Source organism: Heptranchias perlo, chromosome 22 (assembly GCF_035084215.1).
Source record: "Heptranchias perlo isolate sHepPer1 chromosome 22, sHepPer1.hap1, whole genome shotgun sequence".
Classification (NCBI taxonomy): domain Eukaryota; kingdom Metazoa; phylum Chordata; class Chondrichthyes; order Hexanchiformes; family Hexanchidae; genus Heptranchias; species Heptranchias perlo.
This window is the reverse complement of record NC_090346.1, coordinates 7,305,074-7,449,252: the sequence shown is the minus strand read 5'-3', so window position 1 is coordinate 7,449,252 and position 144,179 is coordinate 7,305,074. Positions and strand designations below refer to the sequence as shown.

At 42.7% G+C, this 144,179-nt stretch overlaps 3 protein-coding genes across 5 annotated transcripts in view; 2 read left to right on the top strand and 1 right to left on the bottom strand.

Moving 5' to 3' along the window:
- Nucleotides 1-5,364, bottom strand: part of LOC137340855 (importin subunit alpha-5-like) — a 19,069-nt gene extending 13,705 nt beyond the window's left edge. Inside the window, exons 1-2 of the mRNA XM_068003662.1 lie at nucleotides 5,288-5,364; nucleotides 2,392-2,469 (exon numbers count right to left, since the gene is read on the bottom strand). Of these exons, the coding sequence (XP_067859763.1) occupies nucleotides 2,392-2,460 (69 nt within the window). The 5' untranslated portion in view covers nucleotides 2,461-2,469; nucleotides 5,288-5,364. The remainder of the gene's footprint in view (nucleotides 1-2,391; nucleotides 2,470-5,287) is intronic.
- A 27,989-nt stretch (nucleotides 5,365-33,353) lies between these two features.
- LOC137340445 (myosin-16-like) lies at nucleotides 33,354-99,831 on the top strand. Its single transcript, XM_068002883.1, has 44 exons — nucleotides 33,354-33,604; nucleotides 35,443-35,586; nucleotides 38,854-39,010; nucleotides 40,625-40,652; nucleotides 43,740-43,836; nucleotides 45,187-45,279; nucleotides 46,184-46,247; nucleotides 46,400-46,498; nucleotides 50,766-50,869; nucleotides 53,086-53,224; nucleotides 54,449-54,567; nucleotides 57,009-57,158; nucleotides 58,342-58,512; nucleotides 59,119-59,295; nucleotides 62,999-63,125; nucleotides 63,672-63,730; nucleotides 64,011-64,098; nucleotides 64,868-64,985; nucleotides 66,039-66,159; nucleotides 67,127-67,263; nucleotides 68,009-68,090; nucleotides 70,963-71,136; nucleotides 72,033-72,260; nucleotides 73,816-73,920; nucleotides 75,206-75,292; nucleotides 76,166-76,311; nucleotides 77,646-77,736; nucleotides 78,452-78,508; nucleotides 80,496-80,582; nucleotides 81,205-81,450; nucleotides 82,469-82,586; nucleotides 83,436-83,563; nucleotides 84,159-84,355; nucleotides 86,072-86,204; nucleotides 86,730-86,946; nucleotides 90,666-90,802; nucleotides 91,872-91,975; nucleotides 92,292-92,484; nucleotides 93,129-93,332; nucleotides 94,318-94,443; nucleotides 94,900-95,070; nucleotides 95,656-95,856; nucleotides 97,470-97,686; nucleotides 99,502-99,831. The coding sequence occupies exons 1-43, from the start codon at nucleotides 33,401-33,403 to the stop codon at nucleotides 97,659-97,661; spliced, it is 5,820 nt and encodes a 1,939-aa protein (XP_067858984.1). The 5' UTR covers nucleotides 33,354-33,400; the 3' UTR covers nucleotides 97,662-97,686; nucleotides 99,502-99,831.
- A 13,991-nt stretch (nucleotides 99,832-113,822) lies between these two features.
- rnf216 (ring finger protein 216) overlaps nucleotides 113,823-144,179 on the top strand; it is a 192,235-nt gene continuing 161,878 nt past the window's right edge. The window contains exons 1-3 of one of the 3 annotated variants that reach the window (XM_068002882.1): nucleotides 113,823-113,948; nucleotides 129,711-129,817; nucleotides 142,576-142,688. In XM_068002882.1, the coding sequence (XP_067858983.1) occupies nucleotides 142,622-142,688 (67 nt within the window). In that variant the 5' untranslated portion in view covers nucleotides 113,823-113,948; nucleotides 129,711-129,817; nucleotides 142,576-142,621. Of the gene's footprint in view, nucleotides 113,949-129,710; nucleotides 129,886-142,575; nucleotides 142,689-144,179 lie in introns of those variants that run through there. The other 2 variants (XM_068002879.1, XM_068002880.1) reach the window with 2 other exon arrangements.

The following is a 144,179-nucleotide window of genomic DNA, read 5'->3' as shown; positions in this document are numbered from 1 at the left end:
ATGCATTTAATACTGCCAGTAACAATCATTTTAACAATTGTTCTGTTGGCTGAGAGCATATGCCCCACCAAATGAAGTCTTGCACTCTTGCCATTACTGTCCGTCAAAGGAAAGAGGTTAGTACTTTAAACAGTTGCTGAATGAGGTACTAATATACTGTATATGAAAAACATAGCATTTAGATATACTTACAGAATCACTTAATTCAGATATCATGCTCAGTTATGCTTTAAAGCTTGTATAAAACAACTTCCATTTATGTAGCATCTTCATCTTAGGAAAAAAAAGTCCCAAATAAAACAAGTAAAGGAGATTTTAGATGGGATGACCAAAGAGGTGGGTTTTAAAAAGGTGGATCGAAATAAGGAGAGAGAGATTAAGAGGCAGAGGAGTTTAGGGAGAAAATTCAAGAGCTAAGACCAAGGCAGCTACAGAACCACTGCCAATGGTGGGGTGAAGGAGGGATGCATAAAAGGCTGGAGTCAAAGGAACAGAGAGTTTAGGATGGTTGTAGGGCTACAGGAAGTTAGAGATAGGGAAGGGTGGAGCCATGGAGGGATTTAAACACAAGGATGAGGATTCTAATTTGAGGTGTTGGCCCAACTGGGAGGCAATGTAGATCAGCAAAGATAGCAGTGATGGGGCAGGCAGAAATTAGTGCACAACAGAATATGGGAAGAGTTTCTGGATGAGCTAAAGTTTATGGAGGATGAGAGCATTAGAATAGTTAAGTTTGGAGGGGGCAAAAGCATGGATAAGAGTTTCTGTGGCAGACAGGCAATGTTAAAGAGGTGAAAAGAGACAGATGTGATGGAGAAGATGGGGTTAGAAGCTCAGCTTGATGTCAAACAGCAGAGGTTGCAAACAGCGATTCAGTCTGAATGGCCAAGAAAGGGGCGAGGGGGTGGGGGCAGATGCAAGAGAGATGAAGTCACAACAGGGGTATGGGGGTTTGAGGTGGTGGCTGAAGACAATGGTCTTAGTCTTCCCAACATTTAGCTGCAGGAAACTGCACCATATCCAAGATTGGATATCAGAAAAGCTGTCTGGCAACACAGAGGCAGTGTGTTGCAAATCATTGGATGTCATTAGTATATATGTGGAACTTGACCCCATGCGTCCAGAGATTTCAAGGCAAATGGAGGTCCAAAGGCTAGATGGGGAGGAGATGGAAGAGGAAGTGGCCATGAATATGGCTGGAGAGTTTCTGTGGAGGAAAGGAGAGTGGTAAATTCAGGGGACTGGAGACAATGGGAACAGAGATGGAGATTGAAATCAGAGGACAAATGACTGTTTAAATGCAGAGGGAGGATATCAGAAATTTGAGGTGGGTCTTGGGTGCATAGTGGACAACATGGTTTTAAAAAAGTTACAAGAGCAGGGTGAAGTTTTCAAAAGAGGCAAAAAAGTGTCAGGAGTAAGGGGAAAACCAAAGAGTGACTTGGTGATAAGCACCATACTGCCACCTTGGTGGTTTGGGCAGGGTATGGTGGTGCAAAATATAGCCAGGTACAGAGGCTTCATTAAGGGGAAAGATGTTACTAACTGAGCCAAGTTTAAGTCAATACAATCATCCACAATTATGTCTTGGAAGGCAAGGGCCTTGTTCACAAGTCAACAGACAGTCTGAAGGGAAATGCAGAGCACAATAAACTAACAGTTACAATATTGCCTCAGAACTCTGCCTTTACTAAAAACACTACAAACAAAGATATTCAGGTTTGTTTCTCAACACTGGTCACTAGATATTTTGTCATTTAGAATCAGCACCTTTGAAATTTTCTAATCCAATACTAGGCATTAGAATCTGGAAGATCTTGGTCGACCAATACACCAAGGATACCAAAGTCCAGTTGTTGTCTTACTCCTCCTTGTAAGATGCTTTAGCACTTTGTACATGCAAAACTTGCCCCCAGACCAAAATTAGCTTCACTTTCCCCATCACCAGCCACCTCTGGTGCTCTTTACCCAGCTCTCCACTTTATGTTCTGCAAGACAGTATATTTTTACCATGAGCAATGTCACAGGATGTTATGTTATATAATTGTTCACATCTCCTTTAACCAAGAAGCAACCCATCCTTGATACTGCTCGAGTGTTTTAAAGCAGAAGTTAAAACTCTTAGGGAAATGGGAGTATTTAAAACTGAGTATTTAAAACTGAACCTGCAGGTACACCTTTGAGGCAGACTCTTCTGCTGCACCCCATTGTGTTTTCCCAATTGTACACAAACCCTCTTGGGTGGCATATCCAGCCAGTTGCTCATTAGCACAGAAAGTCTTCCTATTTCCTGGTCTACTTTGAACACAACTAAAAGCCAAATGAACTGTAGCAAATTGAAATGCATTGTTCCATCAATAGTTACACTACGCAAAAAACCAGCCCAAGTACCTCCACATTTTTGCCTTTATTCTTGAACTTCTTCATCCTCTCAGTCTCAGTTTCACAGGTGGTTGGCATCTTGATTGTCTAAATTTAAAAAAGTAATGTCAATTGCATCCAGTAAACTTGAGTTAAATTGCCAACAGGACATTCAACTGGTACTTTAAAGAGCAGAAAACAGTTACCCAAGCAATATCTTTTGAAGGAGCAGCAGTTTGAAATAATGGCTCAAAATGATAGCACAGAAGGAGGCCATTTAGCCTATCATGCCTGTATTAGCTCTTTGAAAGAGCTATCCAATTAGTCCCATTCACCTGCTTTCCCCATAGCGCTGCAAATTTTGCCCCTTCAAGTATTTATCCAATACCCTTTTGAAAGTCATTGAATCTACTTCTGACCTTCCAGATAGCACATTCCAGATTATCATCAAGTGTAAAACAAATTCTCCTCATCACACCTCACTTCTGGTTACTGATCCTGCTGCCACTGGAAACAGTTTCTCCTGAATTCTTTATTGGAGTTTTAGTGACGAGCTTATATTGACAGCCCCTAGTTTTGGACTCCCCACAAGTTGAAACATCGACATCTACCCTATCAAACCCAATCATAATTTTGAAGACCTCTAAGATCATTCCTTAGCCTTTTTTCTAGAGAAAAAAAAGCCCCAGCCTGCAAACTTTGAAATTATGCCTTGTATACCCAAGTCCAGGTCATTAATATATATCAAAAAGAATAGTGGTCCTAATACTAAACCCTGGGGGGTGGGAACACCATTGTATACTTTCCTCCAGTCTGAAAAACAACCAACCTTTCACCATTACTCTCTACTTACTGTCTCAGCTAATTTCTTATCCACACTGCCACTGTCCCTTTAATCCCATGGGCTTCAATGCATTGCTTTTAATAAAAAAAAAGGTGAAAATGAGAACTGGGCTAGGGAACCACAATCCAGGAAAGGCAAGCTAGTGAAATATTGAAGTCATAACTTTCTCAGCACCAATTATGAAGTAATAAGCCCCCAACATATTCCATTTTTTTCATATTTGCTCATTTATCTCTGCCTCTAATACTTGAATTTATGGAAAGATGAGGAAATTGAACTGCTCACTATTTCTCAGAAGGTGAAATAATTGTATCCAATTGAGATACAAAAAAGTTTCAAGGCACTCAAATTGCACCACCCATTTTATAGGGTTTTTGAAAACTATAATATACTACATTTTTTCTTAATAGCCCAAGTGTAAATGTAATGAATCTACAAATTCTGAAAGTACAAAAATTGTTCATTTTAAATTATCTGGATTCAACTGTATTGGTGCATTTTAAAAAAACACCATTCAGGATTTTTATTTATGAAGGCACATACATTAGGTATACATTCAAGTTTTATGAAATCTTTGTTCAATTAAGGCTACATTCATCATATTTTTTTTAGGTGTAAAATCAATCTCAGATTGTAAATTCATACACACAACTTGTGAAGTCACAGTGTTAGGGGGGGGGGGGGTTAATGTATTGCACCCCAGACTGCTTACATGGTGAGCACTGCAGGTCAAGACAGTTAATTAAGGGTCTACAAAATCATTTTACTCCATCAAATCCATTCCCACAACATGCCATGAAAATTTTGCCCCCATCATGGCCTCTACCAAAACCAACCAACTGAAGATAATACCTTTTGACAGTCAAGGTTCTGTGACATTTGACTCATTTCAATTAAAACTGCAGATATCAATCCAACTTTATGACATTCTTTATCCAATTTCATTCCAGAAACACATCCATAACCCCAGCAGCACAGAACAGATGGTGAATTAAGTCAGAAATTCTGAAGTGTAACCAAGTCAGATATACATAATGTTTCACTCAGAGTCCAACATCCTCATGATTTATTCTAATACTTCATACAATATCACATTGACTTGCCATGAAGTGCAAAAATCATGCCCAAATCCTTACCCACTTTGCATTGTGCATTTTCTTAGATTTATCCACACAGTCATCTGCCATTCTTTTACCTATTTAATTAGATCAATGCCCTTCAATATGATTCAAACTAGTTACCCATCTCTACTGATTTCAATTCAGGTCCTTGATACTGTCTAGAAGTAAATCCTTAAAGCTAATTTCACTAGTGATTATAGCATTCATAAGTGCACATTGCAAAGCTACAACTATAATATCACAAAGCAACTTCACACCAATGCAAGTTAGTGTAACTGCAGCTTAAAGCTGCAGGAGCTCAACTTTATATTTAAGCTGCTGTAATGGGTGCCTCTTGGAGGTTGGGGCAGAGTGTCTAATCAGGAAGAGTTCATTCTCCAGCATCCTTTATTTTGATAAATATAAAAGCATCTAACACCCATAACGCAAAAAAGGCCAATTTTATAAAGGAAGACGGGCTCAAAAGCATAATTCACACTCTGGAGAAGGTATTTTACAAAATAGTTTATTATCCAACATAATAAACTCTGCATCACAATTCAAGACCATCAACTTGGACAGTTAGAAGAACAGAAAATACTAAAACCATTCAGTAGATCCATCAGCATCTAGAAAAGATAAATGACAAGCTATCGTTTCATGTAGAACCCTTCCTTCAGTGAATCTCATGACTATTTAATTGTCCGTTTTCCTTCCGTAAACCAAAGCAACGAGGGTGGTTGTTACCTTGTTAGAAGATAGTTACATGGAGCCATCACTACCATACGGACACTGAAGTTTGCAAGTTGGGTTGTAAACACAATTAAGCCTATAAATTTTAAATAAGTGACGATTCTAGGCATCTTACACCCGATATCTGCACAGCTGCGACAACTTTTTCATTCCAACAAATAACTTTCAACACCGCCGTACCAATAATGACGACAAGCAAACTAAAACCTGACCGCAGCCATTCACTCACCAGCCTATTCCTTTCTCCAGTACAACCACTCACAGTAGAAGAGCAGCTTGCGCTTCCCTGCGGTTTAAATTTCCCGGGTCGGGCAATGTTTTGATTTAGATGTCACTTCCACTCTACACTGATTGGACAGTTCGTAACAAGCTCCGCCCAGAACCCGCGGAATGTTACTATTCCCGGCAACGTGGAGCAGATCAGCTGGCTGAATGGGCACTGTGGAAAAGTAGTGCTTGTGGAAATTTTAGCATTGCCATATATAAATATAGATTTCGCCTTAATAAAGCTATTTTAAATAAATTTACTTAATCTCTTGAACGCCTATTCTGGGAGTTTACTACTGTCAAGTTTCACAATTGTAAACAATTTTACAACACCAAGTTATAGTCCAGCAATTTTATTTTAAATTCACAAGCTTTCGGAGGCTTCCCCCTTCGTCAGGTGAACGATGTGAAAATGAAATCCTCGAAATGAAATCGCATTTATAAATCACAGAACAATGCTTGGTGATTACAGACAGTTTTTTCAACTGCCCGTTGCCAAGGCAATCAGTGTGCAGACAGACAGGTGTTACCTGCCAGGTCTCAGAATATACAAATCACCAAAAAAAAACAACAAACAAAAAAAAACAGAGATAGAGAGGTAGAAACATAGAAAAGACAGCAGCTGACCCGTTATATTAAAAACAGATAACATTTGTTCGCTGGTGGGGTAACGTGTAGCGTGACATGAACCCAAGATCCCGGTTGAGGCCGTCCTCATGGGTGCGGAATTTGGCTATCAATTTCTGCTCGACGATTTTGCGTTGTCGTGTGTCTCGAAGGCCGCCTTGGAGAACGCTTACCCGAAGGTCGGTGGATGAATGTCCATGACTGCTGAAGTGTTCCCCGACTGGGAGGGAACCCTCCTGTCTGGCGATTGTTGCGCGGTGTCCGTTCATCCGTTGTCGCAGCGTCTGCATGGTCTCGCCAATGTACCATGCTCTGGGGCATCCTTTCCTGCAACGTATGAGGTAGACAACGTTGGCCGAGTCACAGGAGTATGAACCATGCACCTGGTGGGTGGTGTCCTCTCGTGTGATGGTGGTATCTGTGTCGATGATCTGGCATGTCTTGCAGAGGTTACCGTGGCAGGGTTGTGTGGTGTCGTGGACGCTGTTCTCTTGAAAGCTAGGTAATTTGCTGCGAACAATGGTCTGTTTGAGGTTGGGTGGCTGTTTAAAGGCGAGTAGTGGAGGTGTGGGGATGGCCATAGCGAGGTGTTTGTCCTCATTGATGACATGTTGAAGGCTGCGGAGAACATGGCGTAGTTTCTCCGCTCCGGGGAAGTACTGGACGACAAAGGGTACTCTGTTGGTTGCGTCCCGTGTTAGTCTCCTGAGGAGGTCTATGCGATTTTTTGCTGTGGCCCGTCGGAACTGTCGATCGATGAGTCGAGCGTCATATCCCGTTCTTACTAGGGCGTCTTTCAGCGTCTGTAGGTGTCCATCGCGTTCCTCCTCGTCTGAGCAGACCCTGTGTATTCGCAGGGCCTGTCCATAGGGGATGGCCTCTTTGACGTGGTTAGGGTGGAAGCTGGAAAAGTGGAGCATCGTGAGGTTGTCCGTGGGCTTACGGTAGAGTGAGGTGCTGAGGTGCCCATCTTTGATGGAGATTCGTGTGTCCAAGAAAGAAACTGATTCTGAGGAGTAGTCCATGGTGAGCTTGATGGTGGGATGTAACTTGTTGATGTTATCGTGTAGTCTCTTTAGTGATTCCTTGCCGTGGGTCCATAGAAAGAAAATATCGTCGATGTATCTGGTGTATAGTGTTGGTTGGAGGTCTTGTGCAGTGAAGAAGTCCTGCTCGAACTTGTGCATGAAAATGTTGGCGTATTGGGGTGCGAATTTGGTCCCCATGGCTGTTCCGTGTGTTTGGGTAAAGAACTGGTTATCGAAGGTGAAGACATTGTGATCCAGGATGAAACGGATGAGTTGTAGGATGGCGTCTGGAGATTGGCTGTTGTTGGTGTTGAGTATTGATGCTGTCGCAGCGATCCCGTCATCGTGGGGGATACTGGTGTAGAGTGCCGAGACGTCCATCGTGGTGAGAAGTGTTCCTGGTTCAATTGGTCCGTGGGTACTGAGTTTTTGTTGGAAGTCTGTAGTGTCGCGACAGAAGCTGGGGGTTCCCTGTACGATGGGTTTCAGGATGCCCTCGATGTATCCAGAGAGGTTCTCACACAGGGTTCCGTTGCCTGATACGATAGGACGTCCGGGTGTGTTGGCTTTGTGTATCTTTGGGAGGCAGTAGAAGTCTCCCAATGTAGAAGTTTCACAATATCAGTAGCTGACACTTTTTGTGCAAAAAATTAAGTCTCCTTATGTATTATAAAAAAAACATAGTAATTAAAAAGAACAGATTTACAGTCAGTGTGCTTATTTTAAAAATACACTGTTTCCAATAGTCTGGCCAATCTATACTGTGTCTTTAGTGTCTAATCGGTGGGCCTCTTTTTTTTGTAAGGAGACACTAGGTTGCCCTTACAGATTTAAGTTCATTGGCAAAAGAACCAGAGGCAACATGAGGAAACATTTTTTTTAACGCAGAGAGTTGTTATGAACTGGAATGCACTGCCTGAAAGAGTGTTGGAAGCAGATTCAATAATAACTTTCAAAAGGGAATTGGGTACATACTTGAATGGAAAAAATTTATCGGGCTATGGGGAAAGAGCAGGGGAGTGGGACTAATTGGATAGCTCTTTCAAATAGCCAGCACAGGCATGATGGGCTGAGTGGCCTCCTTCTGTGCTGTATCATACTATGAGAGTATGAACCCAAATTAAAGAAAGCTAACACAAGTGCCCCCTTATTTTGAGGTGGCACAAACAACAAACATCCAAACCATACAAAAGAGAAAGGAAACTTCGTAAATTAAATTATGTTGTTGTCCCTATCCACTGTACATTCCAGTCCCTGCAGTGCCCACCGATCGCAGAAGATTAGCTGCCTCTTTATGTACCTTGGAGGGAAAAAATTGTTAAACATCGAGCAAGGAGGGGGGGCAATTTTCATCAATTGCCAACCGCCCATTTCTTGCCAGCAATTGAGAATTAGAAAGTGGGGAAAAGGGAACCTCAGCTGTCCGATTGACATCCAAGGCTCACCTAATGCAGTTTTCAGGTTGTAGTAACCCATTGTAATTTTCATTTGATCACGTGACATCAAACCGTGTGACATTTGATCACGTTACATCGAATCGTTTGACATTTGATCACATGACATTTGATCAGGCAGGTCAAAAATTTGATCCCCGCTCTCTGCTGAGTTAGCTCATCTCAGCCAGTGTATCTAATAGCATATAAACGTACAAACGGTACACAGGATACAACATTTAAAACTTTGGGAGAGGCATTTATTTTCAGCAACTTTGTTTCAGTAGTTTACTCAAAGCTTTGGGTGCTTCCGTAATGAACTTGAAATGTTGAAAAAGAAAAGAAAGCCCCATCTCAAATAGGCATAAAAGATCCAATGGTACTAACTGAAGAAGACCACTGGAGTTCTCTTGGTGTCCTAGCCAACATTTATCCCTTAATCAACATCACCAACACTGGTCACTAATCTCATTGCTGTTTCTGGAACTTTACGTGCAAATTGGCTGCCGTATTTTCTCTCCATTACAACAGTGACTATGATTCATTGGCTGTGTGGTGCTTTGGGACATCCTCAAGAACAGATGTCTGTGAGCTGATAATTGACCTGCCTTCTCAGATGAGGAATTGTGTACTGTACAGAGCGGGCTTAAAAGTGAGGTGGAAAATTATTTCAAATGAACCATTTTCTCCAAACACAAAATATTACAAATAAAACTTAAACACACAGATTTTTTACTGCATCTATTATACATCTGAATCACTGTAGTCATTTTGTCAAGTTATTTTGTATTTTTCTCTGTTTCATTTTTCAAGTGAATGATTTGCTTAGTGAGAGGGCAGGTAGCTGACCTGATTGGCAAAATCTGCTTTATAATTAGTCTACCCATGAATGGTACCAACAGTCTACACTGCCATTATTTTCTTCCTTCCAGTGAGATTGCAGTACTCACTGCATGGAAAATCACAGATGCAACCGTATTTTATCACTGTGTGGCACTGCATTGCAACACTAACATGCTGTGGCACCATGACTCCCTTGTAGTACTCGTTTTACATTGGTAGCAAAGCCTCAGACATTGACAAAACTATTCAGTTGCTATTTTTTAAGTGGTGCCTATTAAGGGCTACAAAAGCATTAACAACTTCTAAAGCTTCAGCATAATACGAACAACTTTAACTTATTTTGCTCTCTCAGTGCCAATTTTCCATTGAAGAGGTTGTCACTTTGATGAAGAGTACCCTGGTAGGGGCAAAGGACTAGATTTATTTATACACATTAACGTCATTAATTAGAACTGAAAGGATTAGAGTGCAAGTGGACAATGTTTCTAAAAATACAGTTGAAATGCACTTTAGATGCAGACTAATGGCTCTCCGAGGACTTGCCTGTTCCTCGAGAAGGCCTACTAGAGAAGTATGTGGGGAGTACTGCATCTGTTGTACACTCCAAGTGCTGAAAGACATCTATGAACCTGACAGCAGGAAATGAACAATAACTGAGACCAAACCTCTTTTCTTTATACTTTTTTTTGTTAAATGATATTCATATCAAACTAGCAATGCTGACACACAAAACACCGTATTTGTGTTCACACAAACAAGCATTCCTCAGTTAAGCACAGTATGTATAGAATGCCATACTGGAGCTCAACTTACATTTGAAATCGCTGCTAACTGAGTATTGTCAGCTGTCAAATTTTTGTCGTCTTGTCCGAAGAATATTTTGTTTCCACGATTGCACACTACTATATTATGATGTTCACAGAGAAAATTACAGATATTGCACAGTCTGCACCACATTCGACAAGACTGCTAAATAAAGAGCATTTGAACTTATGCTGGATCAGCAGCAAATAAGGTGCTAATATATTATTTTCTTCCGAAGTTGCCATTTGTAACTTAAACTGAGCAATAAAAAAATTATAGATGATAAATTCTGATAACTGAATATACCTGATCAGTTCATAATATTTTTGGGAATAAAGGTTATTTATTTATCAGGGGCTGAATATGTTTTATATCTGTCACAAACATGAACTCAAGGTGCCATTGGGGCAGGCAGTGTCTTTCAGTGGCCTAAATTGGGTCAGGACCCAGTCACACTGGGCCTCCGCCACCTTGAAACTTGTGCTGGGATTTTCTGTGGGGGTCAGGGGCAGGGAGTTGTTGTGTCTGCCTCCTTGCAGCCTGATGTCATAAATGGAGGTGGGAGCAACAAGATGGCATCACCCAATTGAACTCCTACAAGTCCCACCTCCAGTACCCCAGCAGCGTACTGTATATCTGTAAGAGGCAGGCGTACAGTACCTCCACCGGTAAAAGTGGGGCCCACAAGAGTGTTCCGGGCTGGTTTCATGGCCTGGAATACTGAAGAAAAACAGATTTAGCCATTAGGAAATTCGTCTTCCTAGAAAGGGGACTATTTCTAGTTGTCACCACAATCTCCAGCCAGACCTGCAGATTCTGCCCCGAAGCGACTTGCCACTGCTGCATTCCCTTGACCCCCCCCAATCTAGTGGTCACCTCAGTTGTTGCAATACTGGCACAAATACTGGCCCAGACTATGCAAATTTCCTGACTCCAGGAAATCCAACAGGGTCAGGAACTTTATTCTTGGACATTTTGGAAGTCCTGCTCCATCACTGTTATGCCGATGGAGCAGGATTGCGGGTTTTCAGGGCCCCGATCTACTTCAGCTTTTCTCATGGAGGTTCTTAATGAAGCTGATAATTATATTGCTGGTAACATGTTATACTGGGCAGATGTATAGTCTCCACATGATTGTGCACTGGTTTTCCAACATGATGAGGTATAGGTTCATACAAGCAATGTCCTACAGAACTATTTTAGAATCTTGGCCATGAAGCCAGAGGAGATATCAACTGAAGGAGATATCAAAGTGTTTCACCTCAGGTGTAAATCAGAGGGAAAATCAACATGGCCTCTATAGTAAACCTTTCCAAGAGTAGCTTTGGCAAAGAACTGGAAAAAGACAAACTACTTGCCTTCTCTGCCAAAGTGTGCTGCAATGCATTTGGAGGTCTAAAGAGAAAGAAATAAAAATGAATAAAAGATAGGGGAGATCACAGCTTGTATTGTGGCATAGTGCCTCAGAGCTGGAACCTGCTGAACCGTTAAATAGCAGGAAGTATTGTGTAATATCAGTACATAGTGTGTGATAGCAGTACATAGTGTGTGATAGCAGTACATAGTGCGTAATAGCACAACATAGTGTGTAATAGCCAGAAATAGTGTGTAAGAGCACAACATAGTGTGTAATAGCCAGAAATAGTGTGTAATAGCAGGACATAGTGTGTAATAGCAGAACATAGTGTGTAATAGCAGGACATTGTGTGTAATAGCAGGACATTGTATGTAATAGCAGGACATAGTGTGTAATAGCAGGACATAGTGTGTAATAGCAGGACATAGTGTGTAATAGCCAGAAATAGTATGTAATAGCAGGACATAGTGTGTAATAGCAGGAAATAGTGTGTAATAGCAGGACATTATATGTAATAGCAGGACATAGTGTGTAATAGCAGAACATAGTGTGTAATAGCAGGACGTAGTGTGTTATAGCCAGAAATAATATGTGATAGCAGGACATAATGTGTAATAGCAGGAAATAGTGTGTAATAGCAGGACATTATATGTAATAGCAGGACATAGTGTGTAATAGCAGGACGGGGTGTGTATAGCAGGACATAATGTGTAATAGCAGAACATAGTGTGTAACAGCAGGACATTATATGCAATAGCATGACATAGTGTGTAATAGAAAGGCATGGTGTGTAATAATAGTACATAGTATGTAATAGCAGAACATCGTGTGTTACCAATTCCACTCATGCTGTTGGGTGGAGTTGCTGTGTGTGGGCCAAGAACTTCACACGCAAAAGAAAAAAGAAAGTGGAGGGAATGTCACCCCAAGGTGATCTTGTGCACCTCCAGGCAGCCAATGATACCGTGACGTAGGCGGAGACTTGGAACCATATCTCCCGCCTGTTGTCCTGGCCGGGGTAAGTGGATGGCACCAGGGGATCATAAGGGAGAAAATAATGAATACAATTGTATTAAAATATTTAAATGAGCTTCTTGATGGACGGTCGAGTTAATCCAGCAACTAACCGAGGCACACTGGATACACCTTAGGCTTGATCCACAGTCTGTGCTGAAGTAGTGGATCTTGGAGTATAGAAACAGAAGAAGGCCATTCAGCCACATGGGCCTGTTCTGCCATTCAATTAGATCATGGCTGATTTGTTCCTCAACCCCATTTGCCTGCCTTTGCTCCATATCCCTTGATCTCAGCCAGGGTAGGGGCACTACAATTGACCACACCCCTGGGTTAGGAAGGGAAAAATTGGCCGGGGTTCCCACTCTTGATTACTCTGCTGCTGTAAGAGTATGTGCGTGGAAGATGATTGAGAATGAAATCGGGCTCCTCTGTCCTACGTGATCAAATAGGCTGTGGACACTCACTGTCAAAGCTCACACATGCATAATGGCCACTTGGGCAAGGTACCAGAAGACTGCCAGTGCAGTGGAACCATAGGCCAGCAAGAGGATGGCGCCTTCAAGTGGAGAAGGGAAAGGAGAAATTTGGTGAGGAAATCAAATTTAAAGAGCAAGCAAAAATGAAGGTACTTGAACATCTTAGTGCACAGCAGAATATGTGAGATTACAAAACTGCTTTGGGATTCAGATACAGACTAATTATAGAAATCAGCCAGTTCTCTGAGGACAAGATGGCCACTATAGCTTTTAAATCTGCATTTTTCTCCCAACACATAACATCGACAAAGATTACTTCCTTGATGTTTTTAAAGGATCGGCGTATTTTTATTTTATGTTGAAGGTATAATTAATCACAATGTGATTCTACCACTAACAATCTGTCTCATTTAAATAAACAGTATATATTTGTATGTTTGCATGCAATTTTAAATTCCCAACCCTTTTATTGAAAAATGTAATGAAAAGAGGACTCTCTCAGGGATTACCATTTTCAGTAATGGAGGACTGATGGAACTGCTGCTGCTGCTGCTGCATATTTCTGCCCACTTGCTGCCTGACCTCATTTTCTCGGTAGTGCATAGTACGGGTACTACATAGTAGTGATAAGCACACTAACAGCAGTGTGGACCCCAGCAATTTTGAAGAAATAAATACACAATTATTATAGATATCTCTTTCTACTTCATCACTGCTTGAAGTCCGATTTAAACCCAATGCTCCAGACTTCAATAAAATATCAGTAAGTGTTTAAACAATGCCCAACAATACAATAACCAACTGAAATGGTGATGAGTCGTGATCAACATTTTTATGCTGTAGAACAGGCACATGTATGTCATTTATGGTTGAGGTTAATGCGGGAATACTGCACTGTCTCTTTCAGATAAGCATCAGTCACTATGTCTGTGAAAAAAGGTCTAGCCAACTACAATGCAATTATTTTACATCAAAACCGTACTGCTGAAAGGAGGTTGAACAGGTTCAAAGAAAATCAGAAAGATAAAAGGAAGAAATAAAAAAATTAAATCTGCTCACATTTGTAATATTTGAAAAAGATAACTTAATTTATGTTTATACAAATGTCAACTTTCACATGTATACTGACAACATCTAACTCTACTTCTCTGCCACCACCATCTTCTACACCAAGGCTGAATTTCTCCATCTCTATTGCCCTCTTGTACTTCCCTCTTTCCAGTACCTAAAACCTAATCCACCCTTCCTCAAATCCAGAATTGATTTTTTGAATGCCCTACTGATCAATGCCCCCCTCAACTCTTCATCAATGGCAAAACTTGGTGGCCCAAGATCCTGTACTTTCATCATCCCTGTTCTCACCTAGCTCCACTAACTCCCTGCCTCAGGACATCAATTTTAAGGCCGTTGTCCTCATTTTCATGTTCTTCCACAGTTTTACCTCACCTTATCTGAGTAATCTTCTCTAACTGTGCTCTCCACTTATCTCAATCTGGCTGACTGCCACTCCCTCTGCTCCATCATGGCAGGCTGTTCTTCCTGTTACTTCTGTTTGCACCTCTCTGCTTAAACCACATGCTTGGCTCTCTCTGGCTCTTCAAAAGTATCGGCTGTGCATTTGATTCCCCGTTAATCCCTTTCACCTCCTGTTTAGCATCCTTTTTTGCCCTTTTGTAAAGCGTTCTGATATGTTTTTCTATGTGATAGGCATTACAAAAATGCAAATTGTTGTTGCTGGTGAACTGTGATATTTTGGTGTTTAATGAAGGAAGACAGCATAAGTTACTCATGACATTAGTGCTAATATCGCACAGTGTCTGGCTTGGTTTTCCCTCCCCATGTTTAGATATGATGTTCATGGCAAGATATCTGATCTCATTCATCCCTGGGAGAGCACACTGATCCTTCTAGAAAGGCTGACAACAGCTGAGAAATATAAGCAGAAGATCACAAACATTACACCCACTCTCTGCTGTCTGTACATTATCAAACGATAATGCATCTGCTTTCCTTTCATGGGGTTGTTTCAGTTTCAGCTTATAGAAACTGAGCATACAGAACAGAATTTAGTGGCTGTTGTCTTTTCTTCCATGATTCAATTTTTCATTCCTGCCATTAATGCAATTTTCCCCACCACCATTATTGCGTGCAATATGGACTATTTGTACAAAACCTGGAATGTGCAATAGATCTTTTCAAAAATGTATCGAATCTGAGATAATGGAGCACCATCTTTATGAAATTGCTTTTGAAAAATGTTTTTCCATAACAACAAAAATTATGTCAAAATGTGTCATTGCATCACAAGAATGTCATTGTGTGACTTGTACTTGATAACATCCAGCCTTGGGCTGAGAAGTGGCGTTTGTGCCACCTAAGTGCCAGGTAATGACCATCTCGGACAAGAGAAAGCCCAACCATCTCCCCCTGACCTTCAACAGCACCACCATCGCTGAGTCCCTGACCACCAACATCTTGGGGGTTGCCATTGACCAGAAGCTGAATTGGACCAGTCTTATCTTATGGCTACAAGAGTAGGGTAGAGGATGGGCCTTCTGTGATGGGTGGCTTACCTCCTGACCATTCAAAGCCTCTCTACCATCTACAAGGCTGAATTCAGGCGTGTGATGGAATATTGACCACTTGCCTCGGTGGGTGCAGGCGTAACAACACTTGTGAAGCTTGGCACCATCCAGGATAGAGCAGTTAGCTTGATTTGCATCCGTGCCAGTGGACTCAATATCCATCTTCTCCATCACTGGTGCACTGTGGATACAGTATGTACAATTTACAGGATGCACTGCAGCAGCTCAAGAAGTCTACTTTGACAGCACCTTCCTCCCCTGTGACCTCTACACTGAGAACAACAAGAGCACCAATGTCATGGGAACTCCATCACCTCCAAGTTTTCTTCCAAGTAACTCACCATCCTGACTTGGACATATATTACTGTTCATTCATTGTTATTGGGTCAATATCCTGGAATTCCCTGCCTAACATCATTATAGAAGTAGCATCACCACAGGTACTGTAGTCATTTAAGGAGAAGCCCCACCACTTTCTCAGGAATGAGCATACACACGGCCATGGCAGTGTCACCCACCTCCTGAGAACAATTTTTTTAAATCCTCTTCGGAAAACTGTGCACCCTGCACCCTGATTCTGTACCCCTCCCCAACTGCTCACTCAGGCTGAACTTCACAGGGTGCAGCTTCAGTGCCCTGTTTGATACTGAGTTGTGCTTCAAACCCCATATCTTATCCATCACCAAGGCCACCTATTTTTGCCCTGTAACATTACCCACCTCTATCTTTACTTTGTCCCTACTGCTGCTGAAACCTCATCCATACCTTCATCATCTCCAGACCAAATTTCTCTAACAGTCTCACTACTGGCCTCCAAAACTCCACCCCACATAAACTCCAATTCATACAAAACTCCGCTGCCTCTATCCTAACCTGCACTAAGTCCCACTTGCCTATCACCCCTTCATTGGCTCTCCATCCCAAACACAAAGTTGGTGAAATTGATCTTCGCCAGTAATGCGAAACTTCCTCAAAGAGAATCAGTTGCCTGTTTTACACCACACTCGATTTTCCATTGACTTGATCAGGCACTGTGCAAAATGAGCTGCTGATTCACTATGATCACATTTCGCACCATCGGCAAAGACCAATTTCACCACCAATGACTTCAAAATACTCATTTACAAATCGCTCATGGGCTCACCCAACCCTATCTTTACAACCATTTCCAGCTCTATGTCCAAGCTCACACCCTCTGCATTTACTGTGTATTCACCCTCCCTCGATGTCAGAGCCTTCACCCTTCATGTTCCTGCACCCTTGAGCTTTCTAACCAAAAGCTCAGTCAAAGAGGTAAGTTTTAAGGAGCAAGGGAGAGAGAAACAGTGGGAGCAACAATCAGAGATAGGTGACAATGAAAGTGTATGAGAGCCATATAAAGACAGAGAAAGAAGGAAAGCAAATAGAAAGATCAAGAGAGTCGGAGACAAGTAGAGAGGGTTACTGAGTAGGCTTGTCAACTCCAGTTGGACGTATTCTGGGAGATTTAATCACATGACCTCCAACTACCCCACCCCCATGCTCCCATGATTGGTTGCCCGACACGTCCATCCTCGCAGGGCCCGCCTTCTCCCGCTAATTGGAGAGCAAATAGACTCTTTGTTACCTGATTGGATGATTCTTGACTGTCAATCAAACAGCCTTACCCCCCCCGCCCCCACCATCTGCAATTTTTTTTTATAACTAATAAAAACGAAAGTATTCAAAGAAAATGAAAAAAACCACACAATTTATTTAATGTCCCTGTGATTTTTCTACCGGGTTGCTTGAAGGAATGTCCTGGAGATTAATCTTGAATTCCTGGAGACTCCAGGTCACCCTATTACTGGAAGAGATGGGCACACTTTTTAAAACTTTTAATCATGATAAATGCCACAGAGTTTACACTAAATTTGATTAAATGTTCAAGCAATCTGGGCATGAGGGTTAACATTGCTGGTTCTGATGAAATCTAAATTTAATCCACCCAAACCATCCAAGCAGTCCCTTCTGCCAAATAAATTGTGTTCACTTACTGACCGGACTCTAACCTACTATAAACAGAAAGAGCAGTGTGAATGAGATTGTACTGAATATTTAGTCGTACAGTTCGGAACCTATTTGGAGCAATCTCCACCAGCCTGGGATCAGTGCTGGGCTTTTTTCTTGCCTTGCAGCCTCTGACTTATTATCATTTTGAATTTTACGTGCTGTCTCCCATTGCTCCCTCTGATAATTCTTTCTTTGTTTAAAACCGTTTGCTTCTCATGATTCTCCTGCTTATCTCCACCATTTGTTTCCCTCACCATTTGCTGATTGTGTTCCAGATTACGAGACGCGTTGAAAATCAGCTGAGCTGGCTGAAAGATTTCCTGACTAATGTACTAATGAGGCTCAGAAGACCTTCCCCAGTACTTCTGTTAGTATACAGGAGCTTTTTCTCTCAGTCTCACCTTCTTTCCATTGTAGGATACTTAGTAAAATATCTACAGTAGCTCCATGGGCCGGAGATAAGACTATAACACCATAATTAATGTCAATCCACCATCCTGCACTCCCTTCAAGTGTGAGATTGGTGAACTTTTCCTTGTTTCCCTCAATCGTCTACATAGACAAGTTTTGTAGCATATGGCCCAATACAACTTCATTTAGTTTATATTTACCCTGCCTTTTACTTAACAACTTCATCTCTGCTGTCTTCCTGTGACACACACAGCTCCTCAACCATGACAGTGGGCAAGCAATGTGTTACCCAAGCAGCTGCCAATGTCCAGGAGGTACACAGTCACTGCCTTGGTTGATTGTTCCTACAATTTTTTCTTTCCCTTCTCCCAAAATGGGCAATTTAGTGATTAATAGGAACTTTGGACTGTATATGCCAAAGGATTATAGTATAAATTGTAATTTTCAAGTGTAAAGATAATATTCTGTTTACTGAAAAGCATTTATAATTGTTACTGTTCAGCACTCATTTATTTGTCACTAGATGACACCGGTAGCATTATGTGCACCAATGACATGTAGTCGGCAAATAAATTAGTACTGAAAACCGGAAGTGCAACGAAAACGCCATTTACACGTGTAACCCCTCATCATTTTGAACACTTCTATTAAATCTCCCCTTAACCTTCTCTGCACCTTTCTAGTAAATCTTCTCTGCACTCTGACATCCTTCCTAAAGTGTGGTGCCCAGAATTGGACACAATACTCCAGCTGAGGCCTAAGCAGTGATTTATAAAGGTTCAGAATAATTTCCTTGCTCTTGTACTCTATGCCTCTACTTATAAAGCCAAGGATCCAATTTTTAACAGCCTTCTCAATTTGTCCAGCCACCTTCAAAGGTGGGTAACTGGTGACTCTTAGACTCAATCCACAAACTCTTAACACACTATCAAGACAACTTTGAAGAGTTTTGATGCAAATTTGACATTTATCCAGCACTTAGAATCTCACTAACACATCAGAAAGTTCCTTTGAGATGCCGTCAGATTATGGAGCTGCCACTGTTAGCAATTGTTAGCATACTTGGAATGAAAAAAGCTTTAAACAAATGCATAAACCTCAACCAGGTTGTTCAATGAAGCCTTGCTACCCATCAGAGAATGAAACATATGCTGCTGTCTGTAATCCCTTTTTATACATTATCCATTCTCATGGGCAAGCAGTAACTGTTAAAAAAAGATGTGGTAAACAACTTCAGAACTCATTAGCTCTGATTGGGTTGTATTCAAATCCTACGGGGGGGATCAATTAACAGCGTGTTTCTTGGGAATTCAGTGGTCTGGCAAATGTCCTTGTAGGGGGTGACAAACAGACCAATGAGCATGATTGGCTAATGCTCAATATGATTTTAGCCTTGCTAAGCATCACATGACCTTCTTAATTACAGCAGGAAGTGTGTGTGGATTGCAGTTATTTGTTAAAGTCCAGTAGTGTCTGCTTTTCTATACATGTGGTTGGAAGAAGAATCTGTGAAAAGTTAAAAAACGATCATAAACTAAAAGTTTTTTTTAATATTAGAAAAATAAATAGCATATCAGTGCATAATGTTAAATTAAAATGTAATGTTTTAGTTTTTATGTTTACAGGGATTACTGTCAATTGCAAACCCATCAGTTGTCCTAATATTCTTATTGCAATTCTTTGGTTACAATACACTATCATATAACACATTGTTTCATTCATGGTGTACAGTAAACCAGGATGCAGTGTACATGATGGCGAATGAGTCTGGGGACTGATGGCAGTGTTAGGTTCTACATTGGCCTATACATTGTTCTAATAATATCCTAGTGCAGATTGGAACTTCAGTTATTTTCAGGTTAATTGTCAGGTCATTCCATTTAGTAGCTAATGGCCTATGATGGCTTGTAAATTGTCATTCATACAAACAAGCAGAGTTATCATGTGTGGTTTCCTCATAGATCTTCGTCTTTGACTGACATCTTCTTAAACTGAAAAGTTTGCCATCAGTTCAAACATACCGGCAAGAAAAGTGCTGAATAGGCCTGGGACAAGAATACAACCTTTTTCACTGAATTGAAAAAGGAGATAATTTAGACAATTCTCCATCTGTGGCCACCCTGACCAATATGCTATCATGCAGATGGTGAGCTTTATTTGGACAATCAGCTTTTTCAGAGTCCATCTCTGCTGACTGTATCATAGAATCATAGAAAGGTTACAGCAAGGAAGGAGCCATTCAGCCCATCGAGTCCATGCCAGCTCTATTCAAGAACAATCCAGCTATCCCCCCCGCCGCCCCCCCCCCCCACCGCACCCCGCTGCCCTATCCCTGTAGCCCTGTAAAAAAATTTCTTTCAAGTACTTATCCAGTTCCCTTCTGAAGGCCATGATTGAATCTGCTTCCACCAGCCCCTCGGGCAGTGCATTCCAGATCATAACACTTGCTGTGGAAAAAAGTTTTTCCTCATGTCACCTTTGGTTCTTTTGCCAATCACTTTAAATCTATGCCCTCTGGTTCTTGACCCTTCCGCCAATGGGATCAGTTTCTCTCTATCTATTCTGTCTAGACCCTTCATGATTTTGAATACCTCTATCAAATCTCCTCGCAACCTTCTCTGTTCCAAGGAGAACAACCCCAGTTTCTCCAGTCTATCCACGTAAGGAAAGTCCCTCATCCTTGGAATCATTCTAGTAAATCTCTTCTGCACCCTCTCTAAGGCCTTCACATCTTTCCTAAAGTGCGGTGCCCAGAACTGGACACAATACTCCAGCTGTGGCTGAACCAGTGTTTTATAAAGGTTCATCATGACTTCCTTGCTTTTGTACTCTACGTCTCTATTTATAAAGCCCAGGGTCCAGTATGCTTTTTTAACGTCTTTCTCACCCTGCCCTGCCGCCTTCAACGATCTGTGCACATATACCCCTAGATCTCTTTGTTCATTTAACCCTTTTAGAATTGTGCTCTTTAGTTTATATTGCTTCTCCTAATTTTTTCTACCAAAATGCTTCACCTCACATTTTTCTGCGTTACATTTCATCTGCCACGTATCCACCCATGCCACCAGCCTGTTTATATCCTCTTGAAGTCTATCACTATCCTTCTCACTGTTCACTGACCTTCGAAGTTTTGTGCCATCTGCAAATTTTGAAATTGTGCCCTGTACACCCAAGTCCAAGTCATTAATATATATCAAGAAAAGAAGTGGTCCCAGCACCGACCCCTGGGGAACACCACTGTATACCGCCCACCAGTCCGAAAAACAAGCATTCACCACTACTCTGTTTCCTGTCACTTAGCCAATTTCGTATCCATGTTGCTACTGCCCGCTTTATTCCATGGGCCCCAATCTTGATGACAAGCCTACCATGTGGCATTTTATCAAATGCCACTTGAAAGTCAATATACACCACATCAACTGCATTGCCCTCATCTATCCTCTCTGTTACCTCATTAGTTAAACACGGTTTGCCTTTAACAAATCCATGCTGGCTTTCCCTAATCAGTTCACACTTGTCCAAGTGACTGTTAATTCTGTCCCGGATTATTGTTTTTAAAAGTTTCCCCACCACCGAGGTTAAGCTGACTGGCCTATAGTTGCTGGGTTTATCCTTATGCCCTTTTTTGAACATGGGTGTAACATTTGCAATTCTCCAGTCCTCTGGCACCACTCCCGTATCTAGGGATGTTTGGAAGATTATGGCCAGTACCTCCGCAATTTCCATCCTTACTTCCCTTAGCAACCTAGGATGCATCCCAGCCGGACTGGGTGACTTATCTACATTAAGTACAGCTAGCCTTTCTAGTACCTCTTCTTTATCAATTTTTAGCCCATCCAGTACCTCAACTATATCTTCCTTTACTGAGACCCTGGCAGCATCTTCTTCCTTCGTAAAGACAGATGCAAAGTACTCATTTAGTACCTCAGCCATGCCCTCTGCCTCCATGAGTAGATCTCCTTTATGGTCCCTAATCGGCCCCACCTCTCCTCTTACTACCTGTTTACTGTTTACATGCCTGTAGAAGACTTATGGATTCCCTTTTATATTGGCTGCCAGTCTATTCTCATACTCTCTCTTTGTCCCTCTTATTTCCTTTTTCACTTCCCCTCTGAACTTTCTATATTCAGCCTGGTTCTCACTTGTGTTATCAACCTGACATCTGTCATACGCCCTTTTTTCCGTTTCATCTTACTCTCTATCTCTTTTGTAATCCAGGGAGCTCTGGCTTTAGTTGCCCTACCTTTCTGCCTCATGGGAATGTACCTAGACTTTACCCGAACCATCTCCTCTTTAAAGTTGTGCCTTCCCATCTTTGACTCCAATTTACCCGGGCCAGATCTGTTCTCATCCCACTGAAATTGGCCCTCCTCCAATTGAGTATTTTTACTTTAAAGTGGTCCATGTCCTTTTCCACAGCTATTCGAAACCTTACAATGATCGCTGCTCCTTAAATTTTCCCCCACTGTCACTTGCTCCACTTGGCCCGCCTCATTCCCTAGAACCAAATCCAGCAATGCCTCCTTCCTCGTTGGGCCAGAAACGTACTGGTCAAGAAAGTTATCCTGAACACATTTCAAAAATTCCTCCCCCGCTGTGCCCCTTATATTACTATCCCAGTCTATATTAGGATAGCTGAAGTCCCCAGTTTTCACTACTCTATAGCTTTTGCACCTCTCTGTAATTTCCCTGCAAATTTGCTCCTCCATATCCTTTCCACTAGTTGATGGCCTATAGAATACCCCCAGTAGTGTAACGGCACCTCTATTGTTTCTTAACTCCAACCAAATAGATTCTGTCCTTGACCCCCTCCAGGACATCCTCTCTCTCCAGCACTGCAATATTCTTCTTAATCAATACTGCCACTCCCCCTCCTTTCTTCCCATCCCTATCTTTCCTGAACATCTTGTGTCCAGGAATATTTAGTACCCAATCCTGCCCTTTTTTGAGCCGGGTCTCAATTATCGCCACTGCATCCCACTTCCGGCATGGATTGGAACTGGCGAAACTGGCCAGTCAGAACTGAAAGTTTAACTCCAGTTGACAATAAATAAAACTTGTATTCTACACCGCTGCTCCATCCATTCCTTTCAAGTTTCATCTCAAGCTGATTTCTTCGCAATACGGAAGGACCATGCTTTCAGAACACTGGGGGTCATTGTGATTTTGGGTGACAGTGTAAAACGGGCGATATCGGATCAGGCGCCCATTATACATCTCTCCCCATTTTCATTGACCATTATTTGCGCCTGCAGCTCACCAATCTTGTTTACCATGCTTCATGCGTTTACACATATGCACCGCAAACCAGTCTTAGGCTTTCTTGTACTCCCTCTTGGTCTGATCCCACCTAATACCATATTATTTCTTGCTCTAGTGCTATCTTTCTCTCCTGATCCTTTGTGCACTTTGTTTCTCCTGGTGCCCAGCCCCCTGCCAAATTATTTCAGCCCCTCCCCACCAACAGCACTAGCAAATCTCCTCATCAAAGATCATTTTCAAGTCAACAGATACAATGTATAAATCCTTGTTTTTCTCATGGCACTTTTTGTTATGCTACAAATATCATATCAAAGATGCTGTAACCAGGACTAATTCCAATTGGGATTCAGGAATAATGTTGTTACTAATCACAGTGACTAGTCTGTTAGCTTCAGCCTTGCAAAAAGAGTTCAAATTTTAACAAATATTTCTGAGAAAACAATTATAAAGAATTGATCTTGAATTGTTTCATTGTAAAAGCTTTTGTATACATTATTCTTTCATACTTCTCTTCATGATCAAATACTGTTATCTCTATTTTTGATTTGTATTCGAGGGATTTGGCACAGATTTTAAATTAATTGCTGGTTACATTTCATTACATTATATTTTTATTTTATCAGCTTTTTAAGTCTCACAATTGCATATCCTTATCTTGCACAAGCCATGGACACATCTCCTTAATTGACAACAACAACTTGCATTTATATAGCACCTTTAAAGTAGCAAAATGTTCCAAAGCACTTCACAGGAGCAATAATCAAACAAAATTTGACACTGTGCCACATGAGGAGATATCAGGACAGGTGACCAAAAGCTTGGTCAAAGAGGTAGGTTTCAAGGAGCATCATAAAGAAAGGAGAGAGAGGTAGAGAGATGGAGAGGTTTAGAGAGGGAATTCCAGAGCTTAGGGCCCAGGCAGCTGAAGGCACCATAGCCAATGGTGGAGCGATGAAAATCGGGAATGTATAAGAGGCCAGAATTGGAGGAGCGCAGCGCTCTTGGATGTTTGTAGGAGTGGAGGAGCTTATAGAGATAGGGAGGTAGCCAATGTAGGTCAGCGAGCACATGGGATGATGGATGAACGGGACTTGATGAGAGTTAGGATACGGGCTGTAGTGTTTTGGATGAGCTCAAGTTTATAGAGGGTGGAAGATGGGAGGCCGGCCAGGAGAGCATTGGAATAGTCAAATCTAGAGGTAACAAAGGCATGGATGAGGGATTCAGCAATAGATGAGCTGAGGCAGGGTCTTGGTGATGGAGCGGATATGTGGTCGGAAGCACATCTCAGAGTCAAATAGGCTGCCAAGGTTGTGAATGGTCTGGTTAAGTCTCAGACAGTGGCCAGGGAGAGTGGCCAGTTGGTGGCGAGGGAACGGAGTTTGTGGCGGGGACCAAAGATAGTGGCTTCGGTCTTCCCAATATTTAGTTGGAGGAAATTTTTGCCCATCCAGTAGTAGCAGAGACTGTGAAGGGATCAAGGGAGGTGGTGGTATGGTACGGTATCATAGTGGTTATGTTAGTGGACTAGTAATCCAGAGGCCTGGACTAATAATCCGGAGTCATGAGTTCAAAATCCCGCCACGGCAGCTGGGGAATTTAAATTCAATTAATTAAATAAAATCTGGAATTAAAATATCAGTATCAGTAATGGTGGCCATGAAACTACCGGATTGTCGTAAAAACCTATCTGGTTCACTAATGACCTTTAGGGAAGGAAACCTGCCTTCCTTACCCGGTCTGGCCGATATGTGACTCCAGACCCACAGCAATGTGGTTGATTCTTAATTGCCCTCTGAAATGGCCTAGCAAGCCACTCAGTTGTAAAATCTCGCGAGAAAAAGTCATAATAAGAATAAAACTGGACGGACCACCCGGCATCGGACCACTAGGCACTGGACACGACAAAGGCAAACCAAGCCCAGTCGACCCTGCAAGGTCCTCCTCACTAACATCTGGGGACTTGTGCCAAAATTGGAAGAGCTGTCTCACAGATGAGTCAAGCAACAGCCTTACATAGCCATACTCACAGAATCATACCTTTCAGCTAATGTCCCAGACTCTTCCATCACCATCCCTGGCTATGTCCTGTCCCACAGGCAGGACAGACCGACCAGAGGTGGTGGTACGGTGATATACAGTCAGGAGGGAGTGGCCCTGGGAGTCCTCAACGTTGACTCCGGACCCCATGAAATCTCATGGCATCAGGTCAAACATGGGCAAGGAAACCTCCTGCTGATTACCACCTACCGTCCTCCCTCAGCTGATGAATCAGTCCTCCTCATTGTTGAGCATCACTTGGAGGAAGCACTGAGGGTAGCAAGGGCACAAAATGTACTCTGGGTGGGGGACTTCAATGTCCATCACCAAGAGTGGCTCGGTAGCACCACTACTGACCGAGCTGGCCGAGTCCTGAAGGACAGAGCTGCCAGACTGGGCCTGCGGCAGGTGGTGAGCGAACCAACACGAGGGAAAAACTTACTTTTCCTCGTCCTCACCAATCTACCTGTCGCAAATGCATCTGTCCATGACAGTATTGGTAGGAGTGACCACCGCACAGTCCTCGTGGAGACGAAGTCCCGTCTTCGCACTGAGGATACCATCCAACGTGTTGTATGGCACCACCACCATGCTAAATGGGATAGATTCAGAACAGATTTAGCAGCTCAAAACTGGGCATCCATGAGGTGCTGTGGGCCATCAGTAGCTGCAGAAATGTATTCCAGCACAATCTGGAACCTCATGGCCCGGCATATTCCTCACTCTACCATTACCAACAAGTCAGGGGATCAACCCTGGTTCAATGAGGAGTGTAGAAGAGCATGCCAGGAGCAGCACCAGGCGTACATAAAAATGAGGTGCCAACCTGGTGAAGCCACAACTCAGGACTACATGCATGCTAAGCAGTGGAAGCAACATGCTATAGACAGAGCTAAACGATTCCACAACCAACAGATCAGATCAAAGCTCTGCAGTCCTGCCACATCCAGTCATGAATGGTGGTGGACAATTAAACAACTAACGGGAGGAGGCTGCTCTGTAAACATCCCCATCCTCAATGATGGCGGAGTCCAGCACGTGAGTGCAAAAGACAAGGCTGAAGCGTTTGCAACCATCTTCAGCCAGAAGTGCCGAGCGGATGATCCATCTCGGCCTCCTCCCGATATCCCCACCATCACAGAAGCCAGTCTTCAGCCAATTCGATTCACTCCACGTTATATCAAGAAACGGCTGAGTGCACTGGATACAGCAAAGGCTATGGGCCTTTCCCAGCTGTGGTGCTGAAGAATTATGCTCCAGAACTAGCTGCGCCTCTAGCCAAGCTGTTCCAGTACAGCTACAACATTGGCATCTACCCGACAATGTGGAAAATTGCCCAGGTATGTCCTGTCCACAAAAAGCAGGACAAATCCAATCCGGCCAATTACCGCCCCATCAGTCTACTCTCAATCATCAGCAAAGTGATGGAAGGTGTCGTCGACAGTGCTATCAAGCGGCACTTACTCACCAATAACCTGCTCACCGATGCTCAGTTTGGGTTCCACCAAGACCACTCGGCTCCAGACCTCATTACAGCCTTGGTCCAAACATGGACAAAAGAGCTGAATTCCAGAGGTGAGGTGAGAGTGACTACCCTTGACATCAAGGCAGCATTTGACCGAGTGTGGCACCAAGGAGCCCTAGTAAAATTGAAGTCAATGGGAATCTGGGGAAAACTTTCCAGTGGCTGGAGTTATACCTAGCACAAAGAAAGATGGTAGTGGTTGTTGGAGGCCAATCATCTCAGCCCCAGGACATTGCTGCAGGAGTTCCTCAGGGCAGTGTCCTAGGCCCAACCATCTTCAGCTGCTTCATCAATGACCTTCCCTCCATCATAAGGTCAGAAATGGGGATGTTCGCTGATGATTGCACAGTGTTCAGTTCCATTCGCAACCCTTCAAATAATGAAGCATTCCGAGCCCGCATGCAGCAAGACCTGGACAAGACTTGGGCTCAGGAATGGCAAGTAACATTTGCACCAGACAAGTGCCAGGCAATGACCATCTCCAACAAGAGAGAGTCTAACCACCTCCCCTTGACATTCAACGGCATTACCATCGCTGAATCCCCCGCCATCAACATCCTGGGGGTCACCATTGACCAGAAACTTAACTGGACCATCCATATAAATACTGTGGCTACAAGAGCAGGTCAGAGGCTGGGTATTCTGCGGCGAGTGACTCACCTCCTGACTCCCCAAAGCCTTTCCATTATCTACAAGGCACAAGTCAGGAGTGTGATGGAATACTCTCCACTTGCCTGGATGAGTGCAGCTCCAACAACACTCAAAAAGCTCGACACCATCCAGGACAAAGTAGCCCGCTTGATTGGCACCCCATCCAGCACCCTAAACATTCATTCCCTTCACCACTGGCGCACAGTGGCTGCAGTGTGTACCATCTACAGGATGCACTGCAGCAACTCACCAAGGCTTCTTCGACAGCACCTCCCAAACCCGCGACGTCTACCACCTAGAAGGACAAGAGCAGCAGGCACATGGGAACAACACCACCTGCACGTTCCCCTCCAAGTCACACACCATCTCGACTTCGAAATATATCGCCGTTCCTTCATCGTCGCTGGGTCAAAATCCTGGAACTCCCTTCCTAACAGCACTGTGGGAGAACCTTCACCATACGGACTGCAGCGGTTCAAGAAGGTGGCTCATCACCACCTTCTCAAGGGCAATTAGGGATGGGCAATAAATGCTGGCCTCACCAGCGACGCCCACATCCCATGAACGAATAAAAAAAAAGAGGTAGAGCTGGGCAGTGTACATGTGGAACCTGACATATTTTCAGATGACGTCACCGAGGGGTAGCATGTAGATGAGTAATAGGAGGGGGCCAAGAATACGTCCTTAGGGGACTCCAGAAGTATCGACGCGAGAGCGGGAAGAGAAGCCATTGCTGTTGACTCTCTGGTTAGGACTGGATAGATAAGACTGGAACCAGATGAGCACAGCTGGACGACAGAGGAGAGGCGTTGGAGGAGGGTGGTGTGGTCAACCTTGTCAAAGGCAGCAGACAGGTGGAGAAGGATGAGGAGAGTTAGTTTACCACAGTCACAGTCACATAGTATGCCTTTTGTGACTTTGATAAGGGCTGTTTCAGTACTGTGGAGGGGCAGAAACCTGATTGGAAGGATTCAAACATGGAGTTGTGGGAAAGATGGTCATGGATTTGGGAGGCGACAATACGTTCAAGGACTTTGGAGAGGAAAGGGAGGTTGGAGATGGAGAGGTAGTTTGCAAGGACAGAGGGGGTCAAGGGATTTTTTTTTGAGGAGGGGGTGATGATTGCAGATTTTAAGGGGAGGGGACAGTACCTGAGGAGAGGGAACCATTAACTATACCAGCTAACATGGGGGCCAGGAAGGGAAGTTGGGTGGTCAGCAGTTTGGTGGGAATCGGGTCGAGGGAGCAGGAGGTGGGTCTCATGGTCAAGATGAGCTCAGTGAGGGCATAAAGGAAGATAGGAGAGAAACTAGAGAAATTTTCGAGTTCAGGGCTAGGGCAGGGGGGACCTAAAGGGGAAGCTTTGCTTGGTGGGCTCGGGAAAGGGAGGGAAGTGGCAGAGGCAGCTGACAGATGGTCTCAATCTTAGTGACAAAGTAGTGCCACAAGAAAGCAGAATTGGGTGGTCAAGGCTGACCAGTGACAGCAGGCTGCAACTGTATTCATTATGCTCCCCCCACCCCCCCCCCCACCTTCCAGAAGCAAGCCTGGTCTCTCCACCCTCCCTTCCCCAGGAGGTACTAAATTGGAGCAAACGCCTACAGTTTCATAATTGAAATATCTTGGACCGGGATACAAAAGTGGACACACAGATCCTTGAAATATGTTCTACATGCCCTTAATTCAAGAATCTATCAATAATCTGTTGCTTTTTGCATCAGTGTTACATTCTGTGAATAAAGTATATGTGAAATGCAGAACACAACCTGAAGTCTGATTTAACTAAACAAATAACTAAACAAAAACAAGAGTGACTTACTGCCTAAACATATAGTAAGGAAAGCTAATGATTTCACAAAAGCTTTTTCTTCTCACAGAAGCAGCTCATGAATTAAACTAACGTGCATTAATTTTTTAAATAGCAATTTTACTAATGTCTCTCTTAAGCAATGCTGCAACTCTATCTCCTATATATTGCGTATAATGGTCTCCAAGTTATAACGTAGCACCTGTTCCCTGTCCCTTATACGGACATGAGCTGGACTCCAGAATTCCCAAGAAACAGGCTATTAACTGCGCTTTACACCAGGGATCAGGATTAGCCAATGAATGCCCAATGAAGGATATCTAATGATCCTTTTCTGTAAATACTTTTTAATGATTTTTGCTTGCTCAGGAGGTTATGTGAAGTATAAAAAGCAAATTCCAATAAGACTGCACAGCAGCTTCTGCCTCTGTCTCTGGTAGGTGATTTGGTAATAACATTTTTCTGGTGGTAGATTAATGTATTCACATGCCCATTATATTTATTGAAAAATCTTAGTATGGCATGAAGTTGTGATTATTGGAAAGTTATATTTGCCATTCAAACTACCTTCTAATGCGGCAGTTTTATTTTAAAGGAAATTTGTTATAATTTCATAGATAGCAAAAGGTGGGATGAGGATAATTTTTTATTACGCAGCGAGTTATTATGATCTGGAATGCACTGCCTGAAAGGCTGGTAGAAGCAGATTCAGTAGTAACTTTCAAAAGAGAATTGGATAAATAATTGAAGGGGAGAAAATTGCAGGGCTATGGCGAGAGAGCAGGGGAATGGGACTCATTGGACAGCTCTTTCAAAGAGCCAGCACAGGCACAATGGGCTGCATGGCCTCCTTCTGTGCTGTAAGATTCTGTGATTCCATGATTCTATGATAAAGGACATTTGTTTCCTTATCTGCTGATATTCACTGGCAGATTGCCACATATATTAATGTAGCCATTTCATACCAAAAACAAACACTGCAAATCTAAATAAAAGTTAAGGCCATTCTTGAAAGTATTTTGTTTGAATAATTTGAGGAATTGTTAAAAAAAAATCTTCTCGTAAGAACATAAATTACTTGATTTGTGCTTTACTTTGTAATTTCAGCATAAAGGGTTTTTCGAATAAAAATCTTGAAATCGTTAATTTTTTTTGTTGTTGAACAGCCATGATTTTTTTAATCTTCTGCTGCATTATCGAGTGTAAAGTATTTTGAAATGTCAGTTGATTTTAAATTATGTGTTATTTATATTTATTTTGTGGGTGAATTTGGAGTGACTTTTCACAGGTGGAAATCAGCATACATTTCTATTGCAGTCTTCACATGCAGAAAGACATCTCAGGGCACTTGTAAGGACAGAGAAAAAGCAGAGGGAAAAAATAAAGAAAAAGAGAAAGTTGGAAGGGAGGGCAAAGGCATGGTTGAAGGAAAGGGTTTTCGGAGAGTTTTGAATGGGCGCAGGAGTTGGCAAATTGGAGAGATTTAGATAGGTGTTATGTCGGACAGGGCACAAAGAAAGAACACTGATGGTGGGGAAGAGGGAGCAGAGAAAGAAGAATAAACCAGCATTGGAGGAGCAGAGTCGTGTGTGCAGATGTGTTGTCGGAGGAGATTACTGAGGTAGGGTGAGGCAAGGTCATGGGGGGATTTGAATTGAGAGTGAGACTCTTAAAGTCAAGCCACCGGGCCATGGGAGCCATTTGAACTTAATAAAGATAGAAGCAATGGGCATGCAGGACTTTGTGTGAGTGAGGACATGGGGAATTGTAAATATATTTTATTTCTACAAGACATAAAATAAAATAATTTTACAAGTATATAAATTCTATAAAAGTAACTATGAATTAAATTGAAGAGGCAGCTTTCTTTAATTGTGAATTGGCATGGATGGGATACTGAGGGAGGAAGGAGCTGAGTGCAGTAATGTCAAAAATATAATTTTTGCAGCAACAGAAGACAAATGCTCTGACTGTCCTTGGCGACATCATCTGAAAACACGTCAGGTTCCACATGTACGCTGATTACACCCAATTCTACCTCACCACCACCTCTCTCAACCCCTCCACTGTCTCTCATTTGTCACACTGTTTGTCCAACATCTGGTACTGGATGAGCAAAAATTTCCTCCAGCTACATATTGGGAAGACTGAAGCCATGTCTTTGGTCCCTGCCACAAACTCCGTTCCCTAGCCACCAACTCCATCCCTCTCCCTGGCCACTGTCTGAGGCTGAACTAGACCACTTGCAACCTCGGTGTCCTATTTGACCCTGAGATGAGCTTCCGACCACATATCTGCTCCATCACCAAGACCGCCTACTTCCACCTCCGTAACATCACCCGTCTCCGCCCCTGTCTCAGCTCATCTGCTGCTGAAACCCTCATCCATGCCTTTGTTACCTTTAGACTTGTTTATTCCAATGCTCACCTGGCCGACCTCCTATCTTACACCCTCCATACACTTGAGCTCGTCCAAAACTCTGCTACCTATATCCTAACTCGCACCAAGTCCCGTTCACCCATTATCCCTGTGCTCGCTGACCTACATTGGCTCCTGGCCCGGGAATGCCTTGACTTTAAAATTCTCATCCTTGTTTTCAAATCTCTCTATGTCCTCACCTCTCCCTATCTCTGTAGCCTCCTCCAGCCCTACAACCATCCAAGATCTCTGCACTCCTCCATTTCTTGCCTCCTGCCCATCCCCAGTTTTAATCGCTCCACTATTGGTGACCCTGCCTTCAGCTGCCCAAGCCTTAAGCTCTAGAATTCCCTCTCAAAACCTCTCCGCCTCTCTACCTTTCTCTCCTCCTTTAAGGCGCTCCTTAAAACCTACCTGTTTGACCATGCATTTGTCCTAATATCTCCTTATGTGTCTTGGTGTCAAATTTTGTTTGATAATTCTCCAGTGAAGAGCCTTGGGATGTCTTTCGACATTAAAGGCGCTATATAAATGCAAGTTGTTGTTGTTGTTTGGGAAAAGATGAACAGCAGAGTACCACAAGAATCTTTTTCTGGTATCTGTGCTATTTACGATATCTGTGAATGGTACAGGACAGAGTGTCTGTCGTCATATTATTAAATTTGCTGATGACATAAAGCACTATCAGCAAGTCGAAAAGGGACTGACTCTCTTCAGAAAAACTTGCCCCAATTATGTAGATTGACTGAGCTGTATCAGATGGATTTTAATGTAGATTTGGGGAGGGTGATGCATATAGGAACAGGTAAAAGTGAATATTTATAACATGAAAGGACCTCCAGTTGGATTTGGGAGCGATCATACTCTTAATGGTGCAGGCATCACATTTCCATGTAAATGAGTCAGGAGGGGGCATTCCCACCATCTCACCTCATTTTCCTGTGGTTCCACCAGCCCATTTGGAGGGATGTCCAGAAAAAACTGACCTTGGTCCCTGAATCTCTCCAATCGGAGGATGGGAGATGGGCAAGCAATGTCCCAGCAGCTAGGTCTCTTCTCCTGCGTTAGGGACATCGGGCCAAGGATCAGCAGGAGGTCTTCTGGCTGTTTTTGGACACTACCCACCCAACCCACTGTAGCCATTGCTAATGCTGCAAGCCTCTCAGCAGGGGCCAACTTTACTGCCCCATTATCAGGTGCTGGGCCCTGCCAGGAAGTGGGCCCATCCCAAATATTGCCATTGGCGTAAGAGGGGCATGGCTGAGGGCAGGGATTCCAAGGCCAGGAGTTCCCGTATCCCCAGCCTGGCAGAAGAGCAGCAGGCTGGTATACCAAATGGGGCCAGACATACCAAGCCATCCAAATGCAGTGTAGAGGTTAGTTGTATGTCTTTTCCAGGGTGCTCCCCCTCAGGGACCTGGCACCTAATTGCTGCATTTTGCAGCTTCTTGGGAAACCTAGGCCTTTATGATGAGCTCCTAGTGGTACGGTTGGTTACCTGGGTTATTGAAACAAAGTAACCTCCCCCCAGGCCCTCTGAATTTGGTTGGGCCAGCAACAGAGGCCATGGGTGTATATACTCCAGCAATTACGGTGTGATGTCAGGCCGCTGAGTTTTAGGACCCTTTAAGTTGGCTTGCAGGATTGGAAATCATTGAACTAGTTCTCCATTTCCAGATTACTTTTCTCTTGTTTTGCGCCCTCAGAGGGAGTTCTCTGTTCTCCTCGAGTTAGTTCTCCGCAATCAATTCGAATTCAAAATGGCATCCAAAGGAGAGTGTGGCGATGACGTCGATCCCATGCCTTATCTGGCTCCTTCTGAAAAGGAGAAGCTGGAAATAATGAAGAAGCCCTACGACATTAAGAAGTCCTGCTGGGTCAAGGATGCCAAAGATGGCTTTATTGAAGCAGAGATCCAGTCTGAGAAAGATGATCAAGTCACCGTGAAGACTGTCAAGAATACAGTAAGTGAAAATTATCTTACAATTTGCAGTTAGGGAAATAAAAAAAACAACACCTATTTGTCATGTTTTTTACTCCATTAATGCAACTTTTACTAAAAGGAGAAGTTCAGTGCACACTTCATTTACTTTGGTAATTGAGGGTTGGAGTAGTCATAATATCCACCTGAATTTGACCTTCAGCAGCCAGTGTAAATACTTGGAATTGGCTTCAACTTGTTAAGATCAGTGTAGGAGTCAGTGTAAATGTTTAGCAGATTTTCCATCACATCTTCTCTGCTCCACAAGCTGCGCTGCATTCAACCAGCCGTATAAATAAATTATGCAAGGAAAATGTGGACTCTTCAACCTTGAAAGGAGGTGAATGCGAGGGGACTGTCTAGAGGTATATTAAGCACTAATAGGAATAGTAAAGATTAATCTGGAGCACTACTTTAAGTTAAGCTTTAACTACAAGCCAAGAGGACATAGGTACAAACTGGTAAAGGGAACGTTCAGGAATCATTTTTTCATATATTCCTGCCAATGCCAGGAAAGGCTTTCTGGGTAGGGTAATGGAGACAAAAACTCTGGAATCATCCAGGAGGTAGTTAGACGCCATGGTGGGGGTGGGTGGGTGGCCATAGGTTCCACGGAAGGGTGAGCTAGGTGGGCCAAACGGCCTCTCTCATCTGTTCTTATCCTTCCTTGTGATCTTTACGATGACTATCAGGTGCTGTGTGCACCCACACACACCATAACCATGAGCTCATTTCACAAAATGAGGTACAGCCATGAAGATGCCTGCTGAGAGACATTAGTATTAATGGGACCAGCTTCACTCAATCCACATCACAGATCCCACACCTGAGCTCAGATTACTGCCGTGGGACTCAGTATAAGCAAAATGCAAAACATGGATCCAGGAACAAATTGGGGAAGTCTTAATTAAAATGCTTGAATTTCTAAATTTTTAAATGTTACACTCCTAATTTGGTAATATACAGCTTATCTAATGCTCTCTCGTAAACCATATTATGCATCTCAATTGGTCCCAATAATTTATGAATGGTATTGTGCTTTATACTAATCTAAACAAAAAAGTGTAAGATCGTATTGAGTGGTGGGAGACTTTCCATGTTTGGATATTATTTTTGTGAAAAAGGTTGATTTTGTCACATCTCTGTTGTAAGAATAAGATTAAGTCAATCTTCTAATTCCAACATTTTCATTGGCTTGGAAGACCAATCTTCAAAGTTGGTTTCAGCCAATGAAAACTCTTTTTAAAAAATTGGACGGAGTTGTTAATTGTATCCATATGATTTATATCAATGAGTGTTAATTGTATTCAGGTGGTGTATCAATTGGGGACTCTCTTGTATCCATTTATATGAGAGCTGATCTTGGGTGTGGGGTGGGGAATGTTGAGCTCTGCGAATAAAGGCTTGGAAGCAACTGAAGACTAGGCTCTCGTAATCTATCCTTCACCATCTGGCGATCCAACTTATTACAAGGAGGCCAAAAAAAGAGCTAGGTGAGTTAAACATTTAACATTTCAAAAAGTAGGAAACACACACAGACTTCTCTGGAAGTCATAATGCTGAAACACAGAGCTTCAAGCTGATTATTGCTTTTTTGAATTCTGGTTGTTCCACTTTTATATAGTGTCACATTTTTAAAATAAATATCCTGGTAACCATGACAAATTGTACAAATTTACAGTTTTTGTGTCACTTTCACTCAGTAACAATCAATGGTTATGAAATCCCCATCATTTAATTGATGGCCATGTGTTATTCTGTTCTAAAATAATATAAATTACACATATTTAAGCTCTGTACAATCTTTGGTGTGTTTTTCAGACTCTGACTATGAAGAAGGATGATGTTCAGCAAATGAATCCACCTAAGTTCGTCCAAGCCACAGATATGGCCAACCTGACCTTTCTAAATGAGGCCAGCGTCCTTGTGAATCTGCGTGATCGCTACGTCAACATGCGAATCTATGTATGTCTCACAGGAGTATTAATCTGTATCTTCTTATTTTTGTTAAAATTGGAATAAACCAGTGTCAAGGGCCAATACCCTCAGCACAAGCAGTTAGATAAAAGAAGAGGGATGTCAGGAAAGAAAGAAAGAAAGAATGAGCTTGCATTTATACGGTACCTTTCACATCCTCAAGATGTCCTAAAGCACTTTGCAGCCAAATACATCAACTGAGATAAATGCCTAGTTAACCTGTTTTGGTGGTGTTTATTAAGGGATGGATGTTGTCCAGGAATCAACACAGTAAGGCTGTAGAGCAGAGGGATACCATGTCGGAAGGTATATTTAGAGCTCAGACGGGACATGGGAAATCCTGGAGAGCACTAACCATAATAGCATCAAGAAAGCTTGCGATGGAGGGAGAGAGATCAGATGTTTATTTATGTCCTGTCCAAAAGAGTAAGAGAAGAGCTAAAAGAACTTCCTCAGATATGGGAGCAGTATTCTAGTCTTGGAATAACTTGAACTTCCTTGAGATTTAAGAGTTTTAGAGGGGAATAAGAGTGTTTAAATGTAAAGCGAGCAGAGCTTCTTGGAGCTATTGAGGAGCTGTGAAAGTTCCATTTGAGGAGATTCTGAAGCCAGGAATGTTGATACATGAAGAGGGCCTGGAGTCAACAAGCGTGAAAGATGATGGCTGTTGGTTACATTTTAAGAAATATGAAGAAATTGAGCCTTTGAAGAATTGAAACAAGCAGGGTTATTGTTCATAATACCAAGCCTATATCAGAGCTGGTGCAGGGGTATTAGCACAATCCACTGTACGTTATACAACAACAACAACTTGCATTTATGTAGCGCCTTTAATGAAGTAAAATGTCCCAAGGCGCTTCACAGGATCGATTATCAAACAAAATTTGACACCGAGCCACGTAAGAAAATATTAAAACAGGTGACCAAAAGCTTCGTGAAAGAGGTAGGTTTTAAGGAGGGTCTTAAAGGGGGAGAGAGAGGTAGTGAGGCAGAGACATTTACAGAGGGAATTCCAGAGCTTAGGGCCTAGGCAGCTGAAGGCACCGTAGCCAATAGTGAAGCGGGGATGCGCAAAAGGCCAGAATTGGAGGAGCGCAGAATTCTTCGAGGGTTGTAGGGCTGGAGGAGGTTATAGAGATAGAGAGGGGTGAGGCCATGGAGGGATTTGAAAACAAGGATGAGAATTTTAAAATTGAGGCATTCCCAGACCGGGAGCCAATGTAAGTCAGCGTGCACACAGGTGACAGATGAATGGGACTTGGTGCGAGTTAGGATACGGACAGCAGAGTTTTGGATGAGCTCAAGTTTATGATGGGAGGCCAGCCAGGAGAGCATTGAAATAGTCAAGTCTCGAGGTAACAAAGAAAAAGAGGGTTTCAATAGCAGATGAGCTGAGGCAGGGGCAGAAACGGGTGACGTTATGGAGGTGGAAGTAGGTGGTCTTGGTGATGGAGCGGATATGTGGTCGGAAGCTCATCTCAGGGTCAAATAGGATGCCAAGGTTGTGAATGGTCTGGCTCAGCCTCAGACAGTGGCCAGGGAGAGGGATGGAGTTGGTGATGGGGACCGAAGACAACAGCTTCTGTCTTCCCAACATTTAATCGGAGGAAATTTTTGCTCATCCGGTCGAACAAGCAGTTTGACAAATCAAAAACAGTGGAAGGGTCGAGAGAGGTGGTGGTGAGGTGGAGCTGGGTGTCGTCAGCATACATGTGGAACCTGACGTTGTGTTTTTGGATGATGTCGTTGAGGGACAGCACAGAGATGAGAAATAGCAGGGGGTCAAGGAAAGATCCTTGGGGGATTTCAGAGGTAACGGTGCGGGAGCAGGAAGAGAAGCCATTGAAGCCATTCTTTTGCTCCGACTGGATAGATAAGAATGGAACCAGGCGAGGGCAGTCCCACCCAGCTGGACAACAGAGGAGAGGCGTTGGAGGAGAATGGTGTGGTCAACCGTGTCAAAGGCTGCAGACAGGTTGAGAAGGATGAGGAGGGATAGTTTACCACGGTCACAGTCACATAGGATGGTCATTTGTGACTTTGATAAGGGCCATTTCAGTCCTATGGCAGGGGCAGAAACCTGATTGGAGGGATTCAAACATAGAGTTGCGGGAAAGATGGGCATGGATTTGGGAGGCGACAACACATTCAAGGACTTTGTAGAGGAAAGGGAGGTTGGAGATGGGGCGATAGTTTGCAAGGACAGAGGGGTCGAGGGTGGGTTTTTTGAGGAGGGGGATGTTGACGGCAGATTTGAAGGGGAGGGAGACAGTACCTGAGGAGAGGGAACCATTAACAATATCAGCTAACATGGGGGCCAGGAAGGGAACTTGGGTGGTCAGCAGTTTGGTGGGAATAGGGTCGAGGGAGCAGGAGGTGGGTCTCATAGACAAGATGAGCTCGGAGAGGGCATGAGGAGAGAGATGAGAGAGATGCGAGTTCAGGGCTAGGGCATGGGAGAACCTTAGGGAAAGTTTGGCGTGGTGGGCTGGGGAAGGGAGGGAAGCGGCAAAGGTGGCTTATATCAGAGCGGGTAGCAGGGGTGTTAGCACTCTCCACTGTACATTCTCCAGAGCAGATGTCTCAGATCCACAGAACAAGGTAAGTGTAAGTGTACGGCCACATAGAGCTGTGTGGGGGTGAAATGAACAGAAGGAACCACAAACCAGGTGTCGGTCATGGCGCCATGGGTAACACTCACCTCTGAGTTAGAAGGTTATGGGTTCAAGGCATAAAATCTAGGCTGACACTCCCAGTGCAGTACTGAGGGAGTACTGCGCTGTCAGTGGTGCTGTCTTTTAGATGAGATGTTAAACTGAGGCCCCATCTGCTCTCTCAGGTGGACATAAAAGATCGCATGGCATGATTTCAAAGAATAGCAGTGGAGTTCTCCTCATGTCCTGACCAATTTTTATCACTCAATCAACATCACTGAAAAAAAACAGATTATCTGGTCATTATCTCATTGCTGTTTGTGGAACCTTACTGTGTGCAAATTGGCTGTATTATAACAGTGACTACAGTTCAAAGGTACTTAATTGGGTGTAAAACTCTTTGGGATGTCCTGAAGCCATGAAAGGCGCTATATAAATGCAAGTCTTTCTTTCTTGCATTGTAGTTGGCAAGTAACTTCAGTTCTGGTGGATTTTTACCAGACACGTTGTTAAGGCACTTAGGAAATTAATAACATGTAACTATTTTATCAAAATTGTAACACATTCTTATGACATCCTGATTATGTTTCATTCTTTGTAGACCTATTCTGGGTTGTTCTGTGTAACTGTGAACCCATACAAGTGGCTGCCCATCTATGGTACCAGAGTGGCTAATATGTACAAGGGCAGGAAACGCAATGAGATGCCGCCACATCTTTTCTCAATCTCTGACAATGCCTACCATGACATGCTCGTAGGTAAGGGACTGGTAGACAAGACAAAAAGTTTTGAAACAATTTGAAGGTTCCATGCTGAGTATTCATGCCCCTTGTCTTAATCATTGAATCTTCCCATGTCCAGGTTTTTGAATGTCCATTTTAAGATTAAGCAAAGTTTCACACTTTCATTGAAAGGGCTGGGTAGCTTTTTACAGAGTGCCAATTGACACCACTGTGTCAGCCAATGAGTTGGCAGTGGGGCGGGGCGTAGGCAGGACGTTCAGCAAAGCAAGCAAAGTCTATTTACTCAGCAAACAAAGTCTATTTACTCAGCAAACAAAGTCTATTTACTCAGCAGAGTCCATCTACACAGCGCACTATAGCAAAAAGTCTACAGAGTCTATTTTTAAAAAATCTCTACTAATGAGAGGAAACAGAACTCATGACTGAAACTATAGGATCTTCTCTCGATAAAAGCAAGGTGATTTCTCCAGCAAAATGCAGTGAGTGAAGGATAGTGACATACAAATTATGTGCATCGGCACTTACAGCAGTACTGGCTTCAGGTGTGATTGACAGTTAAATTACCCAATCATCTCCATTCTGGCCGAGAATAGTGGTGTCACTATAGGCAACCAGCTTTTTACTCTGCTTGCAAGGTAGAACCTCTTATAAATAGGTTTTCTATAAAACAGAAGCTGAGAATTCTGAGTGGTACCCTATGTTCACTTAAGATGGTACAGATTTAGTAAATTAAGGTGCTACAGACATCATAGCAAATCTTTGCCTCTTTCACTCTATCTTTCTCTTCTTAAGTCTCTCCATTCTTTTGTCTTCTTTATCTTTTGTATGTCTCCCACTCTCTCTATAGGTCTCTTCAAGTTTTTCTCACTTTATCTCTCACTCTTTCTCTTTCCTCTGCATGTCTCTCTCTTTCTTCTCATCCCTCAAGGACACCTGGAACCAGATGCTCAGTTATAGCCCTATGATCACTGGAGAAAATATATATCACTCTCCCTGGCTACAAAGGAGGGATCAGAAGAGCTGAGGGCATGCACACTTTCACACCCATACCTGTTCACACTCAACCATTCACATGCACATGGTATCGCTGTTAAATACTTACCGCAGAGAACCTTGCTAGACCTATTGTAGATTTTAAAATTTAGGCTGTTTAAGTATCTCAGTTTGTAAGTGGCTCTATGATGCTCCGTGACCAGCCATTTGCTAAAGTAGTGAGTGGAGATGATGCTAGACTGGTGTAGGCCAAGTGCATCACCTTGTAGTTATCCACTCAATACTAACTGATCAATACTTGCTGTTCTCCTCAGAGGATTTTGGACAGTTGTATAAGTACTTGGGGCAAACTAAAGTATGAACACTGCTTGGAACTATAGGAAAGGAAGATCAAATATAGTTTGTTTCTACCCCCTGTAGATGCCAGCAATATTTTCCCTGCATAGGAACTTGCTCTCATTTAATGTCCTGCAGTTTGTGAGGTGTTTGTGAATGGTGCCCAAAAGATGCCTATGTTATGAGCAGGCCAGCACACCATCATTGATTTAGTGCTGTAATCTTTCACATTTGTAAAATAACTCTTATAATGTGGTGCCTTTCAATAATTGTTTTCTTTTTTACCTAATTTCTTGGCAGAGCGTGAAAATCAGTCTATGCTCATCACGTAAGTACCTATTTATATGAATCTGTTACAGTTTTTATTCTTAATCTAAGCTGTTGAGAATAAATAATAGACAATAAATAGTCCATAAAATAGTATGGATGATTCCAGGCATTTCAAAATATTGGTGAATCTCCATGGGGTTGTTCACAGTTAATCAGAGGACATGTTTTTTCATTTTATGGCATGTGGGAGACACTAACAAGGCCACATTTGTTGGTGGGCCTCTTGAACCACTGCAGTCCTTATGGTAAAATGCTATGGGCCTGAAATTCAAACCTGGGCTTGGGCACATGTAATTGCCATAAGCAGAGTGGAAAATTTGGTGGAACCTGGTTCCATTGGGATTCCTCACAATGGAGAGGAGGCTCAGAAACTCTGGTGGGGGGAAGCACGTGAATCTTCTACCTATCTCACCCCAATTCAAAAAGACACGTCAGAAGTAGGTTCCAGGCTTCCCCGGAAAATTGTGCTCCATACACCACCTGATAGGCCCAACAGAGCCCATGCTTGATGAGAACTTGCACAAATTCTGTTATGGACCTAGTAAAGGCCCCAAAATTCTTCAGGGAAAAGGCAACAAATCTCAGGGGATACCCATCCTGGTGCCTCTTTGGGCAAAGATATTGTTACACTGTATTGTTCCACTTTAGCATTACCTCGAGACATTACCAAATGTCACAAAATCTTACTAAATTATGACAACAGGTAATAGACGATGACAAATGGATACAACAATAGCTGTAGTGCTGAAGACTTATGCTCCAGAACTAGCCGCGTCTCTAGCCAAACTGTTCCAATACAGCTACAGCACTGGCATCTACCCGACAATGTGGAAAATTGCCCAGGTATGTCCTATCGACAAAAAGCAGGACAAATCCAATCCGGCCAATTACCGCCCCATCAGTCTACTCTCAATCATCAGCAAAGTGATGGAAGGTGTCATCGACAGTGCTATCAAGCGGCACTTACTCACCAATAACCTGCTCACCGATGCTCAGTTTGGGCTCCGCCGGGACCACTCAGCTCCAGACCTCATTACAGCCTTGGTCCAAACATGGACAGAAGAGCTGAATTCCAGAGGTGAGGTGAGGTGAGAGTGACTGCCCTTGACATCAAGGCAGCATTTGACCGAGTGTGGCACCAAAGAGCCCTAGTGAAATTGAAGTCAATGGGAATCAGGGGGCAAACTCTCCAGAGGCTGGAGTCATACCTAGCACAAACGAAGATGGTAGTGGTTGTTGGAGGCCATTCATCTCAGCCCCAGGATATTAATGCAGGAGTTCCTCAGGGCAATGTCCCAGGCCCAACCATCTTCAGCTGCTTCATCAATGACCTTCCCTCCATCATAAGGTCAGAAATGGGGATGTTCGCTGATGATTGCACAGTGTTCAGTTCCATTCAAAACCCCTCAGATAATGAAGCAGTCCGTGCCCGCATGCAGCAAGACCTGGACAACATCCAGGCTTGGGATGATAAGTGACAAGTAACATTCGCTCCAGACAAGTGCCAGGCAATGACCATCTCCAACAAGAGAGAGTCTAACCGCCTCCCCTTGACATTCAACGGCATTACCATCGCCGAATCCCCCACCATCAACATCCTGGTCACCATTGACCAGAAACTTAACTGGACCAGCCACATAAATACTGTGGCTACAAGAGCAGGTCAGAGGCTGGGTATTCTGTGGCGAGTGACTCACCTCCTGACTCCCCAAAGCCTTTCCACCATCTACAAGGCACAAGTCAGGAGTGTGATGGAATACTCTCCACTTGCCTGGATGAGTGCAGCTCCAACAACACTTGAAGCTCGTCACCATCCAGGAGAAAGCAACCTGGTTGATTGACACCTCATCCAGCACCCTAAACATTCACTCCCTTCACCACCGGCGCACCGTGGCTGCAGTGTGTACCATCCACAGGATGCACTGCAGCAACTCGCCAAGGCTTCTTCGACAGCACCTCCTAAACCCACGACCTCTACCACCGAGAAGGACAAGAGCAGCAGGTACATGGGAACAACACCACCTGCACGTTCCCCTCCAGGTCACACACCATCCCGACTTGGAAATATATCGCCGTTCCTTCATCATCGCTGGGTCAAAATCCTGGAACTCCCTTCCTAACAGCACTGTGGGAGAACCTTCACCACACGGACTGCAGCGGTTCAAGAAGGCGCCTCACCACCACCTTCTCAAGGGCAATTAGGGATGGGCAATAAATGCCGGCCTTGCCAGCGATGCCCACATCCCATGAACGAGTTAAAAAAAAACAAGACTCTGAAGAATTTTACTATATTAATATATTAAAGATTATGGGGCCAAATATCTGTGAACCATCCATCATGGCATCGTGCCTGGATAGGCCTGCTGCTGATCCCACTGGAGTTTGTGGAATCAGGGGGAGGGGAGAAGATTCATCCTCAGCCTCATTCCCCCTGATGCCACTTCCTTGTAAGGGGTGAGCACAGGCTCCACGGAATGCCCCACATCAGGCTGGGACCTGATCTCCGGGTCCTTGATATCATCCAGACCCTCTGCCAGAGTTCGGTCATCAGGAGTGTGCCAAAAGGACTGAAGATTTAGCCACACAAAGCGACTAATGTCATTACCAAGTGTATAGATCAGATACATAGGGGGTGATTTTAATCCCCAAGAACAGGTGGGTTGGGGGCGGGTGGGAGTTGAAAATAGTTGTTTTTTGGGTCGCGACCGCAACCCGGCTTTATTTCCGGGTTTAACCTGGACGCGTAAAAGTACAAGCTTCCCACTGGGAATGCAAAGTCTGAAAATTTTGCGGTTGCGACCCAAAAAAACAACTATTTTCAACTCCCACCCGCCCCCAACCCGCCCGTTCTTGGGGGTTAAAATCACCCCCATAATGTGCTTAATAGAGAAAAGTCTTTGTGTTGTATTACTGAGTTTCATCCTGTCTAGGATACGCAGCATTAACTGATCACAAACATTCGTAAACTTCTATGTTGCAAGGGAATTCAGCTTTCAAATGTTGGAAGCGTAAACGATAGTTTCAGCTCACTTGAATATATCAGTCACAATTTAAAAAAATTGAAATATGACTTTTTCACACATAGTGGAGAATCCGGTGCTGGGAAGACTGAAAACACCAAAAAGGTTATTCAGTATTTTGCCAACATGGGTGGCGGAAAGCCAATTGGTGGTGAAGCAAAGGTAAGGTTGGAACTTGATAATATGACAGCAGTGGGGGAATACTTTCTCACTTGTAGGATTGCCCAAGATTTATGCTTCTTGCAGGATGTATTGGCTAGAGTCAAAGTGTCTAGAAAGAAATACAGATTTTCACAATAAAGTTAGCAAAGAATAACAGTATGATAGGTGCATTTTGCAATGGTCTTCCATGATATGTTTATTGTTGGATTTTTTTACACCTAAAGGAGAGGTTCCAAGAACTAGTCAAATGTGCTTTAGAATGCAGTTGGACCAACTCTCTTTTATTTATTTGCAAAACAAAGTTCATCATATCTGAGCTTAAGTAACAACAGTGTAACATCTGTTGAGGTACAAAGGCCAGGGCCTTTAGATTCCCTTGAACTGAGCTGGGTAAGGCAATACAAATATACTTCTATGTTCTTTACTTTTATCCTTTATCCTTTTAAGCTTTCCAGATCAAGTACTTTTCCCAAAACATTGTTGTAGTACACTGCACTGTATACCAGTTTGCTTTAAATATCCACCGAGCTTTGTTAATGAGCCTGAGATGGTTAATCATCCTAACTAATTATGACATCAACAGGGTCCATCATACCTCATTCAGAAAAATCTTTACATTTATATGACTGTAAATAAATCATGTAAATTGAATCAAAATTTGACATCAACCAACTGCATGTTAAAAGATGTGCTGTATTTTGAGGTGGTGGAGTTTGGTATGGTGGTGTAGTGATTAAGTTATTGGACTAGCAAACCAGAGGCCTGGACTATTAGTTGAGAGAATGTGAATTTAAATCCCCCCATGCTAGTTTGAGAATTTGTATTCAGCTTTTAAAAATCTAGATATTAAAAGCTGGTGTTCGTAAAAGTGCCCATGAAGCTGTCGGATTGTTGTAAAAACCCAATTGATTCATTAATGTCCTTTAGTGGATTGTGGTTGATTCTGAACTGCCCTCTGAAGTAGCCTAGTGAGCCACACAGTGGTATCAAACTGCTCTTCAATATAAAAAGGTTTACTACCATCTTCTCAGGGTAACTAGGAATGGGCAATAAATGCCGATCATGCCAAAATTGAACATTAATATAACAGTTATTATTTATAGGTACTTAGATCCAAAAATTGTAAAGTAAATTTGGGACTATTAGTCATTATTCACCAAGAATAGTTTGTAACTTATCTGGGCTGGGTTGGGTTTTAATGTTATATTCTTTGTGATGTTACTCCTGAAAGAATTCAGTGTAATACACTGACAGCTTTTCTGAAATTAAAAAAAGAAATTCTTCATGCAGTAAAAAGTGATGAACTGATGTCTTATGTTTAAGTTTCTCTTTCTCTTTTTCTTCGTAAAGGGCTCCCTGGAAGATCAAATCATCCAGGCTAACCCTGTGCTGGAAGCTTTTGGTAATGCCAAAACCACCAGGAACAACAACTCCTCACGCTTTGTAAGTCTTTCTTTTTTCCCTCCCTTTGTGCATGTTGCACTAAATAAGGAATCATGCTGTTGAATAATTAAACTTTTTGCCCCATATTTTGGGACCAGTGAAGTATCAGCTGCTCTCAAACTTATGACTAGCTTTTGCTAAGTTCTACCTACATCCCCAACATCAGAAATAAATCAGGTTGCATACTTTATTCCAGAGATTTAATAGAGGCGTTCAAAATTATGAGGAGTTTTGATAGAGTAAGTAAGGAGAAGGGTGAGTAAACAGAGGACACAGATTGAAGACATTTGGCAAAAGAACCAGAGGGGAGATGAGGAGAATTTTTTTTTACACAGCAAGTTGTTATGATCTGGAAAGCACTGCCTAAAAGTGATCACAGCCAAGGATGTGATCTAAGTGGAATGAAATGGCCAGTATCAATTTATTTCTTACTATTCACCCCATGATAAAGTTTACTTCTGTGCAGTGCTGTCTCTGGTGGCCTCACTGAGAAATGTGAAAACTGAGGTGGATGGATTTCAATCACAGGCAGCACTGGGACTGAAATCCGTGACCTTCTAATTGGATTGAGTTAGCATCAAATTTCATTTGTTCTCCGCAGAGACAATCACTTCAGCTCTGTACTTATATACTCAGTGAATGTAGGTGGGGGTCTGCTGAAGCCTTTCCCACCTCATGGGTCAATGGCAGAAGTTTATGTCCTTCTGAGATATGCAGACTGACAGCCTCTACAGTTGGTGGGATCCCTAATTAATAGGATGGTGGTGGAACATTTAGCGAAAGCTATAATATCAGATAGTACCTCCACTTTTTTGTGTGTTATTACTTTTTTGGGACTGAAGTTCAGTGTTGATGATAGCAGGTATCCAAATTCAATCTAATTTCATTTTGTAATTCTCCCAAGGGTAAATTCATCCGAATTCACTTTGGTCCAACTGGTAAACTGGCTGGTGCTGACATTGAGAGTTGTAAGCATGTATTTTCTATTAATTTTTTTAATTTGATGCTGCAGTTGATATTTAAAGAATGATGTAGAACTTCAGTATGATAAGGTTTATGGCCACCAATTTGAACACTGGAGTGTTCAACATTCATATTCGTAACATATCTGTTCATTTAGATTTGCTGGAAAAGTCTCGTGTGATCTCACAACAAGCAGCTGAGAGAGGCTATCACATCTTCTACCAGATCCTGTCAGGAAAGATCGCATCCATATTGGGTAAGCATGTTATGGTCAATAAGCATAGTTTACTTATGAACATATGGAAATGATGGCTAGGAATAGACCATCTGGTCCACCCAGCCTGCCCCACACAGTCATGATGCCTGAAGCATCGTGATTAGACATCCTCCCACCCAGCAGCAGCTATGTAATCGACTTCACCAGTTCACCACCATTTCGCAATCGGTGATTTATCCCAAACTCTTCTCCCCCTCCCCCACTAGTAAACCCAAAATGGTTAGGGAAAAGATTTCTACTTCATGAGTTTTAAAGTATAATAGAGAAGACAACTGATGCTTTCTTCTTTGCACAATAAAAGAATGACATATGGCAAGATATATATAAGGCAATAATTTTATTATGTTTGAATACAGTTGATGTTTGAGTACGTATAGTACTTGTTCAATGTGTTTCCTTGGTGCATTTGAACCATGAACTTTCTGCGTGTTCCCCATTCCTACGTGTTCCCCAATCTGAGGAAATATCTGTGGTGCATGGCTGTTCAACTAACCAGGAGTTAGAGAACAACAATAACAGCAACTTGCATTTATAAAATATTTTTAATGTAGTGAAACATCCCAAGGCACTTCACAGGAACGCAATCAGACAAAAATTGACACCAAGCCAAAGAAGGAGACATTAGGACAAAGGTCCATTATTTATATCTTAACTTCCCCTGATTACTTACGTCAATTCAATGATTCACCTTTACTGGAATTGCTGTGGGCTTTTTCCTTTGGGAGCCACACCTGCAGTCACTTGCTCAGTGCCACCTGATGCAACTGACATGAACGTCAACTGGGTTGCTCTGTGTTTTTCCATGGATGCCACTATTTCCAGTGATCTGTCAGCCCATAGCACAAAGAACAGCTAGGACTTTTCTGAATCCCTCCGACTTGGTGTCAGTAAGTGCTCACCGAGCTAACTGAAAATGGTCATGACTGGTTCAATATATTGAATCCAACTAAAACTGCTGTGTGTGTGAAGTTTACAAAGCAAAGTGAATGTTCCATTTCGCTCCTGTGTTGGAAACAAGGTCTGAATCCTGACACAAATTAGGAGGGGCAGGCAGGATGCTGGATCTTTGTCCTACATCTGTTCACCCCTCATTGACCCCTCCCCCCCCACCCCCACTTCTGCTAGTTCCATATCTTCCATGCACTGTTTCACCATCTGCTTCCTCATCCACATTGTTGTATATTTGTCACAAGGTGTCTGTGTGTGTGTGTTGGTGTTTGTGCAAATGTATAAGGATTCATGTTCTGCTGACTGCTCCTCTTTGGCTGCTTGCCCCAGAGCATTTGGTTCTCCTTACTCTGTAAAGAGAACAGACGGGCCCTTTTGAGTGATAAGCACACTTAACCATTTGGGGGTTGTATTATCATTACATTACTTATTATACACAATCTTTGTGTTTGGAAATATGGTGCAAATATTAGATTTTAAATACCAATGATGTAAGTATTATCCAACCTCATCAGGCTCAATGCCTTTGCAAGTCTCCCTATTGATTAGTTGTCCTGAGGGAGGGAATGGAGTCCACTCCTTGCTCATCTATTATGTACAAGTTTTGCCTTTAAACAAAAGAGAAATGTGGATTAAGACAGGATGATTTGGAACACTGAAATTCATTAATTACCACTTAATTTTATTCCTTATCTATATTCATCTCCATATTAAGCCAGAGTGATTTGACTTAGAAATTCTATTACTAGATTGACTCCTGGGATGAGAGGGTTGTCCTATGAGGAGAGATTGAGTAGAATGGGCCTATATTCTCTGGAGTTGAGAAGAAGGAGAGGTGATCTCATTGAAACTTATAAAATTCTTAGAGGGCTTGACAGGGTAGATGCTGAGAGGCTGTTTCCCTGGCCGGAGAGTCTAAGCTCAAGGTCATGGTCTCAGGAAAAGGGGTTGGCCATTTAGGACCGAGATGAGGAAAAATGTCTTCACTCAGAGGGTTATGAATCTAGCCCTATCTTGGTGTCCTTTTTCAAGTTGAGATCCTTCTTTGGAATCTCCTTCCACCTTCCACCTTCCACCTTCTCACGGTAGTTAACCCCATGTTGATGTGCTCTGTCACGTATAAGCCACACTTTTTACCTTAGCTGCACCAAAAAGGTGACCAAAATTTTATTTCCCTTTGAATGCAATCTACCAGGATCTGCCTGACTCTGTGAATGAAATGGATCTTTCAGATTTGATACTGAACGATTACTAAAAAGCACAACACACCAAGACAAACAAAATTTTCATGATTTATATGCTCACAAAGGAGCTTATTAACTGCTTGAGAAAATGAACTAAGTATTATTATGGTATATCATGCCATACCTTCCAACTATGTTGCATGAACTGGCTACAGCCAGAGTGCTCTTATTCATCATTTTGATTGGTGAGCCATAAATCTACAAAAGTTAAGATGACTCTTTTTATTATAAAGAAAATTGAAAATGAATGACATGATACAAGTATAACATGTCTTGGCTAAAAGCTTTTGTTTTTATTTTAGATATTGTACAAAACCTAGTAAGTCTTCTGCTTCATGAAATCATCTGTCCTCAAAATGTTAAAGGATAGGCAGAAATATTAATGATAAAGGAAATGTATTCTTATAATTCCTCATGCAACACCAGTAAACCTACGGCCAGATTGAAACAAAATTAATTTTTAATGTTTTTCTCGCTTAGCAATTGGCCTCAAAAATGTCCAATTTTGTTTCAAACCAGGATAGAAAGTTTTGACATTTTACCATGGAGCATATAGTTGCCTATGTTATAGAGATTTAAATATACTATATTTTGAAACACCACAAACATCTGTCAGGCCTGGTGACCAAAATACAAGGGAAGCTCTCCCCAACAAAATGATTGTGGGCGATTCCCAGACTCCAGCACTGTCTGTCACCCAAATCTATTGGCAACTCGACAGAATGAGTTTTACCAGATGGCATCCCATTTTCTGGGAGAATGTTATCATAGAATCATACAGCACAGAAGGAGGCCATTCAGCCCATTGTGCCTGTGCCAGCTCTCTGAAAGGGCTACCAATTAGTCCCATGCCCCTGTTCTTTCCCCATAGCCCTGCAAATTTTCCTTTTCAAGTTTATATCCAATTCCCTTTTGGGAATTATTATTGAATCTGCTTCCACCACCCTTTCAGGCAGCACATAACAATCATAACAATTCACCGAGTAAAAAAAAATCTCCTCATCTCCCCACTGGATTTTTTGCCAATTATCTTAAATCTGTGTCCTCTGATTAACAACCATCCTGCCAGTGGAAATAGTTTCTCCTTATTTACTCTATCAAAACCCCTCATAAATTTGAACACCTTTATTAAATCTCCCCTTAGCTTTCTCTGCTCTGAAGAGAACAATCCCAGCATCTCTAGTCTCTCCACATAACTGAAGTCCCTCTTCCCTGGTAACATTCTAGTAAATCTCCTCTACATCCTCTCCGAGGTCTTGACGTCCTTTCGAAATTGTAGTGCCCAGAATTGGACACAATGCTCTGGCTGAGGTCTAACCAGTGATTTATAAAGGTTTCGCATAACCAGGCTGAAGGATAACTGATGTAATTATCAGGCTGGCATTGCTACTAGTGTACTTTCTGTTGCATGGTTGTATGTCAATGCCATTGACAGTGACCACAGTGAAGTTTGCAGCCTTCGCCATCCTACTTTAGCAGTGGCTCAGTGGGTTGCACACTTAGATCTGAGGCAGCAGGTCATAGCTTCAAGATCCACTCCAGAGACTTGTGCACAAAATCTAGACTGACACTCCAGTGCAGTACTGAGAGAGTGTTGCACTGTCGGAGGTGCCGTCTTTCGGATAAGATGTTAAACCAAGAATGCCCTCTCAGGTGGATGCAAAAGATCCCAGGCGCTATTTGAAGAAGAGCAGGGAGTTCTCCTGGTGTCCTGGCTAATATTCACCCCTCAACGAATATCACTAAAACAGATTATCTGGTTATTATTACATTGCTGTTTGTGGGACCTTGCTGAGCGCAAATAGGCTGCTGCGTTTCCTACATTACAACAGTGACTACACTTCAAAAGTGCTTCATTGGCTGTAAAGTGCTTTGGGATGTCCTGAGGTCATGAAAGGCGCTACATAAATGCAAGTCTTTCTTTTTCTTTGCTTTCTTTCTTATCAGTTAGAGGTCCTGAGATAATGAGTAAGCATTCACTGTAAAAATTAAAGAGATGGTAAAGGAGATGAGGAATTGATGTGACAATCGGTTGTTTTTGTTTTCCTAATCAGAGGCACTCTTGTTGGTGTCTGATCCTAACCAATACTTCTGGGTGTGTCAGGGGGTCATCCACGTGGACAACATGGATGATGGTGAAGAGTTGGAACTCACTGATGTACGTACTTTAATATTACACTCATAACACACTGCATTGCATGCACTGACAATTCCTCTCAGTAGAAAATATGTCCTCAAATTAAATTGTTATTAATTGGAGAAAATACTCAAAAGCATTTCACAGCGATGCTATTAATATTCATCGAAAAAGTACAGAGGCTATTAGGAGCAGTCAGCATTTTAGAAACAACAAGTTACACCTGCTGAATCTAATGACATTTGTTGATGAGGTAACTACATTTGTGAACAAGGGCAGCCCAGAAAATATATCTGACTTGGATTTTCAAAAGACAATTTAATAAAGTTCTAAGGGGATGAGAATCCTCTGTGCACTATTTTTAGTACACTGATTAACAATCCTACATTATATTCTTATGTACACTATTTTACCAAAGTTTTAAATAGGCGGTTTCCCCATTTCATACTCTTGCTATCGCATTCATGAATGGAGGAAAATATACCCCTGTGTTACAATGAAAAGAACAGCAGGAACCATGCATTCAATTTAGAGAACTGTACCTCTAGTTTCTGTTAAACAAAGGAAGATTGAGATAAAACATGATGTAAATCGGTAAGATGCTGAAAGGTTAGCCAGATTATTTCATTTAACAGTGACATAGACGTTACAACATGGAAACAGGCCACTTAACCCAACGAGTCCATGTCGGAGTTTACCCTCCATGCGAGCAAATAGACCTAATGACATTTACCGGCTCTGTTTCTGTATCCCTTTATTCCCTTTTTCCTTCATCCACCTATCTAATCTAACATTGAATGCTGATATAGTTTCAGCCTCAACCACTAACCCTGGAAGTGATTCCATTGCCTCACAACTCTCTGTGTGAGGATGTTTCTCCTGCCTCTAGTCTAAAGCTCTTACATTTAATCTTGTATCGTGATGGACTAAACAGCCTTTAAATATTCCACATTCACTTATGTTCTTATTGGGGAGAACATAGTTTAAATACCAGTCATGATTGACGTTTGGAGCTTCAATTTTCCTCCGCACTCCCGCCCCAAATTGGACTGGGCAGTGTAGGAAAATGGGGCGAAATTGGGCAGCAAGGCCTGCGGCTGCATCCGTGCCCAACCTCAAGTTTCCTCCCCTTCATCTCAGCCAAGAAAGCCACTGGCTGCCCCTGCATTGCCTGCTACATATAAATGCCAGCAGGGAGGTGGGGCTTGGGAAGTTGTCTGATTTCCCCGCTTACTGCTCCTGCCTTCGCCAACCACAGGGATGGGCAGCAGATGGATAGCAGTAGTTCCTTGGCAGTGGCAGTGGCCCTCTAAGTCACAGGATGGAGGGAGAGGGCCTATTATTGGGCTTCACTGCCTCCATATAGGCCCTAAACACTGACCTGTTGAATGCCTCAGCCCATTCTGAGGCCTTCAATCAAATGTTCCTTCCTCTTCCGATGCTGCAATGGATGCAGCACTAATGCATTTCACTGTGGCGGGCTTCCTCTGGGTGGCAGAAATCCCAGCGGAAGCTCGCCCTGTAACTAGGGTTGCCAGCTCTGGTTGGACATATTCCTGGAGGTGTCATCACATGACCTCCTGCCTCCAGTCGCCCCGCCCCCACACTCCCGCCATTGGTCACCCAACACACCCATACTTGCAGAGCACCACCTTTGCTGGCCAATTGGAAAGCGAATAGACTCTTCATTACCCAATTGGATGATTCTTTTCCTTTTTCCAATGTCCGACATTTTTATAAGTAATAAACAAAAGTGTTCAAAGAAAATATTTTAAAAACACTATTTTTAATACCTCTACGATATTGCAGGCAATTGGGACTAGCTTAGTGGTATAAACTGGGCGACATGGACATGTTGGGCCGAAGGGCCTGTTTCCATGTTGTAACTTCTATGATTCTATGATTCTATGATTTACCTCCCAGGTTGCTCACAGCACCGTCCTGGAATTAATCTTAATTCCTAGAGGCTCCAGGGCAATCCTGGAGGGTTGGCAACCCTACCTGCAACTTTAATGAGGCCCAGAGAGCCAGGGTCAGGTGTCGTAGTTAAGAATCCATTGCTAGAGTCCATTTTATCTTGGTGTAGCATGTGTCATTTTAGATTAGATACTAACTCTAATATGCTAGAAGGACAGTCTAATGCTCATGTTTGTTTTGAGGTTTTTTCTCTTTGCAAACCAGAATTAAACAACATATAAAATAGTCAAGTAAAACCACATTGAATGTTTGATCACTAGGTTGCCTTTGATGTACTGGGCTTCACTGCTGAAGAGAAACTTAATATCTACAAACTGGTTGGGGCCGTTATGCATTTCGGTAACATGAAGTTCAAGCAAAAACCAAGAGAGGAACAGGCAGAAGTCGACACTCCTGAAGGTAAATTTCCTAGTTGGTGTTAACACAGGATTTTGAATTCAACCATTTCAGTTTACCAATCACACACAGTGTATCAGAGGAGGCAAAAGTGGTGAAACTCGAGGGCGAGTTATTGTAACTGACTGAATAGTGACATTAACAGAAACATCTGAACAGGTCAATTACCCTACACCTTGCCAACAGCATCAAGAATTTACTGTCCAGAGTGCATAACCTATTAATCTGTCTCTTTATAGATAATAGCTGGTCCATGTGATCTCCTGGACTGGTTTCGATTGCCTGAGGGGGCCAGAGAGAAATTTTCCAGAGTACTGTTTCCCTTATTGACCCTGGGTTTTTTCTCTGTTTTTTTGCATCTCCCAGGAGATTACATGGCTGGGGGGAGGTGGCCATGGGCGGGGGAGTGGGCGGGGTGTGGGGGGGTGCGGGGGGGAACGGTGAAGGAGATTGAAGAAGTGTTTAGTCATGATGGTCCGGCCATCATGGTATGGGGCAGGCTTGATGGACCAACTGGTCTTTTCCTGCCCGTCAGTTTTGTATGTTCATATTACCAAAAGAACCAGTAGTTGACAGAAGTCTACACTATAAGTAGCCTATAGATAAATCTAGTAAAATACATCTGCACAGTCACCAGCACATTATATTAACCTCTCAAACTTTGGAGGTAATTTTGACTTTGGGCGATAGTGTAAAACGGGCGATAACGAGTTGGCAGCTCGTGTTACATCTCTCCCGATTTTTATTTCCATTGAAGTCAATGGAACTGAACGGGAGAGATGTAAAACGGGCCGTTGATTCGATTGGCCAAAGTCAAAATTACCCCCAGAGTCTTTGTACAACCTAATCAGTTGATCCGATTGTTGTCGTACACTGCTGACATGTGGTCTGTACAGTACCAGTTCTGAATGAATTGTCATCTGTTATTCAAAGTTGAATAAACGACATTCTTGTCTCTGTTTCTCATTGGATACATGGTCATTGCTTCAAAGTTTATTTGAGAAGGGGTCAAAGTGCAGACATTAAGCTGCATGGCAAACAGCAATGTGCAAACATATCCTAGTCAGGACTTACTTCATCAGTCAGAACACAAAAATATGGCATCAAACTTAGTTAAGTATGGAAATGTAAACTGTTAATGCTTCAAACCGTACAAATAAGCATGTACTGCATCTATTCTTTGTCTCTCTATCATGGAGTTCTCACTCCCACTTCTCCTGTTTCCAGTGGCTGACAAGGTCTCCCACTTGATGGCTCTCAATTCGGGCGAGTTGCAGAAGGGCATCACCAGGCCAAGAGTAAAGGTTGGCAATGAATTTGTGCAGAAGAGCCAGAACGTGGACCAAGTAAGCATTAGTATCCAATTTCATTTTCATACATATATTATTTCATCTCTTTTGCTATTTAGAAAATCTATACAATAAAAACCATATGAAACTGTCAGCAGTCAACTTGCATCTGTATTTAATTGATTTATTGCCAGCTTTTCCCCTTCTTCCTCTCCAAAGGGTTTTGACTCCTGTTGAGGTACAGATCAACGGGCACCAGATGCTCTCCAGTACCTCACTAAAGTGGCCGTTCTTCCTGTGTGAGCCGAGACAGTAAGGGGGTGATTTTAGGAGGCAAACGCGGGTGCGTTGGGGGCTCTGAAAATCGCGCAAATCCAGTTTGGGTTCAGAAGCCGGCTCCAACCCGCCGGCTTCCGAGTTTCCCAGGGACCCACCTGTGTGCGCGCGGGCGACCCGAAAACGGAAGTCCCGCCGGCAATTAAAGCTGGCGGGATGACAGTTAAAGGGCCAAATAAACCTCAGTGAAGTACTTCAGGCACTTTACCTGTGACAGATTAGAGAGATTTTTAACTTACCTGGGCGGCTTGCCCTCCACTTCTGATTCATGCCTGGCGAAACCAGGCGCGAAGGGCCGGATCAGGGAACAAGAAACAAAATAAATTAAATAAAAAAACATGCAATGAAGTGAAAACACTAAATACTCCTACCTTTTGAAACCTGCTCCGTGTCTCCCGCTCTGATGTCCCCCCGATCTCAACCTCTTGATTCTCCCTTCTTCCCCCCCCACCCCCGGTCTTCCAGTCCAGCGCTGGATCTTCCATTCTCTCCCCATCCCCCCACCCCCCCCCCGGTCTTCCAGTCCAGTGCCGGATGACGTCTGGCACTCACTCTTTCTCGCCCCCCACCTCACGTTGCAGCTCCTGACGGCAACCAGCCTGTCAATCAGGCTAGCTGCTGGGCACAAAACCCGGAGAGGACAATAACCACTATTAATCAACGTGCGATCGCGTCGGAAACGGTAAGTTTGGTTCATGCGGGTTTGCCATGAGCCCAATCGCCCCCCCAGTGCCATCCAGCCTCCCCGCTAATATCGGGGCCTAAGTGTGAGAAAAGTATTTGACCACGGGGAGCATTGCAGACAGGCCTATCCTCACCCAAAGTCTGTATGTATTCACTTTCCACCAGAGGTCACTGGAAATCAATCAGGGGCAGGGACCAAGACTGATTTTCCCTTTCCCTAGCCCAAGAGTGGTGAGGCAAATTGTGACACCCCTTGCAGAAATCAGGTAACTCAGGACAGGCTGAGAATCAAACCTGGGACCTTTGGTCTACTTTGTTCAGTTGCATAATGGCTTCACCAACTGAGCCATTGGAGAAACCATGTATTCAGTTCAGGAGTACTACTCTGGTCATTCGCAAGAAATGGAAGGTGGTAGTTTTACTGGAAATTAAATGTTGTGTACCCAGAGGATTGCAAAGATGAGAAACCCACTTTTTCTTCTTCTCAACTCACTAGAAGGTAGAACACCTGATCCCGCCCTCACCTGACACCCATATACAGAACAGGGTTACTGGAGAACAAACAAGAGCAAGAACTGAGCTACTTTATCCTTTGTCAAGCCCAGGGACACCGAGACCCAATTGTATGACCCTATTGCTGCCCCAGCACAGATCAGCTAACTTAATCCAAACTGACGAAGCAACCAGAACATACACACTGGGCTCGATTTTAACCTCTCCCCGCTTGGCGGAAACCGAGGGGGAGCAGTTATAAATGAGCAAGGGGCTTACTCACTCCTTTGCCCGATCTGGCCAACTGCAATTTTAAATTGCAGGCAGCAAGGACATCCATCCCCAAGCTGGCGAGGTCCTCTTTAAATCTGCAGAACGGGCTCCGATGACGTAATCAGGTCCTGATCTGCCGTTTTAACCTAAGGCCTGACTGAGGGAGCAGTGGTGGCTTCCCTGCCAGGCCATACCTACTGGGAACAGTAGCCAGGCCCCGCAAGGTAAATTTTTTCATTTTTTTAGTTTCCTTGTGGACCAGCAGGAGCCAGAATGCTCCTCCAGGCCCCACAAGGAAACCTTGGGCCACCTCTGTCCCGGATTTCTCCCTCCCCACCCCCCCCCCCACCTGCCGCCCTTTGATGGAATTACCTTGTGCTGGGACCATTCCCACAAGTACCCGGTGGTGGCTTCCTGCCACCTGAATTCCCGTTCCCGCCCGCCGGACAGGCAACGATTCCTGCCAGGCTCTGGCGGCATTCCAATCTCGCATATGTAATTGAGGTACAGGGAGCTAAAATCTCTCCGGGCCCTACAACGCATGAGCTTGACGCTCACCCTGGCCCCAGGCACCAGTCGTGACCCAAGTTAAACTCGAGGCCAATATCACAGAATAAGAACAGATCATCTTGAATCTGTGGCAACCGCCTGACAGGAGTCTTAATGACAAGAATGATTTTGATGAACGGAATTTTATTTTTGCTGTCTTTCAGTGCTACAATGCGATTGGCGCCCTGGCGAAGGCCGTTTATGACAAATGTTTCAAGTGGATGGTTGTGAGAATCAACAAGACCTTGGACACCAAGTTACAGCGTCAGTACTTCATAGGAGTGCTGGATATTGCTGGCTTTGAGATCTTTGAGGTACAGAGTCTTACTGTGCAGCAACTTTCGAACACAACCCACCAAAAAAAGAAACAACAATCCTTTGTCACTGATAATTATTAAAGCAGAAACTTACCCTTGATCATACTGTGTAAATAAACAAAATCTTCTCCCGAGTGGGGTAATATTGATTTTGGGCGATAAAGTAAAACGGCAATATTGGATCAGCCTCCCATTGGTCAATGAAAATGGGGAGAGATGTATAATGGGCGCCTGATTCCGATATCGCCCGTTTTACACTGTCACCCAAAGTCACAATGACCCCCAGTGTTCTGAAAGCATGGTCCTTCCGTATTGCAAAGAAATCAGCTTGAGAGGAAACTTGAAAGGAATGGATGGAGCAGCGGTGTAGAATACAAGTTTTATTTATTGTCAACTGGAGTTAAACTTTCAGATCTGACTAGCCAGTTCTAATCCATGCCAGAAGTGGGATGCAGTGGAAGACCAGAATTTAGGTGAGTTCGGAGCATAACTTTTCACAGCACAGACAGATAAAGATATTTTGCCCTGTAGCAAATGAAGCTCTGCAGCTCAGACACGTATGGAATGGCTTAGAAGCAGAGCATCAGGACACGTAATTATGAAAGGGGTTCGATAGGGTAAACGTAGAGAAGATGTTTCCACTTGTGGGGAGTCCAAAACTAGAGGACACAAATATAAGATAGTCACTAATAAATCCAATAAGGGATTCAGGTGAAACTCTTTACCCAGAGAGTAGATCGAATATGGAACTTACTACCACATGGTGTAGTTGAGGCAAATTGCATAAATACATTTACGGGGCGTAAGGGAGAAAGGAATAGAAGGATATGCTGATAGGGTTGGACGAAGTAGGGTGAGAGGAGGCTCCTGTGGAGCATAAACACCGGCATAGACCTGAATGGCCTGTTTCTGTGCAGTAAATTCTATGTAATCCATGACATACTCAGAGGTGAAGGAGTATATTTGAAAATGGAGGCTTTGCGAGGACGAGGGATTGACAGACAAAAGGTGAACTTAAAAAATTGGAAGTAAACTTTGCGTTCTAAATAAATAAGGCTGTTCCATTCTGGATGTAAAAGTAATGGAAATTGTCACTTCACCTCTCAATGAATTAGAAGTCAGGCACAGAGATAGAAAAGGAACCTCATTCTTATTCTCTGCCTTTCTAATACTTTCACAGTTCAACAGCTTTGAGCAACTCTGCATCAACTTCACCAATGAGAAGCTGCAACAGTTTTTCAATCACCACATGTTCGTCCTGGAACAGGAAGAATATAAGAAAGAAGGGATTTTCTGGGAGTTTATTGACTTTGGCATGGACCTGCAAGCCTGCATTGAGCTGCTGGAGAAGGTAATTCCATCAAAACAAAATCACATAAACACATGTAAAAAGAAAAATAGTGTGGATGCTGGAAACCTGAAACAAAACGGTAAATCACTAGAGAGAAGAAATGAGATTATGGCCGAGAAATTCCAGTGATGGGTGCACAGGTGATGCAAGGACCTGAATGGTGAAGCCTGAGGTGGCCCCTGATTATTTTTTACTCTTGTTTGTGAATTTTGCACTCATCAAGGTAAGGCACTTTATTGCTGTCATTTCAGGTGCCCAGTGCCAACACCACTTACTCCGAGTATAGGGCAATTAGTCAAAAAGTAAAGCTCTGTGCCAACATTGTATCTCAGCCCTAGAGGATGATCCCTTCCAACACCATTGTGACATTTTACATTTTACATTTTCCAAATCCCATACCAACCATTCAGTCACCTCTTTGATCAAGATTGCTAATTAGCACCAAACTGAAGGCAGTTTTATGCTGTTGGTCCATGGCTATTAATAATTTGGTTCAGGTGGTGCAAACTCACTTAGTATAGCGACTCTCACTAATACTTTTTGATCAGTATCAATTGCATGATTTTCATTTATTACAGTGACAATTCTTCTGCTATTTGTTTCCAGCCCATGGGCATCTTCTCCATTCTGGAAGAGCAATGTGTGTTCCCCAAGGCCACTGATGCAACGTTCAAGGCTGCCCTGTATGACAATCATTTGGGCAAGTCCAATAATTTCCAGAAACCGAAAGGTGGTAAAGGCAAAATGGAAGCCACCTTTGAGCTTGTCCACTATGCCGGCGTCGTAAGTATTAGCCTCTTCAGCAACAATACATCACTCCGAAATTCCACAGATATTAACCAAAGATTTGGGGGGTGGCGGTGAAATTGGTCGAGACTAGTAGCTGCTAATAGGCTGATAGTGAATCCACGATAAAGTCAATTGGAAAAAGAAATGGGGCGGGGTGCAAATCGGGCATGCTGATTCGCCGACAGCTACTGCCGTTGACCAGTTACACCTCCTCGATTTCACACGTGTTTGAATAATTGGCCGTTTATAGCAGGGGAAATCAATTCTGCTAGGCCCGTGCTTTAGATAAACCCAGCTATTGCCACTCAGCTTGTCGAACCTCACAAAACTCGGTTCAAGAGAATTGCAAGATAGAAAAAGGTTGGCCATGAATTGCACATCCATCTGCACGGACACAAGAAGCCATTTGTGCTGACCATCCCACGCATAATAACACATTACTCTTGCAAATCGTTCATTCCTGTGCATCCCATATAGTAATATTGTGCACAAGCAAGTTCCATATTAGTTAATAATCACTAGAAATGTATTTATAATTTCAACTAACATAATTAGCGGACTCATGAGATTGATGCTGGTTTACTAAAGATTTATGATGCTGTTCTCAAATTCATAACAGCTATTGTCTGGATTTATCCAGAGTAGGTTTTCATAGGCCTGATTTTAACCCTGCTCACCTGACGGAAACTGTGTGGGCGGACAGTTAAAATGACTCATGTGAATTACACACACCGATCCCGCTGCCTTCCCTTGGGCTGCGATCTTAACCAGACCAACCTGGCAGCATGAGGAGTCGGCACCAGAGGAGGCCCAGAAAGACAAGTGAATTTTTTTTTTAAGTTTCCTTGTGGGCCAGGAGGAATAGGATTGCTCCTTCCAGGCCCCACAAGGAAACCTTGGGCTTCCCCTTTCCCCAGGCTTCCCTCCCCAGACCACAAGGCCCCCCCGACCCTCTTACCTAACCGCCGAGGCCCATACCTTCTGGTCCTTCGGCCGCCCAACATCCTGCTTCCGCCCACCTGCCAGCTACAGGAAAAAAAACATAAACATCAAAAACAGGAGCAAGAGTAGGCCATTCGGCCCTTCGGGCCTGCTCCGCCATTCAAAATGATCATGGCTGATTGTCCAACTCAGTACCCTGTTCCCACTTTTTCCCCATATCCCTTGATTCCTTTAGCATTAAGAACTATATCTCCTTCTTGAATACATCTAATGACTTGGCCTCTACTGCCTTCTGTGTAGAAAATTCCACAGGTTCACCACCCTCTGAGTGAAGAAATTTCTCCTCATCTCCGTTCTAAATGGCATACCCTGTATCCTGAGACTGTGACCCCTGGTTCTGGACTCCCCAGCCATCGGGAACATCCTCCCTGCATCTAGTCTGTCTAGTCCTGTTAGAATTTTACATGTTTCGATGAGATCACTTCTCATCCTTCTGAACTCTAGTGAATATAGGCCTAGTCGACCCAATCTCTCCTCTTACGTCAGTCCTGCCATCCCAGAAATCAGTCTGGTAAACCTTCGTTGCACTCCCTCCACGGCAAGGACATCCTTCCTCGGCTAAGGAGACCAAAACTGCACACAATACTCCAGGTGTGGTCTCGGATTTGAGTACAGGAGCAGGGATGTCTTACTGCAGTTATACAGGGCCTTGGTGAGACCAAAGCCCTGCATAACTTTAGTAAGACATCCCTGCTTCTGTACTCAAATCCTCTTGCAATGAAGGCCAACATACCATTCGCCTTCCTAACTGCTTGCTGCACCTGAATACTCACTTTAAGCGACTGGTATAGAAGGACACCCAGGTCTCGTTGCACCTCTCCTTTTCCCAATATATCATCATTCAGATAATAATCTGCCTTTCTGTTTTTACAACCAAAGTGGATAACCTCACATTTATCCACATTATACTGCATCTGCCATGTTCTTGCCCACTGACTCAACTTGTCTAAATCACATTGGAGCCTCTTTGCATCCTCCTCACAGCTCACATTCCACCCCAGCTTTGTGTCGTCTGCAAACTTGGAAATGTTACATTTAGTTCTCTCATCCAAATCATTGATATATATTGTGAATAGCTGGGGCCCAAGCACTGATCCCTGCGGTACCCCACTAATCACTGCCTACCACCCGGAAAAAGACCCGTTTATTCTTACTCTCTATTTCCTGTCTGTCAACCAATTCTCAATCCATGCCAGTATATTCCCCCCAATCCCATGTGCTTTAATTTTGCACACTAACCTCTTGTGTGGGACCTTATCAAAAGCCTTCTGAAAATCCAAATACACCACATCCACTGGTTCTCCCCTATCTATTCTGCTAGTTACATCCTCAAAAAACTCTAGTAGATTTGTTAAGCATGATTTCCCTTTCATAAACCCATGCTGACTTTGTCCAATCCTGTTAATGCCTTCCAAGTGTTCTGTTATCACATCCTTTATGATAGACTCTAGCATTTTCCCCATTACTGATGTTAGGCTAACTGGTCTGTAATTCCCTGTTTTTTCTCTCCCCCCTTTTTTAAATAGTGGGGTTACATTTGCCACCCTCCAATCTGTAGGAACTGTTCCAGAGTCTATAGAATCTTGGAAGATGATCACCAATGCATCCACTATTTCCAGGGCCATTTCCTTTAGTACTCTGGGATGTAGATTATCAGGCCCTGGGGATTTGTCAGCCTTTAGCCCCATTAATTTCCTTAGCACTATTTTTTTTACTAATACTGGTTTCCTTCAGTTCCTCACTCTCACTAGACCCTTGGTTCCCTAACATTTCCGGGAGGTTATTTGTGTCCTCCTTTGTGAAGACAGAACCAAAGTATGTGTTTAATTGTTCTGCCATTTCTTTGTCGCCCATCATAATTTCCCCCATTTCTGACTGTAAGGGACCTACATTTGTCTTCACTAATCTTTTTCTCTTGACATATTTATAGAAACTTTTACAGTCAGTTTTTATGTTCCCTGCTAGTTTACTCTCATACTCTAATTTTCCCTCTATCTAGTCCCATCAGGAAAGATGTGATTGCACTAGAGAGGGTAGAGAGCAAATTTATGAGGATGTTGCCAGGACTGGAGAATTTTAGCTATGAGAAAAGATTGGATAGGCTGGGGTTGTTTTCTTTTCAACAAAGGAGGCTGAGGGGAGATTTAATTGAGGTATATAAAATTATGATGGGACCTATTTCCCTTAGCAGAGGGGTCAGTGACCAGGGGACATAGATTCAAAGTATTTGGTAGAAGTTTTAGGGGGGAGCTAAGGAGCAATTTTTTTCACCCAGAGGGTGGTGAGGGTCTGGAACTCACTGCTTGAAAGGGTGATAGAGGCAGAAACCGTCAACTCATTTAAAAAATACTTGTAAGTGCCATAACCTACAGGGCCAAGGATCAAGTGCTGGAAAATGGGATCAAACTGGATAGCTGTTTTATGGCCGGCACGGACACGATGGTCTTCTGTGCCATAACTTTCTATGATTCTATGACTGTATACCACTTCCTGCCTGGTTCGGGAGGGAGACCGACGGGGCCTATGCAGATGAGGCTCGGGAGTTAATAATCTCCCGGGAATTAAAATCTCCCGGGCCTCACGTTGCAGAGATCCAGACAGTTTGCCATCCAACATGGTCCCTGCCTGCACGACTCCTGCCCCCAGTTAAAATCGCCACTGGTGTCTATACTATATTCCTCTTTCTCATCTTTAGGTTGGCTACAGCACCCAAGGTTGGCTGGAGAAGAACAAGGATCCCTTGAATGAAACTGTGGTGGGTCTTTTCCGGAAATCTGGCCAGCCTCTGCTACCCATTCTCTTCAAAGAAGAGGAAACACCAGGTGAGTTATGGAGAACACAAGCACATCTGTAGGGTGAACCCGAAATAGGGATGAGCAAAAGGTGAAGACCAATGCCACCAAGTGTTAAGAACAGAGTAGTACAAGGATAAAATGTACTGTCCTTTTATGTCTCTTGTCCAACTATATAAATGTTTAAACATGGATGAATTTTTGATTGCTCTTCTGTGAAGCGCCTTGGGATGTTTTTCTACATTGTGGGCACAGTATAAACGCAAGTTGTTATTGCAGCTACTGCTACAATAGTTCAGATGAATTGAGACAGCAAGTGAAGGAGGGAACAGCACTAATTTTACAGAAGCACAGCCGGGTGACTAGGGCAGAGGGGAAGGGAAGATCTGACACACATGGTATGGGCAGGTCATAAGCCGACTACAAAAAGGGACCAATTCCAGGTGCCTGAAATGCCATCTGAGCTGGGGCATGCAGGTACCCATTAATGCTGAGTTCTGTACTTGAGTATAAAACTGTGAGAGCTTTTTATTTATTGAGTGCAACTGTTTATTTTATGAAACCATCTCATTCCAGCTGGCTCTAAGAAGCAGAAGAAAGGCTCTTCTTTCCAGACAGTTTCTGCTTTCTATAGGGTAAGACCTCTGTGCAGATTCACCAAAAGAAACAGTCAGTACCTTCTCTCTCTCTCTCTCTTTCTTTAATTATTTTGCCTTTATCCCATTTCGCTCTTTGCTCCTCACCTCTTGATTACCCTTTTTCTCATTCTTTTCCCTTCACATTTCTAGACACAAGGATGAATTAGTTATTGATTTTGCTCCATTCTTTACCTGCACCATTCCATGGTCCCTTTTTGTCTTGTCTAATTTCACTTTATTGTAGCAATTTTTATTGTGTAATTTCTCAACGTTACAGGAGCAGCTGAACAAGTTGATGACCACACTGCGGAGCACAGCTCCCCACTTTGTCCGATGTATCGTGCCAAATGAAAACAAACAGTCAGGTGAGTCCAACTCTCTGTAAAACCACAACAGTAACTAATACAAAAAATGATTAACTTGCTGCTTTTTTGGGGCTAAATCTAGAAGAAGAAATCAATCTGGAAAAGCATTCACTTTTCAACACATGCAGTTGAAATTAGACATTGGCTCAACTATTTCAGAATATGGACAATAACAAGAATTTACCACATAGAAACAGGCCATTCGGCCCAACTAGTCTACGCCGGTATTAATGCTCCACACAAGCCTCCTCCAACTGCTCTTCATCTAACCCTATCAGCATATTCTTCTATTCCTTTCTCCCTCATGATGTGGAGATGCCGGTGATGGACTGGGGTTGACAATTGTAAACAATTTTACAACACCAAGTTATAGTCCAGCAGTTTTATTTTAAATTCACAAGCTTTTGGAGGCTTCCTCCTTCCTCAGGTGAACGATGTGAATACCTAGCAACCCCTTAAATGTGTATACCTAGCAACCCCTTAAATGAATCTATGCTATTCGACTCAATTATTCCTTGTGGTGGCGAGTTCCATATTCTAACCACTCTCTGGGTATTTTAATAACTGGGGAATGTTTCACGCTTAAATCAAAATTTTTCATTTAGCTGTTGCACCTGACTCAGGAATTCTGTAGAATGGAAATGTATGGCGAGTGACTTACCGTATTGGAAATCTATGGTTAGGCGATAATGATATCCAATCAACAACAGTAAATGTTGGTCCAACTCCAGTTGGAGTCCTATTAATTGCAGTGTGAATTCTCTTCCAGGTGTGTGTGATGCTGGCCTGATTCTTCACCAGCTTGCCTGCAACGGTGTGCTGGAGGGGATCCGTATCTGCAGGAAAGGCTTCCCCAACAGACTGCAGTATCCTGAGTTTAAACAGAGGCAAGTTAAATTCCTGCCTACTTATATACAATCACAGCACAACCAGCACTGTTTGATTTAAGGCTCTTAGTTATAATAACATAATCAAACCAGTCCATCGGGATCACTGGAACTAAGACACTACCTTCCATTATTTTCCAGTTATTTCCAAAAAGACCAACAACTTGCATTTATATAGCACCTTTAACGTAGTAAAATGTCCCAAGGCGTTTCACAGGAGCATTATCAAACAAAATTTGACACTGAGCCACATAAGGAGATACGAGAAAAGGTGACCAAAAGGAGGAGAGAGAGGTAGAGAGCTTTACGGAGGGAATTCTAGAGCTTAGGGCCTAGACAGCTGAAGGCACAGATGCCTATAATAGAGCGATGAAAATTGGGGATGAACAAGAGGCCAGAATTAGAGGAGCGCAGGGATCTCAGAGGGTTGTAGGGCCGGAGGAGGTTGCGGAAATAGGGATGGGCGAGGCCCGTGGAGGGATTTGAAAACAAGGATGAGAATTTTAAAACCGAGGCATGGCCGGGCCGGGAACCAGTGTAGGTCAGCGAGCACAGGGATGATGGGTGAACGGGACTTGGTGCGAGTTAGGATAAGGGCAGCAGAGTTTTAGATGAGCTCAAGGTTAGAGAGGGTGCAAGGTGGGAGGCCGGCCAGGTGAGCATTGGAATAGTCGAGTCTAGAGGCAACAAAGGCATGGATGAGGGTTTCAGCAGCAGATGAGCTGGGGTAGGGGCGGAGACGGGCGATGATACGGAGGTGGAAGTCGGCGGTCTTGGTGATAGAGCGGATATGTGGTCAGAAGCTCATCTCAGGGTCAAATAGGTCATCAAGGTTGCAAACGGTCTGGTTCAGCCTCAGACAGTGGCCAGGGAGAGAGATGGAGTCGGTGGCCTAGGGAACGGAGTTTGTGGCCTCCAAAATCTATTTTCATGTCGAATTCAAAACAGCGAGAAACAGAAAAAAGATTTGAGTTAGAAAGCTGTAAACATAATGCAATCTTTACGTCTGCATAAGATTTGTATAATTTAACTTATTTCACTTTATTTGTTCAGGTACCATATCTTGAACCCCAATGTCATCCCTAAGGGATTTGTTGATAACAAGAAAGCTTCAGAATTGGTTCTTGCCTCCATTGATCTGGACAATAATGAATACAAAATTGGATACACAAAGGTAACGTATCATCAGGTTAAATAGAAAAATCTCTCGAATTCTAAAATTACACAGAAGTTACGGTGATATGAGGTTTACGCAGTTTGGTTCATTTGGTGTGAATAATGGATATTGTCACACTACTATTCAATAAAATTTTAAACTTATATTTGTAAGTACACTTGGCCCTGAGATCCAATGCCTATCATGAGAAGCCTTTAATTACTCCACATTCTCTATTTCCAAGATGTTTGAATTCCTCATCAGTTCAAATATTTGACAAATTGGATCTCTATGTCTACAAGAGGAATTTTCAATGATAATCTGGTAACTGTGACATCAGACCTCAAACGTGGAAAGTTTCAATCCCAGTCATAAGTTTAAGATGATTAAAGGATATAATCGGGTAGATAGAGATTATTTCCTCTGGTAGGGGAGTCCAAAACAAGGGGGCATAATCTTAAAATTAGAGCTAGGCCGTTCAGGGGTGATGACAGGAATCACTCCTTCACACAAAGGGGAGTGGAAATCTGGAACTCTCTCCCCCAAAAAAGCTGTTGAGGCTGAGGTCCAATTGAAAATTTCAAAACTGAGATCAACAGATTTTTATTAGGCAAGGGTATTAAGAGTTATGGAACCAAGGCGGGTAGATGGAGTTAAGATATAGTTCAGTCATGATCTAATTGAATGGCAGTACAGGTTTGAGGGGCTGAATGGTCTACTCCTGTTCCTCTGTTCAGTTCAATCTTGGCTGCCTCATGGCAGAACAATTCTGGATTTACTCCAGATGCACATCAAAAATGAAACAGAATAATAAATGAGAATTCACGGAAATTTAAAATATATTTATTTAGTAATAGTTGCAGTGATGCTTTGTGTTTACTGCTATCCTGGATTACTGAGGGTTTATCAGTATTGGTTAGACATAGGTCAAAATCTCCCATTAGTGTTTGTTATACGGTTTATATCTGTTATATGTACTTCACAGGTGTTCTTCCGCGCTGGTGTTCTAGCTAAGCTAGAGGATTTCCGTGATGAACGACTGGCAAAGATTATGACAATGATTCAGTGTCGTTGCCGTGGGATGCTGATGCGTGTAGAATTCAAAAAGATGGTAGACAGAAGGTGAGACTTCACATTCAGTAAAACTATGAATGTCCTATAATAATGACATATTGTGCATAATCTTGAAGGAATATTTTTCATGAAGCCATATTTAGAAACATAGGAACTGCTAGACGAAAAAAGACTACAATCTATCTAATTTGCCATCTACTATCCTGATAGTTGCATGATACAATGATAATGGAGTTGTTGACTAATCCTAGCAATCAATCACCATCAATTAGTCTACAACAGACCCAGACATGATACGAGGAAAACACGAGTGGTGGAGAGCTTTGGGAACCATAGGCCCAAAGTCACCTTTTTCCTCCAAAGCCTGTTACACTTACCACATGTCATATGCATATGTATTTGAGATTTGTTCTGCGCAAATCGCACAATCATGTAGTTTATGCGTATGCATGTTATATGTGTATCAATGGGATATATAACAGTACACAACTTAGCCTGGAAATTACAGGCCAGCCTCCTGGGGGCCAATCATGGGCGAAGCATAACTTCTGCTCACCCCATAAATGCGTCCTTGGCCCGATCCCAAAACCCTGGGGTCAGGGTCATTTGCACATTTTGGGTGGGCACATAAATGATTGACACACGAATGATTGTCATGTAATAACTGAAAAAAAATTATGGGAAGGTGATATCGAAATTAATAAAGAGCAAATTTGAGCCAAGTGGCTTTTTCTTGTTCCTCTAATCTTGTACGCTGCTAAGATATATCTTTCTTACACTCTTTCATTTTCAGAATGGGACTAATAGTTATTCAACGCAATGTCCGCAAATTCCTGCAACTGCGCTTTTGGGGATGGTGGAAGCTGTACACTAAGGTATTTATTACAAAGGGTTTGCTGTTTCTGATTGCCTTATCATACTATGTAAAGGATATCTTACGATGTAGTTTCTGGTAGCCTTATCATACTATGTAAAGGATGTCCTAAGATGTAGTTTCTGATAGCCTTATCATACTATGTAAAGGATGTCTTACAGTATAGTTTCTGATTGCCTTATCATACTATGTAAAGGATATCTTACAGTATAGTTTCTGATTGCCTTATCATACTATGTAAAGGATGTCTTACAGTATAGTTTCTGATTGCCTTATCATACTATGTAAAGGATGTCTTACAGTATAGTTTCTGATTGCCTTATCATACTATGTAAAGGATATCTTACGATGTAGTTCCTGGTAGTCTTATCATACTATGTAAAGGATGTCCTAAGATGTAGTTTCTGATAGCCTTATCATGCTATGTAAAGGATGTCTTACAGTATAGTTTCTGATTGCCTTATCATACTATGTAAAGGATATCTTACGATGTAGTTCCTGGTAGCCTTATCATACTATGTAAAGGATGTCCTAAGATGTAGTTTCTGATAGCCTTATCATACTATGTAAAGGATGTCTTACTGTATAGTTTCTGATTGTCTAATCATACTATGTAAAGGATATCTTATGATGTAGTTTCTGATTGCCTTATCATACTATGTAAAGGATTTCTTACAATGTCCTTATCATGAGGCATATAGACTAGATTTGATTCGAGTGTGTGCTGGCATAGTTGATCTCAGGTCGGGAGGTTGGAAGGGTTCTGCAATTGTTCTGGATGCCTCTGGTTTAGGAAGGGAAAATTGACCAGGTTACTTTTCCCGAACGCTCACTGGTCACTCTTGCTGGAAGCGTGTGTGTGTGTGGCTGTTGGATGAGAGGGGGATCAGGTTGGGTTCTGATGCCCTCTGAGGTGAATTATCCTGCCAACACTTCCTGTCAAGGCTTACACTTGAATAATGACCATGGAAGTGTGGTCCAGTAAAGAGTCAATGCCTTTAGGAAAGGAAGGGAGAAAAGTTGCTGTTGAAAATTGGTGAGAAAGTAGTCATTATCATAATTACGGCAAACTGAAACAACACTGGTTTAAGGGCTTTTCTGCCTTTGCATGGATATTATTTGAGCGAAAGCTGTACAATGCATCTGACCTACATCATACTCAATCAAGGGGTTCTTCATGCTTTCACTGAATTACACGTCCTGGTAAATAGAAAATACGTCCTACAAAACTCAAGGCCATAAATATAAGATAGTCACCAATAAATCCAATAGGGAATACAGGAGAAACTTTTTTACCCAAAGAGTGGTAAGAATGTGGAACTCGCTACCACATGGAGTGATTGAGGCTGAAAGCATAGGTGTATTTAAGGGTAAGCTGGATAAGCACATGAGGGAGAAAGGAATAGAAGGATATGCTGATAGGGTTAGATGAAGAGGGGTGGGAGGAGGCTCGTGTGGAGCATAAACTCCAGCATAGACCAGTTAGGCCGAATGGTCTGTTTCTGTGCTGTAGATTCTATGTAATTCTATGTAAAACTATCTAATTGGGAGGCTGCTACAAATGACTCTCCATATTTAGGGTCAATTAATTCAAGGCAGGCAAAGTGTTTGATATGCCTTTTGAGAATCATTTGCTATTCATGCTTTTAGGTTCCCCGTGATTTGTCTTGTCGCTAGCAGCACAGCATTTTTGCAATGTTTTGGAACTAAAAAAAAATTACATGTAGGAATAGTTATAAGGATATTGTAAAGTCGCACTATTTGGCTGAAAAGTGCAATCGACAAATGAACCTGCATTTAAAAGAAACCTCTCACGTTCTCAGATCGCCTCAAAGCACAACTTCCACTTATGGAAAGTAGTGTAAATATCAAAAATCTTCACATCATCACTAGGATATTTCTTCCTCTTTAACACATACTTGCCCTGTTGCCTCTACCTTTATTATACTACAATTACTTTGGTCTTTCTGACAAATATCCATGGCAAAATTGCATCTAACACCTGTAGCTGATATCAAAGAAAAATAAAGAAAGAAAGACTTGCATTTATATAGCGCCTTTCACAACCTCAGGACGTCCCAAAGCGCTTCACAGCCAATGAAGTACTTTTGAATTGTCGTCACTGTGGAATGTAGAGAAATGTAGCAGCCAATTTGTGAACAGCAAGGTCCCACAAACAGCAATGAGATAATGACCAGATAATCTGTTTTTAGTGAGGTTGATTAAGGGATAAATATTGGCCAGGACACCGGGGAGAATTCCCCTGCTCTTCTTCAAGATTGTGCCATGGGATCTTTCACATCCACCTGAGAGGGCAGACGGGGCCTCCGAAAGACGGTACCTCCGTCAGTGCAGCACTCCCTCAGTACTGCACCGGAGTGTCAGCCTGGATTACGTGCTCACGTCTCTGTCCAGATCCCCTACTTTCTTGTAGCTAGCTTCCATATAAATGTCACTTCCATTGACCAAATTGTGTGTTTTGTATATTCAGTGCAACTGGTGAGGTTACATTGCTACCTATTTTATTTGAATGACAATCATGGTTTTAGCTGTTTCTCCAGGATCTCTGTGTTCCTCCAATTCTGGTCTCTTACACATCCCCGATTTTCATTGTTCCACCTGGAATTCCCTCCCTAAGTCTCTTCTTCTCTCTCCTCCTTTAAGATGCTTCTTAAAACCACCTCTTTTCTCCTGTCCTAATATCTCTTTATGTGGCTCGGTAATGCTCCTGTGAAGCACCTTGGGACGTTTTACTACTTGAAAGACGCTACATAAATGCAAGTTTGTTGTTATTGTCTGTTTCTAGGGAAAAGTCCCTATTGTTGCAAGTTATGTTTTTAGGTACCGAACTGACTACGTCCTGTTGTCTGTAGGTTAAACCTCTGTTGAATGTGGCCCGTCAGGAAGATGAGATGAAACAGAAAGAGGAGGAACTAAGGACTGCGATGGCACAGACCAACGATCTCCTTACTCGCATCAAGGAACTCGAGGAGAAGACAGCAACTCTTTCACAGGAGAAGAATGATCTCTTACTGCAACTCCAGGCTGTAAGTAACCAATAACCAATTAGCAATAAGCCAGGACACAGCCATACTGATGTAACAATCACAGAATTACTCAGCACTGATTTGGTCAATTTTACTTTAGTACCTGTGCAGTGATTGATTTCATTATTACAGTTGCCTCAATTTTACGACTCAACCGAAAGACGGCACTTCTAGCAGTGTCAGCCTAGGTCTTGTGCTTTAGTCTCTGGAGTGGGACTTGAACCCACAGCCTTCTGACTCAGAGGCAAGAGTGCTACCCAACTGACTAAGCATCACTTCAGTTCAGTCAGCCTCACCTGCATGCAATTATGTTTTTTTTATATTATAGCATGCTCTGTGATCATATAATGCATGCACCGTTAATTCATAAAGCAGCGATTGTACAAGAGTGTGCTTCCCCAAATGGACAAATATTCAGAATTTCACTGAGAATAATATTAGAAGGTCAAACTGATATTCTCTGCAGCATTGAGTACAATTGAACACAAGCTTTTACTATTTCTCAATGAACACTTCCACCCATGCCCCTGACACATGCTCAGCATATTAATTTTTAAAAGAAATTATGGTCAAGGAGATGAGGAGAGATTTTTTTTTTACACAGCGAGTTGTTATGATCTGGAATGCACTGCCTGGAAGGATGGTGGAAGCAGATTCAATAGTAACTTTCAAAAGGGAATTGGATATGGCCAACCAAGGAAAGATTTGCAGGTCTATGGGGTAAGAACAGGGCAGTGGGACTAATTGGATTGCTCTTTCAAAGAGCCGACACAGGCCCGATGGGCTGAATGGTCTCCTTCTGTGCTGTATGATTCTATGACATTCTCACTTTGCTACAAATGTTTTTATTATCATCACAAGAAGATCACCTGTGTTTCTCTTTTGGTCTTCCACAGGAACAAGAAAACCTGTCTGATCTAGAGGAACGTCTTACTCAACTGATGAAGACAAAGATGGAATATGAAAATCAGATCTCAGATATGAAGGAACGGCTTGAAGAGGAGGAGAACGCAAGTACAAGCCTCTCAACTCATAAGAGGAAATTGGAGTCTGAATTGTCAGACCTGAAACTGGACCTTGAGAGTCTGGAGACGACCCTTGTAAAAACTGAGAAAGAAAAACAGGTATGGCCAAAATTTACCCGCCGGGTTATATTGTTTATGATAAACAAAGCACAACTACAGGAATGCCAAATGCACTTACATTTAAAGTCTGGAGACCTTTTAAATCCCCTCCTACCTGCAGGTCCACCCTTTGTGCCTCCCCCCCCAACTCCAGATTTCAATGGCATGCCGGAGACTCAGTATCCAGCACACCCCTGGGCTCGAAAAGGGTGTGGTGCCTTTCCCCACCCCCTTCTTCATACGCCAATCAAGCCCCCACCCGCCCCAGGCCCCAACCCAAAGATCAAGCAGGGCTTTAAACAAGCAGGAGTCCACCAGAACTAATTTCTCCTGGATTTCCGTATCCTTACCTTTCCACTACCATCCCGAGTTCGGGCAGTAGCAAGAAGAAAATTGTCCCCCATCTGTAAGTTGTGAACTTATCCACTTTGGCAGGAGGAATAGAAGAGCAGTATATTATTTAAATGGAGAGAGATTGCAGAACTCTGAGGTACAGAGGGATCTGGGTGTCCTAGTACATGAATCACAAAAAGTTAGTGTGCAGGTACAGCAAATTGATTAGGAAAGCAAATGGAATGTTGTCATTTATTGCAAGGGCAATGGAATATAAAAGTAAAGATGTTTTGCTACAGTTGTACAGGGCATTGGTGAGACCACATCTAGAATACTGTGCAGTTTTGGTCTCCTTATTTAAGAAAGGACATAATTGCTTTAGAGGTGGTTCAGAGAAGGTTCACTCGACCGATTCCTGGGATGAGGGGGTTATCTTATGAGGAAAGGTTGGACAAGTAAGGCTTGTATACACTGGAGTTTAGAAGAATGAGAGGTGATCTTATTGAAACATATAAGATCCTGAGGGGTCTTGAAGAGGTAGATGCTGAGAGGATGTTTCCCCTTGTGGGAGAGACTAGAACTCGTGGACACAGTTTAAAAATAAGGGGTCTCCCATTTAAGATGGAGATGAGGAGAATTTTTTTTCTCTCAGAGTGTCGTGAGTCTGTGGAACTCCCTTCCCCAGAGAGCGGTGGAGGCAGGGTCATTGGATATTTTTAAGGCTGAGTTAGATAGATTCCTGATTAACAAGTGAGTCAAAGGTTAAAGTAGGTAAACGGGAGAGTAGGTTTGAGGTCAGATCAGCCATGATCTTATCAAATGGCGTGGCAGGCTCGAGGGGCCAAATGGCCAACTCCTGCTCTTAATTCGTATGTTCGTAATGCTCGTATATAATAAACATAAGAAATCCTCCTCGGTGAGATGGAATTCCATCATTCCTACAGACAGTGTTCAGCGAATGGATAGCTGAGAACCAGGGACCTCACACCACCCGCACACACACACACACACACCACACACACACCACACACACACACACACCACACACACACACACACACACCATACACCACACACACACACCACACACACACACCACACACACACACACCACACACACACACCACACACACACACACACACACACACACACACACACATTTGATTGGGTATAGTTTAATGTTACCCTCCAATGCTTTACCTGTTTTCTTAAATTCCACTAGGCTTTGGATCAGAAGGTGCGCTCCCTGATCCACGACCTCGATCAGCGTGATGATACCATTGCCAAGCTGCAAAAGGAGAAAAGAGCCTTGGATGAACTTCACCAGGTTGGTACGACTTGGTTAATAATAGTTATTACCACTGCACCACTGTTTGAAGTGGTACTAACTATTAACTATTTCCAAATTTCCTGTCATTGCCAATTTAAATACAGTTCGGCAACGTCACAAAAAAGATATAATTGAGCTAAATGATTCCAATGGCCAGTCCATGGTCAGTGAAAATGTTATTTCTTCACCTCTGGCACCAGGATTCAAATTGCTGCTAAACTGATGGAATTAAAGCTACTTCCATCTGACGGTTGTTCAATGTGTTATAATGATACCCATTATGTTTACGCATATCTGCTTAGATGGATGTTGCCACTGAGAATTCTTTTCATTAGAAATGATGCTACAAATGATGCATTCGTAATTGAATCTACTGAACATTGATGCTTGCAGCAGTACCATCATTAGTACCTATTGTTTGATTTTATTTGGTAAAAATTTGCAAGAAAAATAAACAGCACTCAAATTTTAAACTGCCAACCAGCAACTCTCTGTAGTGAAGGCAGTGCCAGTAAATTGATCCCTGTTACAATGACAAGTGTTACATTGATGTCACAGTTGCCACAATTACATAAATTACATTGAATTTACAGCACAGAAATAGGGTATTCAGCCCAACTGGTCCATGCCAGTGTTTGTGCTCCATATGAACCTCCTCCCATCTACTTCATCTAACCCTATCAGCATATCCTTCTATTCCTTTCTCCCTCATGTACTTATCTAGCTTCCCCTTAAAGGCATCTATGCTATTTGTCTCAACTACTCCCTGTTGTGGCAAGTACCACATCCTAATCACTCTTTGGGTAATGAAGTTTCTCCTGAATTCTTTATTGGATTTAATGGTGACTACCTTAGATTTATGGCCTCTAGTTTTTGACTCCCCCACAAGTGGAAGCATCTTCTCTACATCTACCCTATCAAAATCCTTCATAATTTTAAAGACCTCTATTATTGAGGCTTCCCTTTCACTAAGCCGTGGCTTCATGATAAGAAACTCTGAAGCATTTGGATGAGCACTTGAAATGCCATAGCATACAAGGCTACGGACCAAATGCTGGAATATGGGATTAGATTAGACTGGGCTTGATGGCCGGCGCGGACACGATGGGTCGAAGGGCCTCTATCCGTGCTGTATAACTCTATGACTCTATGACTATGTCACTAGTGTCTAGAAACCATTTTTAAAATCTATGCTACAAGTACTTACAGGCCTTACTAAAACAAAAAGAACTTGAATCATCCCTCAATCGAATAATATTTTTGCCCTTTTCTATTATTCCAGAAAACACTGGATGATCTTCAGTCTGAGGAAGATAAAGTCAATCACCTCACCAAGACCAATGGAAAACTCAACTCCCAGATCCAAGAGGTAAAACATTATAGGATATTTGAAAAAATGTTACCTAAGACCAGGGGGTGTACAAATTTTTGGCTTCATTGGTCACATAGATGTATGCCAAGGATCCTTAAAGGCCAAACATGAAGTTTAATGTGGATATCAAGTTATGGATAGTAACAGATCTTAGTGTTCTGATTTAGGATTTATCCACCAATGAGGCAACAGAGGGAAGAACAAATTTTTCCGAACTTACAGATCCACAACATTCAAACAGAAGTATAAATGCGTATAGAACCAAGTTTCTCAGGCTTTGTGGGCTGGATTTCTAAAGGCCCACGGGACACCCCTGCCTTAGACAAACAGCAAATGACCGTTGATCCGTGGGAGAGGGAAATGGGGTCTCTTTGGGGTTGGGATGATTACAAAATGATTACCCACTGATAGAAGACTGGAACCAAATCAGCCTTCTGGGGTGCACTCAGTACCTGAAACCGGCAGGTCTGCAGTACTCCAGGACACTGTTGATGTTGGACCAGCAACTCTGGCTCATTAATGGGAACCTGAGAGGTACAACTGCCACTGGGAGATTCGATTCTTTCCACTCAACACCAAATGACCCTGCAAGTCAATACCCTAGAGTGGTGTTGGCTATACAAGCAGGGGGAACCTGAAGCTGGGTAAGTGGACCATGATCCACACATGTTGAGTTTCTATTTGCTCAAAGTTGGATGGACACCATCTTGGGCAAACACCTGTGTCCACTTCTCAGAAGCTTGGTTTGGAGACTCTTCATGATGCGACAATGATGCATCTTTCTACCTTTACCTGGATCATAATCAGTGGATTACTGTGCTAGCGAACTATTGTCGTCAAACACTTGAACATTTTTTAAACACTTGACAGCTGGAAGATAACTGGAGCCAGGAGAAGAAGATCAGGGCTGAGGTAGAAAAAGCTCGGCGAAAGGCTGAGGGAGACCTGAAGATGACACTTGAAAACCTGAATGAGATGGAAAGAGCAAAGATTGACCTGGAGGAGATTCTGAAGAAGTAAGTGGTTTATTTTTCAGCTTTGTATCCATGTGGTACAAGCATTTCCTGTAAATATATAGCATTGACCATCATGAAGCGACAAATAAATTTCAAGACCTTGGTTCTTACAAATAATACACAGCTTTTACTTCAGGCAGTCTGTTTAAGACACAAAGCCCATTTAGAATGCAAAGCTTTACAACGGAGACAGATTCTGCTCAAACCTGGAAGAGTGAGGGTGTAGATTTGGGGATGCTGCTACTCACATTTATGTTCTCTGTCTCTCTGTACACTTTTTAATTTCTGCTTTTGATTTAACTCCAACTGCAGTTTTTGCTGTTAATAGAAACATTGAAAAGATTCTTGATGGATTATCCTCCAAACTTTAAGGGTATAAATGCCTCCTGTTTAACATGAGGTTAATGTGCAAGAAAATAAAGTCTGACAGAAAATAAGTTCTGAATCTGTATTTCAAGTTGTTCAATGTGTTACAAATGCAATATTATAAAGGGGAAATTAAGGGTTGTTAACATGTACTGCACTTCCACTACCTCAGCTGTGATCTTTCCCAGTTTATGTCGCAGTGACCATTTATAACTGTGCAGATTGCATTCAATGATGGGTGATCTCACTGCAATGTACTTTTCTTTATTTGAGCTGCTGTATTTCATAGATGTAAGGAATCTTACAACACCAGGTTATAGTCCAACAAATTTATTTTAAAATCACAAGCTTTCGGAGATTATCCCCTTCATCAGGGGAAGGGGATAATCTCCGAAAGCTTGTGATTTTAAAATAAATTTGTTGGACTATAACCTGGTGTTGTAAGATTCCTTACATTTGTCCACCCCAGTCCATCACCGGCATCTCCACATTATATTTCATAGAGGAATAGATACACTAGGATAATCATCTCACTTGGTATGGGCGAGCAAATAACCATCAAACCATCATTATAATGCAGCATAGTACAAAATGTGCTTGTCTGAAAAAGTTAATAACAAGCAAAAACTAATTTCTTACACAAACAGAGAAGTGAGGACCAAAAGGTTTAAAATAATTTGTTACAGACTATTTGCTGACCTTATGCAAAAAAAGTATTCTTACCTTTTCTGAATTGGTACAGAGATACGAGTAATACTCGCATTAATCAATGACTGAATCGTTGAAACAGAAATTGATGCTTTATGGTTCTAAAGAACTTTGCTCATCAACCTACTGTAGTTGTGTGGATACAATCAGGACATTAGGTCTTCAGTGAAGGACCTACTTCAGCTTTTGATCTGAACCCTGCTACTATTTCATCTGGAGCCCTTTCTACTGCAACCTTAAACCTCTTCTGATTTTCACAGGAGGGACTTGGAAGTTAATTCTCTGAACACCAAGTGGGAAGATGAACAGTCGCTGAATTCCACACTGCACAGAAAACTTAAGGAGCATCAGGTATGGAAAGGACTAAAGGCACAAACCCAGTCAAAGCATGTTCTACTTATGGCAATATCCATTAGAAAGAAACTGGTAGAGGATTAAAATTGAAGCACAGTGAAACTCCTATAAAATTGCTGATTACTAAAAGCACAGAGTGGTGGTGGGGGGGGCGGGGGGTTGTAATTTTAACTCGCTAGGATTGGGTGGAACACTGGTTTTACACCCAATCCAATATTTCTCTCCATTGACTTCAGGTTAGGTTAAAATTGCTTCCCGCCAGGTGTCTGTTGAATCCAAATACTAAATATGATGCAAACTCAACTACAATGATAATTTTTAAACCACACTCATAATTGTCTGTAAATTAACTGCTTAATTAATGCAGGCATTAGTTTGATTTACTTTTAGTATCGATCTCTCTGGAGAAATACCAATAAGTAGCTGATCCACAACTGCGTTTACACTTCCTGTTATTTTACATCCTTAAATACAAAATGTGAATGTGAAGACTGAGTACAACAAAATCACTTTATTTTCTGCATGTTGGTATTTAATGTGTTCACCTTAATGGTGACATGATTTCAAAATGAAAGGCTCTTCCTATGAAACATTTCTTCATTTTGTGTATTTAAAGAGTTCTTATGCAAAACGCAAAATACCAATGGTTGTAATACTTGCCAAACAGGGAGTGAGAGGTTTTAAATTATAACGCAAGTGTTTGTATTTCCAGTCCCGAATTGAAGAATTGGAAGAGGAACTCGAGGGAGAGCGTGCCATGAGAGCTAAGGTGCGTAAAATAACATCAAATAGATATTTTATGCAAGATCACCAACCAGTCTGTGATATCCATGGTAACGTATAGTTAAAACATTAACAACTTTCCCACAGTATAACTCAGAAGTGTAATTATTTCCCTACATTATCTATACATAAGAGATACTTAAAGATTCCCCCAGATTCCAGTCACAGCTAAAATCTTGGAGAACCCAGTGGAAGCCTGACACAGTGGTGGGGTCAAGGGGCAGGCAAAGAGCGTATCTGGGTGCAAAGGTCTGAATCTGGGTGTCAAGCCCTTAAGAAGTGTGGAGGGAACCTCACCCGTCTGGGAGATGCTAAAAAAAGAGACTGGCTGCAGTCAAAAGAAAAGTGTGCAGCTGGCAGAGAGGACATAAGGCAGAGAGACACCACTGTTGGAAGTGCAGGAAGGTACACAGCACCCCTTAGAGGCCAGTGCAAAAAGGGCTGAGAAACAGAAGTAAAGGAGTTACAGTCGAGGGGAGAGTCAGAAAAGGTTTATGTAGGAGAGAAGGACAGAATGAAGAGCCACCATTAAAGAAAAGAGAAACTTACAGAAAGTAGTGAAAAAACAAAATTGGAAAATACAAGCTGAAAGCAACCCAGAGAATGGGTTTCAGTTGCGGGACTCAAGTAAAGAGAAAGATAAGTGGATAGGACATAGTATCTACCAAAGAGAAATTGGAAATAAGGAGTAAATGTACAGAGGAAGTCAACGGAGACCAAATGAAGATGATTCAATCAAGCATAAGACAAAGAACAAGATGATGTGAAGAAGGGAAAATTGAAATCTGTGAAAGAGGAAATACAGAAAAGCCCTGTATATCAAACAACACAAGTTTATCAGAGAAACAGAATCCATCAAACTGAGGGTATAATGTAAACCGAGGAAGACTAATACTAATGAATATAAAAATGGAGAATAACTCAAAAAGAGCACAGACTGATAGAATTACAGAAATGAAGAAAAAGAAAGTGTTGATTTGAAGCTTTGTAATAAAGCTGCAGATACACCACTGTGTACAGCAACCAAGAGAAAGGAACAAAAGCAAAAACTGCAGGAACCATTGAACTGAGCCAGAATGTAAAACCTTACTGCTAATTCTCAGTGGAGTTATTAAACTGGTCGTTAAAAATAAACACTGCATGTTCAAGATAATGTCCATGCAAACAGAAATTTGCCCAATTCACTGCACCAGTTGGCAAATTCCACCAGTGGATTGTACACTCCTTTACTATTGGTGTCTACAAATTCACAATTGCATTCAATCCTTAAACACGTGAGAAAAGAAATCATTATACACAGTCTAAGCCTCCTCTATCACGACATCACGGAGAAAGAAACTCTCAGATAACCACTCAGAACAGCCTAAGCTGTTTATGTAACATATCAAACATGGTGGCTGAAATGTGACTGTATTGTAACTGTAATGTTTCATGTTCAATGTGTATCTGTGATCATTGACATAACCAAGTCCCGTTCACCCATTACTCTCTGATCCACATCGACTCCTGGTCTGGCAATGCCTCAGTTTTAAAATTCTCATCCTTGTGTTCAAATCCCTCCATGGCCTCGCCCCTCCCTATCCCTGTAACCTCCTCCAGCCCTACAACCCCCCCCGAGATCTCTGCGCTCCTCCAATTCTGGCCTCTTGCACATCCCCGATTTTCATCGCTCCACCATTGGTGGAGGTCATGCCTTCAGCTGCCTGGGCCCTAAGCTCTGGAAGTCCCTCCCTAAACCTCTCCGCTCCACCTCTCTCTCCTCCTTTAAGATGCTCCTAAAATCTACCTCTTTGACGTGGCTTTTGGTCACCTGTCCTAAAATGCCTTTAGTGGCTCGGTATCAAGTTTTGTCTGATAATGCTCCTGAGAAGTGCCTTGGGACATTTTTACTACATTAAAGGTGCTATACAAATGTGAGTTGTTCGTTCCAAACAGAACCTTTACTAATAAGACTATACCTCCAATCCATGTAGGTTGAGAAGCAGCGAGCTGAATATTCCCGTGACCTGGAGGAGCTCAGTGACAGACTGGAAGAAGCTGGTGGTGCCACAGTCTCCCAGGTAACTTCACCTTCCAACAACAAGTCCATAACACTAAATTTCTTCTGTACGTTCCAGTATGGCAAAAGAACCAGAGGGGAGATGAAGAGACTTTTTTTTAACACAGAGCATTATTATGATCTGGAATGCATTGCCTGAAAGGGTGGTGGAAGCAGATTCAATAGTAATTTTCAAAAGTGAATGGATATATACTTGGAAAAGAAAAATTGCAGGGGTATGGGGAAAGAGCAGGGGGAGTGAGACTAACTGGATAGCTCTTTCAAAGAGCTGGCACAGGCACAATGGGCCGAATGGCCTCCTTCTGCACTGTATGAGTCTACGTGAGTACATTTTCCATCATTTAACATCTGTACTAATTATAGTTGGAGCAATAAGTCTTAGCATAACAATGCTTTATTAGAATTTAAATTTTCCTCATGCTGTACAGACGCCAGTATACTAAAATCCCTGATAAATACAGAGCCTCTTCTTCATATTTAACAGATCAACAATAAAAAAAATCCAATGAAATTAATTTTTCTTCATCGATAAGATATAACCTTCTTACAGATAATGCTGTCTACTGCGATTGAAGTTCGGGATGCAAATCTTTAAGGAGTCATTATTCCTTTCATGTCTATAGATTGAGCTAAACAGAAAGCGTGAAGGAGAGCTTCTGAAACTGCGACGGGAACTGGAAGAAGCTGCCCTGCAGGCTGAAGCTACGGCCTCCGCACTGAGGAAGAAGCACACTGACTCCATGGCTGAGCTGACAGAGCATATTGAGAGCTTACAGAGGGTGAAGTCCAAACTTGAGAAGGACAAGCAGGTTATGAAAGCTGAGGTCGATGACCTCAGCAGCAATTCAGAGACCCTACAGAAATCCAAGGTAATGGAACAATAAACAACAACAACAAAAAATAATTCCAGCCCAAACTGGAGCGATGAATGTCCTGGCCTGTCTGCTGGCTGTGAGGGTAGTACAGGTAGTTGAAGTGGGTTTCAACATTCTCAATGGTGTTTCAAGGTCCACAGCACCAAGCTGTCCCTGATTTGGCACATAGTTAACAATAATTGTTAATCAAGTTCAGAGAAGCTTCAGGCAATATTGAGTGGAGAATGGAAAAATGTCATACTGGTACAGTAGGGTTGTTCTTCCTAGTTTGGGGTTGAGGCATATTATTGGGACAGTCTGGAGGGAACTTTACTGTACACCAAACATTGCTATGCCTCACTTGGGAGTTCTTAATGCTGATGCTAGGAGATAGATTTTCTGAATTCTCACCAGTGGAGAGCTACCTGTTCACTGTGAGCACATATGGAGCTGTCATTTTAAGGGTGTTTAATTGGCCTGCAGCAAAGAAGCAAAGATTTTAGAAGAGTCTTCAATTGATTTGCACACTGACAGGGTTGAAAGAACTAGCACAAATGCCTGTGACAAATTGAGGGAAAGCAATCATAAAAATTCTATATATTCAGTACTAATATTTATGAATTCATCAGGCTAGGATCCAAATACTTATCTGCACCAAGCAATATTAGTTAAACAGTCATGTCAGAGCATTAACATAAAAGAAAGAAAGACTTGCATTTATATAGCGTCTTTCACGACCTCAGGATGTCTCAAAGCAATGATGTACTTTAAAAAAATATATAGTCATTGTTGTAATGTAGGCATGATGTAATGTTATAGCATATCTCCTAGAGAGAGCTGTAAATTGCCTCTCAAACCGGAAGGCATCATTATAAATAACCAGTCGTCAATACTGCACTTATATTGAATCTTTACGAGCAGATTCGATTGCATTGTCAGAGGAACTACATAGGGGTAGATTTTAATTAATGGAAGGAAAATCTAGCCCGTACATGTTTTCAGTGGTTTCTAATCATTCCTTTTCTCTGTGAAGCTGAATGCTGAAATGCATGTTCGTAAGCTGGAAGACAACCTAACAGAGAGCAATGCCAAGTATTCCGAAATGGAAAGAAACTTGACTGAAGTCAACGCTGTGAAGACCAGGCTGTCAGGTAGGTTGTAGCTTGTTCATTGTTACCCCACTTTAAGTTCTAAACTGTTGCAGTCATAGAAATTTTCAAAACATAAAATAATTTCTCTTAATTCTTATGTAAAACGAGTATTTATTTATATATATGCCACAAGCCAGGATTTTCTAATTGGTGTCCTTTTAACACCTGCAGTAACCCATTGATTTTAAATGAGTTATTGATGGCATTAAAGTTGAAATCAATCGGAAAATGTGGGCAGTGTCTTAAAAAATCTACAATTCAACCTGATTACTGATCTTTCCAAACTGGGCCTGGTAAATTCTCCAGCTCTCTCAATTTAGTGTATTTATGACTTTATTTTTTGCAACTTAGTTTCCTATTTCTTTTACCTCTCTGTTTTGTCCTGGGGCAATTTCCGATCTGGTGAATGGACTGTGCTTCTGCTACACTGTGTCTCTTTGTCCTGTGGTTTTCCTGCATCAAGTGAGCTTCTTTCTGCTGAGTTTTAAGCAGCATTGACATTGGAAGACACATACAATTCTGCCACTTGTTTGCCAAATTTTCCAACAAAAAGAATACAAACTAGAAATTACTGTTACACAACACCTAACACGTTTGTACAATATTTCTTTGTTTCCTATGTTGATGGAAGTGTTAACCCGTTCACTTTAAACAGGTTAACACCTCCATTAAAATAGTGGACAGAGGAATGTCATACAAAAGCATTGAATGTTCCCCCGGTAATATTGCCAACAGTCATTTCAAGCCTTATGTGAAAGCAAAAGGCCTCTGTGAAGATAAGAGGTAACAAGCCTGAGAAAAGTTCCAGTTTCCTGACTGACTATCATTCTCTCATTTTCTTTTGACTAGCTGAGAACAGTGAGCTGAGTCGTGCATTTGAGGAGGCCCAGAGTAGACTGAACCAGCTGATCAGGACCAAAGCTACCCAGTCTTCTCAAGTTGAAGACCTTAAGAGGCAACTGGAAGAGGAATCAAGGGTGAGACATTCTCTTATATAATCCCCACGAAAAAAATCACCCAAAGTTATTAGTGATAAATAATTATATTTGCTGGATTTGTGACTGTTACCAATCTCAATAACATCATTTCCTGATTTTATTTGGAAGATTTACTTGTGCCCTGATCCACATCCACTGAGAACTGAATTAAGAATGCCCAAGCTAATTTTACACATCTGGGGTCGACCATGACTTTGTGCGATGGTGTAAAACGGGTGATAGCGAGTCGGCAGCCCATTTAACATCTCTCCCGATTATTGCTTCCATTGGCTAGTCAAAATCTACCCCCTCTCTGTCCAATTTTGGAAAAGTAGAGGATCAAAAGGCTAACACATTGTCCCTCTCCATCCCCATCAGGTAAAGGAGACTTTTATCCTTCAGCATTGGTGGATTTAAAAGCAGATTCAACAAGTGAAAGGATGATCTTGTAGGAAATTGTACCACCTAATTGCCCACTCTTTATTGTTTGCGCATAAAACCTAGAACGATGCATTTGACTAGCAAGCTTTTGAATATTTTGTTGCTTTTTGCAGTCTGGTAAATAATAATACTCATACAATATGTCGCACTTCAGGCCAGAAATGGAGCAGTGGTGGGTCTAGCCAATGCTAAACATGATATGGACCTAACAAAAGAGCAATTAGAGGAAGAGCAGGAGAGCAAAGCTGAGCTGCAGCGACTTGTTTCTAAACTGAACGCTGAGGTGACAACATGGAGGACCAAGTATGAAACCGATGCCATTCAGAAAACGGAGGAGCTAGAAGAGACAAAGTGAGTGACTGAGCAAGTCCACTTTTAATGCTGAGATGGTGTAAAATGTTGCATATCACAATCTGTCACAAAACACCTATTAGGTTATATGAATGTTATTGTTTTGTTGTGTTCCTGGCTGTAGATTAATGAATATTTTAATGTTCATTCTTGGGAAGTGGCAGCCGCTGGGACAAAAGGCAGAGCATGTGTGAAGGCAATCACGGCAATCTGCACCAAAGTGACACATCAAAGCCCCAAAATACTAAATTTCTGCACCTGGTTTAACTTCATTAGGTGTTTACTTTTATTGCATTTACAAAGCACCTTATCACGTCTCTCAGAAACATCCCACAGACCTTCACGTATGATGAACTTGTTTGTCAGGTGTTTTATATGTAGTTAAGCAGCTGTTAAAAGCTACTTCAGAAGCATGGACCCATTATTAGAGGAACTGGCAAGATTTTATTGGGACTGACCACATTTCCAGTGTTAACACCACTGCCAAAGTGGTCAAATATTGTCACTGGAGTAAAACAGCTGGGATTTCAAAAGGAAGAACGCTGTAAATCTGAAAAAACAGGGAGAGTAACACACTGAGAACTGAAAGTAGAAAATATACTTAAAAATAATGCCTTGTTGATCCTGAGTTTACCATACCATGGCATGCTGAAACTAGTTTTGAGGATTTTGAAACTGATTCCAACAGTCATCAACAAGTGGGTGAATTGCAACCCAATTTCAACACAGTGTGAGGTCCTTAAGCTGAGTGTGAGTAACACACTATAAAACATAATGTTCAAAAATGGTACTGCTTGAGTTATTCCGTTGCAGGTGTGACAACAGTGCATTGTGAGACTTTGTTGAGGAAACAACATTGAAGGAAGCAAACCAGTTCTGGCACAGCTCAGTTCACTTCAAAAACAGTTTGAGCTGTTCTTTCCCTCATGCATCTACTTTCACATGGGAGGGTAGGCAAGCAGGACAAGATGTTCCTTACTTTGGTGGTCAGGAGACATGTTTGCAAAACCAGATATCTCACAAATACCACCCCCACCATTCTCCCCACCAATCCTGTTCTCCCTTGTGAGGTATCATTGACAAAGGGTGGCGGCCGTGGCTCAGTGGCAGCACTCTTGTCTCTGAGTTAGAAGGTCATGGGTTCAAATCCCATTCCAGGAACTTGAGCACATAACCTGGGCTGACACTTTAGTGCAGTACTGAATGCTGCCCTGTTGGATGTGATGTCTCTCATATGAGATGTTAATCTGAGGCTCTATCAGGTGGACATAAAAGATCCTGTGGCACTATTTGGAAGAAGAGTTCTTCCCAGTGTCCTGGCCAATATTTATCCCTCAACCAACACATAAAAACAGATTATCTGATCATTGTCTCATTGCTGTTTGTGGGACCTTGCTGTGTGCAAATTGGCTGCTGTGTTTCCCTACATTACAATAGTGACTACACTTCAAAAGTACATTGCTGGCTGAAAAATGCTTTGGGAAATCCTGAGGTCATGAAAGGTGCTAAATAAATGCAAGTCTTTCTTTCTATTAAAGTAGTCCTCTTCCTGTCCATTTCATAACTTGTGAAGCTAATTGTATGAGAATTGGTAGTCTTAAGCGCTAAAACTCCATCGACCTCCCAAATGGTGATGTACGACAAGCATCTTAACCTCCATACTACTTGGCTCCCCCTTGAATAAAACATCTTCTGTTATGATACTTTTTTTTACAGGAGAAAGCTGGCTGCCAGACTACAGGAAGCTGAGGAGGCTGCTGAGGCTGCACAGGCCCGGGCAGCTAGTCTGGAGAAATCTAAACAGAGACTTACAGGAGAAGTGGAAGACTTGACCATTGAGCTGGAAAAGGTACTGATAAAGTGGCTGCCGCTCAAAAAAACTTCGAGTTAAAATGGAATTCATTTCTTCTGTCCAGCAGTACAAACACAGTTAGGCTTGCCAACCCTCCAGGATTGCCCTGGAGTCTCCAGGAATGAAAGATTAATCTCCAGGACACTGCTTCGAGCAAGCCTGGAAAAAAAATCATAGGGACAGCAAAACAATTGAGCAATATTTTTCATTTTCGTTTATTAGTTATAAAAATATTGGAGAAGGATAGAAAGAATGCTACTTGACTGGGTGGGACGGTGAGAGGTCATTTGATGAAACCTCCAGGAACACGTCCAACCAGAGTTGGCAACCCTAAGACCAGTGCTACGTTCAATGCATGGTTCACTGAGTCAAATGCTCACCTACAAGTTTTAATTCCCCTCATGTTTCATCCATTACTCTCACAGGCTCCCAAGAAGATTTGAACCTTGTTAAATAAAATAGAGGCGCTATCTCTGAGGCTACTTTCGTGTGGAATGCAACAAATGTTTTTATTGTTTTCAGGCAAATGCTGCTGCAGCTATTCTGGATAAAAAGCAACGTTCCTTTGACAAAATGCTGTCAGAATGGCAACAGAAATACGAAGAAATACAGGTTGAACTTGACAACTCACAGAAGGAGTGCAGGAGCTACGTGACAGAAGTCTTCAAACTTAAAACAGTCTATGAAGAGATTATTGAACAGCTTGAGGTTGTGAAAAAGGATAATAAGAACCTGCAAGGTGGGAACCAGTCATTCATCATAAAATATTTTCGTAGCACTGAATATTTTGATCCCCTTTAACATAGATGCATTTAAGAGGAAGCTAGGTAAACACATGAGGGAAAAAGGAATATGCTGATGGGGTTAGATGAAGTAGAAAGGGAGGAGGCTTGTGTGGAGCATAAACACCGGCATGGACCTGTTAGGCCGAATGGCCTGTTTCTGTGCTGTACGTCCTACGTAATTCGATGTAACAATCGAAGGGAGTCTTTCTAATCAACACAAATCAAATGGAACCTCATTGCGATTACAATTTACCTCTGTCTAGGCATGTCATAGGCACACATACACATACACATACAAACACACAATTACACTCAGACACACACACTCTGACACACTCAGACACACACATACTCTGACACACTCACACACACACATACTCTGACACACTCAGACACAGACATACTCCGACACACTCAGACACTCACATACTCCGACACACTCAGACACTCACATACTCCGACACACTCAGACACACACATACTCTGACACACTCAGACACACACATACACCGACACACTCAGACACAGACATACTCTGACACACTCAGACACACACATACTCTGACACACTCAGACACACACATACACCGTCACACTCAGACACAGACATACTCCGACACACTCAGACACTCACATACTCCGACACACTCAGACACAGACATACTCCGACACACTCAGACACTCACATACTCCGACACACTCAGACACAGACATACTCCGACACACTCAGACACTCACATACTCCGACACACTCAGACACACACATACTCTGACACACTCAGACACACACATACACCGACACACTCAGACACAGACATACTCTGACACACTCAGACACACACATACTCTGACACACTCAGACACACACATACACCGTCACACTCAGACACACACATACTCTGACACAATCAGACACATACATACACCGACACACTCAGACACGGACATACTCTGACACACTCAGACACACACATACTCCGACACACTCAGACACACACATACTCCGACACACTCAGACACACACATACTCCGACACACTCAGACACACACATACTCCGACACACTCAGACACAGACATACTCTGACACACTCAGACACACTCAGACACACACATACTCTGACACACTCAGACACACACATACTCCGACACACTCAGACACACTCAGACACACACATACTCCGACACACTCAGACACACACATACTCCGACACACTCAGACACACACATACTCCGACACACTCAGACACAGACATACACCGTCACACTCAGTCACAGACATACTCTGACACACTCAGACACACACATACACCGACACACTCAGACACAGACATACTCTGACACACTCAGACTCCGACACACTCAGACACACACATACTCCGACACACTCAGACACACACATACACCGTCACACTCAGTCACAGACATACTCTGACACACTCAGACACACACATACACCGACACACTCAGACACAGACATACTCTGACACACTCAGACACACACATACTCCGACACACTCAGACACTCACATACTCCGACACACTCAGACACACACATACTCCGACACACTCAGACACTCACATACTCCGACACACTCAGACACTCACATACTCCGACACACTCAGACACACACATACTCTGACACACTCAGACACACACATACACCGACACACTCAGACACAGACATACTCTGACACACTCAGACACACACATACTCTGACACACTCAGACACACACATACACCGTCACACTCAGACACACACATACTCTGACACACTCAGACACACACATACACCGACACACTCAGACACAGACATACTCTGACACACTCAGACACACACATACTCCGACACACTCAGACACACACATACTCCGACACACTCAGACACACACATACTCCGACACACTCAGACACACACATACTCCGACACACTCAGACACACACATACTCTGACACACTCAGACACACTCAGACACACACATACTCTGACACACTCAGACACACACATACTCCGACACACTCAGACACACTCAGACACACACATACTCCGACACACTCAGACACACACATACTCCGACACACTCAGACACACACATACTCCGACACACTCAGACACAGACATACTCTGACACACTCAGACACACTCAGACACACACATACTCTGACACACTCAGACACACTCAGACACACACATACTCTGACACACTCAGACACACACATACTCCGACACACTCAGACACACACATACTCCGACACACTCAGACACACACATACTCTGACACACTCAGACACACACATACTCCGACACACTCAGACACACACATACTCCGACACACTCAGACACACACATACTCCGACACACTCAGACACACACATACTCCGACACACTCAGACACACACATACTCCGACACACTCAGACACACACATACTCCGACACACTCAGACACACACATACTCCGACACACTCAGACACAGACATACTCCGACACACTCAGACACACACATACTCCGACACACTCAGACACACACATACTCCGACACACTCAGACACACACATACGCCGACACACTCAGACACACACATACTCCGACACACTCAGACACAGACATACTCCGACACACTCAGACACACACATACTCCGACACACTCAGACACACACATACTCCGACACACTCAGAGACACACATACTCCGACACACTCAGACACAGACATACGATCATGCTCACACAGGCAGTCCACTTCGTTTACCAGGGTTCAGGTGGCATAGATGTAGATGTGGAAATCCAGGAACAAAACATTTTCCGTATATAAAACAGATAAACAACATGTTTCACATTTGTCAGGTTTATTTGAAAATGTAAATCTTTAGTTCATTGTTGAAAAGCTGCTAAAGTCATTTATTCGTAAATCCATTTTACCACCAGCTTCTGCACCTCTGATCCGATCCTGTCATGGACTGACGATCTAAAACACTGGGACCCAATACATAAATCAGAAATTGTAACTGACTGAAATGTAACCACTTCAATATTCAGCTTCCTCTGTAGCACTAAAGAAAAGATTTTGAGTTTTACTATATTTTCATTCTGCCAATCATGCTGTGGAGCAGTAAGTTACAGAACCTGATTTAGGCAGTTACCATGTTAATGAGGAAACCACAAACAATATTGTACCAAAGGTCATGGCATATTAGGAAGTATTACAGCAAGGAATCATGGTGATTTGAATAATTTATTTCATATGTTACTTCATTGCACCAGCTTCAAATCTACCACATTTCAGATTGTTAGGGAGAAGGGTGTGAAGAGATCCCATGACTGTGCTGAAAGTTCACAACTTAAGTTGTAACACCTCACAATAGAATCATGGAAGTCATTTTGACTTTGTGTGATAGTGTAAAACGAGTGACAGCGAATCAGCAGCTCATTTTACATCTCTCCCGTGAAGTCAATGGAAATAAAAATTGAGAGAGATGTAAAACGGGCTGCTGATTTGCTACCACCCGTTTTACACTATCACACAAGGTCAAAATCTATCCCATAACATTTTACAGCACTGAAGGAGGCCGTTCAGCCCGTTGCCCGACTTCGCCCATGGTCACCTGGTTGATGTCCTGATGTGAATGATCACATGACACAGATTTCACTGTGCAATTTTCTGTGATCCTTCAGATGAGATTAAAGAACTGGTGGACCAGCTTACCGAGGGTGGAAAGAGTGTGCATGAGCTGCAGAAATTGAAGAAAAAGCTGGAAATTGAAAAGGAGGAACTGCAGGTGGCCCTGGAAGAGGCAGAAAGTTCACTGGAGGTAATGGAATCTGATACAGTGAATGTCACTGAAAGTAAAAGTTTCAGTTATAAAAAAAATGCAAAGGGTATTGCATGTAAGCATTAGCACAGTAATATAAGCTTGGGAACTGTCCAAAACATTTATTTGTCCAAAGCATGCGCTAGAAAAAGCTAATACCTCATGTAGCCATTGTGGTTCATTTTGAGCCAAGAGCTTGCAAGCTTCAACAGGAACTACGGGGGCATTCACACAACTGTAGCGTTTACGCCAAGTGGTTTTGATTTTGTATCGACACTACAGTTATAGTGTAGGTGTAGACTGAATCCAGAGTCGGAGCCAGACCTGACATCAGAACAAAGCAGAGTGAGAACCTCTGATGGAGTGAGTCTCACTCTATTTTGCTTGGGAGTCACTTCAAGCCCCCACACACAGCTCTGCATTGACGCTAATCTTGTAATGTGAATACGCGTACGTGGCCAGTTTAAGGGTGTGGGAAGTACATGAACAAATGATGCTATCATCCTTAGTTGGGTTGTCACTTCAATTGACTGCCTACCCTTGTACTGTAGTTATTGAGTGGCTGAAATGCTATGGTAGAAAGTTATAAATGTAAAATGTTATGCACAACAAAAGCCCAACATCTTGCAAACATTGTAATGTCGTAATCCAGTCAACTTTTAGGTCCAATTTAGGAGATGGTGGTCTCTTGCCTCACCAGGAATGAACAAAGTAATGCAATCACTTCCAGCCCAGCATCACACTCCATTCCCCTGATTCTAGCCTTTGTGTGTCCCAAACTCCTTCACCCCACCACTGGTGAAAGAGCCTTCAGCTGTCTCAGCCCTGCTCCCTGGAACTCCCCACTTATAAAAACCTGCTCAAAATCCATGTTTTCGACCAAGTTATTGATCACACCTCCTATTCTCTCCCTTTCTCACTCAGTATCCTTACTTACCTCTATTTGTGAGGCACTTTGGGACTTTTTTGATGTTAAACATCCTATATAAAAGCAAGTCATGGCTGTTTAATACTTCACCCGATGAACTTTCTTTTCGGGACTGACGATTTGGTTCGTCTTTTACTATAGGTAGAGGAGGCCAAGTTAGTCCGCATTCAGCTGGAATTGGCACAGGTGAAGGCAGACATCGAAAGGAGAATTCATGAGAAAGAAGAGGAATTTGAAACCACAAGGTATGCAGTGTGGGAAAATTACTGTAATTCTACACTTTTTAAAAGTATACTTGATTTGACTTAAGGTAGATTATTACAACAATTTAAGAATTATTCCCTGCATTTATCATTTTAACCATTAGAATTGGACATTGCCCTCACTATTGACCTAATAGCATCCATTTAATACTTTGTTCCTGTTCTGCCATGGCAGTCTTCTTTCTCTTTCAACAAGGAAGGTTACATGGTCTTGAGTGTGGGCATCTCCACAACATTCCACCACTGTTGATCACTACTGATACGGCTTCAAATGCTGCCTTTTCCTATGAATTTACAGAAAGAACCACCAGCGTGCCATTGAATCACTGCAGGCTAGCTTAGAGGTTGAGTCCAAGGGCCGTGCCGAGGCGCTCAGGCTGAAGAAGAAAATGGAGGCTGACGTGAATGAGATGGAGATCCAACTTGAACATGCAAACAAGAACAATGCAGAGCTGGTCAAGACACTAAAGAAACTCCAGCAGCAGCTCAAGGTATAGATGAGTTGAAGCCTTTTGCTTCATTACAATAACTTGTTTTGCCAGAAATGTTAGTGGTTTCTTGCTAAGGAGCAAGATTGAGATCATTAGAAAAAGATAGATACAAACCTACACATATAAAGGCTTATTAATTATGGTGAGAATAGAAATGTCTTTACAACAACAACTTGAATTTTTATAGCTCCTTTAACGTAGTAAAACGTCCCAAGGCGCTTCACAGGAGTGATTATCAAACAAAATTTGACACCGAGCCACATAAGGAGATATTAGGTCAGGCTGGTCAAGGAGGTAGGCTTTAAGGAGCGTCTTAAAGGAGGAGAGAGAGGTATACATAGGCGGAGAGGTTTAGAGAGGGAATTCCAGAGCTTAGGGCCTAGGCAGCTGAAGGCACAGCCGCCAATAGTGGAGTGAAGAAAATTGGGAATGCACAAGAGGCAAGAATCAGAGGGTTGTAGGGCTGGAGGAGGTTACAGAGATAGGGAGGGGCGAGGCCATGGAATGATTTGAACACAAGGATGAAGACTTTTAAAATCGAGGTGTTGTTGGACTAGGAGCCGATGTAGGTCAGCGAGCATATATTGGCATGTTCAACAATCTCACTGCTGACAGAATAAAATTAATCCTTCTTGCCCCCTCAGGAAACTCAAGCACAAATGGATGAGGATGCACGCCGACACGAGGAGCTGCGCGAACAGTACAACCTATCAGAACGACGCATTAGCCTTCTGCAGACAGAACTGGAGGAACATCGCAACACACTGGAAGCCAGCGAGCGCTCTCGCAAGCTCACAGAACAGGAGTTGGTAGAAATTACTGAACGGTACAATGAACTCAATGTGCAGGTAACTACTGGAGACAAGCACTCATAAACTATTAAATAAAAGCTAATTAAAATGGATGTGTTAACATTTTGGGGAAGCAATGAGTCACACATCATTGCATGCAAGCAAAACAAAGACATTCTCAAGATAATGTTCTACTGTCATAATAACTTTATAGAGGGCCTAGTTTTGAATCCAGGCTACAAAGATGGTTTCAAAATCTCCTCTCCCCTCTGCCTATACGGTTCCTAACTGAAATGAGTTTGAACAAACTTAGTACAGTTCTTAGAGGGTACAGATCTGCAGGCCAAGGTGGTCTACGAGTTATGACTGAACTCTCAAGTTCACTGTGGAAAATGCAAGCATCATTCTGATGTGGTCGGGTTGCCTTTCTGAGATTGTAGTTAAGATTCGTTGATGCCGAAATTGCACTGTGCAATGCTATAATATAGTCTCTGAATTTCCTCGGGGCCTAGGGTGCAGTGGGTGAGTAAAGCGGGCAGAAAGGGTCTGATTGAAACATATAAGATTGTGAAGGGGCTTGATCGGGTGGATGCGGTGAAGATGTTCCCAAGGATGGGTGAAACTAGAACTAGGGGGCATAATCTTAGAATAAGGGGCTGCTCTTTCAAAACTGAGATGAGGAGAAACTTCTTCACTCAGAGGGTAGTAGGTCTGTGGAATTTGCTGCCCCAGGAAGCTGTGGAAGCTACATCATTGAATAAATTTAAAACAGAAATAGACAGTTTCCTAGAAGTAAAGGGAATTAGGGGTTACGGGGAGCGGGCAGGAAATTGGACATGAATTTAGATTTGAGGTTAGGATCAGATCAGCCATGATCTTATTGAATAGCGGAGCAGGCTCGAGGGGCCGATTGGCCTACTCCTGCTCCTATTTCTTATGTTCTTATGTTCTTATGAAAATCTTTTTCTAAAGTGGGCAACTGATCAAACTGGATGGAATAAATTAAATGTCTGTTCAAACGTTCTATTTTCTTCCACTTTAGAACAGCACTTTGTTGGTGTATAAACGTAAACTAGAAGGGGATCTTCAGACACTCACAAATGAGCATGAAGAATTGATCCATGAGTTCCGTTCTGCCGATGAGAAGGCAAAGAAGGCCATGAGTGATGTAGGTTGACAATCTTGGACCACTACACAATTTAGATGTTCTTGTTAACTGTGAGAAAATATTAGGGTATTGTTCCTATGATATCATTATACTTAGACTATTTTATTTGTAAGTAAACCAAAATTAAACTTTTATTTCCATTTGTTCAACTGAGAATCATACATCTTCAGTCTTTTGATTGTCAACTTAAAAGGGAAACCATTTTCCATTGCATTTTTATTGTTATTTTAGAATTGTGAAGTTGAGTAGCATTGAGTGTGTCATATCGTTATTCTAAAAGATCACAACATTGAGTGCACATGTTCCTGATACCCAGTAGTGTATTGTTTGTTTAGAATGACTGCTGCTGGATCAATGTAAGTTTCAGTAGTCCTCTCGGGTGATGGCGTAGTTTGGCTCTAACGGAATCTGTTTAAAGTATAGATTGTTCACAAGAAGTTACTTCTTTTTAACCAGGCTGCCCGCATGACTGAGGAGCTGCACCAAGAACAGGAACATTGCATGCACCTGGAGAAGATAAAGAAGAACTTTGAGATTCATATCAAGGATTTGCAGGTTAAGCTGGAGGAAGCTGAGCAACTTGCCCTAAAGGGTGGCCGACGCATCATCCAGAAACTGGAGACAAAGGTGAGGAGAGCGATGGGCTAGGGACTGGAGTGCTCAGAATTACCACAAAAAATGGTTCAGCTTCAGACCTGATTATTTCATTGTATTACAACAACTGAGACGTTAAGGGGAGAAAAAGATCCAAATTAGCCCATGGGCCATTAATATATTAATAGTAATATAGAGAGTTTCTACTTATCGTGCATCTTTATATATTGATATCTACTTTTAGCACTCAATTGAGAAGAATGCATTTCTGGGATAAACATAAACTATTACTGAATTGGAATATATGTATTAGTAAAAGAGGATTCTGATCGGATTGAAAGCATCCCAGAATCTTTAGTGCAAACTAAGTTTGACCTGTTGGTTGGAATGTTTGATCTTATTGGCCCTTGGAAATGGTTATCATTTATCTGGTTGTAATGTTGCCTACATTGGCTGTAAAGTGCTTTGGGATGTCCTGAAAGGCACCATATAAATGCAAGTCTTTCCTTTCTTTTTTTTCTTTCTGATCAACTGGTCCTCAATTCTCATGAAAGCCAATGTTATTCCTGTTTAGCGAGAAACATTATATTTATTGAGTATTTCTTTGCTGTGCTTTAGATTAAGGAACTGGAGTCCGAGCTGGACTCTGAGCAGAAACGCCATGTGGAAACAGTGAAGAATTTGCGTAAGAATGAACGCCGCCTGAAGGAGCTGGTCTTCCAGACTGACGAAGATCACAAGACTAACCAGCGCATGCAGGAACTGGTGGAGAAACTGCAGAACAAATTGAAGAGCTACAAGAGGCAGATTGAGGAGTCTGTAAGTGACCTGTACAACATTGTCCTTGCAACAGTATAAAAAAAATCAACTAAAGCATGGATTCACTCTGGAAATCCCTCCCTAAAACCCTCTGCCTCGCCAACTCCCTCTCTTCCTTTAAGACTGTCCTTAAAACCCATCTCTATGCCCCTGTTTTTGATCACCCTTCCTAACATATTCGGCCTCTGTGAAGCACCTTGGGACGTTTTTCTGCATTAAAGGTGTTATATAAATCCAAGTTATTGTTGTGGTTGACAATGTCTGTGCATGTATTTCTGGCAATCCAATTATACTTTGAAACAGATTAACCTGATAATGCAGAGCACACTACCTGAGTCATCTGAATTTTGATCTATCCAATCAGAAAGCTGTCTGCGTGGGATTTGGGATTGTAAACAGCCAATCAGAAATTCCAAAAATATTGTTAGCTTTTGCTTGGTTAGGATGCAAATAAAAGTGGATTTCTACATTTTTAAAGTAATGGTGCCAAAGTTCACTACGGCCTTTTTTCTTGGTTGAAGTAATGATTATAGACCCTGAGATTCCTCGGGTCACGATCCAGGAGCATATGTTGGGACGGGACCCGATCGTACCCTCCAGCACTGACCATGATAGAGTTTGACTCGGTCAATGTTCCTATTAGCCCCCACCGATGTGCCCACATTTTATTTTCTAAATTCGAAGATTCTACAAAGGATGAGGCTACTTCCCTGGCCTGGACTAACATGGAAAACATGGAACATAGGAATAGAAGTAGGCCATTCAACCCCTCGAGCCTGATCCATCATTCAATGAGATCATGGCTGATCTGCATCCGAACCCCATTTACTCACCTTGGCTCCATACCCCTTAATACTCTTGGCTAGCAAAAATCTATCAAACTCAGATTTAAAATGATTAATTGAGCGAGCATCTACTGCTTTCTGTAGGAGAGAGTTCCACACTTCTACCACCCTTTGCGTGAAGAAGTGTTTGCTAACCTCTCTCCAATCAAAGTAGACCGTGAACTTTGCATCACCAACTTTACTCCACCAGTGGAGCTCACATACGCCCTTGTGAAGACCAGTATGCCTCTCCACTCGCTCAGCCTACCAACAGCCACAGAAAAGCTGGGCCTCATATGAGCCTCTGGAGTGGGAATTTAGGGTGTCCCTGCCCTTGGCTGCACCCTTGAGCCGTCATTTGCCTTATAGGTCGGAAATTCCGCCCTTTACTAGGCAGTGAAGAAACCCTCGAAAAACAGTGCAGAACCAGATCCCCACCATCTTCCTGGGGGTTCCACCGGTCTCTTACTGGAGTTACAGGGGGAGACCAGCAGAAACCTCCCCCCACCAGCGGAATTTCACGGCTATAATATTACTTACATTTACAGTGTCTTAATTGGTAAAAAAAAGTTTTGTCATTAAAGAGGACCTTAGTCAAGTTTATACATTTAGAAACAGGAATGTTAGTTTTTGATCTCCCAACCATTTTGGAGACCTTATTCTGCAACATTCAGCCGTGGGGAATGATCACTATGGTTCCTGAGAGAAAGTGTCTGATGATGACAAACCATCGAAATAATGGCGGACTGAGGCAACGTTCATCGGCTTTCTTTGATTTCTGTTTCACAGGAGGAACAGTGTAACCAGAGCCTAGCAAAATACAGAAAAACTGTGCACGAGTTGGATGATGCTGAGGAGAGAGCCGGGATGGCAGAGTGCGCTCTGAACAAGCTCCGGACCAGAAACCGTGTTTCTGCCAGCAAAAGCTACAGCACCGTTGAGGTGATCCAGGTGTCTTCCAAATCCACCGCCGAGGAGTAGATCAATGCATTTTCTATCTCAGCCGGTAACTTCAACTTTTGTATAAACCAAATTTAAAAGACACATTAAAATGACTGTCTTTATGAATTTTTAGTGGTTATTTGCTTCAGTAATCTTTCCTGGATAGCTCCTTTGTAACTTTGTTGCTTGGTCCAACAGACTCAAATTATACATCCGATCCACCTTGTAATTTCTTTCCTAAGCTGCTAGCTTAGGCATCAGCCATGGCTCGGTGGTAGCACTCTCTGAGTCAGAAGGTTGTGAGTTCAAACCCCATTCCAGAGACTTGAGCACAAAATCTGAGGGAGTGCTGCACTTTTGGAGGTGCCGTCTTTTGGATGAGACGTTAAACTGAGGCCCCGACTGCCCTCTCAGGTGGACCTGTTTGGAAAAAGAGCAGGGTAGTTCTCCCCAGTGTCCTGGCCAACATTTATCCCTCAACCAACATGAATAAAACAGATTATCTGGTCATATGTCTCAATGCTGTTTGAGGAACCTTGCTGTGCGCAAATTGGCTGCCACATTTCTCTACGTTACAACAATGACTGCACTTTAAAAAGTGCTTCACTGACTGTAAAGTGCTTTGGGTCATCCTGAGGTCATGAAAGGCGTGATATAAATGCAAGTTCTTTTCCTTTCTTGCTATGTTGCATCACGGTAACACAAGGATTATCTCAGAGGGCTATTACAGACCAGACAACAATAGCTTTTTTTTCTGCTCCTCCCCCCACTTCCTGACCACTCATATTCCGCTAGTGCCTGTCGTCCAACAGGTACCCTGAACAGCGAGGCTATTCCATCATGTAAGGCAGCACAACTGCCCCTGACCTTGGTCTCATCTGATCTCCACATACACATGCGTTTCTAGCAAGGGTCACTGGACATCAACCTGAAGTGGGGACCCTAGCCAATTTTTCTCTAACCTAAACAAGGAGCACTGAGGCCAACTATAGCACCTTTATTGCCACCCTGACTGAGATCAGCAAACTCAGCACAGACTGGAGATCGAACTGGGCAATGCATTTAACCAGTGAGCATGGTGGAGGGATAGACAAGAATTAGCTAAGCCCATATAACTATATCTCATGCCAGCTAAGCATATAGTAACATTAATGTTGAAGTCATGGAGAAAGTGGGGAAATGCGATACCCAGTCTGGCATTGAACCATAAATACCAGGAAGATTGGCTCCCTAGTCTGCACTGAGTTAGCCAAAATGGGTAGCACTGGGGAGTTGCACTGCTACAGTGTCCCTGGGGTGATGGATGTGTGGAATCTAACCAGGGACCCTTCTTTCAGTCACTGTTCAATGATCCTTAATAGGTCACTAAGCATCTGCAGAACCAATCCCGGTCATCTTCAGGAGACTGGGTCAGGGCAAAACATTATAAGAAAAAATAAGTCATAGAAGGACCTACAGCTCATTCAATTTCTCCCCTAGGTGAAGAAATATGATGTGTGCTAAGTGGTAAGTGTAGCAGGCTTGGGAGGAACAGGTGACTTTGGACCTATGGTTCCCAAAGCTCTCCACCACTGGGGTTTACCTCACCTCATGTCTGGGTCTGTTGAAGACTAATTGATGGTGATTGATTACTATGATTAGTCAACGACTCCATTATCATTGTACCATGCGACTAATAGGATGGTAGAAGGGGAACCAGGTGGTCCATGGTCTTTTCTTGTCCAGCAATTCCAATGTTCCTATAAAAGCTATATAAAGGTCAGGGGCTATAAATGAGAGAAGAACTGCAAAATATAAGATGTACGATTATAAAGTAAAGAGTTGGATACAGAACTGGAGAGATTTCCATCAAACTTAAACATGTTTCATTCACTTTCAGAGTTATGCATGACTCCCACGGCAGCTGTCAGTCATTCAGTTGAAGACAATGTCTGCTAAAAACCTTCCCGTCTTTTCGAAGGATGCTGAAATATTTATCGTCAAAAGTGAAGAAAGATCTCCTTTACGAAATTGTTGAGCTAATTTGAGCAGTTACATTGTGTTCAATCCTGTGTGAGGCGCAATATCTATATCAGTAATGATGACAGTTAGAAAGGAAGTTTGCACCCTCAAGTCAAGGATAGAGTGTGCAATTCTATGTATAACCTGGCTGATTGTGTAAATACCCGTACACCCCACTTACCTGAATAAATGTATAGTTCAGTAATGAGCTCTGTGTAGTTGTTACTTATTGTTTTTATGTTCATTCAATGAGAATAATCAAAGGGAATTCAATCCATTGAAATGAAAATAATTTTTAAATGTTGTTCTTGCTGATATTTGATGGCTGGTAAAATATCAACATGTGTACATGTGGGAGCCCACAATGCAGACCCAGTGAAGCAGCACTGGGAGCCATTGTGTGCACCTGGTGCTACACGAGCTGACAATTCAACTGGCTGACCACACCCGAAAATGCAAGGTCAGACAATTTAAATAGTTTGACAGCGCTCATGTGTACTTGTCCAGCAGGGCAGGCTGAAAGCACTTTATTCAGACAAGTCCAGATAAAATTGTTAAAGTGCTATATTTTACAGACAGCAAATGGACATCCAGAGTAACAGTTATGATCAGAACAGGCTTACTTCACTCAACTTCAAAACCCTCCTTGTGAATAAGAAAAATTATAAACCACACTGCCGTAGTGTGAGTTAGCGGGCTGGTTAATACTCGCTTTGATCAGCCCAGCCTTGAAACAGACCAAGGTGCACATGAGCTTGGTCAGCCTTAGTCTTACAATAAGCTTTCTAGGCCTCTCTCTCGGCAGACGATCCTGACTGATTGACCTTCAACACAGCTTTTTAATCTCTTTTTTTTGTGGTTGGGCTGTCCCTCCAACTCTTTTCCTGTTCAGTGATTCGCCAGTAGGTTAGTCAGAAAAAAAGGCTGCCTTCCCCCCAAAGAGAGTCGATTCTCAGCGACACCCCATGCTGGGCACAAATGAATAGATCATCCCAACAATAATATGTGTGTACGTTCATGGGAAACCTGAGATGAGATAATAAATTAACAAACCCCTCAGATAATGAAGCAGTCCGTGCCCGCATGCAGCAAGACCTGGACAATATCCAGGCTTGGGCTGATAAGTGGCAAGTAACATTTGCACCAGACAAGTGTCAGGCAATGACCATCTCCAACAAGAGAGAATCTAACCACCTCCCCTTGACATTCAACAGCATTACCATCGCCAAATCCCCCACCATCAACATGCTGGGGGTCACCATTGACCAGAAACTTAACTGGACCAGCCATAGAAATACTGTGGCTATAAGAGCAGGTCAGAGGCTGGGTATTCTGTGGCAAGTGACTTACCTCTGACTCTACAAAGCCTTTCCACCATCTACAAGGCACAAGGCAGGATTGTGATGGAATACTCTCCATTTGCCTGGATGAGTGCAGCTCCAAACAACATTCAAGAAGCTCGACACCATCCAGGACAAAGCAACCTGCTTGATTGGCACCCCATCCACCACCTTAAACATTCACTCCCTTCACCATCAGCGCACCGTGGCTGCAGTGTGTACCATCCACAGGATGCACTGCAACAACTTGCCAAGGCTTCTTCGACAGCACCTCCCAAACCCGCGACCTCTACCACCTAAAAGGACAAGGGCAGCAGGCACATGGGAACAAAATCACCTGCACGTTCCCCTCCAAGTCACACACCATCCCGACTTGGAAATATATCGCCGTTCCTTCATCGTTGCGGGGTCAAAATCCTGGAACTCCCTTCCTAACAGCACTGTGGGAGAACCTTCACCACACGGACTGCAGCGGTTCAAGAAGGCGGCTCACCACCACCTTCTCAAGGGCAATTAGGGATGGGCAATAAATGCTGGCCTCGCCAGCAACGCCCACATCCCATGAATGAATAAGAAGAAACTATCCTCCTGGTGGTTGTGTGAATGCACCTTCGATGTTTGGCTCATTAACATATAAACTCTCCATATAATCTCCCCTTTGACTCAGCAGCTGCAGCTTGTGGCTGTAAGCATTGCAAATCCTTGGTAAAAAAAATCCTAAAACATGACAGCCTCCCTTGCAGCACCCAATTAAATGTACTGCTGCTGTATTGGGCATTGTCCTTTGTAAGAAATTCAGGTTTGCTGTAGATACCTTCTCAGGTTCAGTGGTGTCAATCACTCCTGTAGGCAGACTAAGCATCTTCATTTGTGGGAGTTAGCTTACACTGCCCTATATCTATTTGTATAATACTGTGACCTAGGGGTATAACTATGAACACCACACCCTCTCCCCTCTTGTCACCCTGAACGGGATAGCCGTGTCTTTTGCACATGTATTTCTTCAGATTCTCCAATTGTGGACAGAGATGACACTAACTGAGGTAAGACCTGATTCAAATTGTTAAGCTCATTCAATACAACTTATCTCTGAGTAACAATATAAAAATGATGAACATGCTATGCCACCCACTTCAGTGGGTGGGCTTGTTTGATTTAAATAGACTAACTCTTCCGCATTCTAACTTTTTGAGCCTGTCTTTCCTGGGCCCTTTCTACCTCAGTAGCTGCTTTGCTGCAAAAGCTGGACTTCTCCGTGTCTGTGTGTTTCTCTTTTTATTCCAGGCTTCACAGGCAGACAGAGATCAAAGGGTTGTCCAACACAATGGGTGAGAGTTTTTTTTTCAATTACCCAGACAAGCTAATCAATCATTTATTATTTAGGCTCTGGGGGAAACAAATTCCTTTTAGTACACTAACCACCCTTCATCTGGATGCCTTTTAAAAAAAAACTTGTGAGAATATACATTGCTTTTCAGCATTAAAAGTAACTGTTTTCCCAAATTCTTTCAGTGGAAAAATGATCCAAACATTCCTGAAATGTGACAGCCTAATTTAAATATCATTGGTGGCCTTTCTGAGCCTTTCACACCATCCGTACACAGACTCTCTGTGCTAAAAGTGCTTCTGGACCACACTGCCACGAGCCAGTAGGCCTCAGGCTTTGGGTTGCCAACCCTCCAGGATTGACCTGGAGTCTCCAGGAATTGAAGATTAATCTCCAGGACACTCCTGCGAGCAATCCTGGTGAAAAATCATGGGGGGCATTAAGTAAATTGTGCGTTTTTTTCATTTTCTTTGAATACTTTTGTTTATTAGTTATAAAAATATTGGACATGTGGTGGAGGAAAGATTGTTTGACTGACAGTCAAAATTCATCCAATCGGGTAACAAAGAGTCTGCTCGTGGGAAGTCGGGGAAGGGGACTGGAGGATGGACACGTTGGATGACCAATGGGGAGAACATCAGGGGTAGAGCAGTTGGAGGTCATGTGGTGAAATCTCCTGGATTAGGTCCAACCAGAGTTGGCAACTCTTCTTAGGCCTCAGTGGCTGATGGTATGAATTATCAGCCTTTGTTTTCCAAGATTGTTTGTTGGGTTAATGCACCAACTAGTGTTATACTAAGCCATGCAAATCAGAAAGGTTGCTGGATTCAATCCCCAGCCTGTGTTGAATTGGTTGATCTCATGTAGGCAGCAACATAGGCGCAACAATCAGCCTACGGAGGGGAAATCTCAACCAGGATTCTTGCTACGATCGCTATCCAATGGCCCTGCAAGTGCCAACGTGTGAAATGTCAAGTGAAGACAGGATTGGGCCTGGCTATGATGCCCCTCCATGAGGAATAGCCTGGTAGAACGCACCGTTTAGGCTTATGCATAAAGAATGGCTACCTGAGTAAAGTATTGGAGAACTGCTCGTGTTCATGGAGCTGTACCTCATGGTGAGTCAGTGAATTCAGGGAGCCAAGGAGAAAAGTAGCCAAGAACTGACATAGAGACACCTTACATATATGATTCTAAATTATTATTTCATGCTAACTAGCCAAAATGTAATTTTAATAATACAAATCCCCATTGAATAAATGGTGACAAATCATATTTTAGTTTCCTAACCAGTAAGGAAAATCTAACCAGAGCAAATATTTATTAATGTGTACCTCGTAATTTATCAGTGTCTTAGAGCTCTGGCCTGTGCTGATATATTATGTATTTCCGACATTTATATGAACTAATATATGAGCTCAGTATGAGGCATTACCCTGTGCAGAAACCAATCTATCTTTTATTCATGCATAAGACATGTATTTTAGCAATATAAATCTCATCCCTAATAGAAACATTTCACACCAGTGAAAATAAGCTAAAAATTCCATTAATTTGAAATGCCATTTAAAAATTTCCATTGTGCGGAATTCCAGAAAAGTGTTAAACTTCAGGCCGCAAGTACGGCAGAATAAAAGGAGTGTTTTACTGGTCGATGGTATTACTGGAACACTTCTCAGTTAGGGATCCTTAAAATATACTTCGGCCTGGAATTTCCTCATAATTCCTCAACAACACAAGAGCAAGAGTCTTTTTTTCTGAGGAAATTTGTGCATAGGCGACTTAGGCCGGTTTTAGGCCGGAACCTCGCTGCGCACAAATTTCCTTGATCGTTTGTGCTGATCCCGAATTATGTCCGGCGAATCCCCGCTAAGCTCATTAACAAAGCTCCGTGCTGCCCCCCGTGTGAAAGACCAGAGAGTGCAAGTTTCCTGCAGTTACGCCGGTTCTGAACCATCTCAGACCCGAAATTTTCAGGCCCCCGCTCCAGTGCCCCCAGCCAGATATTCGGAAGAACTAAGTTGCTGGAATGGCCTTCCCAATGGGCATCCCCCTGTTCAACGGAAGAGGAGGAGGAGGAGCAGCAGAGGCAAGAGGCTCTGAGAGTGAAGTGCCATGGTAGAAGGCAGCACACACATTTTTACGCTTGCACGATTACCCCTATTGGTGGTGCTGCATTTACATTTGTTTTACGCCAACATTTTATGTTCCCGGGTAGACAAATGAGATTCCGCAGGAAATTTGGGCGTAAGCTCCTTGTTAGCAAGATCAGCATAGAAACCATCCTAAATTTCGTCCTAATTTCAGTGTGAACGAGATTGGAGAAACTCGGGGCCTTTGTTTCCCTTTTGTCTATCTCGCTCTTTGTGGAGAACAAATGAACTGTGCTTGTCCTGGTTGCTCTAAACAATACGATGCCGTTAACTACTTCTTTGGCTGCAAAGTAATAGAATTTGTCTCTTATGTAGCAGTTTGAATTTTTAATAGGATATGAGCAGCCACTCAAGTAACATTACAATTTTCTACACTCATTGAAGATTTAGACCTTGAAAGAACTATGGAACTGTATAGACCTCAGCAATCTTCCAAAATTCCTGAGATTCTAGAACGGTCCCAGAGAATTGGAAGGTAGCAAATTTAACACCGCTATTCAAGAAAGGAGGGAGAGAGAAAACGGGGAACTACAGGCCAATTAGCCTGACATCAGTCTTTGGGAAAATGCTTTGGGAATCCATTATTAAGGAAGTGGTAACAGGACACTTAGAAAATCATAACATGATTAGGCAGAGTCAACATCGGTTTATGAAAGGGAAACCTTGTTTGACAAATTTATTTGAGTTTTTTAGAGGATGTAACTAGCAGGGTAGATAAAGGGGAACCAATGGATATAGTATATTTAGATTTTCAAAAGGCATTTGATAAGGTGCCACACAAAAGGTTGTTACGCAAGATAAGGGCTCGTAGGGTTGGGAGTAATATATTAGCATAGATAGAGGATTGGTTAATGGACAGAAAACAGAGAATAGGAATAATTGGGTCATTCTCAGGTTGGCAGGCTGTAACTAGTGGGGTGCCGCAAGGATCGGTGCTTGGACCTCAGCTATTTACAATCTATATTAATGACTTAGATGAAGGGACCGAGTGTAATGTATCCAAGTTTGCTGACAACACAAAGCTAGGTGGGAAAGTAAGCTGTGAGGATGACACAAAAGAGTCTGCAAAGGGTTATAGACAGGTTAAGCGAGTGGGCAAGAAGGTGGCAGATGGAGTATAATGTGGGGAAATGTGAGGTTATTCACTTTGGTAGGATGAATAGAAAAATAGAATGTTTTTAAATGGTGAGAAACTATTAAATGTTGGTGTTCAGAGAGACTTGGGTGTCCTCATACAAGAAACACAAAAAGTTAGTATGCAGGTACAGCAGGCAATTCAGAAAGCAAATGGCATGTTGGCCTTTATTGCAAGGGGTTTGGAGTACAAGAGTAAGGAAGTCTTGCTACCAATTGTACAGGGCTTTAGTGAGACCACACCTGGTGTACTGTGTACAGTTTTGGTCTCCTTATCTAAGGAAAGATATACTTGCCTTGGAGGCGGTGCAACGAAAGTTCACTAGATTATTTCCTGGGATGAAAGGATTATCCTGTGAGGAGAGATTGAGCAGAATGGGCCTATATTCTCTGGAGTTCAGAAGAATGAGAGGGAATGTTCTTGAAATGTATAAAATTCTTAGAGGGCTTTGCAGGATAGATGCTGAGAGGCTGTTTCCCCTGGCTGGAGAGTCTAGAACTAGGGGACATAGTCTCAGGATAAGGGGTCAGCCATTTAAGACTGAGATGAGGAGGAATTTCTTCACTCAGAAGGTTGTGACTCTTTGGAATACTCTACCTCAGAGGGCTGTGGATGCTCAGTCATTGAGTATATTCAAGACTGAGATGGATAGATTTTTGGACTCTAAGGGAATCAAGGGATATGGGGATCGGGCAGGAAAGTGGAGTTGAGGTCGTAGATCACCCATTGATCTCATTGAATGGCGGAGCAGGCTCGAGGAGCCGGATGGTCTACTCCTGCTCCTATTTCTTATATTTTTATGATCCTGCCTGAAATCAGATAATGGCAGTGGAGAATGAGGGAAAATTTGGGCAGTGAGGCTCTGTGCTGCTTTACCACCAGACCTGCATTCAAGATCGATCATCACAGCCTGCTGCATATTGCGTAGCTCTGCTGTACAAAGTGGAGTCACGATGCAGCAGGACGAAGAGGAGATCCAGGGTCCACTAATGCCAGAGTAGCAGGTTGAGGAAGAGGACAAAGAGATGGAGCAGGCAGGTCTGTAGACAAAAAAAATCTCCAGTGCCCTCTCCTCAAAACTGGGCAGTTGTCAGACTTTGGGAGACCTCCGTCATGTATAGGTCCCCTCTCAATCTTCTCCTGAAAGCATGCACGACTGAAGTAAGAATCTGGAAGAGCAGGTGGGCAGACCTGTAGCCATCCTACACCCTTCCTTGTGTGAGTGCATTACAGGGCAGCATGGGTGTAGCTTTTGGTAGTACAGTGCTGTTGCAAGATTTATGTGTGACAGTGCAAGCAATCTCAATGCCACACACAAAGTGTGCTCTGCAGCTTTATTGGCATGAAAACATCTGTGGAGTAAGGTGAAAAGCTGCCACATGTTGCTTCCTGAGCATGGATCAGGTTACAAGTTCTGCTTTTGCCATGCCTGTAATGAGCCAATAGGTAATAATCTGTCAAAATATTGGTACACTTCCCTAGAAATGCCTCTACATTCCCGAAAACGAATTAAGTTTCAGCCACCTCCGTCCAGACAGTTTGTTCATGTGCTTTCACAGGAGGACGCCCTTCAGCTCCAAAGGTTTTTTGCTGGGAGTGCAAATCGGGACTTGAGTCTGTATAGTTCTGTGCCGTATCACAAGATAAAGTGACCGGGTGGACTGCATTCAGGAAAATGTGGTCTACATGCGGCCTAACCAGCAGTCCTTGAAGGAAGATTCTTCAATGCCGCCTTACAGAACTGTTGCCTCCTTAAGCAGATCTCTTCTGATACATTCTCGAGGAGTATTGTAAAAGAAAGAACTTGCATTTATATTGCGTCTTTCACGATCTCAGGACTTCCCAAAGTGCTTTACAGCCAATGAAGTATTTTTGAAGTGAAATCTCTGTCTGCAAAATCTGGTGGAACGGCACCTCCTAATTGGTCTTTTGCTTTGGTGTATCCTTATCCTGCGAGCCTCTCTCATTTCCTTCTTCTCCAACTCCTGTTCTGCCTCCGTCATAAGGACATATGTGGGAATGTCCATAGTGAACCCCATGGTAAGGTGTCCGTGACAGAAGGGTAGGAAGAAAAAGATTTTCCTGCCTGAATCTGCTGAAAGGCAGCTTGTAAAATTCCTTTCTTAGCAACAGAGCTGAGAAGTCTCACCACCACCTTCTCAAGGGCAACGAGAGATGGGCAATAAATGCTGGCCTTGCGAGTGAGAATGAGTTAAGAAAGAAAGAAAAGATTTTTCTAATTGCACCTCTCAAAGCTGATATATCAGACAAAGACTGTAGACTGTCAAAGTCTGTCAACTCAAGCACTGCCAACTCAACCTCATGGCCCGGCATATTCCTCACTCTACCATTACCAACAAGCCAGGGGATCAACCCTGGTTCAATGAGGAGTGTAGAAGAGCATGCTAGGAGCAGCACCAGACGAACTTAAAAATGAGGTCCCAACCTGGTGAAGCTACAACTCAGGACTACATGCATGCTAAACAGCGGAAGCAACATGCTATAGACAGAGCTAAGCGATTCCACAACCAACGGATCAGATCAAAGGTCTGCAGTCCTGCCACATCCAGTCGTGAATAGTGGTGGACAATTAAACAACTAAAGGGAGGAGGAGGCTCTGTAAATATCCTCATCCTCAATGATGGCGGAGTCCAGCACGTGAGTGCAAAAGACAAGGCTGAAGCATTTGCAACCATCTTCAGCCAGAAGTGCTGAGTGGATGATTCATCTACAGACCTGCCTGCTCCTGATATCCCCACCATCACAGAAGCCAGTCTTCAGCCACTTCAATTCACGTGATATCAAGAAACGGCTGAGTGCACTGGATACAACAACGGCTATGGGCCCCGACAACATCCCAGCTGTAGTGCTGAAGACTTGTACTCCAGAACTAGTCGCGCCTCTAGCCAAACTGTTCCAGTACAGCTACAACACTGGCATCTACCCGACAATGTGGAAAATTGCCCAGGTATGTCCTGTCCACAAAAAGCAGGACAAATCCAATCCGGCCAATTACAGCTCCATCAGCCTACTCTCAATCATCAGCAAAGTGTTGGAAGGTGTCGTCGACAGTGCTATCAAGCGGCACTTACTCACCAATAATCTGCTCACCGATGCTCAGTTTGGGTTCCGCCAGGACCACTCGGCTGAAGACCTCATTACAGCCTTGGTCCAAACATGGCCAAAAGAGCTGAATTCCAGAGGTGAGGTGAGAGTGACTGCCCTTGACATCAAGGCAGCATTTGACCGAGTGTGGCACCGAGGAGCCCTAGTAAAATTGAAGTCAAAGGGAATCAGGGGAAAAACTCTCCAGTGGCTGGAGTCATACCTAGCACAAAGGAAGATGGTAGTGGTTGTTGGAGGCCAATCATCTCAGCCCCTGGATATTGCTGCAGGAGTTCCTCAGGGCAGTATCCTAGGCCCAACCATCTTCAGCTGCTTCATCAATGAACTTCCCTCCATCATAAGGTCAGAAATGGGGATGTTTGCTGACGATTGCACAGTGTTCGGTTCCATTCGCAACCCCTCAGATAATGAAGCAGTCCATGCCCACATGCAGCAAGACCTGGACAACATCCAGGCTTGGGCTGGCAAGTGACAAGTAAAATTCGTGCCATACAAGTGCCAGGCAATGACCATCTCCAACAAGAGAGAGTCTAACCACCTCCCCTCCTCCACCTAGAAGGACAAGGAACAACACCATCTGCACGTTCCCCTCCAAGTCACACACCATCCCAACTTGGAAATATATCACCGTTCCTTCATTGTCGCTGGGTCAAAATCCTGGAACTCCCTTCCTAACAGCACTGTGGGAGAACCGTCACCACACGGACTGCAGCGGTTCAAGAAGGCGGCTCACCACCACCTTCTCAAAGGCAAATAGGGATGGGCAATAAATGCTGGCCTTGCCAGCCACGCCCACATCCCATGAATGAATTTAAAAAATCTTCTTGGTTTGACAAGTCATGCAGGTGGCTTGGCCGTCTTTTCTACAGGCTGGAGTTCAATCATATACAATTCTTCCATAACTGGTGGAATTTCTGAGACAGCAGCTTTGGCCATCGTTATCCTGTCATTTGGGAGGGGACCATTTTCTGCCAGCACCCAGTTACACTGGAATTTAGTATGTGTTTTAGATCTTGTGTAACTCTGGCTTACACCCCAATTTATGACCGCCTATGCTCGAACAACACCACTTTTGCTCCCAGAAACTTACAAAATTTCGGGTCCCCAGCATTTGTAAGGTTGTTTTGCATCTGTAACAAAGGTGGGGTGCATTTTGATACATGCCAGCGCTGTATTATGTAAATTCTTATTGTTTTGCTGATATTAGATAGCAGCAATTTGAAAATATGGCTAGGAGTTGCCAACTCTCATGTCATCTGATCATGTGACACTTGCCCACAGTATGCAAATGTTATTGCAAAGATTGTGTCCCCTGTAGTTTAGTGTCTTTGCTCACAGTTTTGTGCCACGCGAGAAGTTCCGAGAACCAGAAGGCCTCCCGTGAGTCGGCGAAGAAAGTGCACAGGCATAAAGCACAAGCGTGAAACTCGAAAGTAATTAGGTCCTGGGAAAGCATTAGTTAGATTGGAAGACATGGAGGCATGGCTTGCTTTCAGCACAAGGAGGATGCGAGCAGGAGGAAGAGCATGTAGATGTATCTGGAATTCAGAAGGAACATGAAAGTTGGCACCACCATAACAGTATTGATGCAATCGGAAGACGGGACAGGATGTAATGGAGAATTGGAGGTCAGAGATGAGATGGAGGCTTTTTTGTTGGATCCAGCCTGGAAGTGTATCAGAGGTGTTGGTGTTGGTAGAGTCGAGAACTGTTGAGGGGAAGAGAATTGTTTGGTGTGAAGGGATATGGTGACTTCTGGGAGGGGGGTGTTTCAGCAAAATAGTCAATGTGAGTGAGGTACGAGTGGTGGTTCATGAGTATTGGACTATTGGAGTTTATGTAATTGGACAAGGAGGGTCTTAGAAACAATGTCACTCCCTGGTTTTCGGAGAGAAGTTTTGCTTGTGTTTTAACTGTGGCTTGGGTTTCTTCCCACATCGAACTGAACTCCCTCCCTGTCGCTGAAGTGCTTTCTAATACCAAAAACAGCAAGGCTGCAATGGTGGCACTGGATGCCCACAATGCCCCACGGCTCTGAAACCAATCTATTGTGTGAGTGGAGTGGCTACGTGTGCACAAATGCACTCCGGGCTGTGGGAGCAGCTGCACCCAGTCGGGAAGGAGACGGGAAAGAATATTCCAGATACAGCAGCGGGCTGTCACCTGACGAGCTTGCAAATTTTTTCTCTCGGGTTGTTCACAGCAGCGCTCGGGAGAACAACCCTTAATTCCGGGAGACTCCCGGATAATCTGGGAGGGATTAACAATCTTCAATATGGCATTTGTCCAAGTATTGAAATGTAATATTTTTGTGGTTAGATTTGAGAATGCTGTGTTTTTGCAGAGCTGTGAAGTTGCAGATGCCTGAATATGATTGCAGCCTGAAAGTAGCAGTGGCTTCCTTGCCTGTGGCTGTGTGAGTCTGGCAGCTGAGCTTACTTTGCACTAATCTGGCAGACAGGTGTTTTTGGTGCGTCAGTCTGGCAATGGCTTTTTAAAAAAAAAATGAATCCAAGTTTATGTACTTTTTATGAGTAAAGTGCTTGAGGAGGAAGGTCAGACAGACAGGGACATCCACCTTAAACAAAACTTAAAGACACAAACAAAATAAAATGGTTGGCAAGGGGCAGTGAGGCACAAAATGCAAACATATAGAGAAGTTTTACTAATTGACTGGCTTGGCTTACTTATCTTTAATCAGATGCTATAAATCTTATAGACATTGCTTGACACAAAAAAGTAATCACAGGTTATTGTAATTCCTAATGCCCCATAACTCAATAATTTGAAAAAGAGAAATATAACCTGCCTTTATTGTGTTGTCAAAATTTTTTTTTAAAATAAGATTAAAGTGGAAAAGTCAACTTTGGTTTACAGTGATGACAGTGTGAGGATTTTATATGGAATAATTTGCATGGTGCAATGAATCACCACTCAATCATTTTTTTTCCTGTAATATTATTGCATTTGATACTGTGCTCATCTGGCACAAGTTCTCAACCACCAGGGTCTGCAATTTATCACGCCATTATTGTTAATCTTTTACATATTTCAGATGTAAGGCAATAAATGTTGCTGCTATTCAACCATGCGGAACGACTGTTTTCCTGTAGTTTTTGAACAATTTATTTTTCTAAAGGCTGGCTGGCTATGAGTTTGAGGTAGTTTTACATTTCAATATGTGAATGTGTTCTCAGAACATTACATGAGGTTTTCTGACAAAAATATCAAATATTAACAATATAACAACTGAACACAGCCTCCGAGACAAATCATCAATATGAAATGCACTGTTAAAGCAAAAGACACAGGAATTAATCTGAAAACTGACTGAGATTACCCACATGATGTATTTAGAGTCATAGAATCATAGAGCACAGGAGAAGGCCATTCGGCCCATCGACTCTTTGAAAGAGCTAATTAGTCCCACTCCCTTGCTCTTTCCCCATAGCCCTGCAATTTTTTCCCCTTCAAGTATTTATCCAATTCTCTTTTGAAAGTTACTATTGAATCTACTTCTACCACCCTTTCAGGCAGTGCATTCCAGATCATAACAACTCGCTGCCTAAAAAAATTCCTCCTCATTTCCCCTCTGGTTCTCTTGCTGATCACCTTAAACCTGAGTCCTGTGGTTACCAGCCTGTCTGTCAGTGGAAACAGTTTATCGCTATTTACTCTATCAAAAACCCTCATAATTTTGAACACCTCTATTAAATCTTACTTTGTTAACGGAACTATATAAATGCAAGTTGTTGTTATTTGTAGTTTTCAAATCTTCGATGTCAAGTTACGATAAAAATTGAGTGTGTACACCACTTCTCCAAACTTGCCAAGATTGAAAACACACATGAGGATGAAACTTATAGACTGGATTTTGCAGTAAGTGATTTGTGAACAGTGCACTACAGAAAAGCTAAGTCTAGCTGAGAAATGAAGACTTTACCTACCAGAGTTAAGTATACATTTTATCAAGGAAAATCAGTGGCCATGTGGAGCTCAGCATAATTTCATTGTGTACCCATGTGTGTAGAAGATTGAACTGTGATAAAGTCTCACAGTGAATCTCAATGCCCTGGGGCTGTTACTATTAATTCTATTGTGTATTTTTCACACTTTTTTCCTGTTTCTACATAGAATTTTACAGGCCATTTGGCACAACAGGTCGATATCGATATTTATGCTTTACATTAGCTTCCTCCCACCTTACTTCATCTCACCCTATCAACATATCCTTCTATTCCTTTCTTTCTTATCCGTCCCTTAAATGCACCTAATATCTTTTAATGTTTGTCATTTATTATCGATTTCTTTAAATCGTGATTTCTTTTCTGTTGCCTTTATTTTAGCTTTTATATGTACATTGAAATTTCCCTTGATTTACATCTTTTGTGCTAGAGTTGTCTGATTATCCCATTGCTCTGCCTTTATTTCTCATTGACCTCCCTCTTTACACCCGATAGAGGTAGATGAAGTAGGGACAGAGGAGGCTCGCGTGGAGCATAAACGCCGGCATAGACCAGTTGGGCCGAATGGCCTGTTTCTGTGCTGTCGACTCAATGCAATGCAACACCTGGTTTCCCCCCTCTTTATTTTCTGGTACCAAGGACAAAAGAAATAAATTAAGAATAAGCAAAAGAAAAAAAATGCTCATATTAAAGGAATAAATTCAGATACAAAGGGTGACTAAAATAGGAAAGGGATAAAATTACAGAAAGTAGAAAAGTGCAGCAGCAGTATCATCCTGCACAAAGTGCTTCTGCCTGAACTAAAAACAGAAAAAGCTGAAAAAACTCAGCAAGTGGAGAAAGAACGAGTTAACTCCACAGGTGCTGCCTCACTTGCTGGGCTTTTCCAGCATTTTCTGGTTCAGATTTCCACCATTCAGCCTCTGATTGAGTGCTTCAGTCCCAACAGCGCATGCCTGGGACTACAACCCCCACAGTCCTCCTCGCGGCTGCGCCTGACGTCAGGCGGCGAACGTGAGCAAGCCGGCTGCGTCAGTTCCTGTGTTTGGAGGCTCTTGCTTGAGCAGATTTGGGCCCCGAGCTGCCGATCGGGATGGGACGGGGAGCTGCGTGGAGGCGAGCGGAGAGGGAAACACTGCGATAGAGGGTGCGGAGCAGAGCGTCGCTTCAACTGCCCTCCTCTCCCCCTCGACCCGCGGGTAAGGGTGAGAGGGCGAAGGTGGAGCCGCCGCCGCCGCCGCCGCCGCTGGATCCGGCCTCTCAACACCCCTCAGAGTTGGTAAGAGAACCGATAAAGTCCTTCCTCTACTGGGGGGACAGGCTGTTATTGTGAGCACCAGGAGCTGGCAGCGGGCAGAGTCGCGAACCATCCCCGCGGGGGGACCCTCTCCTGCCCCCCTCCCCCCCCCCTGCCCCCCCCCCCTCCCCCCCCATGCCCTGCTTGGCACTAATGTTAAGGGGGCTGTAACCTTGCACGGTGCAGCTTTAACTCACCCAGCCTGTCATGTTCAGCAGGTCATCAAATCGTTTAGCAACATATGGTGGGGATGGATTTTTGTTTACTTTAAGAACTGCACTTGGATTGATTTGAGCTGCTAGGATCTGAGACTGCATGTGCTTTAAAATGTGCCCAGTGTTAGAAAGGCTGCTCTGTAATCTAAGGAGGATTGTGGATGTTTCGAGGCAAATGATCAGCCTGTAGTTTTAGTTTCTATTCCTATGCCAACTGACGTGGTTATGACAGTGGAACAAATCTGCTATTGTTATGCCTCCCCCTCAAAAGAAAAAGCCGTGAACTGTGCAAATTCCGAGTTCCTATCAAGAGGGAACACGTTTGTGTTGAAAACAGTTCAGAGATTTTATATTTAAGAAGTAGCAGTGGATTCTCCTCTAGAGGCAACTTCCTTCATGCCATAATGATATGGCCGTACCAGGCCTGTGCTCTCAAGTCATGTGTGCATTTGTCCAAGGACAAAAAAAAGTGTGTGTGTGTATATATATTCCCTGAGCCTATATCAACTTTTTAAAATTAACTGCAACAGGCATGGAATATGCATGCAATCCTCAGATCATAGTTTTTGCCTTTCATAGTCATGCAGGAGTCAGTGCATTCTTCTTATGCAAGAAAGTTTTGATTGCAAAGCAAGTCACAACACAGACTGCTTGCTTTGTCCTGAAGATAATTTAAGATAAAGGTGCTTGGAACCACGTGGCAATGGAATAACATGTTTCACAATCAGTCACATTTTCAAACTAAAACAAGCGACCACCACATCTCTATCGAGTCATAGTTGACAGCACTGTTTATAAGTTATCCAGACTGGAGTTGTAATATGTCATGAAAAACAAATGCAAGAAATTCTTATAGTTCTAAAGTACTCCAACAATGACTGGAACAGCTTACACTCTGTTTACTGTGAGTAGGTGGGCAATTCAGACATGAGGTTTGTAGGTTTAATCCCTTACCTGTTCTGAGTTAGCTGATCTGAGTCAGATAGCAGGAAAAGTTGCTACAGTTAGCCTAGGGTTTGGAAGGGAAAATCAGCAAGGTCGAAATCAGGCGAGAACAAGATTGGGCACCAATTGTGATTGTCACCACCCGCCTGCCTTCCAGTTAAATAGCCTCCTGACACCCTCTGTCAAGGCTCACACATTCAGAATAGCCACTTAGATGAAACACCTGTGTGCCCAGTGCCTTTTCCTACCATTGGAATCTTCTTGAGCCCTCTATCCCAGCTTAAACTGCTTTTCTGCCTCTGGCCAACTCTGTTGCAGCCATCCCCCTCCCTTGCGTCACGGTTTGGGACAGAGCCTTCGCACACCATGTGCCTGCACTCCTTGAATTTTTGTGAACTCAGCTGAGGCTCAGTCGTAGTACTCTTGCCTCTGAGTCAGAAGGTTACAGATTCAGCTGTCACTCTAGGACTCGAGCACATCAATTAAGTTGATGTTTCTGTGCAGCATTGAGGGAGTGCAGCAATATCTGAGATGCTGCCTTTTGGATGAGACATTATAACCAATGTTCTCTGCCTGTTCAGGCAGATGTAAAAGATCCCGTGGTTCTTATTCAGAAAAGAGCAGGAAATTCTTCTAGTGTTGTGGCCAGCATTTCTCCCTCAAGCAACACCATCAAAAACAGATTATCTTGTTTATTTCATTTGCTGTTTGCGGGATCTCATTGTGCATTTGTCTACAAAAGAGCAACGGCTACTTTTTTTTTCGTTAAAGCCCCCCACCTTCAAAAGCCTGTTTCTTCAACTGCACCTTCACCCACCTGCCATCATTTCTTTCCCATTTTCTGCTTGGTGTCTCTTGATCTCCTGTGAGCTGGGTTAGGCTGTTTGTTACATTTGTTTCGTATGTATATCTTACTGAGTTATTGCCTTCAGGAGGGGAGGGGAGATAATTGGCGATGAAAACAGTATCCAAGCAGAAAAGACACTCCCTCGAAAGGCCCATACTACTTTGATGTGCAGGCAGGTTCATCGCATACAGTGCATATTAATCCTGACATAGAATTTAATAACTTCCTAATTAAGCAGCTGTCTCAATTAACGTCACTACAACAAGAACCTTTGCAGTTCTGTTTTGACTCCCTATCCCCCTTATTTTAACAAAAAGACAGTTTAATATTTTTGTACCAGGTTCTGGTGAAGTAAGAAACCATAATTGCTTCTCCCTGTGACAGTGTTACTGAAAGTGCGATTTGTTTTAATCGTAAGTGAAAGAAAGTTAATGTTGGGGAGTTATACAGAAAATCAAACAGGCAATTAGCTGTGCACTGCCTGCTGAACATCAAAGTATGCTCAGAACCTGTCTGTCCTGGGTTGTGGTAATGGAATCGGAATATATACTGTGTGGGTGTTGGAGGAAATTTAGAAATAAAATCCATCCAAATTTATCCCTGGGTTCAAAAGGAAAAAAATGATTCCCATTGTTCAAGCAGTTGACATCTAGAATTCGAGCTGTAGCTCTTATTAACCTTTGAAATGGAATCCTTTGTTATAACTGCAAATTTAAAAAATGGATGTTTGTTGGTTTATCAATTTCCTGACCTCGGTGGAGCCACAGGGAATTAATATGAATTCCAATAGTGAAAGCAAAACAGGGCAAGTGAACACAGGCCATTTTCATACCCGTAATCAGAAATTTAATGAAGTGGAATGGTGAACATGTAAAATTTTCATGCCATCTTCACTTGAACTGTGAAAAACTACAGTGTGATTGTAAGGTTTTTGTCCAAAGAGTATTTTGAGGGACAGAACACAAGGATGAAGTACTGGTGGTTGAGTCTGCCATTGGAGGGGGTAGAGGTAGAACAATTTGAGTTGATGAATTAAGAGTATTGATACTGTACGGAAGAGTACTGGTTGAAGTGTACTTTCTTCTTTCAGTAAAGTATTACCACCAGTATGTTAAATACATCTTTTACCTCTTCAATTCCAATCCCATGCCTCTAGATATAGTGCTTTTTATTCATGTGTTTGAAGGGAGAGGATAGTGGGAATCTATTTATATCATTTTTAAAAGTTTAATACTTGAAACTCTTGTTGGATTTGGCAAGTAATCTGTCCTTTTCAAACACTGAGGATTCTCAACTTTGCCGGAACCCTGAATTGGTAAAGATGCAGAGAGAGAGAGAGATTGCATTTATTTGGCGCCTTTCATGACATCAGGCGTCCCAAAGCGCTTCACAGCCAATGAAGAACTTTTCTGAAGAGTAGTCACTGATGTAATGTAGGGAAAGGCGACAGCCAATTTGCGCAAAGCAAGGTCCCACAAACAACGATGAGGTAAATCTTGCATACACTCGCTCTGTTTTAGTGATGTTGATGAATGGAAAAATGTTGGTCAAGACATCCGGAGAACTCCCCTCCTCTTCAAATAGTGCCACGGGATCTTTTACATCCACCTGAAAGGGCAGCCTAGATTACGTGCTCCAATCCCTGGAGCGGATCTTGAACTCATGACCTTCTGACTCAGGACCAAGAGTGCTACCTCTGGCTGACATGAGCCAGTAAATCAGTGTGTAATCATCCCTCCCAAATATGACTCATCTTTTCTTATTAAAAGTGTTACCACTCTTCCCGCCGTAACGCTTAGTGTTTTCCTCCTCCACTCCCCAACTGCTTATCTTCATTGCACTAGTGTGGGTTGAAAGCCCAGGTGTGTAAACAGTGCACATTGGAGACTTAGCGGCGCTGAGGGTTAACACACTATTCTTTGGGACCTTGGTTTCAATCCAGCCTCCATTGAAAGTCTCTTCCCTGTTGTGTGCAAATTTTCTTCAGTGAGTTCACCCAGTTCATGGTGGATGTGCACCCCAAGCACAAAATTACAATTTCGCCTTTATTGGAAGAGAGAATCGCTGAACAACAGCTAGAGCTTGCATCTATATAGTGCCTTTAACATAAATAAACATCCAAAGGTACTTTGTACTTGGTCCATGCTGTACCTGATCAGGAAATGCTGGATATTAACACTGATACATTCTAAAAGTGCAGCCATTGGCGATGTGTTAATAAGGTAAATCATATTATTTATATTTCTTGTGAGCTGCTCCTGTACTTGTTGTCTCTGCTAACCAGTGAATGATAGAGAACTGTACGAGGTAGAAAAATAAATAGTGGCGAGTGGCATTAGGAAGCTGACAGAGCTACAACATTAAAGCACCTACTCTGCTCCATTCCCCAACACTGATCTCTTTCACCGTGATGAGCAAAAAGGGGAGAGGAACCTGTGCATATACAAATAGAGTATGGGAGGTGGAGCAGGAGACTGTGAAGGGGGTTACGAGTGATTAGTGCATATGTGGCACCAAGGAGCCCTAGTAAAATTGAAGTCAATGGGAATCAGGGGGAAAACTCTCCGGTGGCTGGAGTCATACCTAGCACAAAGGAAGATGGTAGTGGTTGTTGGAGGCCAATCATCTCAGCCCCAGGGCATTACTGCAGGAGTTCCTCAGGGCAGTGTCCTAGGCCCAACCATCTTCAGCTGCTTCCATCATAAGGTCAGAAATGGGGATGTTCGCTGATGATTGCACAGTGTTCAGTTCCATTCGCAACCCCTCAAATAATGAGGCAGTCTGAGCCCGCATGCAGCAAGACCTGGACAACATCCAGGCTTGGGCTGATAAGTCGCGCCAGACAAGTGCCAGGCAATGACCATCTCCAACAAGAGAGAGTCTAACCACCACCGCTTGACATTCAACGCATTACCATCGCTGAATCCCCCACCATCAACATCCTGGGGGTCACCATTGACCAGAAACTTAACTGGACCAGCCATATAAATACTGTGGCTACAAGAGCAGGTCAGAGGCTGGGTATTCTGCGGCGAGTGACTCACCTCCTGACTCCCCAAAGGCTTTCCACCACCTACAAGGCACAAGTCAGGAGTGTGATGGAATACTCTCCACTTGCCTGGATGAGTGCAGCTCCAACAACACTCAAGAAGCTCAACACTATCCAGGACAAAGCAGCCCGCTTGATTGGCACCCCATCCAGCACCCTAAACATTCACTCCCTTCACCACCGGCGCACAGTGGCTGCAGTGTGTACCATCCACAGGATGCACTGCAACAACTCGCCAAGGCTTCTTCGACTGCACCTCCCAAACCCGTGACCTCTACCACCTAGAAGGCCAAGAGCAGCAGGTACATGGGAACGACACCACCTGCACGTTCCCCTCCAAGTCACACACCATTCCGACTTGGAAATATATTGCCGTTCCTTCGTCGTCGCTGGGTCAAAATCCTGGAACTCCCTTCCTAACAGCACTGTGGGAGAACCTTCACCACACGGACTGCAGCGGTTCAAGAAGGCGGCTCACCACCACCTTCTCAAGGGCAATTAGGGATGGGCAATAAATGCTGGCCTTGCCAGTGACGCCCACATCCCATGAACGAATAAAAAAAAAATTTCCACTGGAGTAGTTTTGATAGCAATACATACATTGAATTCATGTGCAAATTCCAATATTTGTTTACGTACTGAACCTTATGGTTTTGGTGGAATCTCATTTCCTGCTTACTCCTTTCCTATGCATGAGGAAATTGAGGGAAATTGGCCTCAGGACTCACTTCTGACTATAACAGGAAAGACCAGTTGAAACTACATGGACAATATGTGCTTAATTTTTTTTGGTATTTTATAAAAATGTATATTTAACTTTTTGCAGATTTTAAAGTCATTGTGAATCCTCTTGGGAGCAATAGGAAAGTACAGGATCAGAAAAAACTATGCAGTCCATCTGTGTTGTGTAGTTTGTGGAACCATTTCTTGCTGTCCTGATGAGGACACGTTAAAAAAGAAATCAGAAAATGCTGAAGCTTAGATATTTAGATTAGACATTTTGTAATACAGTAGAAAAGCACATCTGAAAATTGCTGGTCTGCACAGATCCGTGATCAGAATGGAGCACAGCAGTTAACATACTGTACTTGAAATGAACGGTTCCTATTAGCACAAAGGGTTAAAATGAGCACAAGTGGGTGTACACTGGCAGAAACAAGTTGTATTGGCACAGAAAGACCAGAGTTCTGTTTTATATTTTGAACAAGTTTATTGTATAATAAATCACTGGTGCAAACTATTTGCTCATCTGAACACATCGCTCGTCACACAATTGGCAGATAGGTTTGGAAGCTCTTCTGCCCGTTTGATCACTCCCTTCCAGAATAGCAGCTTGACCCTCTCCCAGCTGCTTCAATGAATCCAGTGCCCTTGCCTCAGCCACTGTTCCTGGCAATCTGTTGTAGCCGCTGATTGCCCTTTGTGTAAAGGATTACTTCTGGCATCAGTCCTAACCTTATCCTTCCAACCTTGAACCTGTGGCCACTTGTCCAACTGGGATTGGCAGCATTCTATTGAAAAGCTAAAATAATATAAATCCGTTTGTAAAATCTCTCGTAAACTGAAGCTGCAAATATTCGGGAGTACTCGGGAGTCCTCTTAGAAAATGTTGACTTGATGATTTAATGTTTCTGCTTCAAGGAAGCAGAGGCTTACTTCTCTGACAGATCTGTGATCCCAGCTCGCTAAATACATTGGGCCAGCTGTTAGTCGACTGAGGCAGAGCCCAACTTGATTCTGGACAAATATTGTACAGTTGGTGCTAAGCTAGCGTTCGTTGCGAATGGATATTTTTATGAACACATTTACAAAAGAAATGTAATGAAACCTCTCATGAATAACATTAATAAACATTGTTGTGTTCTAAAGACGCAGGAGTGAAATACGCCAGCCTTGAAGGTCTGTGACTCCCTCTGAAGATATGGAAGGGAGGGAGGAGGTTTGCTATATAAATTGCATTTCGTGTATCAATATGATTTATGTCTGATTTTTTTTTAAATGGGCACTGACTTGTTAAACTTCCTTATTTTTTCTGCCCACAACTCCTGAAATCACTTGATTGTGCTGGGGTCCTAATTCTGTTGTCTTCAGCCACCTCCTGAGTCTTGAGATTCTTCATGTATAAGCCCAGACAGTAAACATTACCAGGTTATTTAGCTGTAGGACCGAATCCCAGTTGAGTCTGATCTGTCCTCGCTTGACATCCGCAGGCAGGCATTTTCCATCAGGGTCACTAATAGCAATCAGAAATGGAAATACTGGTTAATATTTTTCTCCTTCTTTAGTCCAGGGAGACTGAAATCAATTCTCGAGCCTCCCCCTAATCCAAGACCTCATCTGCCCTCACTGGTGGATGTAAAAGAATCCATGGCACTATTTTGAAGAAGAGCAGGGGTCCTGGCCAATATTTATCCCTCAACCAACATCACTAAAAACGGATGATCTGGTCATTATTACATTGCTGTTTGTGGGATCTTGCTATGCGCAATTGGCTGCCACATTGCCTACATTACAATAGTGACTACACTTCAAAAGTACTTAATTGGCTCTAAAGCTCTTTGGGACGTTTTATGGTCGTGAATGGCGCTATATAAATGCAAATCTTTCTTTCATAGATACAGGAGAAGGCCATTTCGCCCCTCGAGTCTGTTCAATCTATTCAATCAGATTGTCCTTAATGTCCTTACCTAACAAAAATCTGTCGATCTCAGTCTTGAAAACTTCGGTTGACCCCCAGCATCCACAGCCTTTTGGGAGAGAGTATTTCACTACCCATAGTTATGGAAAAGGACAAAGATAGAACATGAGTAAAAGTTCTAAATTGAGGAAAGGACAATTTTACTAAGCTGAGAAGTGATTTGAGCAAAAGTGGACTGGAAACAGCTACTTGAAGGTAAATCAGTGTCAAAGCAGTGGGAGGGGTTCAAGGAGGAGATTCAAGGGGTTCAAAGTAAACATGTTCTCACAAAGAAAAAGAGTGGGACTGCCAAATCTCGAGTCCCCTGGATGACAAGGAGCATACAGGGTAAGATAAGGCAAAAAAGGGAAACTTATGTCAGACACCAAGAGCTCAATACTGCAGAAAACCTAAAGAAGTATAGATAGTGCAGGGGTGAAATTAAAAAGGAAATTAGGAAAGCAAAGAGAGGTTATGAAAAAATACTGGCAAGTAAAATTAAGGAAAACCCAAAAATGTTTTATAAGTACATGAAGAGCAAGAGGATAACTAAGGAAAGAGTAGGGCCTATTCGAGACCAAAAAGGTAACCTATGTGTGGAGGTGGAAGATATGGGTATGGTTCTTAATGAATACTTTGCGTTTGACTTCACAAAAAAGGGGGATGATGCAGAGCTTGTAGTTAAGGAGGAGGAGTGAGAAATATTGGATGGTATAAACATAGTGAGAGAGGAAGTATTAAGGGGATTAGCATCTTTGAAAGTAGATAAATTGCCAGGCCCGAATGAAATGTATCCCATGCTGTTAAGAGAAGCAAGAGGAAATAGCAGAGGCTGTGACCATCATTTTCCAATCCTCCCTGGCTACCGACGTGGTGCCAGAGGATTGGAGGACTGCTAACGTTGTACCGTTGCTTAAAAAGGGAGAAAGAGATCGATCAAGTAATTCTAGGCCAGTCAGTCTAACCTCGGTGGTGGGTAAATTATTGGAATTGATTCTGAGGGACAGCATAAATCGTCATTTAGAAAGGCATGGGTTAATCAAGGACAGTCGGCATGGATTTGTTAAGGGAAGGTCGTATCTGACTAACTTGATTGAATTTTTTGTGGAGGTAACAAGAAGGGTTGCTGAGGGTAACGCGTTTGATGTAGTGTACGTGGATTTTAGCAAGGCTTTTGACAAGGTCCCACATGGCAGACTGGTCTAAAAAGTGCAAGCCCCTGGGATCCAAGGGAAAGCGGCTAGTTGAATCCAAAATTGGCTCAGTGGCAGGAAGCAAAGGGTAATGGTCGACGGGTGTTTTTGCGACCGGAAGGCTGTTTCCAGTGGGGTCTCGCAAGGCTTAGTACTTGGTCCCATGCTTTTTGTGGTATATATTAATGATGTGGACTTGAATATGGGGGGCTTGATCAAGAAGTTTGCAGATGATACAAAAATTGGCCGTGTGGTTGATTGAGGAGGAAAGCTGCAGACTGCAGGAAGCTATCAATGGACTGGTCAGGTGGGTAGACAAGTGGCAAATGGAATTCAATTCAGAGAAGTGTGAGGTAATACATTTGGGGAGGGCAAACAAGGCAAGGGAGTACACAATAAATGGGAGGATACTGCGAGATGTGGAGGAACAAAGGAATTTTGGAATGCATGTCCACAGATCCCCTGAAGGTCGCAGGACAGGTACATAAGGTGGTTTAAAAAGGCATACGGGATACTTTCCTTTATTAGCCGAGGTATAGAATATAAGATCAGGGAGGTTATGCTAGAATTGTATAAAACATTGGTTAGGCCACAGCTTGAGTACTCTCTAGAGTTCTGGTCACCACATTACAGGAAAGATATGATTGTACTAGAGAGGGTAGAGAGGAGATTTACGAGGATGTTGCCAGGGCTGGAGAATTTTAGCTATGAGAAAAGATTGGATCGGCTGGGGTTGTTTTCTTTGGAACAAAGGAGGCTGAGCGGAGATTTAATTGTTATATAAAATTATGATGGGACTTGATAGAATGGATAGGGAGGACCTATTTCCCTTAGCAGAGGGGTCAGTGACCAGGGCCATAGATTTAAAGTGATTGGTAGAAGGATTAGAGGAGAGCTGAGGAGAAATTTTTTTTACCCAGAGGGTGGTGGAGGTCTGGAACTCACTGCCTGAAAGGATGGTAGAGGAAGAAACCCTCAACTCATTTAAAAAGTACTTGAATGTGTAACCTACAGGGCTACAGACCAAGTGCTGGAAAGTGGGATTAATCTGGATAGCTCTTTTTTGGCCGGCACGGACATGATGGGCCGGATGGCCTCCTTCTGTGCTGTAACTTTCTATGATTCCGTGATTCCTTGCGTGAAAAAGTGCTTCCTGATGTCACTCCTAAATGACCTAGTACTAATTTTAAGATTGTGCCGCCTTGTTCTGGATTCCCCTACCTGAGGAAATGGTTTCTCTATTTCTTCAGATATTCCTTGTGGAGCAGGCAAAGTAGGTACGTTGGAAACCATTGCACAGGCGTATTATGACCTGGCTGTGAGAGCAAACGGTATGTTTAGGTTTTTGATATTCAGGAATGTGGCTTTGGCACCTGCTTACTGTTAGGAAAAAAGGATGGCTCCAAGTTAAATTGAACACTGCTTCCAAGGATTGAAGTTAACTGATCTGTATGGTTAGTAGTGCACACCATTTGTATTTGGGAAAGCTCAGTATTGGTTTCCCTCAACATTAACTTGGCTTCGATGTGGGGACCAAATATCAGCTGAAGAAATTTGTAGTTAATAAAACCAAGTCCATATGTGGATACTGCGTGCTCATATGCATTTTTAAAAATAACTCCTCAGCTTGCGTTTTCATGCAGAGGGTTTTGAGTCAAGCTGATGTCAGAGTTTGCAGAATTGTCATGCAAAGCTTCATTTTGCTGCACTAAATTGCATATTTCTCTCTCTGCTTCCTTGCCAACTGTGATCTTAACTTCCTCCGGTTTCAGTTTTGGTTTTCCCTGCTGCTTCCCACACTCAATGGAGGCCATCAGGGCTTTGGCCTAAGATGATGAAGCTTTGTTATACCCCCTACCTTAAATACAAAAGCATTTTAGATACAAAAGCATTTTGGATGAAATCTTCCCTATTGGCCATAATGCATGAGGAGAAATCTGTGCCCTGTGTTTTCCAAAATCCATTTGGCCAGTATGGACTGCATGACGTCATGCTCTTTACTTTTCCTATTAAAAATCTTGCATCTTCCAAACAAAACTGATTTTTTCCTTGGGAGCTTTATTGTTTTAATATGCAATAAAGGCGACATTCCAATTCTACCATTTTAACACACCAAATTCTAAAGCTGATGCCTTGCTGAAGCAGCTAAGTTAGTTTACTTAGGTGATAAATGAAGTCTGAGCAAATGATGCTGTTAGAGGTGCTGTCCTCGTTTCATCAAACCCCAGCTGCTTCATTCCTGACAGCAAATTGTGAAGTTCTACAGCTGTAAAATTGGAACACAACAACCACTGCACTGCATTGCAACTTATTTTTAGCATGTGTGGTGATGGAGGGAAAGAGTTTCGAAGATCGAAGAGATATTCTATTGTCTCCTCTGCAGTTCCCTCTGTCTCTTTATTCCCCCCCCCCCCACACTCTTTCTTTCTCTCCCACCCCCCCACCCCCCCCAATTCCCACCCTCATCTCAATTTGAACCAAGAGCTTAATCCTGGAAGTTACAGCCTTTAAACAAAATCCCCAAGCCAGGTACATATTTTATTTTGTGACCTGTAGATTTGTTTTTGAATATGTAATTATTAAAAATAGATTCTCGAGTGAATCCTTTTGGAAAGTGTACGTGAATATCAGGCAAGGACAGAATAGAGAGTGACCTCCCACAATTGCCAACACTCGCTGTGTAGGGGTACATATGAGAGTGAGTTTTTCGGTCCTCTCCTGAAGTGCTTATGCACGCACCCTTCAGGTACCTTACCCAAGTGGCCATTCCCTATATGCACGTCCAAACCGCAAGTGTTGGCAAGCTGTTTAACTGTGCAACATGTCCATGTCTGTTCTGTCGTTGCCTGACACCATGCACACTTTCTAGAAGGATTCAAAATTGACTGGATATTTTTTCCCCTCTTTATGGGGCAAGCACACTTAGGGCAAATATAGTCCCCGATTACTGACCTAGCTGCGATAACTTCTCAGCACAGATGAAGGATCAAACTTGGGATCTTCCTGATCCATTTGACTCCGTACTGTGCCAGGTGATGTATTTACTGAGGCATTGGGGAATTTCTAAAATAAAATTTTTGGTTTCCTTTCCAACTTGATCCCCTTGTTGAAGACCTTGGCAGGATGTTCAACTGTGGGAGCCATTCTGTCCCCACCACTGACCATACCCGCACACTTCCATAGGTCGCAATGGATGGTGGTCAAGAGCAGGACCTTGGAACGATATTGTTCCCCTAGCTTAGCGATGCTGAGACCAGTTGCAGAACCCTAATTGTTGTGAAATCCGGTAACTCAGCACAGACTAAAGATCTTCCCAGTCCGTATGGCTTAAAGCTATACCGTGCAGTGCAATAGCCCGTAAGCTCTAAGGGCTCCAAAGATTTGCATAAACCCAGGAAAAAAGAAAATGTTGTGGTTCTGTTTTCATTTTCTTTCTAAAACTGGGATATCCAAACTGTGCCATAGGAGCCCTGGTTATTTGCCCCAGGAAGTTCGAGCAATGCATTATCTGTGCTTTTATTTCTTTCTTTACTGGCTTCTCCAGTTTTGAACTTTGCAAACCTGAAGATTTGGAAAGATCTGCAAATCAGCACTGCTCTCTCATTGGTTAAAGCGGAGCACCAGGATGTGTTCGTATTGGCAGCTTGAAATATAAGCCAATTGATGAGAGCGTTCAGTTAAACATTCCTTGTGGCCCGCAGGTCTCCGTGGTATGCAGTTAACCCTGCTTTTTATATTGAGTTTGTGCCATATTAATGTCGTTGGTTCTTGAGTCATGGATTTCATGCATCTGGTGGCAACCCCAAAGTATCTATTGGTTGCTAGGATGATATGTGTTTTTTTCAAAGGATTTTTCCGACAGCCAATTTTAGCCAACCAAGCAAATTTACTATGGTGAAGCCACTGGCTGCTCAAGACCCCGTGCGTCGGGAGTCTGTGGCACCAACATTGTACCGATCCAATATATTAGCAACTTAAGTGACCATAAAGACCAAGGGTTTGACTACTCCTACTTTATATCAGCTTTTCTGCTTGAAAGAAGCAGGACCTGGAGAGATTTGACAGTGTACTATGTATTTCCAGTAAGTTACAGTACAGTCTAGATTCTGAAACTTTCTTCGATGGACTTAGAGGTGTGTGTACATTTTAAGTGAAAAAGACCGCACTGGTCTGTGGAAGTGCGGGTGCTTGTTGAGTGATCTCCTTTGGCATGTATTTCTGTGTTTTAGAATTTTGCCCATCACCGTTCAACTGATGTCAATTTGTTGTGCCTCGATGATCATTCACAATCTCTGCTGTATCACTGCACAATTGCCCCCGTGCTGCAACTCTGTGTGTTAGCCTACCCTACCCTGTTCTTAAGCTGCCAATGAAAATCCTCACAGTGCCATTTGTATGGGCCTGTGAGCTGCTTGCCTGGCCTGTCGGCTGGGGATAGTACGTGGTGCAGGAGGATCCGAGAAGCAGTGAGATACTTTTTGAGCATATACTGCACCCCTGTGAGGGTACTTTTCTGACTGGTGCGAAAGGCCAGGTCATGCACTTCCTGGGGTTTGGGCGGGGAATTGCAGTGGGTGAACCTTAGGCAAGGCAACTGAAGGCACAGCTGGCAATGTTGGGGCAAAAGGGGGTTGGGGGGGGAATGCACAAAAGTCCAGGACCTGAGGAACAGAGTGTATGGGAGCGGGGGGCGGGTTGGGAGGCTGTAAGTCTGGAGAAGGTTACGCAGATGGGAAGTGGCGAGGCCATGAAGGGATTTAAATACCCTATTTTAAATAGGATGCGCTGGGGGCTGAGGCTCAGCAGGGACAGAGATGATAGTTGAGTGGGACTTGGTGGAGGACAGGATATTACTCATTATCACTAGGAGATTGAGGAGAGATGTTGTGAGAAATCTCTTTACAGAGAGGGTTGGTAGAGCATGGATTGCTTTGCCACAGGGAGTGATTGAGGCAAAGACCATTGTATCTTTTGAAGAAAAGCAGTGAGATTAGATTGGGACTAATATAGCGTTATGGGGAGAGAGTGGGCAATGGGATTAGATTGGGACGAATAGAGCGTTATGGGGAGAGAGTGGGCAGTGGGATTAGTTTGGGATTGATACAGAGCAATGGATTGGTTTTCTATTGCTCCAAGAAAGCACCGGCATAGACCCAATGGGCCGAATAGCTTCCTTCTGTCTGTAAACCTCTTAATTCTCGGGACAAAGTCATTTTTAAAAATCATTTGTTATAAAAGTAATATAGTTGGCCAGTACTGTGTTTTGCATTTTCTTACCATGGTATGTTCACTGTCAAACCATGATTGATTTATTTGGTTAGCACTATAATGCTATGAAAAGTCAGCATCTTTTAATGTAGTAAGATGTCCTAAGGTGCTTCAAAAGAGGCGGGGGAAATGAGAATCTGGGTCAGAATTGGGAGGAGAGTTGGATGAGGGGGGTAGTGACTAGAGGGTATCAAAAAGATAATTTTTGCCTAAGTTTTTGAAGGTGGGCAGAAATTAAGCAAAATGGAAGATTCTAGGGAGAGAATTCTGGAATGCAAGGCTGTGTTGGCTGAAGATTCTGTCACCAATGGTGGAGCAATGGGAAGGAGGACGCACAGTAGTGCAGACTTGAATAGAAGGCTCAAGCTGGGATATGGGGCTGGAAGAAGTTAGAGGCAAGGTGAAGCAAGGCCATGAGGATTTTGAAATTGAGGAGTTGGGTGGGGGGGGGGGGGGGGGTGGGGGTGGGGGTGATGAGAGGAGCCAGTGGGAGGACAGTGAGGACAGGGCTGATAAGTGAGCGGGACTTATACAGGATAAGATAAGGCGGTGGACTTCTGGATGAGTTGGAGAATGTGTCAGGTGGAGCTCTGTAATCATAATATAACTACGGCTAAAGCAATTCAGGCCATCTGGGTCCTGATTCAGGGTGAAAACTGTCTATTTTTCATCATCTTTGTCCCTCAAATAGGTGGTGCAGTGGGCTAGGCAAGGGTCATTCACTTCTGGGATTGGTGGATGGGGGGGGTTCAAGGGATAAAAGTCTCCTCTGTCTGCTGGTCTTTGTGAAATCAGCTTGAGCAGTCTCAACCCAGTTCCTAATTGACATGGGCCGATAGTTCAAAAGTGCCACTTTGATCGCAGGATGCCTGGTGTGTGAAATGGAAAGATGTCACACAGGAGGGGCTATTGTTCCAAAATTGTGACAGAGTTACTCTGCAACTAACTATGCCCTACCTGATGTTGAAAGTAGCTGCCTGAATTGTAAAAAGTACGAGGAAATCATTTACTTTGAGCATAAAATTTATTTTAAAAATAGCCTTTTGGCAACTGGGTGCTCTGAACAGCTAATTATAACAACAATTTGTAGTAATGTAGCGCTGTTAACGTATTGAAAAGTTCCGAGACGCTTCACAGGAGCATAATCAGACAAAAAATGACACCAATCAAAGAAGGAGACATTAGGATAGGTGACCAAAAGCTTGGCCAAATGGGTAGGTTTTAAAATTTTTAGAAATTTATAATTTTAAAAATATAATAGTTGTTTGTTTAATGGGTACTTGACTCATTGAGGAAATTGTCATGTGTTTAATTGGTTTACTACATATATCCAGAAATATCTAAAAGTACAATATGTTTCATCAATTTACTACATATATAACTAGATAATCCATTGTATGTTGTACACTAAGCTGTGAATAAAAAAAATGTGCATACTGATGACTACATTGTTTTTTCCAAAATGGCTTCCATATATATGCTTGCTGGTGACCAGATCCCATGCTCATTTGTCCTATAAGAAATACTCAACAGTTTTCTTATGCCCACAGGGAAGCATCTTGCCCACACAAGATCTAGCAGAGTTTGGAGCAACTGAGGTTGTTGGCCTATATCCTACCACTCGGTGGAGCAACTCATGCACTAATTCTCCACACTGGTAGGACAAAGCAGTGCAGCTGATGGAATTTTTGCAGTTGTGTTAACTCGGGCTGTTGGGCATAAGAAGTGAGAAACAGTTATTACATACACGTATCGCATTGTAGATGGGTTTATTACATAACTTGAGTCTTGACACTCTAAATTATTTTCTATTCATTTACTATTACCATATTTCCTATCTTGAAGTTGCTTTACCATTCTGTCTAATTGTTCCTATAAGTAAGAAATTTCCTACATATTTCTACTATATAAATTCTCCAAGAAGACAATACCAGTTAAATCATTGTTAGAGTTTATATTTCCATCTAACCTTTAGTTCCCAGCATCTGTTATGAATAGTTGCAAAATGTCTATTTTTCTGCAAGTTTAAATAATTGCTTTCTTCGTTTTGCTCTGAGGAGAATAATCTAAGCTATTTTCTAACTTCACAACCCTTAGGGCAGAGCCTAAGGATTCTTCTATTGCTTTCCAGTGCAGCCTTTATAATGCTGCTGTCGAGAGACCACAATCAGACATGCTACTTGCAGTGATGCTTTACCAGTCTATATTTTGCATGGATTTGATGCTAAACATCTTAGCTTTATTTCTCCTATTGGTGCAATGGACAATCAAAATCAATGATTTTAGACTAACTTATTGCCCAATGCGTAAAATATTCCTGTAGCTGTTTTAAGTTAACATAGGAAAAACATAGGAACGGGAGTAGGCCATTCAGCTGCTCGAGTCTTTGATTAGATCATGGCTGATCTGTATCTTAACTCCATGTACCCGCCTTGGTTCCGTTACCTTTAATACCCTTGCCTAACAGAAATAGCCACAAGCTCAATTTTTGGACCAAATTCAGGAAAATAATAACCGATTTAGTTCTATAAACTGAAAATGTATTTCTGTGATAAACATATCTTAATCCAATAAATGTGGCTGCGATTGTGTTCTGGTCAAATACCATCTTTTACTGTAAAGGCACTTCATTTTTAACTAATAAAAGTCTTTGTAGTTGTTGCATGGTAAAGTTAGATTACCCATTTTGTATTAAAAGAATCGTTTCAGATGGAAAATATCTTTGTGCTCAGCAGTAATGTTGGAGACCTAGCCTTTCATGGCAGAGAATAGAATATTGTTTTTCTATTGGTCAGAATGAGCTATTAAAGCCAACATTCAAAACCACAACCCTAGCCCTCTTGCCTCAGTTGTTTTCAGATTGATGTTCGGATGAATATACTGCTTCTCCTTCATCATGTCCTCCTGTGACAGTACCAAACATCCAAGATACAGTGGTGAGGGCAGGTTGCAAACAACACAACAAAAATACTGCGGGAGAGGTCTGAATATAGACCTAATCTCCCAGATCTTGCTGTACGTGAATCTGTACACCCATTAAAATGATCAAAAAGCAGTCTAGCTAACTTGGGAAGCTTGATTCCTCTGAAGTATCACTTCCTATTGAGCCTAAAGCCAAAGTTGTTGTTGTGGTAGAATTGATGAAACATCCAGACACTTAACTTCTGTGCACTGTTTCTCTCTTTAATTTAGTTGGTGTTGTCACTCCAGTTGAAGGCCATTGGAAGCCGATTTATTTTTTCCCCCTCCAGTATGCTTTCCTGTGATTTTTCACAGCTGTGTGACCAAGGATGGGCAGAAGTCTTGGTCTGCTTTTAAGCTTTTCAATGTGCATGTTGGACTGAATAACTTTTACACCCAGATAATTCTGTGCATAAAATATGTGGAAAAGGAACAACTGGTTTTTTTTGAGTGCATCCTTTCTTGTCTCCAAGTAAATCAGCTTGCAGTATCTAAGATTTAAATTGGCATTTTGAGCATGGAAATGATAAATGAGCAGTTGTCTGGAATGCACCTGACAACACCACAGTCTTGTAAGATTGTGATCAATATTATGTCTCTAATAATGTTGTGCACTTAGTGCATTAAATATATATGATCTTTTAAAATAAGATAACTGAATTAAGTCTTGAACTCTAAATTTGACTGAGCTTGGATGAATAACTAAGTTAAGCAGTTTCTGAATAGTTTAAATAAGACAGCTGTAAACACTTCATCTTTTAATGTTTGGGACCCAAAGGATTTAATTTTCTTTCCTCTTGTGAATAAACAAACACGGTTTCATCAAATTTCACACGTCCCGTGCTTGAATGTGTTGAAAAACTGGCTATTTTAGCCGTTAAAAAATGAATAATTCATGATTGGTCCATCTGTTGCAAATTTTGAAACTAGCATTTTTACAGCGATGTTGAAAATGTCCCTCAGTGCTGCATTCTGCATACCTCACAAATCTTGTACTGGGATGTGGCAGCATTCTGTTCCTTCTAGTAAGAAAACACTATTACCATTGATTTCAGTTTACCAAACTTACTTGAACTTTAATACATACTAGTACAGGGCGTCCAAACTGCAGCCCGAGGGACACGTTGCCCTGATAACATGGCCCTCAAACCCTGGGCAACTCACTCCTATTAGTGCTTGTATTTTTTATTTGCTCATTTGTCCCATTTTTGAATTTCTTGTGCCTGAAGGTTTAAAACTGTGTGTTGGTGTTGTTCCCTCATTAATTGATGAATTCTAACATCCAAACCAAGATCTATTAGCATCGGCAACTTGGGACGTATGCAAATTGATGAGAATGTGGAGTTAAATGTTATATGCAGCCCCGAAGCTGCATGGTGCACACTTATGTGACCTGTGAAGACACAAAGCTTGGAACATCCCTGCACTAATGCAATGATCCCAAATTTCCTGGATCTCACTTGCGCAGAAATTTCTTGTGGAGCTTATTTGCCTAAAAACCGACGTAAAACAAACGTAAATGCAGCATCACCGAAAGGGGTAATAGCGCGTGGTTTGCAGTCTTCTCAGTTACGCTGCGATCTGGTGTCTTTGTACTTTGCTACACCTAAATGTTTGTCTGTGAATCTACGTCAGCAAATTACTCGCGTCAATCCAGGAAACTCGAGTGAGCTAGTCTTTTGTATATGGGGGTGGGGGGGACCATATAAATAAGCGGCAGAGTGTTCCAGCGGCTGCAGCTCGGAATTTGCGCAAATCAGAGAAAATTTCACCTGGAAAACAGTGCATTACCAGGGATCACTTTGTAATCTTTAGACTAACGTGTCAAGGAAATTCGTGCGTTGCAATATTTCAACGTAAAACCGCTCAAATCAGTTACGTTTGAATTTCCTAGGAAAAAAAGTGACGCTATGCCGCACTTACGCGGAGGTCATGCCAAAACGTTCCAGGAAATTCTGGCTCAACATTTCTAGATTTTATTCAGTGTATCTTGTTGCACTGATATGCTAGCAGTCAGCAGAAATCTGTGACAGTTTCACTTGGAAAACAATGTATTACGAGGGATCACTTTGTAACCTTTACACTACTGTGATTTATAGGATTATATTAACAGATCAGTGAGTAAATGTATTCTGTGGTTTGACTCCTGCTTTGTAATGAGTGAGCACATCTCAGCTGAGGCAGCAGTTTGAGCTGCCTCCAGGTCACGGAGGTGGAACCCTGATTCCTGTCCGGCAAAACTTGGTGGACCTGCATGTTTAGATGAGGGTAGACTGACTTGCCGAAAATGCTCCACTGTTCAAATACTGCTTTGACACTCAGTGCCCACTACTTCCTATTCTCAATGCATGTGAAGGATGGCCATTCAGGGAAGTGACCAGAAGCTTACTGTTGCCAATGAAGCCCACTGCATAAGGTGCCACGCTGCAAAGAGATGGGGAATAAAAGGAAAATTGAAAGAAAAATAGAGCTTGCATTTATATAATACCTTACCGTGTCCTCAACTCATCTCAAAACACTTCAAATTTGTTAAGTAGTCAAACGCTTTGGCTACAGGTCACCTGACAACAGGCATGAGCGTGAATTGTAATTTGCCTCGTCATCTATTATTAGATGTCACACACAGTAGTGAAATACTCCAGATTTTAATATCTGTAGAAGCCGCATAAGCTTCGCTCTACAATGAGACACTTTATAGTTCCATTCATAGCATCCCATAAGATCAGAAGTGGGGATGCTCACTGATGATTGCACGGTGTTCAGTTCCATTTGCAACCCCTCGGATAATAAAGTATTCCATGCCCGCATGCAGCAAGACCTGGATAACATAGAATCATAGAAAGGTTACAGCACAGAAGGAGGCCATTCAGCCCATCAAGTCCATGCCGGCTCAATGGTGAGAGCAATCCAGCTAGTTCCTTTCCCCGTAGCCATGCAGATTTTTTCCTTTCAAGTAATTATCCAGTTCTCTTTTGAAGGCGGTGATTCAATCTGCCTCCACCACCTGTTCTGCCAGTGCATTCCAGATCCTAACCACTCGCTGTATAAAAAAGTTTTTCCTCATGTCACCCTTGGTTCTTTTGCCAATCACCTCTGTTTCTTGACCCTTCTGCCAGTGGGAACACTTCCTCTCTATCTACTCTGTCTAGATCCTTCATGATTTTGAATATCTCTATCAAATCTCCTCTCATCCTTCTCCGTTCCAAGGAGAACAATCCCAGCTTCTCCAGTCTATCCACGTAACTAAAATCCCTCATCCAGTAAATCTCTTCTGCACTCTCTCTAATGCCTTCATATTTTTCCCAAAGTGGGCTGCCCAGAACTGGACACAATACTCCAGTTGTGGCCGAATCAGTGTTTTATAAAGGTTTATCATGACTTCCTTGCTTTTGTACTCTACGCTTCTATTTATAAAGCCCACATCCAGGCTTGGGGTGATAAGTGGCAAGGAACATTTGTGCCAGGCAATGACCATCTCCAGCAAGAGAGAGTCTAACCACCTCCCCATGACTTTCGATGGCATTACCATCGTTGAATTCCCCACCATCAACATCCTGGAGGCCACCATTGTCCAGAAACTAAACTGAACCATCCACACACAAACTGTGGCTACAAGAGCAGGTCAGTGGCTGGGTAGTCTGCGGCGAATGACTCACTTCCTGACTCCCCAAAGCCTTTCCACCATCTGCAAGGCACAAGTCAGGAGTGTGATGTAATACTGTCCACTTGCCTGGATGAGTGCAGCTCCAACAACACTCGAGAAGCTCGACACCATCCAGGACAAAGCAGCCCGCTTGATTGGCACCCATCCACCACCCTAAACATTTACTTCCTCCACTGCCGGCGCATCGTGGCTGCAGTGTGTACCATCTGCAAGATGCACTGCAGCAACTCGCCAAGGCTTCTTCGATAGCGCCTCCCAAACCTGCGACCTCTACCACCTAGAAGGACAAGGGCAGCAGATGCATGGGAACACGACCACCTGCACGTTCCCCTCCAAGTCACACTCCATCCGGACTTGGAAATATATCGCCGTTCTTTGTCGTCGCTGGGTCACAATCCTGGAACTCCCTCCCGAACAGCGCTGTGGGAGAACCTTCACAGACTGCAGCGGTTCAAGGCGGCAGCTCACCACCACCTTCTCGAAGGTAATTAGGGATGGGCAATAAATGCTGGCCTTGCCAGCGAAGCCCACATCCCGTGAATTAATGTTTTTTTAAATCGCCCTTTGATTACTTTGTTGGTAAATCCAAAAAATCCTAGGCAGCAAGTTTGTTAAATGCATGATGCACCTAAAAAGCATAACCATCTCTAAACCATCTTTGCTGATCTTTGTTTTCTGACAGAACTTCAGTGTTCTTGACAAGCTCTTGCTTAAAAGTCTATTTACAAACCTTAAGGAGCTACAGGTGGGATCCAGTGGAAGATGCCGGAACAAACAGCATGATGTTGTCGTGTAACACTTAGCTCCACCTTCCCAGTGTGAGACTGGTAGATGTCAAAAATAGCAACTGCATGCTGCTGTATCAAATTCTTGTCCATGCGGAACAAGCACTGTCAATATAACAGCACCAGTGCCGAGTTTGCACAGTGCTTGTCAGAATAGTAAAAATTCCGTATTTCAGGGAACTGGTGAGTTGAGTAACATTTAATTTTTTTAAGTATAAAATACATCAGCTGAGGTAGCTACGGGTCTCCTGACAACAGACATGTGGGTGAAATTTGAAATTTGCGTCGTCATCGACGTTTGTTTGGAACTAGTCGCGCACTACTCAACAATGCCTGTGTCTACATCATTAAAACTTATGTCTACTTTGAATGCTTCCAGGATAGTTGTTTTAAATTTAGAGCATTCTACTGATAGGTTTCAATACTTGCAACTTTTCTCCCTTGTATTTGTGGAATTGCCATTGTATAATCAAGTTTCAAGTCTATTGCTGATTAACTTTGACCTTCATATTTTTGCAGAAGGCATCTATTCTTGTATTATTTGATGATACGTGAGGCAGTGACAGTCGTGGTCTCTTCAGTTCAGCCAGGCTTTTCGTACAGAACAAGTTTGGCCATGAAGTTTTCTTTCAGTTTTTTAGTTAAGAAACCAAGATGAAGGAGCAAGGCCCACACAGTAGACACCAATAAGGTTAGCAATAGTAAAAAAAAAAGTGGAGTTAAATTGAGAAGTAGTGACTAGACGATGCCAACCTTGGGTTTTAAAAGCTTCAAGGTTTTAGGAGCAAGAAAACATTTTAGTGAAAGTAAAGTTTTACAGCCCTGGGAAAGAATGAGTTGGAGTAGGAAATAGTGTATGACCTTCGATTTCAACACAGTGAGTGTAGGAAGGAAGATGGGCATGTAGGATGATATTAGCTGAGAAGGAATGAGAGATCATGCATTTAAGGCAAACGTAGGTCCCCTAGAGGACGAGACCGGGAAATTAATGGTGGGAAACATGGAGATGGCAAAAATGCTGAACAAATATTTTGTTTCAGTCTTTACAGTAGAGGACACTAAGAATATCCCAACACTGGACAAACAGGGGGCTCTCGGGGTGGGGGGTGGGGGGGGGGGAGCTAAATACGATTAAAATCACTAAGGAATTGGTACTCAGTAAATTAATGGGACTCAAGGCGGATAAATCCCCTGGACCTGATGGCTTAAATCCTAGGGTCTTGAGGGAAGTGGCAGTGGGGATTGTGGATGCTTTGGTAATAATTTTCCAAAATTCTCTGGACTCGGCAAAGGTCCCGGCAGATTGGAAAACTGCTAATGTAACACCCTTATTTAAAAAGGGTAGTAGGCAGAAGGCTGGAAATTATAGACCAGTTAGCCTAACATCTGTGGTGGGTAAAATTTTGGAGTCTATTATTAAGGAGACAGTAGCAGAACATTTGGATAAACATAATTTAATAGGACAAAGTCAGCATGGCTTTACGAAGGGGAAGTCATGTCTGACAAATTTGCTTGAGTTCTTTGAGGACATAACGTACAGGGTGGATAAAGGGGAACCAGTGGACGTAGTGTATTTAGACTTCCAGAAGGCATTCGACAAGGTGCCACATAAAAGATTATTGCTCAAGATAAAGAATCACTGGATTGGGGGTAATATTCTGGCATGGGTGGAGGATTGGTTATCTAACAGGAAGCAGAGAGTTGGGATAAATGGTACATTCTCGGACTGGCAACCTGTAGCCAGTGGTGTTCCGCAGGGGTCGGTGCTGGGTCCCCAACTCTTTACAATCTATATTAACAATTTGGAGGAGGGGACCGAGTGTAACATATCAAAGTTTGCAGATGATACAAAGATGGGAGGGAAAGTGGAGAGTGAGGAGAACATAAAAAACCTACAAGGGGATATAGACAGGCTGGGTGAGTGGGCGGAGATTTGGCAGATGCAATACAATATTGGAAAATGTGAGGTTATGCACTTTGGCAGGAAAAATCAGAGAGCAAGTTATTATCTTAATGGCGAGAAACTGGAAAGTACTGCAGTACAAAGGGATCTGGGGGTCCTAGTGCAAGAAAATCAAAAAGTTAGTATGCAGGTGCAGCAGGTGATCAAGAAGGCCAACGGAATGTTGGCTTTTATTGCTCGGGGGATAGAATATAAAAACAGGGAGGTATTGCTGCAGTTATATAAGGTATTGGTGAGACCGCATCTGGAATACCGCATACAGTTTTGGTCTCCATACTTAAGAAAAGACATACTTGCTCTCGAAGCAGTACAAAGAAGGTTCACTCGGTTAATCCCGGGGATGAGGGGGCGGACATATGAGGAGAGGTTGAGTAGATTGGGACTCTACTCATTGGAGTTCAGAAGAATGAGAGGCGATCTTCTTGAAACATATAAGATTGTGAAGGGGCTTGATCGGGTGGATGCAGTAAGGATGTTCCCAAGGATGGGTGAAACTAGAACTAGGGGGCATAATCTTAGAATAAGGGGCTGCTCTTTCAAAACTGAGATGAGGAAAAACTTCTTCACTCAGAGGATAGTAGGTCTGTGGAATTTGCTGCCCCAGGAAGCTGTGGAAGCTACATCATTAAATAAATTTAAAACAGAAATAGACAGTTTCCTAGAAGTAAAGGGAATTAGGGGTTACAGGGAGCGGGCAGGAAATTGGACATGAATTTAGATTTGAGGTTAGGATCAGATCAGCCATGATCTTATTGAATGGCGGAGCAGGCTCGAGGGGCCGATTGGCCTACTCCTGCTCCTATTTCTTATGTTCTTATGTTCTTATTCTAGTTTCTGTTCCATCCACTAAGACTGCCTTCGTCAGAGTCACCAATAATAGAACCAAATAGGTTTATGGCACGGATGGAGGTCACTCAGCATCGTCTTTGCTGCCTCTTTGCCAGAGCAGTTTCCCTTTTTCCTTCTCTGCTGCCTCTCCATACAAATCTTGCTATTATTTTTTCACACCACTATGTCATCACTTCACCAGTTGTGTCGGCACTAATAAATCTGAACAATTTTAATTAAAAATACATTTAAAATATTTTAATTCCCTTTCACATCTTTTGCCACCGATCTTTCTTGCTTTCTCACCTTGATCTATTTTCATTTTTTATTAAAGATAACTGCAGTTCTTTTTCTACCCAAACGAGTAATCTTGTCAGCAGTTCAGAGGGTATGTGATTGGATGAATGAGCTTCTCCTTCTTAAAGGCAACATGAACCGATTTGGCAACTGTAAAATTGTTTTAGGAGAAATTTGCCTAAAACTGCCTGAAATTTCTTTTGAAAGAGACATTATTTTAATTTTTTTTGTTCATCTATCGTTCCTTGCCAATTTTCTTCCCTTCCCATTCCCTCTCCTGATATTGATTCTTTGCGGGAGTACAATTCTACAGGCACATGGATCTTCTGGTAACTCCCATAAAGTGTCCCTTTTCCCCCATGGTTACTATCGCCAATTGTGGAAGCCTTCGTGCTGATATCGGCCAACCTAGAAAATTAGCAAAAGCTGCCCAACATCTTCAAAGAAAGCTGACATCAAACATTCTCAAATAACTGCCATCTGAATGGCCCTGATTATTAGCCTATGATGTGTGAAAACAAATAGTTATGTGGGCTTTGTAACTTAAACTGTAGGTCTTCACAACATTCTTTTACTTCTGTTGGACAAAAAAACATGTGTACATGAAAGCCTAAAGAGGCACAAAATTTTGAATTTCTATATTAAAAATGATATGTTTCAATTGATTTTAAGCACTTTATATTTGAGATTTTTAATCTCTACAGAAATAGAAAAATAGTGACATTTGCATTTCAACAGACCAAAGATAGTTCAACGGTCACATTTCCCCCACTGCAGTGCACAGTGGCGCTCTATTCCCACCAGACTCCGTGCACAGAGGCGCTGCACTCCATTCAACTCCTCATCCTTTCACAAAGGCATTCTTTCCTCCTCCAAACCTTCCTGTTCATTCTGGTACCCTTCTCCGTTTCTCCCCCTCTTTCCCCCCCCCCCCCCCCCGCCAGTTCAACTTGCCGTTCACTTCTCCCCTTTTCAGTCCAGTTCAAGCTGGTACTTATCTTCCACTCTCCCCATTCAAGCTGGCATAGCTCTCTCGCTCTCCCACCTTGAACTGGAGAGAGAGAGAGAAAGGGGAACCTTTCAACACTTGCTTGGATTCTCTTTCTCCTCCTCCACCCTTCCCAAAAAAAAAGAAGGCAGAAATGTTGCTTAAAAAGCAGCACTGCATGTTTAGCTGTAATAAAGTAAATACTCTTAACTTGGAAAACCTGTCTGCATTGCAGTGCAAATCGGCAGTAGCACTGAAATTTAACTGCCTAATGAGCAAATCACTTCTCATGTTCTTAGTTGTGGACTTTGACCACGAGACAATTTTTCAAGATCAGGTTTTAAAACCGTTTATTTTGACCTCTTGATATGTTGCTTGTATCTATGCTGATTTGTATTCTTTGAAAAACCAATAGCTGTAACGTTGTTACAGCTCACTGCATCTGTCTACTTTGTGTCATCCCCTCATTCTCATTGTGCCAAATGTGCATTGGGTGAGATGACTCTAACATAGTTTAAGAAAATACAAAATGACTGGTTTGTAAATGGGAGCAATATATTTTCAAGTATGACCTGCAGCATAACCAGTACCAAAACCTGCCACAGCCTATAACATTTTTATTTGGAATCCAGTAGATAAGTAAATCAAAAATTGGCAACTAATGGTTATTGCGATGTGTTCAAAGGGGTGGGAACTTAAACAGAGCATAAAGCGTAATGGCTTGGTGCAACGGCATCTCAGAATTCTGATTCCCTACACAGAAGTGGGGACGGTGTTCAGTCCCATCAAAGGCCTGAAATTACCATTACTGACTCGTATCTCTGCTAGTCATTTATTTTTTATAACAGGAAATAGTGGGTTTTTTAAAAACATTCCTTAACTGTTGGGGAATGAAGCTCATGAATAAGTAGGTGATTAAGAGTGACGTGGGACTTTTGGGCTGGTCTTGTTCACATATCCAGTGCTGCAGACAAAAGCCTGGGAGCAGGTTGCCAGACAGTCAGGAAATAATGTACGGCTAAGAAAAGCCAGACTGGTGAGGAAGAGGCAGGGATTTATTTTTTCAACTTAAAAGTAGTATCACTTTGTGTTCAACTGAGATAAAACTGTCCTCTTTCACCTTTCTAATTCATTGCTGCCACAAATAACTCCTCACAGAATGCAATTCACTGTCTTGGCATTCAAAGAAATCCAAAACAGTTTTAAAAAAATAATTAAAATTATACAGATGGAATACTTGAAAGCATATGAAAGTCTGCACTATCAATAAAGCATTGCTGCTATGGATTTTAGTGTTCGGTTTCATAATAATTCTCGAGTCACAGGTTGCTGGTTGAGTTACACAACATGTTTGCAGGAATAGATCTTCAAGTAACTGCATTTTAAGACTATGTGTAGGTTTAGACTGATTGGACCTTTAGATGGGATGGAGAAAGGGGGGAAATGTGATGGATAATTTGGTACCCCGGTTAGGATTTTACATCATCCTACAAGATTACAAAAAGTACCGGTGATAGGAGGTTGTTCATACTCCAAGCATAGGTTATTACACTGTTTTTGCTGCTTATAAGATGGTATAGGTTTGTTCACAGAAGAACAAGCATCTAATTATGTTTCACATCAAATTGTACAGTTTGGAATTGATATTTTCTCCTGGCTGAACCCAAGTTCAAAGGAAGGATTAGTTTAAGAGGCAATGGGGGAGGAATTGGATTTGTGCCTACAACGGGTGGCTAGTCTACGGTGCGATTGTTCCGCCTGTCTGTTCGTACCAGCCTGATGCCCGAGCCAAACTCAGCACCGGCTGTCGTTTGAATAGAAGCGGCGGGCGCCAAACGAGCAACTGATGCTGTTCCACGGTCGTGGCCTGATGAATTCTGGCTGGCTCCGAGGTTGAGCTTTCCTGCAGGTAAGTTTTGGGGGGTGGAAGGCCAAGCCAAGCGGGATTGATCCTGGGCTGGCAGCAACCCACAGCATTTTAGTGGAGCCAGGAGGAGCACTGCTCCTTCAGTCTCTGGGGAAAAAAAGTTTTGTCTTTTTTTGAGCAGTCCCTTTTAAGGATCGTTGGTTTAGGCCACTTGAGACCTGAAACAACTAGGCAGAGCTTGTACCTAAATTCAGCATAGCATCCCGATTTGCATAGAAAAGTAACCCCTCGCCTGTCTCAGTCAGACAAGCTGCTCATCTGTTTATAGACTTGCCTGAATATGACATCACTGACGCCTCGAACGCCAGTGGGATGTTTGAGGTGACCTGGTCCCGTCCCCCATTTATCTCTTTTTTTTCCGCTACCGATTTTCAACTGGCCGCCCGTGTTTCAGGCGCAAAGCGGATGGCCACGAGTTAAATTTCTCCCTCAACATCTTATTCTATACATGATCATGGGAAACTCTAAGCTCTAATCAGTGGTAATAAATGAGTTGTGACCTTCCAAAATTAATTATTCAAGTGTGTTTGTACAGCAGTTAATATGCAGCTAAAGAAGCCTTGTATTCAGATATCCTCAAGCACAATTAACTCTCATCATGCTGACCTTAGTATGGACACACCCACTATAACCTGCTGAACGAACAAAACTTCTACATGGACCCACCCACTATAAGCTGTGCGTAATATGCATTAACAACTCATTTATACGGTGAAGCTCCTTCCAGTATGTTTCTATATGTAAAAGTTGTAGTTTAACATCCCTGTTTAAGGAAAGCCTTACAGTTCCAAATTTCTGTTGGTTGAAGACCATAGAACATGTTTGTCAACAAAATACTTCAGCCCAACTTGAACTTCATAGTCCCCTTGCTATGAACAGTGCATAGAATTGTAACAAAATCGTTGGTATAGCCAACTTGGTGGAACACTAGAGGTTCATCATTCCACCAGGCTGGTGTTGACCATGGTGATTTGACTGAAACCCGTGCTGCTTTATTTGCAGGTATGTGAAACATTTGGAGTGCTACATTCTGGTTCATTGTGTGGCGATGGCTGAGGGAGGCGTGGAGGAGGAGGTAATCAACCTTTCCATGTACCAGGGAGATTCCCATAGTGGTAAGTACTGCAATAGCACAGCAATGTCACCATTTTGTGCCTTCAGTTATAGTTTTCCTGTGTTTTTGAATGACGGCAAAGATAATGTACAAGCAAAAGCTCTCTTTGCATCATGTTTTCACACCATTAAGGATGTAAGACTTAAATGGTCCTCCAACGTGGCCACCATTCCAGTTTTTGTATCTGTGCAGTTTCTTGTTGAGAATATTTCAGGAAGCAAGCAGTTTCAATCAAACCCAATTACATTTACCAGATTCGCATAGAAGACACTTTGCATTCACCACTTAACCATCAAGAAGTGCAAATGGATTTAGCTGTTCTATAAAATAGACTACATACGCAGCTCCATAAGCAGGGATAAGTTGGAATTCATGCAAATTTTGTATTCTTGTAATATGAGTGATTGCATTTGGAGGCTTAAGTGACAAAATAGTTCCCTGAAGATTATTAAAGTAACAATTTAAGTTGGGTACTTGGAAGCTAAGGTTATGTTAGAGAAATGTTTCTGTAATGTAATCATTTGTTTAGCTTTGGCTCCCAGCTGATGAGATATCCTGTTCGAAAATGTTAAGAAGGTGGGAGTGTTAATTGGGAGGTCAGCCCCTTATGGTGGGCTTTAAAATCTTGTATCTTTTTGTTTTAATATTTAAGTTCTTTGCGCTATTTTTTAGATGAAAACGTGAGTGTAGCTATTATAGAGACCTGTTTTAGAAATGTTCTTTTAAGTATAACTCTTCTCCATTAGAAGTATTTCATCATCCCCTTCTTGACTGGAGAAATCTAATTGGTGAAATCAAGTACATCTCAAATGCATCTACCTCATTTTCTTTTATCTATTCTGTTCAGATTGATATTTCCCCCTGACCCTAACCTTTCCAACTATCATGACTTTGTGTGTGAGTACCATATTGCGTTTATGTTCTTACTGAACAATCTTACAAGCACAAATGTGCTGCATATTTTAGTACCTCTATTAAAATTTATATTTTGTGAATTTTTGTTCTCATGGATGGATGGATCCTGGAGCTGTGAATTAAACATTTTTCCTATTTTGGGCACCCAGTGTTAAAGCTGAGTACCCCCAGCTAAGATGTCTCCTGGGCTAAATGAAGAATAAAGCTACTTGTATTCTGCTTTTGTGGTGGATCCGAACCCCAACTTTAGAAGAACCCTCCGCTTACAGGGCTCGTGAGATTTTTCAATATTCTGCACTGATCATTTTTAGAGGCTCCTTGGTGACATTACAAATTATGGCCTTTTTGTTCTTTTGGGCCTTCATCCAGTAAGAATGGGATTGAACATGCCAAAACTTAGTTCACATAGCCCCTTATTGCTGGCAAAAAGAGGAGGCTTTCAGCACACTAACCTGGGATTGGTTCAATCAGGTAAAACAAAGGCAAATTATGCCACCCAGTTTCCCCCTCCTTGTAGCTTGTTGACCCCATTGCATGCTAGCTTTATAATATTTTAAAACAGTACATCGAGCTGAGA

Coding starts and splice junctions, on each gene's coding strand:
- LOC137340445 (XM_068002883.1), top strand. CDS start 33,401: ATGGCATCCAAAGGAGAGTGTGGCGATGACGTCGATCCCATGCCTTAT. Junction 54,568..57,008: donor AGAGCCAGAACGTGGACCAA/GTAAGCATTAGT, acceptor GCTGTCTTTCAG/TGCTACAATGCGATTGGCGC. Junction 95,071..95,655: donor TCCAGAAACTGGAGACAAAG/GTGAGGAGAGCG, acceptor GCTGTGCTTTAG/ATTAAGGAACTGGAGTCCGA.